General features: G+C 38.7%; 4 protein-coding genes and 1 pseudogene across 8 annotated transcripts; 2 read left to right on the forward strand and 3 right to left on the reverse strand.

Annotated features, from left to right (window-relative positions):
- Positions 1–517: 517 nt before the first annotated feature.
- On the forward strand, positions 518–38,774 carry PYHIN1 (pyrin and HIN domain family member 1). 4 transcript variants are annotated; one of them, XM_025383448.1, is made up of 9 exons: positions 518–758; positions 5,104–5,388; positions 6,627–6,772; positions 7,317–7,484; positions 10,238–10,660; positions 12,065–12,253; positions 13,147–13,314; positions 35,308–35,432; positions 38,423–38,774. In XM_025383448.1, the coding sequence occupies exons 2-8, from the start codon at positions 5,124–5,126 to the stop codon at positions 35,425–35,427; spliced, it is 1,479 nt and encodes a 492-aa protein (XP_025239233.1). In that variant the 5' UTR covers positions 518–758; positions 5,104–5,123; the 3' UTR covers positions 35,428–35,432; positions 38,423–38,774. The 4 variants fall into 4 exon arrangements, with proteins under 4 accessions (XP_025239233.1, XP_025239241.1, XP_025239250.1 ...); XM_025383456.1 differs by having other exon boundaries at positions 6,654–6,772; XM_025383465.1 differs by lacking the exon at positions 35,308–35,432.
- Positions 38,775–60,916: 22,142 nt separating this feature from the next.
- On the reverse strand, positions 60,917–61,278 carry PYDC5 (pyrin domain containing 5). Its single transcript, XM_025379692.1, is given in 2 exon segments — positions 60,917–61,144; positions 61,147–61,278. Coding segments are annotated over 2 exon segments (360 nt in total).
- A 9,014-nt stretch (positions 61,279–70,292) lies between these two features.
- IFI16 (interferon gamma inducible protein 16) lies at positions 70,293–111,858 on the forward strand. Its single transcript, XM_025383436.1, has 11 exons — positions 70,293–70,557; positions 75,050–75,334; positions 76,255–76,370; positions 76,921–77,088; positions 78,494–78,916; positions 80,597–80,785; positions 93,142–93,309; positions 105,838–106,011; positions 108,094–108,501; positions 110,226–110,417; positions 111,519–111,858. Exons 2-11 carry the CDS (start codon positions 75,070–75,072, stop codon positions 111,597–111,599), a joined length of 2,184 nt encoding a protein of 727 aa, XP_025239221.1. The 5' UTR covers positions 70,293–70,557; positions 75,050–75,069; the 3' UTR covers positions 111,600–111,858.
- Positions 111,859–119,227: 7,369 nt separating this feature from the next.
- Positions 119,228–133,657, reverse strand: AIM2 (absent in melanoma 2). 2 transcript variants are annotated; one of them, XM_025402194.1, is made up of 6 exons: positions 133,389–133,657; positions 130,053–130,334; positions 125,408–125,541; positions 122,740–123,159; positions 120,242–120,430; positions 119,228–119,462 (listed from the first exon to the last, which is right to left on the reverse strand). In XM_025402194.1, exons 2-6 carry the CDS (start codon positions 130,312–130,314, stop codon positions 119,436–119,438), a joined length of 1,032 nt encoding a protein of 343 aa, XP_025257979.1. In that variant the 5' UTR covers positions 130,315–130,334; positions 133,389–133,657; the 3' UTR covers positions 119,228–119,435. The 2 variants fall into 2 exon arrangements, with proteins under 2 accessions (XP_025257979.1, XP_025257988.1); XM_025402203.1 differs by lacking the exon at positions 130,053–130,334.
- Positions 133,658–137,868: 4,211 nt separating this feature from the next.
- On the reverse strand, positions 137,869–138,502 carry LOC112634593 (annotated as a pseudogene).
- Between the last annotated feature and the right edge of the window lie 5,677 nt (positions 138,503–144,179).

Here is a 144,179-nt window from a genome sequence, read left to right on the forward strand (position 1 = left end):
TATATTTGAGAAAGGATTTATATATTGGTAATAACTTTCTGATATGGAAAGCCCTAGGTTTGTCAACTATTAATAACTGGGTGAATGCTTCAGGTAGTATTTAAACCAATTGCCATTTCATAGCAGACATTCTCCCATGCGGGAGATGCAGTAAAGTACTGGTAGCAATAGATGCTCCTACCAAGATCTCCTCCTGCAACTGCCACTCTGTGCACAGGAAAGGAGGGAGAAGAAGCCACCTTGCTTCCTCCTATATTTGACAATCATTCATCGGAATAGAGGTCCCTAATGACTCACATGTAAATCTGCTGGCTAAGAAAGTTCTAAGGTTGGAACTCCATTCAGATATCAACATTTGTAAGAAAAAAAAAATTTAAATATAACTTTGATATAAATTTTACTTTGATAAGATACCTACAGGAAAGAAACTGTTCATTTTCTCTAACAGGATGGAAAGCGAAAAACACTGGTGGGGGGTGGGAGGAGTCTGCACATTGTTTCACAACTCCTCTCTCCCTAGGGCAAAGCAGAGTGTGAGGAAGCCAGTACTAGTCAAGTGAAGCGACTCTAAGGACGGCCATTTTCCCTTACTGTCTTTGAAAATACTTCATTTTCTTAGCATTTCAGGAGATTATAACATCCGGTATTTCAGTTTTTGAGAGCTTTACTGATTGATTTTCCTACTCAAAACAATCCTCATTTCCTACATTTCTGAAGATCTCAAGATCTGGACTACTGTTGAAGAAACTTCCAGTAAGGTGAGTACTGTGGGTATTTTTGCAGAAAAGATCTAGATGTTTCCTTGAAATCCACAAAATCACAAGGGAAAAATTAATATTGGCTCTTCAGAGCAGTGGGGTGAAGGGAGTAGAGCTGGTATCAACTATATTCAGAAAAGTGAAAACTGCAGTTACTACTTCCAATTCTTTACTTACTTCAGAGATAGTAGATATCCTTTATTCTACAACTGGGGCACAAATGAAGGAATATGCATTTTGATCATTGCAGATTTTAAGACAAATTCTCTGAGTATATATTCTCTGAGGTTAGAAAGCTTGGTGGCCACAGGGATCTAGGCAAAAGACAAGAAAATTATTTCATTCTTTTTTATGGTTGCATAGTATTCCACACTGTATATGCACAACATGGATATAGCTGGAGAATATTATCTTAAGTGAACTAACACAGGAATACCAAATACTGCATATTCTCACAAGTGGAAGCTAAACATTGAATCCATATGGACACAAGATGGGAACATTAAACACTGGGGACTACTTGAGAGGGAAAGGTGGGAGCAGTATGAGTGTTAGAAGGCTATCTATCCGGTACTATGCTCACTACCTTGGTGATGGGATCTTTGTACAACAAGCCTCAGCGACACACAGTTTACTCATTTAACAACCCTGCACATGTACTCCCTGAACCTAAAATGAAAGTAGAAGATAAAATAAGACAAGATAATGTGGTGCACAAAGTATCAGGAAATAATATTAAGTAAAAAAGACATCTAGATGTAGAGCTGTGTTTTATGGTATTATCTCAATTTTACAAAACATGTTCTCACACACAAACGTATGTGAGAACGTTTCGTAAGTAATATTATTCTACAAATGAAAACACAGTAGAAAATTTATCCATTTTGCAAACACAATTATTCAAATAATTTGTGTCAATATTTTCATAAGTATGTTTAACTTTTACATAAGCATCATTCTACACCAGGTATAAAAGGCAGTTTTTCAGTCATTTTAAGATTACTTCCTGCCCTCCTGAAAGTTAATGATTTTTTATTTTTCTAGTGGCAATGTATAGGAGAGAGGCAGGGAAGTCAATTTGAAATAGATTTATATTGCAAAGTCTAGAATTTTTAGAAGTCTTTCTGTATAGCCTGGTGCAATATTTCAGTGTACTTGACTAGAATATGAGATTTTAAATGTTGATTTCAGAATTTATATATGTTAGATAAATACTGCTATCAATTATGTTGCTCAAATTTGTAAAAATGTTATGTTTTTACTTTGTTCATTTAGTATTGGAAGATATAAAAACTCCTATTATAAGACGGTATTTTCTTGTACTTCTCTCAAATTCATATATATAATATATAGATATGCTCATATGCATATATATAATGTATATTACGTGTGGTATGTGATCATGCATACATGTTTCTAAACATAAACATACACATATAAATATATATATTTGTGGCAGTGTGTGTACATATGTGTGTATATGAAGATAAATACATTATATAAAAATATATTATCATGAAAGACTATACAATAATGAAAAATAATATACATTTATTATTATTAGATAAATCTATAATTTAAATTATTGTATCTTCCCAGGAATTCACCATTTTACCATGTGGAATCTGATAATACTCTTGGTCTTAAGATCTTTTTAAAAATGATTCTAACATAGATAAGCTGGCTTTCTTCTCGTTTCTGCTTGCATGATAACTTAAATTTCTTTTTCACTTTTCAGTGATCTTTCACTGACAACATACATACAGAAATTTTAAATCAAATTTGATAAAAGTTTTCATTTAATTAGTTAAGCTCTTTGTGTATAGGCTAATAATTAACATATTTTGGCCTGTTTCTGCTATCTTCACTTCAATTTATAACTCTTCTATATTCTCCTACTTGTCTTTTTTTTTAAACTTACATTTCCATCTCACCCTCTAAGACAATTACATTAGTAAACTGTCACATTCTTTTTCTTCCCTCCCTCCACCATGTTGGTATACTTTCTGTTTCTCTTTTCTTTGATCAGGGCTTTCTTTTTTAAAAATAGGCATACACAATCAAGTTCGTTTTTCATTCTTACTCGTCTTTTGGCCTGCAGCTTTTAAAAATTTTTTTTTTAATTTTCTATTGAAAAGTTCTTCCAAAAATGTTTCTGTGTGCATCTTTGTCTGGAAAAACTACTAAGGCCTTGAGGTTCAGAGAATAGTTTTCGGGGACCTTTTGTTTAAATATCATTTTGTTTAGATTGAAATTCTAGTTTTAAAAATTATTTTTTCCTTCAAGACAAGATGAGAGCATTTCTTTTGTACCTGGGAGGCTCGATATGTTTTGAAAATCAGAACTTGGAGGTTTAAAAGATTACTTAATGCACATTTTTCTAGAAACCCCAATGTTATCAGTGTCATTACTGCAAAAACAAAAACACTAATATTTCAGCATCAAAATATATGAATATTTGTGTTTAAGTGGAATAAATAAAAATCATACATAGCCTCCTGTAATCTCACATCTGGTTTCATTTTGCAAGTTAATTGTGCTGTCATACTCACAAAACAAATCAAAACTTCCCATTTCTAAACTTTTTGTTTAGCAATTTATATGGGATTTTGGACCAGCATTATATAAAAATGATTCCATTCCCCTGTTTCAAGTAGATTTGTTGTTGAGAATCAGTTTCAATCTAATTTTTGGATCTTTGCAGGTGATGTATTCTTCATTCTCAGAGGTGTATGGAGTATTTATTTGTTTTTTATATGCTTCAGTTTGACTATATGTCTTTGTATAGATTTTTTCCTTCATTCTATGCTTTTCAATCTGAGGACACTCATGTTCTCTCAAGAAGAAAGCAATTAACAGCCCCAGGAATTTAAATATCTTAATTACATAAGAGGTACACAAATACATGCTTTCTATAATTAAAATATTTGTTTTGGTATTTGTTTTTATTGAGATGGAGTTTTGCTTTTGTCACTCAGGCTGGAGTGCAGTGGCATGATCTCTGCTCACTGCAGACTCCACCTCCCAGGTTCAGGTGATTCTGTTGCCTCAGCCTTCCAAGTGGCTTGGATTACAGGCACCCACCACCATGCCTGGCTAACTTTTGTACTTTTAATAGAGACAGGGATTCACTATGATGGCCAGGCTGGTCTTGAATTCTTGACCTCAGGTGAACTGCCTCCCTCGGCCTCACAAAGTGCTGTGATAATTTAAAAAGGAATTAGGAATCCATAGCATGCTTTGTGTGTCATCATGTGCTAAAGTGCACTGGCACTAAAGAGGTCCAGAGGAGTAATACTGTGTCCTTAAGGGGACTCTGAAAATTTCTAGAAGGCAAACTCTCAGTTGAGTCTTAAAGGTTGTAGGAGAGGTAGTTAGAGAGAGGAATGTGGGAATAGCTTTCCAGGCAATGAGAAGAGAATTAGCAAAGTCATGAAGCATGAAAATGTTTTATACTTCTGAATCGTAAGATATAAGGAACACACAAGTGCCAGAAGTTTAAAAAAGAAAAAAGAATGCAGATTATTCAAAGTTTTCTGAAACCAATACAAGAAGCAAGGAATGTATTGAAAAGAAAATGAGCAAATATTGAAACATTTCAGTGAGATAAAAATGTGTTTTATAGAGATAAATGTGGATCTGTTAAATGAAAATGAATTAGACAAATCGAGCCTAAAAGAAAAATCAAGCAACTATCAAAATATTCCAGCCAATAAATCCTGTGTTCTGCAATAGAGAAAATGTAGATGTCCAGGAAAGTGATAGTTTTATGGGCACAGAGGACAAATACGGCAGGGTCCAACACCAAGGAAGAGGATACTAATGATAGCTGACAAGAGAAGAGTTAAGGAGAATAGGGTCTGTGTCCCAGCATGAAACTGTAGTGCTGTAGCAGAAAGTTATTCATATAAGATGGGAGGCTGCAGCCCATTTACACCTAGGCCACTCCAGTCATAGTGGTGGGTGTGAGAAGGTTTAAGAAACAACAGGCAGGTTTTGGGGGATAGGCCCCAGCCCCAATAAAGGATGGGAAGAGGAACCAAGGACTTTGACACTGCACAGCCCATACTCTAAACACTGAGACAATTGCTTGTTCACAGACCTCCTTCTAACACCTGGACCCAATTCAACTATCCTCATTCAATGGGAAGAATTACTTGGACATTCCTAACACAGCAGTTCTTCACTCAATTTCTACAGTAACACATTTGGTCATTAAGTCCTTCTTTATCACACATATTCATGAACAACTCTTTCTAATGGGCCACTCATTCACAGAGGCATACATCTTCTTTTAAATCATCTGTATACGTGTGTAACACTGTCTACCATTTTTCTCTTGTAGGTTCACTTATATCTTTAGAGATGGCAAATAACTACAAGAAAATTGTTCTACTAAAAGGATTGGAGGTCATCAATGATTATCATTTTAGAATTGTTAAGTCCTTACTGAGCAACGATTTAAAACTTAATCCAAAAATGAAAGAAGAGTATGACAAAATTCAGATTGCTGACTTGATGGAAGAAAAGTTCCCAGGTGATGCTGGTTTGGGCAAACTAATAGAATTCTTCAAAGAAATACCAACACTGGGAGACCTTGCTGCAACTCTTAAAAGAGAAAAGTTAAAAGGTAATTGGGAAGAGGGAACACCCACCTGCTGCAACCATCCCCACCCTTCCCAACCTTGATTAGAATGCCACCTTGGTCATAGCTGATACATCCTTTTCCCAATTTGTGACTCACTGGCCATGACATTGTTGGCACTTCAGATGCCAACAAGTAGACAACTTACGGCATTCCATTACTAATGTGGATTGACATATATCGGAGTTGAGGTGCAGTAAAAGAACAAAAAGGAGAGGGAGTTGAAGACAGACTGAGACTTCTAGTACATTTGACAGATTACATAATGACAAAATAAAATTATAAAAAATTGTTGTTTATATCTGAGATATGTACATTTAGCCAATTAATGTGTCCATTCTATTGAGAATATTCAACACATCATCATTCTTTATAATACAAAAGATAACATAGTATTTAAATGTAAGCATTGCTCCTGGTAGTACGAAGACCTCCTCTCTTGTCATATCATTGAGTTAAAATAATTAAAACAAAGTCGGCCGGGCGTGGTAGCTCAGGCCTGTAACCCCAGCACTTTGGGAGGCCAAGGCAGTTGGATCACGAGGTCAGAAGATCGAGACCATCCTGGCTAACAAGGTGAAACCCCGTCTCTACTAAAAAATACAAAAAATATTAGGCAGGCGTGGTGGCAGGCGCCTGTAGTCCCAGCTACTTGGGAGGCTGAGGCAGGAGAACGGCGGCGTGAACCTGTGGGGCGGAGCTTGCAGGGAGCCGAGATCGCGCCACTGCACTCCAGCCTGGGTGACAGAGTGAGACACTGTCTCAAAAAAATAAAATAAAAAATAAAAAAGTCAAAAGTCACAATATCTCACCTCACAAACCTATATAACATCTCCTTTCACTGGTTTCTGTAATTTGAATAGATTATCTGGAGAATGTGACTAAGCAGTCAGCATCATGAGAACCTTACATTTTAAAAGGAAATGATAGAAGAATAGGATTGGGAATGCGTTTGACTGAGGCACATGGAGTTCAGAGGACATGAAGGATGTCCTCACTGCACAGAGGAGGAGTGATGAAAGCACTGAAGAGTATGAGTCAGTGTTTGTGCCTTTGTTTCTCCTGCTGGCCTCCTGGAAGCCAGACTAGGCTAATGCAACAGAGGTAGACTAAAACACACCTGAACTCTCAAGCAGGCACTAAGAGCAAACAGTATTGAAACTGCTTCAGCTGTCCACGATCATCTGCTCTGGGTTTATACATCTTCCTTTTTTCTGCATTAGTTGTGAATAAAATTGAATCCATTCCAGTCAAAGGAACAACCCCATCTAAAACGAGGAAACAGAAAGAAGTGGATCCTGCTACACCTGCATCCACTGCAAGCAACAGACTCACAGCTAAAGGAGCAGAGGAGACTCTTGGACCTCAGGTAAGCTTCCGGAAGAGGAGCAGGCTTCAAGTCTCACAGTGGAAGCTCTGCTATTGCTCTTCCACTCAATCTCTCCAGCAGACAGTTATTTCTTCCTATGGTTCCCATCAAGTTTCAGATTTATCAAATTACATAATAATTGATCATCCTCTTTCTGCGAGGCAACAAGTTAAATACTTTAGTAAACATAATGTAAATATGTATAAAATAAGTATAGTTTCATCCCCAATAGAGAAGGATTTAACTTGAGAGTCAGATAAAAAAATGTTTCCTGTGTTTACAAAAGCCTAGTTTTTTAACTACAAGTCAGCATATCCCAAAATACAAGTAATTAAGGAGTGATGTGTGTTACTTTCTCCGCTCCCCTTTTTAAAATGAAACCATCTATGCCCTGTTCTTTCAATTGGCCTGGCGATGTACAACACCCACTTAAGTTTCCAAGAAAAATAATTTATATATAATAAACATCCTGCCTTGTAATGAAAATGTGTTCTGCTTCACTTGACACTGAAAATAATTAACAAGAAAAATAAACTACTTGTAGAAAAGAAGAAAACCATCTGAAGAAGAGACTGGAACCAAAAGGAGTAAGATGTCCAAAGAGCAGACTCAGCCTTCCTGCTCTGCAGAAGCCAGCATGTCCACAGCCATGGGCTGTTCCCCACCTCCCCAGACCTCATCATCAGCTCCACCCAACACTTCCTCAACTGAGGTACACTCTTCCTGGTCCCCTTGTGATTCATTTTCTTAACCCAAAATGTAGGAATCTGATTTCATCCTCTACTGAAAAATGACATCAATAATCAGCCAGTAAATCAAATGTATAGATTGAGAATTCACTGCATTTTAATCTTTTGCTTCCAAAGGGATACTTGATGAACTTGACATTATCTCTGACTGCAGAAAGTTTTCTGTCCTGTGTTGTCTGGGGAAGACAGAGAGCGCTGTGGAATCTGGAACTTTCAGCAATGGACTCACTGTCTACTGCCCCCATCTGTTTCACACCCCTTCCCTTTGCTCACTAATTTATTCAAGTTTCTTTGACACACACCATGCTCCTTTTTCCTTTAGGATTTTCACACACCATATTTCTTTCACCTTAAAACTCTTACTGGTCAACTTTATCCACCCTCTGGATCCCAATACTGAGACCTTATCCTCAGGAAATCCTCACTTAGACTCCTGTAACTTAGGTTAAATCTTCATGGTGTTCTGTTTCCTAGGAATTTCTTTCTATTCTACTGTTTATGACAACTTAAGTTAAGAAGTGTTTATCTTTAACACTTACCACCTACTCAAGGTAGTTCCAAGATTAGGGTTAGTTTGTAATTCTGTGGACCACCGTAAACCAGGGAGGGCCTACTTCAGTGTCTGCCTCATGGGAAACTTCCAATAGATACCTTTACTCAATGAAAAAATGAAAAACCAGTGGCTCACACCTGTATTCCCAGGACTTTGGGAGGCCGAAGCAGGTGAATTGCCTGAGGTCAGGAGTCCGAGACCAGTCTGGCCAACATGATGAAACACCGTCTCTACTAAAAATAGAAAAAAATTAGCTGAGTGCGGTGGCACGCACCTATAATCCCAACCACTTGAGAGACTGAGGCATGGGAATTGCTTGAACCAGGGAGGTGGAGGTTGCAGTGAGCCGAGATCGCACCACTGCACTCCAGCCTGGGCGACAGAGTGAGACTCCGTCTCAAAATAAAAAAGTAAAAAAAAAAAAAAAAAAAAAAAGAACCATATCCATATTCTAAGATATTAACCACTGCAGCTAAGCAAATGACAAATAAAGGTCATCTGACTCAGTCAAAGATACCTATTGTGAGGCCAAAAGTTGTAAAAACAAAGAGAAGTGATGGAATAGGGAAGAGAGCTCAGGAGTTTGGGAAAATGTAGGCAGACAGAAGATGATACACCAAGACTTACAAATGAAAGAAAGTAAACTACGATTAATAATTGCATGATTCTGATAATCCTTATAATGTTGTACTCGTCTCAAATTTGGACAGGTCAGCCTTACTGTATGCATGTATCAGCAATAGTCTAAAAACTAATTGAAACTCTAATGAGCTTTATTATAAAAAAGAATGTTCTGTATTTCTGATACACAATAGAGGAGATCAACTATGATAGGCAACAAGTGATGAAACCACAACAACAACCTTAATTGGAACATGCTCTATTCCCTTTTTTCTTACATTAGATTTTGTATTAATATAAGACTATTTCAGAAAAAAAAGGAATAAATGCAGACAAACCAGATCAAACTTAATTAAATTTACATGAAATTCCAGCATCCATAATTTGCCACATTTCTCTATATACCCTCTCATATTTACTCCTATGTATACACATATTTTTTCTGAAAATACCGTAATACAATGTAATGTCCTATTATGTCTCTCTGAGCAGCTATTATGATCCCCTTCATGCAGGTCCTGTATTCATGTGGCTCCTTGTGAGGTTGCATATTGGTTACTATTAATATTCACATGGATGAGTCTACGGTTACTGATTAACTTGCATTGGGAAAGGACTTTTCTGTGTTAGGCTGAATGAGTCGCATGGATGAAAAGTCAGATCAAATAAAGTCCAATCACTCACAGATGATCACTGTATATGGTATTCCAGATCAGACCACTCAGGAGCTGCTGGTTTGTGAATGAGGCCTACCTATTCCTCCAGTGCTTTTTCTTGAAATTGAACAACTTTTCCTTCATTAATGTGTTCTGCTGCAATTTAAGGAAACCTGGATGTTATAGAGAAAGGATATTAAAGACAATCCACTCTGATCCTTGGTTTTCTGCCAGCATGCTACCTCCTGGAGCCCTGACATTGAGAAAGGCTGCAATGGTGGAAATGACACTCTGTAGAGTGTCTGTAGCCTGAACCTACTGAGATGAGGGCATTCTGAGGGGTTTAGCCCACAGGTATTCTCACCTGCTTTAACAGTATTTATCTTAGGCAGGAAAGTATGAGTTGTATGCTAAAAATTGCCCTGTCTACATTGGTAATAACTAAACACTATTGATGTATGTGGTTTGTGGTGGATACCCTTTACCATTTTCAGTGCTATTCAATTGTATTTTGTCTATTTTTATGCTCTGGCATTTTAAGCTGGTAAGAGTAAAACTACAATTCATTATTTTATGCTAAATTTATTTTAAGTCACTTCATGATAATCAGCTCAGCATCCACTTGTCTTATGTTGCTATTATATCTTACATTGTAAGGATTATTCTGTTTAGAGAAGAGTCTTCCTTTACCATGTGGTCTCCTATATTACTGCATCTGGCTATGAGACTACTTCAGGATATCCTCTCCTTCCCTGTATCCCGGCCCTAGCTCTACACATCTATAACAGTTTTGGGGCCCAATGTTGTGACGTGAGGTCATTGAAGAGCAACCCTGTATTCCTCACTCAAAAATTTCTTTTTTGTATTCCTTTTTTATCATGCGCAGAGCCTAAAACCATTGGCCAACCGTCAGGCAACTCCCAGTAAAAATACTTTCCCAAAAGACCCAATGATCGTGATGGTACTAAATGCAACAAAGATATTTAAATATGAATTCTCAGAAAATGAGCAAAGAAGAATGTTTCATGCTACAGTGGCTACGCAGACGCAGTTCTTTCATGTGAAGGTTTTAAACATCAACTTGAAGGGGAAATTCATTAAAAAGAGAGTCATCATTATATCAAATTATTCTAAACATAATAGTCTCCTAGAGGTGAATGAAGCCTCTTCTGTATCTGAAGCTGGTCCTGACCAAATGTTTGAGGTTCCAAAGGACATCATCATAAGAGCAAAGAAAACTCCAAAGATCAATATTCTTCACAAACAAACTTCAGGATATATTGTATATGGATTATATATGCTACATACGGTAAGGCATCAAAGCTGTTTTGTTGCAGTTTCTACAATAACACGTGAAGTTAAAACCCCTGATGTGCTAAATGGAAGTTTGCATATTTACTTAACATTAGAACTCAGGACTCTCTCAAAACTACTGACAAGTAAATAAAGTCTTCTTCAAGGTTAAGACCAGGACTAGGAGAACTATTAATGTTCTCATTCCCATGTTTTTCTTTCCAAAATATCACCCTGAAGTTCTTTAGTAAAACATTCACTGAGAAACCTTGAGACTTCATCAGCTATGACTACCTATTATGAGTCATAATGATCAAGGATAGTGAGGGATCTAGATCCATACAAACATAATAGTAAACTTATTTCTTTGATTATAATCTCAATTGTAGCAAAAATCACATTAGTTTCATTCTGAATAAAGTATTGTCCTTTGAGGCTTGAGTTCCAGTTTTGACAATCAGGGCAAGAAATGAATTGACTGATTATACCTGGAAAGCAACTGCAGAAAACAGGTAGGACAATGTTCTGACCAAATGAAGCCTATTCATCAAAAAGTATTGAACAACCGAGAAATATAAATTTGGATGATACTTGGAAAGTCAAGTAATCTGTACTCGTATATTAGATATGTCACAAAAAAAAGAGCAGAATAATTTTTCTGATATGTTACTGTCAAAATTTATGAAACTAGTTAGCATGAGACATTCCAACTCAGAAAACCAGTCTATACCTGGCTATTGATTCCAGTAATTTCTTACATGATCAACAGCTCACAATCTGTTACATTTATTTTCTAGAATGACCTCTTATTTTAGCAGCGTTGCTTTCTGTACACACTCTTAAAGAAATTATCCTTAGAAATATACATCCAGAACGATGAGTAATAGCCTTGATGAGCAAGAAATTGGAATGTTTGAACATAAGGACCTGATTTCAGAATGGGAGATGTTGAAAGAGATTCAGTAAATGGAGAAAGTCAAAAAAGTAATTAGATAGTTACTAAAAGCTTATTTTTTTATTACAGATTCCTCATAACATAGCAAACAATTAGTTGTAACAGACGCCCATTCTTTTGCATAGGGGCAGAGGCCAAATAAGCCTACCAAGGACTTCAGGTTCCTTTGTATCAAGGTGCTTTGGGAAGCATAGCTGTCTTGGAGGTGAAAGAAGTTGAAATTGGGAAGATAACTCATTGCTCTAGAACTGTAATAGAAATACTTAGAACGTTAAGGACTTAAACAAAAAGGATATTGAGGGAGAGCTCTGTGAGATGGTCTAGACTAAGGCATATGTGTTGTATGTTGATACAGTACTAGGAGTTGCTGTCTTGCATCTTGTTTTTAATCTGTCACAAGAGACTTTCCCTTATGTACAGTAGTTACTATGTTCTCACAAACATGATATTAATTTTTTGTTGCAGAAAAATGTAAATAGGAAGACAACAATCTATGAAATTCAGGATAAAACAGGAAGTATGACTGTAGTAGGAAAAGGAGAATGCCATGATATCCCCTGTGAAAAAGGAGATAAGCTTCAACTCTTCTGCTTTCGTCTGAGAAAGAGGGAAAATATGTCAAAACTGATGTCAGAAATGCATAGTTTCATCCAGGTGAGAAATAAACAAATATTAGTTTTCCAAAGATGAAAATCATTTGCTTTAAGTTTTAGGAAACCATACTTCTGTTGTTTTACACTTAAAATTCTGCAAGTTCATGAGAAACGAAATGATGCCCTTGCACTTACACTTAGAGAAAATTATTAAAATATATTAAAAGAATGACATTAATTATCTTCTTCAAAAAGACATGAAACTTGTGCTAACTACTAAAATATTTGAAGAAATTCGGAGGGCACAGGACTAATTGAAGTTAGTTATCAAAACCAAGTTCTTTGCAGTAAGATAGGCTTGGTATATATTTTGCTCATTTAGGTGCATGATATTAGAGAAATAGCTTACATGTTCCTCATAAGATTGGCTTGAAAATTAAATGAGATCATGGATATACATTTTGTATCCTATTGCCTTCCTTGTACATTATGACAAACCAGTATGCACTAGATACTACTGCTCTTAACAAGGTAAAGACAGACATTGGAAAGACTTCAGGCAGATAAAATGTTGCATACAAATATTAAAAGTGAGAAACAGCATAGTGAGTTCTGTACAACTTTGGCATATGTGGAAAGGTAAGAAAAACTCATACAACACAGGTAACAAGTAGTCCTTTTCTCATCTGTCTTATGCCATAAAGACAAAAATGGAGTTCATTTTTAAAAATAAGCAAATAAAGATGTTATTTGACTAAGAATGTTAGATCATTTTACATTTTAGCAAAAAAATATATTGGCAGTTGCCTGGAGGAATACATTAGATAGAGGCAATTTTTAAAGGTAATAACATCTATTAGAATTTAATAAAGGATGATAGTCTCACATATTTAAAGATGTTGTGCTTTCCCTAATATTAAAAAACATTAAACAAAAAAAAATGAATACTTTCAGATACACAAAAAAACAAGCCAGAGAAGCCATGACTCCAGGAGCATGGCACTACCCCAGGAACGGAGTCAGCATCCGAAACCTTCAGAGGCTGGCACAACCCTACCTGAAAGCCGTCCCAAGACTCCTCAGATGCCGCCAACAACCCCATCCAGCAGTTCCTTCACCAAGGTACAATTTCCTGGGTCCCATGCCTCATATCTCCCAAACATAAATTACAGGGATCATTAGACTGTTAAAAGAGTTTCTCTTCCACAATCTCTTGATAAAATTAAATCACCCATGTGTTTACTGAATGCATGCAGTGAGATACTACCACATCACAGTCTTTGCTATCTAAAATATATTTGTGCAATGATTGCTGACCTCAAGAGGGCTAATATCTTGTGTTGCTCCACCTACCGAGAGGGGGAGGGGTAATGGCCAGACAAACAGAGATGAAGACAAAGCGTGCGTTATGACCCACATTCCAATTTCTTTCACAACTTTCCCCTTTGCTTATTGGTACTATTTCTGAATTTATTTTCAGCATTCCGAGTTGAAATAAGTATTCCAAGTATATATTTGGAAACATGTTATTTCATTGTTGGGAATCCATTTCTCCCATCTCATCGCTGGCAAGAATTTCCTTAAATTTCAGATGCCAGCTTAAATATTTTCCTCTGGCAAGTCCTCAATGATACAAGATAGCAGAACTGATGAGTCCTTCTACCCTTTACTTTTACAGGGCCTCCTGTCAATGAGAGTAAATTACTAATTTCACAGAAGTGAAGAGAGAGGCTTATTATATAAGATGTTTTCCATACTTCTTGATCTGGGATTTCCCTTAACAGGGTCAGTGTAGCACATGATATATTTGTAGAACAGAAAAAAACTACAAGTCCCAGCATAGAACATGTAACAACGACAATAATTATATTTCTATGATTTGAGCACTTAATTAGGTATTGGGTCTTAAATGTTGTTCCTGATGTACATTATCTCATTCCTTCTTCATAACCATCAAGAGGATGCTACTTTCTGTCCCAATTCACATAGAAGAAAACAGACATATGCAGACATAAAAAAAAAAAAATCTTCAAGTTCTCAAAGACAGTGTTAGAGTCAGGATTCATATCCAGACCTACTGAAATGTAAAACTTGAGCAATTTATGATTATATGTGGCTTTAAAGTTGAGATATACTAATGTCAGCAACTTATTTTAAAAATTTCAGAATTGACAGTGTCATGTAATGGGTTTGTTTGCATAGCCCAGGCTCTGCAGGGCTTCTCAAAAATAAGGTACCCAGAATGAACAAAGTCATACAGAAGCCACTCTCCAGAATTAGAGTCTTCTCATTCTTCTCTATAACAGAGTGCTTTTTATATAGTAGATAACTGAATTCTAGAAGTGGTAGAACAATGGAAATTAATGTATTATTAATGAATGGTAAAAATCAGTGAAAATAGAGAAAATTATATGATTGAGGAGACCTATGTCCTTGCTTCTGGAAAAAAATGTTTAAAAAATTACTTCAAACGCTCAAGTAGATTGTTAAGTATTTCTAAATATGATTGATAGCCCTGAGGATTCTGGTTAACTGATGCAGACTACAAAACAGCAGAATTCTGCATCTGGAATTGTGGATTTGAAAGAATCCTTCTAGCACAGTGATTAGATAGATAGATAGATAGATAGATAGATAGATAGATAGATAGAAACATAGAGCTGGATTTCCTACAATCTAAAGAACAGACAACAGGTGCCCATTTGTGTATTTCCTTGACTAGAAAGACTTAGTTAATAAACACCCATCGGACATTTTCAGAGCTAAGTTTGTAATTCTGGTTTCTGTATATGCAGAAGAGGAGATTTAGGGAAATTACACTTATATAGATATTCCGGAGAACATTCACAAAGAGAGGGTCCTATTAAAACAGATAAAATATTTAGCATGTTGTGGCTCATATTGAAAATTATTAACCAGAAAAAAATAATCTATTTTCCTCCCAACAACTAAGGACACAACCACTCAAACTCCTGACCTCAATCTCCTAATTCAGCCCCAGAGCAGAGTCTGCAGTGAACTGCAGTGAAGAACTCATTTCCATATGGGTTCCAGCATCAGGTTTCTCAGTTACGCCCAAAAACCACATAATACAGTTTCTTACACAAGATACTATCTTGCATTTCCCATTCCTGTGCTTCACAACATCATAATTACTAGGGTGACTGGATCAGGACAGGCACCTCATTGATCCAGACTGAATACAATCTCTTTAATAAAATTTATCATTATTAGTGAAGTATATTCTTTGAGACCCTATTAGATTTTGCCTTTTGGGGTTTACAAAATACATATTCATGAAATCATTCCTGACTCAAGAGAATTACTGTCTTTTGTTGGTCCAGGTGTAGAGAGAGATTGTGGGGATGTAGCCAGATAAAGGAAGATGAATACAAGAATGTGTTCATTATCTATATTCCAGTTACCTTTCATCCTTTCACTTTGTTTATGACCACACCTCAGGTTTTATTTTAAACTATCCATGGTCTTTTCCAAATCAGAAGCTTTGACATAGATTGCTTCCTTTGCTGGGATCATTTTCTCCAGTCTCTTCTCTAACCCACCTCTCCACAGGTGCCAGCTTAAATCCCTTCCTAGGACAAGTCCTCACTGGTACCTGTGGGGGTTTGTCCCACAGACCTCGACCCAACAACAGATGAATAATGTATACTGACACAGATATTCTGCCTGTCAGTTCGGCTAAGGGTCCAGGCCCATCACAGACACCAAGGAAGGTGCTATAAAGAGTAGTAGCCACAGCCTCCACTCTGCAGGCGTTTATTTAGCACAGATTTAATTGACAAAGGCTTTGAGTCAATACACCTGTAGGTAATTAATCTGATCGCCGACCCCCAAGTAGAGAGCAATTATGCACCCACGATTGATCAAAGGTTGGTCTTATGATCACATGAGTAAACACGCTATTTAGATAAACTACCTTCCTTTGAAACCACTTTAAGCTATTTACTCAAGGTAAGAATTAAGCTGCTCTCAGCCATAGCCCTATCTTGAGACTTTTACAAAACCTTCCAGCCTTCCAAGAAGATTTGTGTCTATGTCCTATAACTTCATCTTAAAATTTTTCTGCCAGCCTGACTGAACTACCACATGTCCCCCTTTTCTGTTTTCTGCATCAGGTTCTCTGGACTGAAGCATACAGATATGTGCAGCAACAAGTCTGTTGGGCAGGGCGGTCATTGCTCTTATTCTGGCTTTGCATCCTAGAATTAGCAAATAACATAAGACAACCATGACTATAATTAGCAGCATTCTTTTCCAGTCAGAGTGACCCCCAGGAGCAGGGCTCTAACCAGGAGAGATGATCTTGCACACCCTTCCATATGGCTGGTTGTTGGGTGTGTGGATCTATAGTGTGAAAGGATTCTAAAATTTTAGTTTTAAGTTGCTTTATGTCTTAAATTTTATGCTTTAAAATTTTATTCTAAAATTTTAGTTTTAAGTTGCTAAATTGTCATGAAAGGTTTCCCAGAGGCGTTGTTTCACTTCATCCCAACCATGTATTGATTGGTTCCGTGGTAGAGAAATGATACAGATATGTTTATGCCCCCCAGTGGCAGTTTCATTGCTGTCGGAATGCCAGTGCATCTTGTTGCTCCCCCACATATTCTAAGGCAGCCTTGAGGGCTCGCAGTAGTGCAAGAATCTTTTGATCTATACCTTGCTGTAAGAGAAGTTTATTAGACACATTTCTGGCCATATTATCTACAAAAGCAGCTGTTTGTACTGATTCAGTAATAGATGCAACAGCCACACTAGCGGTTGCCAGGATGACTATGGCTGAGACCATAAAGGCTATAAGTGTGCCTATGAATCTTTTGAGTCTGACCTGGGACAGGGGACATTCTTAGGTGGCAAGGACAGAAGAACCTTGCCAATCGCGTGTCAAATTGGCTGGTAGGAATGCCTCAGATTGTCTCCTTAATATCATAACACTAGCAATATTTAAGTTAGATATATTGTAATTAGTGATACATGAGGCAAACCAAGCCTGTCCCTGCACCCGGATCACAAACGCGGAGTTTTGGGGTATAATGGAAATATCAGTTCCCATAAGGAAAACATATGGATGGGGAGTGCAAATTAGGCACTGATCAGTGTGATTACGAGTGAAGGCTATAGTATAATTGTTACTGGAATTATGATATGTCCCATACCAGGTGTCAAAGGAGGTGCTAAGATGTCCCAGGTACCATAAAGTGTCATGGAGTGGCAAGGACTTTACTTGGGGTCTGGGATAACCCATCTCCCCATCAGCTCAAATCATAGGGGAATGGGATAAGGTTACAAAACGGTGATTGATGCCATGATGGATGAGGACATCAGTAAGACTGCCCTGCAAATAGCTGTGTGGGCTCCAGTCTAAGATGTTATAATAGCCTAGTTGGAGGCTATGGGCTTGTTCCCCATGACAGACCTCCCAGCTAAAGTGGAATTCATTACTTTCCCAGCTTTGTTCTTTAGCACAGGAAGGAATGTTTGGGAAAGCGGCATTAATTGCATTACCCAATTTGAGGCTACCTGCAGCTAAGACTGTTAAGGCATTTCTTTTGCCATGTTGTAGCCACAATTGGGTTTGGGCAGGTACACATTAAGGGTTAGAACCTTTATAACTTACACACAGTGGAAGGATAGTGGAGTGATATGTAGTGTTATCTGGCACCTTAGTCCAATGTGTGCCATTACTGAGAGACCCCACTGGGTGTAAATCTAACCCTCCTAGCCAAGCAATCACATTATTCAAGGCTGGGAAGGGAGTGTCTGCCCAGGTGACAGGGCAAAAGAAAGGTAGATCTAAGATATGAGCCCAGTAGAGTTTAGCAGGTACAGGTTGCAGACAAAGTGAGAGCATAAAAAAGGAACCATACCCTATGTGAGTTGCAATGTACAACAGAAAGCATAGCAAGAAGCAAATTATCTGGAGTGAATGGTGTCTGTGTCCGGAGCAGGATTCGTTCAGCCTCCTGAGTTGTCCTCTTCAGCATCCCCCAGGTAACGTCTGAGGCTTGTGTTGTCTGAGGAAGCCACATCGTCCAGGGCTGCAGGTCCTGTAGCATTAGTTCCTTCATTTCTGGTACCAGGTTGGGTCCTAGCCACGCCACGATATGGTTTGATGTGTCATGCTGGAATCCAAGGAGGACCTGAGGGCGTATGGACACAAGCATGCCCTCTTCCCCATGTTAATAATACACTTGGAACACACCATACATTACTGTTCACATCTTTCCATAAAACTGAAGGTTTTATGCCTAGAGAGGTTTTAGCAAAGTGCTTTTCTACAGCTTGTGCCGATAGTGTGGCAGGGTATTTACCCATACTCCCCCTTTTTTGTTTCTTGAATATATTTTTAAGTGTGGAGTCGGCATGTTCTACTATGGTTTGTCCTTGGGGGTTATATGGGATGCCTGTGGAATGTTAGATATTCTACATGTGACAAAATTGTTGAAATTGTGAGCTGGCATCAGCTGGACCATTATCAGTTTTAATTTTTGTGGGCCGTCCCATAAATGCAAAAGTTAATGACATATCCAGTGGATTTTCCAGGAAGAACATGTGCACTAATTAGATGAGTGTTCGTATCAACAGATACATGTACATATTTTAGTTTTCCAAATTCAGGGATATGTGTAATGTCTGTTTGCCATAACTGATTAGGTTCTAGTCCTCTAGGGTTAACACCTGTTGAAGGAGGGGATGTGCCTGTGAGCTGGCAATCTGGGAATTGTAGGATAATCTGTTTAGCCAGTCTCTGGGTAAATTGAAATTGCTTAGATAAGTTTCTCCAATTTTGGTGGAAAAACTGATGCGATTAGGTGGCTTGGTCAAGCAGTGATGTCATAACCTGAAGGTCTGCTTGATCATGGCCATAAGCCAATGGGCTAGGCAGTGAGTTGTGGGCTCGAATGTACGTAATAAAAATAAGATGTGTACGTTGATCTAGCAATTGCTGAAGTCAGAGGAAAAAAGCACATAGGGCAGGCTCCAGAGTGGACTTAATTAGGGCTGTCTGAAGGTTCTGCAATAAATAGAGTAAGCAGAATCGCTAACGATATTGACGGGCTGAGTGGAAAAAGTTTCCAAGGCCAATATCAGAGCCCCAATCTCAGCTCTCTGAGTGCTGGTAAACCGAGTTTGAGTGATTGAATTATGTGGTCTCCACCAGACTGGCGCTTTTCCATGTTTACGCAAACCATCAGTAAACAGTATTGAAGCACTAGGTATGGGGGAGTGAACTACTTTTGTAGGTAAAACATTTACTAGACTTTTTGGGAATGATGAAAAATGGGTGCATCCCAAGGGCTGTTGGTAGAATATCATCCATAAAATGAATAACCTTGCAATCAGGAAATTTTTCTTTCTACTGGGGAGCAGTTTGCTTTTAATTGCTCTTTAATTAACTCATGGGCCTCTTGTAATTTCTCTCCCTTTAGATGTTACTGTTTTACTTAAATTGGATTTGGAGAAAGTCACGTTAGGGGTAAGAGAGAGATAACAGTGGCCATTATTAGAAAGAGGTTTTTTAAATTTCTAAATTTTACTTAAATCTTAACATAGAATTATAATCTGGGGCGTCGCTTGTATACAAGGAGCACATGAAATTTTGCCGTGGTCCGCCTGCAGAGCTGGAGAGCTAAGCATGCGGGCCCCAGCGTGGTGGCTGCCTTGCGCTTGCCTAGGCGCCGCTGTTGCCTGTGTGGCTTTTCTTTTCTGTTTTCTGTGCCACTCCCTCCCGCTGCTGCAGGGCGGCTGCTGCCTGCTGGGTGGACCTTCCCACATGTGCCACCTGCCCCTCCCCAGCAGGCTACCTCCTGCAGCTGGGCCTGGCTTCCTGTAGCGGCAGCTGCCCAGGCTGAGTTCCTGGGAGCATTGGCTGGCTCCGGATTTGTGAGCTTCCCCACTGCCGAGCCTTTCTTTCTACCTACTGCTTGCTTGGTGGCACAACTTTGGCCTCTAATGCTTTTTTAAATCTTTTTATAAGCGTTAAAAGAAATGGGTTTATGATTGCCTTGTTGATCTCGCATTACTCTGCAGGCAAAGGGCTCCCTTCTAATGCCGCTTGCTTAAGACTGGGTTCCATACCTGGAGCATATCCTGCCTTTTTTCCCATCTATTGGAGGAAGGGATCTCAAGCAAAACCTCCGTTCCCGTTTGTTATTTTGGCCTGATGATACTGGGGCTGAGGGAAGAGGAAGTGGTAAGGCAGGTGACGGTTCCTCCTCCTTCCCCTTTTTAGGCTCTTCTGGTTATAACTAACCAGAGCCCCTCTAACTAAAGCCCATAGCGTTAGGGCTGTTACTGGGACCCATTGCCCTTGTGCATAATGTTGTTTAGGATTTCTCCCTACTTACTCCCAGAGCTCTACATCTAGCATGCCTTCTTTTAAGAACCATTGATTATGGGTTACAACCATTTGCATTAGGTCCCTTAATTGAGCCTGTGAAACTGAGGCTCCGCTAGCCTTAAGCAGCTGTTTCAATACTTTTATATACTGTTTCTGTTGAGCTGATAACTGTTGTCCCATGATGAAACCTAGCCTGAACAAGGCCCACCGGCGCTGAACTTGGAAATCCCAAGTGGACACTAATGACTTACTGACTCACTGACCGTGCAGTTCTTTTTCACCTTCGTTTTTGGGAGGTCCGTTGCACTGCCTTTGCAGTGTTCCTCACACGGGGTACCAGCTGCAGGGGTCCATCCTGCAGACCCTGACCCAACGACAGATGAATAATGTACACTGAGACAGATATTCTGCCTGTCACCTCAGCTAAGGGTCCAGGCCCCTCACAGCCACCAAGGAAGGCGCTGTAAAGAGCAGCAGCTGCGGCCTCGACTGGCTGGCCCTGTGGGCATTTATTTAGCACAGATTTAATTGACAAAGGCTTTTGAGTCAACAAACCTGTGGGTAATTTGGTTGCCGAACCCGCGGCAGTAGAGAGTGATTATGCACCCGCAGTTGATCAGAAGTTGGCCTTAAGACCACATGAGTAAACAAGCTATTTAGATAAACTACTCTACCTTCCTTTGTACCCACTTTAAGCTATTTACTCAAGGTAAGAATTAGGCTGCTTTCAGCCATAACCCTATCTTGTGACTTTTACAAAACCTTCCAGCCTTCCAAGAAGATTTGTGTCTATGTCCTATAACTTCATCTTAAAATTTTTCCCACCAGCCTGACTGAACTCCCACAGATACCCACATTTCAGATTAGATGAGGTCCTCCCATTGTTGGTTCTCTCCGGTCCTTCATTTATGAGCTTTCCTAGCTCCCTTTACTTTTCATGATAGCCTTAGAACAACTAGAGTGAAGGAGTGATTTTCCCCCTTTCTATACCATAAGCTCAGATGGTAGGTAGAGTTTACCCCAGAGGAACAAAATACAAGAGGGAAAAGGTCAGTTCATGCTATGTGCATCAATTCTTATTCCAGATTACCTTTTCCTCTGACATGATGGGGTAGTTACCTGCACTCAGGGTTCAGAAGCCTGTATTTATGGTGAAAGGGCAGGAAACTTGGAGAAAAAGCAAAATAATTAAATCACTAGTTTTACAATCGTTTCTCACCCCAGCCCTAAGCCCAGCAACAGACACCTCCACCACCTTGTATACACTCTGGAAGACAGGCTTCCTATGTACAAGCTCTCTGTTTTGTTTTTGTTGTTATCATTGTAGTTCTTAGTTCTAACTCACTATATTGCCTCAGTAGTTTATTCAAGTATTATTTGAGCTAGCAGCCTGTGTCTTTTTGCCAACTTGGCACAAGTGGCTATGAATGGAGCCCTTGCTCAATCATTGCAGCCTCAGATCCATATTCTCTTGGCCACTTCAATGTCCACTTAAATGAACATCTCCAGACAACAATGCCTTTCTCACTTACATTGATTGAATGGGATTATGTAGGAATTTCTAAATCTTACCTGCCAAAATCTTAATCACAAACCTTGCTAAAGCTGTACAGATTATTCTGCTGTACGTGAACATCTCTAGAGCACAGAAATCCCAGGAGAATATTATGCCTTTTTGGCCTCAAATACCTAAACACATCATGCAGCCATTTATTCTTGGGTGTCCAACTACCACCTGTAAAAAAAGAGTATCCAACTACTTACTTATGACTCACTAGGTGAGCAGGAAAGTCTCGTTCCACTCATCGTGGGTTTGCCAGATTTTGTCTGATATAGTTTGTATATGGATTGGGATTTAAAACAAGAAGCAACCTATTCTTATCGTTAATTTCTTACGTTATGTTAACCTAAAGCCAAAAACACAAATTGACATGAATCAGGACCAGGAATGGTAAAGAAAAGCATTACTCTGAGAACATTTTTTTAATAATTTAAAATACTAGTCAACCAGAGTATATATGTTCTCATCCAAATTCCACCATTGTGATGGACTGTTTTATTTGACTATTTTTGAGAAGATAATAACTCAAGATGTTTTTGTCAATAAGTGGTAGAAACAAATAAAGAAGTTTTTTTAATAAAATACTTTCTATACCAGTTTGATCTAGAGTTTCCATGAGAAAGGTAAACAGGGAGTACAAGACACAAGTGATCAGAGTAGACATCCAAATCCCTGCAGAATGAGTATAATACCAAACATAAATTATATTCTACTTTCTGAGTATTTACAGGGTACTGGTTTTAAAACCTGCATTCTATATGTATATGTATATTATCACATCCCTTTTTCATAACACAGTCATGAGAATGCTACTCTTAGCCTTATACATAAGAGAAAACTGAAATACATAGGATTTAAAAATATTCCCCAAGTTTACAAAGATAGTGAGTGTGCTAAATGTAAATTATATGTACTTTATGTATCTTTTCTTATTTGTTCTGCATTACACTGCCTTGATGATGTCATTATTAGTCGTCACATTTCATATTTCTAAATACTGAGGAAATGAGAGGTTAAATCTTCATTTAAGATACTGCTTTTGAGGGACAAGATAACTAACTAGAAACAGCTAGTGTGCACCACTCTTGTAGAGAGAAGAGAGTAGCAAGTAAATGCTAGATCTTCAACTGGAACATCCAGGTGGACCATTGAGAACCACCAAGAAAACAGCTTTACCCATGGAGAATAGAGAAGAGTAAGACAAGACAATTGCTCACCTGGGAATGGCGTGAAGCCAGAGGAGGCTTCTCCACTGCAGGGAGATGGTGGGTGAGTGAGAGTCTCTGTGGACCCATACCTTTGCCACCCTGGGCTCAGGAGATATTCCCATGAGACTACCCCACTGGAGCCTTCAGACTGAGGGGGGAGCTAAGCGGAGCCTGGGCAGAGCTGCCACTCAGGCATACAGGGAACACTTGGAGCCTTGGATCCAAGTATCCTGGAATTAGCGGCTGCAGCTCTGGCAATAGGGGAGGTCAGGCTGCGCCACAGGCCTTCAGGAAAGGAGCTAAATCCAGGGTACTAAGCAGCACTGGACTGCAAGCCTCGCCTCCACTGCACCTCACAGGATAAAGTCCACTAGCGTAGTACTCCAGGCACCCCCCTGCCTGGGCTCCTCGGCCGGTAGCAGATCTGCACTTCCCTGGCATGGAGCCCCCAGAGGGAGAGGCAGCCCGCCAATTTTGCTGTTTCACAGCCATTGTCACGGCTGCCTTCAGGCCCTGGAGCGTGTGTGGTGATTAGGGACTGGCCGGATCCCCAGCACAGCACAGATGCCTCATGAAAGAGTGGCCAGACTGTTTTATACGTGGATTCCGGATGCCAGTTCTCCTCACTGGGCAGGACCTCCTGACTTCAGACTCCAGCTACTCCCTGCCTGGGCTATGGTGACTATAGCATCTCTATACTTCCCTGGGATGGAACTCCTAGTGGGAAAGTTCGGCTGACATTTTTCCTGTCTTGCAGCCCTCACATCAATTGCCTTCAGGTTCTGAAGGAAGGGCAGTGATTGGTGATGGGTGGATCCCCAGCACACTGGAGCCACCCCACGGAGAAGTGGCTGGAGTGTTGTAAACATAGGTCCCTGTTCACATTTTTCCTCACTGGGTGGGGTCCTCAGGCCTAGGGCTCGAACACAACTACCCTGCCCCCTCCTGAACACTTCAGTGGAAAGCAGCTTTGCATTTGTCTCAGGAGAAAATCTCAGAGACTACCCACAACTTCTCCACCATTGCAGCTGCAGTGGCACTGCCCTAACTGCGCTTGGGCCATGAAAGAAACAAAGGATCTGGTCACTATGCTGGCACCTCCAGCGCACAACAGCGAGCACTGGAGAGGAGTCCAGTCTCTCTTCCCTATGAGCTCCCAGCCCCACTCTTCACCAGACAGGGCTCCTGGCTTTGAACTACAGAACAACTGCCTCACCCATGGCTAAGCATGATGTCTGCTAGTGACTCTGTGTTTCCCTGGGGGGTCCCAGAGGCAACTGACTGCCCCACTGCAATGGCCAAAGCAGTGGTTCTGCCCCGATCCCCTTAGTCCAAGGAAGAAACAAAGACCCCGAGAGTTTCACCTGCGCTTCTAGCATACTACAGTCACCATACAGGCAGTGAGGCACAGTCTCTTCTCCCTATGAATCCTCAGTGCCCCACTCTTCAATGAGCTGAGCCCCTAGTTGTGGCCAGCAATGTAACTGCCCATTTCCTAGCTGAACATTCCCTGTAGCAGTGGCTCTGCATTCCCCTGAGGTGCAGCTCCCAGAGGCAACCAAAAGGCCCTCTGCCACTGCTGCTGCAGTGGTACTGCCCTGCTGCCTTCAGACTGAGGAGGAGCTGCAGTTGCCCTTAGGAGAAGAACTCAGTCTATCTCTCTTGTGATCCACCCGTAGCCCTGCTCTTCACCAAACAAGGACCCTCTGGCTTGGACCCCCAGCACAGCTGCCCCATCTTAGGCCAATTGCACTGGCTGATAGCAGCTCCTCATTTCCCTGGGGTGGACCACCAAGAGGCAAGTGAAAGGCCCTCTGCCATACCACTGCTAAGGTTTCTTCTGCTGCAGCCTCCAAGCTGGGGAGGGAACATAAAGTCTGAGCTCACCCCAGAGCTGCAGTGTGCCAAACCAAGATCTGCAGCCAGTACTCAAGTGGGAAAGGAGCCCACACTTTCAGAGCACTGAGAGGGAGCATGCCTTGCATATGGCAGAGCAAGAGTCTACCTACTGACCAGTACACTTAAACGCCACCTACTGGATCACAGCCCAAAACTCCAACACCAAAAATATTTTGCTAATATAGACCCCTGTGTAACCATGGACAAGAATTTAGCTAGAAATTAAAATCCTGCACAAAGCCCCAGCTCTCTAAAAACATCCAGGAAAGAAGGTTTCTAACTACTCAAAAGAAAGAAACAGTGCAAGAACTCTGGCAATTCAGAAAGCCAGAGTGTCTTGTTTCCTCCAAATGATTGCACTAGTTCCCCAGCAAAGGTTCTTAGCCAGGCTGAAATGGCTGAAATGACAGAAATAGAATTCAGATTATGGGTAGGAATTAAGATAATTGACATTCAAGAGAAAGTTAAAACTCAGCCCAAGAAATCTAAGGGTTTCAATAAAATGATACAGGAGCTGATAGAAAAAAATGGCCATCATAAAAAAGAACTAAATTGATCTGATAAAGCTGAAAAATACACTACAAGAATTTCATAATGCAATTGCATGTATTAACACCAGAATGAAATAACCTAAGGAAAAAACCTCAGAGTTCAAAGACTGGCTTTCTGAAATAACTCAATCAGAAATAAAATAAAGAAAAAAGGAACTAAAAAGAATGAAAAAAACCTCTGAGAAATATGGGATTATGTGAAGAGACAAAGTCTAGAACTCACTGGTGTCCCTGAAAGAGACAAGGAGAAAGCAAACACCTTTAAAACACATTTCAGGATATCATCCATGAAAACTTCCCCAACCTTGTTAGAGAGGCAAACTTTCAAATTCAGAGTACATAGAGAACTCCTGTGAGATACTACACAAAAAGACCATCCCCAAGACACATAATCATAAGCTTCTCCAAGGTTGAAATGAATTTTAAAATGTTAAAGACAGCTAGAAAGAAAGGGCAGGTCATCTACAAAATGAACCCTATCGGGCTAACAGCAGAACTTTCAACAGGAGCCTGACAAGCCAGAAGAGCTTTGGGCCTATATTCAGCATTCTTAAAAAAAATAATTTTCAATCAATAATTTCATATACAGTCAAACAAATCTTCATAAATGAAAAAAGAAATGAGGTCCCTTTTAGACAAACAGATGCTGAGGGAATTTGTTACCACCAGACCTGCCTTATAAGAGATACTGAAAATTATGGAAAGGAAAGAACATTACCAGACACTACAAAAACACAATTAAGTACACAGAATAGTGACACTATAAAGCAACCACACAAACAAGTCTGCATAATAATCGGCTAACAACACAATGACAGTATCAAATCTGCAGATGTCAATATTAACCTTTAATGTAAACAGACTACACACTCCACTTAAAAGGCACAGAGTGGCAAGCTGGATAAAGAAGCAAGACCCAATGGTATACTGTCTTCAAGAGACCTATCTCACATGCAATGACACCCATTAGCTCAAAATAAAGAGACAAAGAAAAATCTACCAAACAAACAGAAAGCAGAAATAAAAAACAGAGGGTGCCATCCTAATTTCAGACAAAACAGACTTTAAACCAACAAAGAGTTAAAAAGACAAAGAAGGGCATTTCATAATGGTAAAGGCTTTGATTTAACAAGAAGACCTAAATATCTTGAATATATACACACACAACACAGGTGCACCTACACTCATAAAACAAGTTCTCAGAGACCCACAAAGAGACTTAGATTCACATACAATAATAGCGGGAGACTTCAACACCACACTGGCAGTATTAGATTGATCACTGAGGCAAAAGAAACAGCAAAGATATTCAGGACCTGCACTCAATACTTGACCAGATGGACCTAATGAACATTTACAGAACTCTCCACCTAAAACCACGGAACACACATTCTTCTTATTGCCACATAGCACACACTCTAAAATTGACCACACAATCAGATACAAAACAATCCTCAGCAAATTCAAGAAAACAGAATCATACTAGCCACCTTCTCAGAACATAGTGCAATAAAAGTATAAATCTATAGTAAGAAAATGGCTCCAACCATACAGTTACATGGAAATTAAACAACCTTCTCCTGAATGACTTTTGGGTGAATAATGAAGGCAGAAATAAAGAAATTCTTTGAAACTAATGAGAACAAAGATAAAATACATCAGAATCTCTGGGACATTGCTAAGTCAGTCTTAAGAGAGAGGTTTGTAGCACTAAGTACTCACATCAAAAAATTTAAAAGATCTCACATTAACAACTTAACATCACAACTAGAACTAGAAAAACAAGAACAATCAATCCGCAAGTTAGCAGGACACAAGAAATAACCAATATCAGAGCTAAACTAAAAGAAATTGAGATGTAAAAAAAAAAACAGACAAAAGATCGACAAAGCCAGGAGTTCACCTATTGAAAAAATTAATAAGAGAGATTGCTAGATAGACTAAAAAAAGAGACAAGATCTAAATAAACACAATTAGAAATGACAAAGGGAAATTACCACTGACCCCACAGAAATACAACAATCCTTCAGAGACTACTATAATCAATTCTACGCACACAAGCTATAAAACCTAGAAGAAGTGGATAAATTCCTAGAAACATATAACCTCTGAAGACTAACCCAGGAGGAAATTGAGTATCTAAATAGACCAATAACAAGTTCTGAAATTGAATCGGTAAGGAAAAGTCTACCAACTAAAAGTAGTCCATGACCAGATGGATTCACAGCCAAATGCTATCAGATGCATAAAGAAGGGTTGGTACCATTCCTACTGAAACTATTCCAAAATTTGAGGAGGAGGGACTCCTCTCCAATTCATTCTATGAGGTTAGCATCATCCTGATACCAAAAGGCAGAGACACAACAAAAAAAGAAAACTTCAGGTGGTTATTCTTGATGAACACAGATGCAAAAATCCTCAACAAAATACAAGTAAACAAAATCCAGCAGTACATCAACACAGTCAAGTAGGCTTTATCTCTGGAATACAAGATTACATACACAAAGCAATAAATGTGATTCATCACATAAACAGAACTAAAATCAAATGCTACATAATCATCTCAATCGATGCAGAAACAGCTTCCAATAAAATGCAACATCCCTTCATGTTAAAAACGCTAAATACGCTAGACATTGAATGAACACACTTCAAAATAATAAGAACTATCTCCAGTAAACCCACAGCCAATATCATACCTTATGGACAAAAGCTAGAAGCACTCCCCTTGAAAACTGGAACAAGGAAAGGATGGCCTCTCTCACCATTGCTATTCAACAGAGTACTAGAAATCCTGGCCAGAGGAATCAGGCAAGATAAAGAAATAAAAGGCATCCAAGTAGGAAAAGAGAAAGTCAAAATATCCCTTTTTGCAGATGACAAAATCCTATACTTAGAAAAACCCATAGTCTCTACAGAAAAGCTCTTTGATCTCATAAACAGCTTCAGCAAAGTTTCAGGATACAAAATCAATATACAAAAATCAGTACACATTCCTATAAACCAACAACATCCAAGCTGAGAGTCAAAACAGGAATGTAATTCCATTCACAATTGCCACAGAAATTGACAAAAAGATTTCTTGTATTCATCAAGGTTGGAAATCACCATACAACATTTTTTTCTAGAGCAGACTCTTTGTGGGATGAGAGGGTTTTCTTAGAATGTAGTATGTTTTGTATATTGTCTCTTATGTGACAGGCACTGTGTACATCACTTTGGATCCATTTTTCTCATAATCTTCAAATCAAAATAGTGAGGCAATCATTTCATTTTTTAGATGAGGAAACTGAAGCTTGGAGAGGTTAGGCAATCACAGAGAGGCTAACCAAGGAGGTAGTTATTGTAGATAATTCCTATCTACAATAAGAATTACAAAACACTGCTCAAAGAAATGAGGGAACACAAACAAATAGAAAAAGTTCCATGCTCGTGGATAGGAAAAATCAATATTATTAAAAATGGCCATATTTCTCAAAGCAATGTACAGATTCAATGCTATTCCTATCAAACCACCAATGACATTCTTCACAGAATTAGAAAACACTATTTTAAAATTTATATAAAACGAAAAATGAACTTGAATAGTCAAAGCATTCCTAAGCAAAAAGAACAATGCTGGAGGTACCACTTTGCCCAACTTCAAACTATACTACAAGGTTACAGTAACCAAAACAGCATAGTACTGGTACAAAAACAGACACATCGACCAATGGAACAGAATAGAGAGCTCAGAAATAAGACCACCCAACTACAATCACTGGATCTTTGACAAAGTTGACAATAACAAGCAATGGGGTAACGACGCTTTTTTCAATAAATGGTGCTGGGATAACTGGCTAGCCATATGCAGAAGATTAAAACTGGACCCCTTCCTTACACCATATAGAAAAGTCAACTCAAGATGAATTGAAGACTTCAGTGTAAAACCTAAAACTATAAAATCCCTGGAAGATGACCTAGAAAATACCATTCTGGATACAGGACCTGGCAAAGACTTCATTTTGAAGATGCCATAAACAATTAAAACATAGAGGAAGAAATGACAAATAGGACTTCATTAAACTAATGAGCTTCTGCACAGCAAAAGAAACTACCAACAAAGTAATCAAACAATCTACAGAATGAGAAAAAAAAAATTGCAAACTCTGCACCCAACAAAGATCTGTTATCCAGAATCTATAAGGAATGTAAACAAATTTACAAGAAAAAAATGAGCCACCCCATTCAAAAGTGGGTAAAGGACATGAACAAACATTTCTCAATAGAAAACATACACATGGCCAACAAACATATGAAAAAAAGTTCAACATCACTAATTATTAGAGAAATGCAAATCAAAACCACAATGAGATAACATCTCACACCAATCAGAGTGACTGTTATTGAAAAGTCAAAAAATAACAGATGCTGGTGAGCTTGTACAGAAAAGGGAACACTTATATACTGCCAGTGGGAGTGTTAATTAGTTCAGCCATTGTGGAAAGCAGTGTGACATTTCCTCAAAGAACTTAAAACAGAACTCCCATTTAACCCAGCAATTCTAGTACTGGGCATATACCCAAAGGAATATAAATTATTCTACCACAAAGACACATGCATGCATACGTTCGTTGCACCACTATTCACAATAGCAAAGACATGGAATCACCCTAAATGTCCACCGACGTTAGACTGGATAAAGAAAGTGTGGTACATGTGCACAATGGAATAATACACAGCCACAAAAAACAAACAGATCATGTCCTTTGCACCAACATGAATGGAGTTGGATGCCATTATCCTAAGCAACTTAATTCAAGAATAGAAAACCCAATGCCACATGTTGTTACTTATAAATGGAGCTAAACAATGAGAACACATGGACCCAAAGAGGAGAACAACAGACACTGGGGCCTACTTGAAGAAAGACGATGGGAAGAGGGAGAGGATTAAAAAACAAGTCTTAGTGGGTATCAGGCTTAATACTTGGGTGATGAAATAATCTGTCCACCAAACCCCTGTGACATGCAGTTTACCTATATAACAAACCTGCACATGTACCTCTGAACCTTACAGTCAATATTCAAATCCAGGCTTAATGAACTCTAAAACTTAAGTATTTCATGGTCATATATTGCTTCCAGAGTCAGAATGTAGATGTCAAAATTTCTGAAATATTTTTCTATATATTTAAAGTTAGACATTGTTATGGCTTGAGTTTGTTTCCATAATTCAGGTTCTGCAAGGCTTCTCTTGAGAAATTAGATAACTGTGACTCACTATCTCATTCTTTGTCTTTAACTGCCATGTTAAGGCCTATGGATCAGATGCCTATATCTTCAGTGAATGGGCAGGCAACTTGAAGCTAAGGTAAAAGGAAAACTGAATCACTATCCTCCAATCTAGTATATTACCCATTACCAAACGGCACTCGGACCAACCTTCTTTCTGCATCCCTAATACATGCGTACCAGTTGAAGACAGGACTCCTATGTAAGGAGTTCTCATTTTTTCATTTTGTTTTGTTACTGCTTTTGTTCTTATTGACTGGTCCATTCCAATAATTCATATTTCTCTGTACACTTTCTAAAATTGCTATTTGTGGATGGTGATATCAATCTAGCCTCTTTGCCATCTTACTTCAGGTGGTTAGATGAATCCCATTCCTAGTCATTATCAGCTCGGATCCATTTGTTCTCTGCTACAACATTTAAAGACAATCCGTTTTCTGACGCATAATGGCTTAGATATAATGGAGCGACAGTTTCTAAGTTATCTTGTCTAAATACATAATACAGCCATTTCTACATTTATAGGAATTATTCTGCTATACGTAAAATCCCTTAGATACAATAGCTTTAGAAAGAGGCACGTATCTCCATGGCCACCTACACCTAAATGCACCATGGACCTTTTCTGTTTTGGTGACCCACTCGAAGGTTGTCTCACCACTCAATCTATGATTCACCAGCTGAGCAGGAAAGACTTGCCCTTTTACTCGTTTTGTGTATGAAATAGGTTCATTATGCTTTGGGATCTAAACTCCGAAGAAGACAGAAGCATGACCATCTGTCATGACTCATCTAAAGCATAGATAGCAGAATGGCATGAGTCATGATCAGGGATGGTAGTAGGGAGAAATTACTATGAGGAAAATAATCAACAACTATTTAAATTAATATCCAACCAAAGCTAAGATCTTAGGCATCCAAATTCTGCTACTGTAATGAAAATGTTTTTATTTGTATTTTATTTTGTATATTTAATTTTTAATGATTTAGGGGGTACAAGTGTAGCTGTGTTATATGGCTAAATAGCACAGTGATGAAGTTGGGACTTTTAGTGTATCCATCACCTGGATGGTGTATGTGGTACCCATTAGATAATCTCTCATCCCTCACCCTATTCCCACACTTCCATCTTTCTGAGTCTCCAGTGTCGATTATCACACCGCCTCTATGTCCAATATCACTTCTTGGACTTTCCACTGAGATAACTGTAATATCTGATCTTATCAGTTTTGACTTATTTTGAAGAGATACTTGTTCAATCCACTTTTATCAATGAGATTAGACTACTAACTTTGGTAGAAGGGAATAGAGACTAGCTTATTTAATATTCTTCCCATACCTCCTCAGTGAGATTTTCTACAACTGGGTCAACATAAAGCATAAAATATCTGTGAATAGAGCAAACACACAAACCCTGCATATACTATAACAATGAAAATAATAATGATATTTCTTCTTATTGAGCATTTACTGGATTCTAAAGTAAAGCTATGTTTATTACAAAATGCATAGCATATATTCTTTATTGTATATCCATGAAGATGCAACATATATCCCATTTCACATATGAGAATCATGAGGTTCAAAGCAGTTAGAAATCTCTCCGAAGTTAATAAAGATAATTAGTGTTAGATGCAAGATTCATATTCAACTTAGTCAATTAAAAAGTTTTTGTAGTTTAGGGAGTATGTTTCTTCCAGTGTGAGAGTATATATTAAAATATCTGTAATGTATCAGTAAGCATTTCAAATAGTGTTGAATTTTACATTTGGTTTTATAATACAGACTCTTGAAGCTTCTAAAACAGGATGAGGTACACAAGATGACTAGGGTTTGTTGTCCTCACTAGGAAACCACCATAAGCAAACAGATCTTTCAGCACTTTTCTTCCATCTCCTTAAGGACAAAAGAAAAATGCTATGGAAATCTACAAGTAGAAATAAATGAGAGCGATTTGATATTGGAAGTAGAATGTCCTTAAGTGCTTCCCTTAGTGACATTAGAGAGAGTCACGTATGATTTTCTGGACACCCACTATCCTTACATTAACAAGGTATAAAAAAAGACAGTTACTGGGAATGCCCTAGTGAAATCTGGAATGGTTCTGATTACTGTTGGGAATCCTGAAGGATTTTGGATACCTGATGCATATCATTGGATAACCAGAACCCTGACTGGAACTGTGCTTTCAGAGAGTGCTGATAGCAAAATGAAGATCAGTATGCCCAAACAACCGACAGCTGAGTTTTCTGGGTCCTGAAGTGCAAATTACGGGAATCCTTTGCGTATTTGCTTGATGAAAATGGCTTCCATCCATTTGGCTAACATTGTTCTGAAACTTCTACCCTTATAACCTAGAAGGTTGTTTAACAAAAATAACTCCAGCAGAGGTGCTTGACCAAGTTAGCCTAGATGAGTTTTCACTAGAAACAGAGCCAAGGCCCAATCACACACCTATAGAATTTCAGTCAATAAAATGAAGGATGAATGCCATTTGTGAATGTGCAGGTGAAGAGGTTAGGATATCTAAAATTATGCTGTTTTCCAGAGAAAATGCAAGAGGGATGACAATGTAAAAAGAAGAAAAGAAAAAATAAATTTAAAAAAGCAAAACAGATAGATGATGATATAGATATAGATGATATAGATAGATACAGATATAGAGGCACATACATAATCAGGCTTTATCTCATAGTGAAACCATTAATCAGAAAAGTCAGTCTTTTCCTCAGAACACAGATGCCAGAATCACCCGAACATATGACTCCAATAAGTTAGTATCCTCTCAAAAGTGGATAGTCTGCATAGGTAAGCTTCAGGCGTCAGAGAACCTCCAACTCTGAACCATCCTCAGATGTCACAGAAAATGTCACAAACCCCACCTGGTAGTTCTTTAACCAAAGTACCAGCTTCTTGTTGCCATTCTTTGTGCCTCCCTTGGTTATAATTAAAGGGATAATCAGTATCTTGACAGAGCTTTTCAGTCAATATCTGACTAAATACAGTTTTTTATTTTACTGTATTTCTCATTCATCTATTAAGTATGTAATCAGAGATGCTACTAGATTCTCAGATTTTTATGATTTATAAGGGATACATTAATAAAATCATTCCTGACCTAAAGACATTATTGTGATTTATGGTCCACATATAGAGAAAGAGTGGAGGAGAGTATACAAAGATGAAGAAATACAAGAATGTGTTCCTCTCTTACATTGTATTGTTCATTCACAGCTTTCCCCCTTTGCTTCAGAACCATAACTCACAGTTTATTTTCAACATTCTTACTCTTTCCTATATGCGTTGTTTCATATACGGTACCCCCTTTGTCTGGAATCTTTTTCTCCTATTCCTTCCCTGGCCCTTATATATTTCTGGGCCAGCCTAAAACTGTCCTCAAGCAAGACCTCCTGATAACCCCATCCAAACATAAGACAGATCATCTCTTTGTGTCCTTCACGTGTCCATTTATTTCCTTTATAATACTTGTCACCACAGTAATTATAGTATATTTTCAACCCTGTAAGTAATTGAGATTACATATACTACCTGCTCAGGTAAGTAAAAACAAGGGTCCATGAATGAGTTTATATCTGTGTGTATCAAATCCTATTCCACACTACATTTTACTTACCAGTAAGTTGGACTGTGTAATCACCTGCCTCTGTGCCACAGCACCCTCTATCAGCAGTGAACAAGAAGTCAACTTACAGAAAGAAAAGGGGAGTATTAAGTCATTATTCTCTCATTTAGTTTTGTGCCCAGGCCCCAAGATCCACACTGACACAGCCTACAGCCTCAATGACTCCCCCACACCTATGAGTTGAAGACAGACTTATTCTTTACAGGAGTTTGCTATATGTGATTGGATTTTTCTTTATTATTTTGTTATCGTTACCCAAAGTTCATATTTTCCTGAAGAGTGTCTACAGATTTTATCTGGTGGATCAGTAAGCAGGCAGTGTGTTTTTCTCATCTTGGCAGAAGTAGCCTCAAACAGACCCCATGCCTAACCATTGCCAGCTCAGATCCATTTTCTCTTATACTATAATGCTAGTTTCTGTGTATGCTGAAATGTGGGTTAAGAAAACTAAATGTATGCCAGCATCCAGAGAGATTAGCAGAGAGAAGATGCTATAAAAAGGGATTTTGACACACACACACACACACACACATCCAACTTATATAGGAAACTATTAAGCAGAAAAAACAGTTCTTTCTGTCATAAAGTGAAAGACTAAAGTACCCAAATTTATGACTCCAGAAGGATGAAGCCCGCCCAGGAGCACAGTCATCGCCTGCAAACTTTAGAATCATCTCACCAACTGCGGCCCCTTCTGTTTCTTCTGATACTTTCACCAACCGCCATCCAGCAGTTCCTTAAATAAGGTACCACCTTTCTATTTCCATTCCTGTACCTCTAAAATATAATTGTAGGGGTAATCAGAGTCTTCAGAGGGATTCTCATTTAAACTCTGACTATATATTATTTCATTATTTTACTACATTTCTCATTCATTTATCACTATATAATTGGACATGCCACTGGATTCTAAGTCTTTTAATACTCACAAAACATGCATTCATGAAATCAATTCTGTCTTCAAGATTACTGTTTTTCATTGGTGCAAATATAGTGTATGTGGGGAGGTATCCAGACAAGGAGAAATGAATACAACAGTATGTTCGTACCTTCCATTCCAGTTTCCTTTCACAATTTTCCACTATGACTAATGACCATAACTTAGGATTGATATTCAAAATCCCTGTTTCTTTACATAGCTAGTGTCTTGACATATGCTGCTTCCTTTGTTTAGAATCCCTTACTCTCATCTCTTCATTTGCCCCAATATATTTCTGGGCCAACCAAAATCCCCCTTCCTCAGAAAAACACTGCACTGATACCCTCCTCCTGCCATAGAACACATCATGCCAAGGTGTCCTGAATATTTCTCTTTATTTTATTTGGAACATTTATTAAAATTCTAATAATAGACTGTTCTTCAACCATACTTGATAATAAGTACAGCTCGTAGATTTCTTGTCCAGGAGAACATCAGACAAAGGTGAACTAATGAATTTCTATCTAAGTGTTCCAATGAAATCCCAGCCTGCTTTTGGCCATGATAGGACCAGTGGAGTCACCTCCACCTAGGGAACGGAAGACTGTGATCTGTAGTGAGAAGGAAGGTGATGAAAGAGAAAGGCAAGAGGAGAATCACGTCACCACTCTTTTAGTTGAAGACATGTCACCATACAGACTAGTTGAAGACAGATAACCTATATACAGGGGTTCTCAATTTGTGGTAGTTTTTTGTCTGTTTATGTTTTTGTTGTTTTTGATAAGCCCAAGAATCATATTTTCCTCAATAAATTATACATAATTTATTTGAGAGTCAAAGCTAGCATGTCCTCTTTAGCCATCTTGGCTTAGGTGACCATGGATGGAACTCATATGTAGTCCTTACCAGCTCAGACCCACTTTTCTGTTACTTCATAGACATAATTGGACATCCCAGGACAACAATCTGGAAAAGAACTTATTTCTCCTACATTTTGGCTTTGAAGGGACTACGCAAAGTTTGCCTACGTTCTACCATTTTAAATACGCATTATGGTCTGTTTCTATAGCCATTAGATTTATTTGACTGCATCTAAACCTCCCTTAGCCCAGGAATCCTAGCAAGGGTCCTATGTGTCCTACACCTAACCACCCATCTAGACATTTCTTCTTTGAAATCTAGCACTTCCACAGGAGGTCTGGAAAATACATCTGATTACTTCCTCTGTGTTTCACTAGTTCTGAAAGAAGTCCTTGCTTTTATATATCATAAGTCACCCCAAAGTGATTGTTTGCATTATTAATTAATTATTAATGATTCGTTTGTATAAATTTTTCTATGCTTTTGGATTTAAAGTCAAAAGCAGACCATTCTTATTTTTCATCTTTTGTCATGAGTCTGCTAAATCAAAGAACCCAAAATGGTTGGGAAAACAAATGGAGATATTACTGGCTCAGAATTACTATATGGGAAAAAAAGACGCTTTTAGTTTTATCCCGAATCACTACAACTTTATCTGGGGTTTCCACAAGAGGGTCAACATAAATCATAATTCATTTCTGGATCAGACTGACACACAAACCTTGCAGAGTCTTTGAAATAGCAATGAAAATAAGATTTTTCTAACTGGACATCTACTGGGTAAAGCTGGAAGTGAAAGTTATGTTTTTATGTATATGATTGCCTTTATTCTTCAATACACCTCTATGAGCACAGTAGGAAGCCCATGTTCCAGGGAAAAAATGTGTTCTGCTCTAGACAAGGTAAGTTTGAGATTCCCACAGGACATAGGGAAAAAATGTGTTCTGCTCTAGACAAGGTAAGTTTGAGATTCCCACAGGACATCTAAGAATTATCCATCTGATATATAGAGCTTGAACTTGGATAATTTTGGCTGGGCCGTTTATGAATTACGTCAGTATAGACATAGTTGTTAAAACAGTGGATGTGACTGAAAGTACCTAATAGAATAGAAATAATGATGCCTCTCATTTACTGAGTATGCTGAATGACTCAGACTCTTCTAAGGGTTTTTCAATAATTATCTTCATTAATCCTTTATAATCCAATGGTTTCATGTATTAACTCATTTAATTCTCTGTGGTACACAATGAACAGAAGAGGGAGTTAAAGTTGAGGGTAGTCCACATAGCTCATAACAGTCCTAAATTACCAAGGATGTCCCTGAGCCAATCAGAACACAAAGCTAGCTGTCTGTAGTGAGAAACATCTCTGTGTAGACAGAGATGGTTGGATCTACATGACAAAGTTTATGCCGTTTGTCACATACAATCATGTGGGATCCCTGGAAAACATAAAGGCTAACATTGGAATGCAAAAAGATCAGAACAAAGGCTAACACATTCAGACACACAAAAACGCAAAGGCTTTCTGATTGTTCCAGTTCTCAGGGCCATTTGTCAAAAGTCCCAAGCCTTCCTTGACACAGTTGCACCAGGAATACATTTTGTACGCTCCTCCTACCTTTCTGCCCAGTGAGAAGTTTTCCTTTAGCCCTTGTCATTGGACACACCAGCTCCTTTCTCTATCCTGTTGTTCCCTGACATCTCCTGCCCTTTCACTTGGGCTCATGCTGGGTAGGAGTGAATATTGCATTTCATGGCCCCAACAGAGGGGGAAGATGTGACTCCAAGGACAGGAATTCATTAAAGGAGATAGGTGAGAATGAGAAAAGAGTCCTTCAGATGGAAATAGAAGAGATGTGGCTCACAGGGAGGAGAGGCAGTGTGATTGAAGAAAGAAATGTATGACCACCTGCATCTCAACTGGTTTATTTTTGTCTCTTTATGCTTCAAGGTCACCAAGGACAAGGATATCAAACAAATACCGTTCAATCTTTATTCCAGTGTGGAAATTTTGCCTGAAGTCCTCCACCTAAAAACCTGATGCCACTGGTAATGATGTTTATGAAGATAAGATTGAAGCAGAGAAAATAATATATGTATATATATATCTGGTTGAAATACTATATATATATATATATATATATATATATATACACACACCAGCTATTAATTCTAGGAAATAGAGTATTAAGGGTACATTTTATTTCATTAGTTTTACTTTTATGCATTTTCTTCATATCATATTTTGCATTCAGAGTTTTCATAATTTGAAAAAAAATAAATTTTTTCTTTATAAAAGAATGCTTCCATAGGAGTTCTTTAATCTATCCGTGAGTTATTTAAAAGCAAATAAACTGTGGCCTGCAAGTCAGGGTGGGGCACACAGATTTATAGTTTGGATGGGATCTTTAAGGAATAGGCCCTGGTCAAGACTGAACTGACTGTGCCCTGCCCAAAGAAACCAGACCAAGGGGGCAGGTAAGGGTGAAATCCAGCCTATGATTCTGTTGCAACCACTGTGTCCTGGGAAGGAGTTGCTCTAGCCAAAACTAGAGATATCTTTTCAGAATTGGACTCCTGGAGGGGGAATAATTGGGTAATTTGCTTGCCAAACCAGGCACCTTCTGGTGATGTGCGTGAAGGCACTTGCCTATGTTAAAGGAAATCCTGGCCCTGTTTGATGTAAATTACCTGGTTCTGTACATTTCCTTCCGCACCAACAGCTCCTCAGGAGCTCTCCAACCATATTTCCTCTTCTCACGTTGCATTGTATGAATCCATCAGAAAGTTGCCCCAGGCAGACAGTTAACTCAGGCAAACTGAAGAATAATTAATTTATTTTAGAGTAGAATGGCAGAAAGTCGGTATCTAAAACTTACAATGTATTTATAGATCATATATTTGGTACCTGCTATAATTATTTTGTGTCACTTAATCTTCACAGTAGCTCTAGACGGTTGACAGTTTTCTCCTTTCTACTCTCCATATATAAAGAAAAAAAGGGCACAGAAAGCAAATTTACTTTCCAAGTGTCACTTAGGTGGTCTTATATAGTCCTGATTTGACATCCAGGCCTGTTGTTCTGGCTTGGATTAGGTGTGCTAATGTTAGGAGAACAGGGATAAGATGCAAATTAAACAATGAATAAGACGGATTCCACCTAAGATGGAGAAAGCTGAAAAGAGCCTCACTCTCACCCTTATAATTATGAAAAAGTAGATAATTGCAAAATCACAATCTTCTGTACTCATCAGAGAACTGTGGTGATCTGAAGCTATATATGCCCAGTTAATCTAAGGAAAAGAGACATTAAAGTTCTGCCTTTATGGTTTGGGCCAACAATCCAAGGAATAAATATAGTTGGTTTTTTTTCCCCTCTTGCCCGGCACCTTTCTGATTATGTCTTTTATGAGACATAAAGGTAAGAAGGTATGATAAATTCAGATACCATTAATAAGTTCTTTTAGACATTCTTTGTTGCCAAGTATCATTGCGAATGTTCATATATGTGTGTGTGTGTGTGTATGAGATAATTTGATTCATTTGGGAAAATCAAATTTTGAAGGATGTTTTGAAGCCACTGAATTGTTTCCTCATTGCAGTGAAAAAACTGAAATTCAGAGATTGAGTGAAGTGGTCAAAATCACATTACTCAGCTAGTTAGGAAACAGATTTCATCTTGAGAAGATGTCACAAACTGCTAAAACATCCTCCAAATTCAAATTTGACTTATGGACACTGAACAAATAACTGCTTTATATACAAATGATATTGGTATTCTGAGCTACTCAAATATATAATATTCATATTACTTTATGTAAACTAGGTATAATTGACCACTCTTGAGTATGTAGATGATGGTAATTAAGAGTTAAAGAATGAGTCATTTAGGTGCTTTGTCTAATGTGTTTGCTGATTTCTCCCTGAAATTGTAACTTCTAAAGACAGTCATGTCTGTAAATGAGCTAAGAAAGGAATTATCTTCCACCCAAAAGAATTAGCCTGTTCACTGTGTTTTAATTTAAACAACTTCAACCTCTAACGCCTTGACCCCACTCTATCTTATATTTTTATATCTTATCACACATCAGAGCTCCTACTTGGGACCACAAGTAAGTGAGAATCTGGGGCTTCCCCTAACTTTGAAATGTGTGAACCAAAGAGAAAGACAGAACAGCTCACAGAGATCTAATCTACCCTCATAGACATTTTAGAGATCAGTTTGTACCAAGTGGTTCTCTGCAAGAGGCAGAGAAATAGCTCTGAGAGGATCTCTAGTGTATTAGCAAATGATTGTGATTGGAAGAGGCAAACCCAACACTGTCGGCAATATTATTTCTCTAAAACCACACAGTGAGGTATGTATTAGAATTTTATTATGATAAGAACACCTGAGATCAACCACTTAACAAATTTCAAGTTTACAATACAGGATTAGGAACTACAAGCACAGTGTTGTGCAGCAGATCTGCAGAGCTTATTCATCTGGCATATCTGAAATTGTATGCCCATCGAATAGCAGCTTCCATTTCCCCCTTCCTCCAGCCCCAGCCAACCACCATTTTGTTTTCTGCTCCTATAAGTTTGGCTATTATAGATACTCTGCATAAGTGGACTCATGCAGTATTTATTCTCTTATGACTGGCTTATTACACTTAGCATAATGCCCTCAAAGTTCATTCATGCTGTAACTATTGCAGAATTTCCTTCTTTAAGAAAGAATAACATTCCTTATCTATATACCTTATACCACATTTTCTTATCTATTCACTCAAAACTGGGACATTTAGGTAGTTTTCACAGCTTATCTATTTTGAATAATACTGTGATATACATGGGAGCACTGGTAATATCTCTTCAACTTCCTATTTTAATTATTTTGCATAAATACTAAGAAGAGGAAATCTTGGGTCATATGGTATTCATATTTTTTCTTCCAACTTTTATTTTAGATTCAGGGGCTACACGTGTAGGTTTGTTACATCAATAAGTTGCATGTCGGCTGGGATTGGCATACAAATGATTTTGTCACCCAGGTAGTGAGCACAGTACCTGAAAGGTAGTTTTTCAGTCTTCACCCTCCTCTCACTCTCCACCTTTAAGTAAACCACCAGGGTCTATTGTGCTTCTTTTTGTGTCCTTGCGTACTCAGTGTTTATCTCCTACTTATTAGTGAGAACAAGTGGTATTTGGTTTTCTGTTCCTGTGTTATTTTGCTTCAGATAATGCCTTGCAGCTGCATCTAGATTCCTGCAAAGGACATGAATTTTTTTTTTTTTTAATGACTCTGTAGTGTACCATATTGTATATGTACCACATTTTATTCATCTAAACCACTGTTAATGGCCATCTAAACTGATTCCATGTCATTTCCATTATGAAAAGTGCAATAAGCATGCACATGCACTTTGGGAGGCTGATGCAAGTGGATCATCTGAGGTCAGGAGTTCGAGACCAGCCTGGCCAACATGGTGAAACCCCGTCTCTACTAAAAACACAAAACCTCAGCCTTTTGTGGTGGTGGGCACCTGTAGTCCCAGCTACTTGGGAGGCTGGAGCAGGAGAATCACTTGAACCCAGGAGGCGGAGGTTGCCGTGAACCAAGATCGCACTATTGCATTCCAGCCTGGGGGACAAGAGCGAGACTCTAAACCAAAAAAACAAACTAACAAACAAACAAAAAACCAGATACATGCATGTATCTTTTAGTAGAACAATTTATATTCCTTTGGGTATATACCAGTAATGTGATTGCTGGGTCAAATATTAGTTCTGTTTTAAGTTATTTGAGAAATCTCCAAACTGCTTTCAACAGTGACTGAAGTATTCAGCAAATAGCATCAGGATCACTGGCTAGCTGTATGCAGAAAATTAAAACTGGATCCCTTCCTTTCACCATATAAAAAAAGATAGCATATAATTGGCATTTCCACCAGCAATGTATAAATGTTCCCTTTTCTCTACAACCTCACCAGCATCAGTTATTTTTTGACTTTTTAATAACAGCTATTCTGACTGGCGTGAGTTGGTATCTCCCTGTGGTTTTGATTTGCATTTCTCTATTGATTAGTGATATTGAGCATTTTTCACATGCTTGTTAGTTGCATGGATCTTCTTTTGAGAAAGATCTATTCATGGCTTTTGACCATTTTTAATGAAGTTGTGTGGTTTCTGCTTGTTGATTTGTTTAAGTTCCTTATGGAGTCTAGATATTATACCTTTCTCAGAATCATAGTTTGCAAATACTTTCTCCCATTCTGTAGGCTCTTTTCATTCTGTTGATAGTCCAATTTGCTGTACAGAAGATCTTTAATTAGATCTCACTTGTCAATTTTTTGTTTTTGTTGTTACATTTGCTTTTGGAGTCTTTGTCATGAAGTCTTTGCCAAGACCAATGTCCAGAATAGTGTTTCCTAGGTTTCTTCTAGGGCATTTATAGTTGTAGGTTTTACATATATAAGTTTTTTTTTAACTTTATATTGAGTAGATTTTTTTATATGGTAAAAGGAAGGGTTCTAGTTTTAATTTTCTGTATATAACTAGCCAGTTATCCTGACACTATTTCTTGAATAGGAAGTCCTGTTTCCATTACTTGTTATTGTCAACTTCATTGAAGGTCCAATGGTTGTAGGTGTGCAGGTTTATTTCTGGGTTCTCTAACCTGTGCCATTGGTCTATGTATCTGTTTTGTTCTAGCACCATGCTACTTTGGTGACTGTAACTTTGTAGTATAGCTTGAATTTGGATAGTGTGATGCCTCCAGCTTTGTTGTTTCTGCATAGTATTATTTTGGTTATTTGGAATCTTTTTTGGGTTCCATATAAAGTTTAGAATAGTTTTTCTAATTCTGTGAAAAATGACATTGGTAGTTTGATCAGAATATCATTGAATCTATAAATTGCTCTGGAGAATATAGTCATTTTAACAATATCGATTAGAATGGAACAATATCCATGAGAGTGGAATGTCTTTCCATTTGTTTGTATCAACTCTGATTTCTTTTAGTAGCATTTTGTAACTCTTGTTGTAGAGATCTTTTACCTCCCAGGTTAGCCGTATTCCTAGGTGTTTTATTCTTTGTGTGGCTATTGTGAAAGGAACTGTGTTCTTGGTTTGGCTCTCAACTTGGGTATTATTAGTTGTATAGAAATGCTAGTAATTTTGGTACATTGATATTGTATCCTGAAACTTTGCTGAAGTTGTTTATAATTTCTGGGAAATTTGGGGCAAAGGCTATGGGGTTTTCTAGGTATAGAAACATATTATCTGCAAAAGGAGGTAGTTTGACATCCTCCCTTTCTATTTGGATGTCTTTTTTATTTTTTATTTTTCCCTTGCCTGACTGCTCTGGCTGAAACTTCCAGTGCTATGTTGAACCAGGAGTAGTGAGAGTGGGCAACTTTGTCTTTTTCTGGTTCTCAAGAGGTATGATTTCAGCTTTTGCCTGTTTGTGACATGATGTTGGCTGTGGGTTTGTCATAGATGTCGCTTATTATTTTGAGATATTTTCTTTTGATACCTAGTTTGTTGACGGTGTTTAACATGAAAGAATGTTGAATTTATTGAAATCTTTTCTGCGTCTATTTAGGTAATCACATGATTTTTGTGTTTTTTTAATGTCATAAATCACATTTACTGATTTGCGTATGTTGAACCAACTTTGCATCCCAGGAGTAAAGCTTACTTGATCATGGTGGCTTAGCTTTTGCTGTGCTGCTGGATTTAGTTTGCTAGTATTTCTTTTTTTTTTTTTTTTTTTTTTGAGGACTTTTGCATCAATATTTATCAGGCATATTGTCTTGAAGTGTTTTTTTTGTTGTTGTTGTTTGTTTGTTTGTTTTTCTTTCTGTATCTGTCAGGTTTTGGTATCAGAATAACACTGACCTCATAGAACGATTTAGGACAGACTCTCCCCTTCTCAATATATTGGAATAATTTTGGTAGGATTGGTATCAGTTCTTCCTTATCTATCAGGTATAATTCAGATGTGAATCTGCCTGATCCATGGCTTTTGTTGGTTGGTAGATATTTTATTATAGATTCAATTTCAGAACTTGTTATTGATCTGTTTAGGTAGTCAGTGTCTTTCTGGTTCAATCTTGGCAGGTTGTATGTTTTCAGGAATTTATCTATTTCTTCTAGATTTTCTGGTTTTTCAGCATAAGAATGTTCATAATGGTCTCTGAGAGTTTTTGTATTTCTGTGGGTTCCATGGTAATGTCCCCTTTGTCATTTCTAATTGTGTTTATTTGGATCTTCTCTTGTTTTACTGTGTATTAATCTGGCTGGTGGTCTATATATCTTATTCTTTCAAAAAACCAATTTTTGTTTTCTTGATTATTTTTTGTGAATTTTCACATCTCAATTTTATTCAGTTCAATTTAGATTTTGATTATTATTTTTCTTCTGCTAGTTTTGGGGTTGGTTTCCTTTTGTTTTTTCTAGTTTCTGTAAATGTGATGTTAGGTATAAATTTAAGATATTTCTGACTTTTTGATGTAGGCCTTTAGTGCTATAAACTTTTCTCTTAACACTGCTTTAGCTGTGTCTCAGAGATTCTGATATGTTTTATTTTTGTTTTCATTAGTTTCAAAGAATTTCTTGATTTCTGCACTAATTTTATTTCTTACCCAAAAGTCATTCAGGAGTAAGTTGTTTAATTTCCAAATACTTGTATGGTTTTCAGAGATCTTCTTGGTATTGATTTCTATTTTTGTTACACTGTGATCTGAGAGTGTGGTTGATATAATTTCTGTTTTTTGAATTTCTTGAGCATTGCTTTATGGCCAAGCATGTGGCCAAAAATGTATGCAGCGCAGAGTATATGCCATGTGCAGATGAGAAGAGTGTATATTCTGCTGTTGTTGAGTGGAATATTCCTTATATGTCTGTTAGGTCAATTTGGTCAAGTGTGAAATTTTGTTCCTGAATATCTTTGTTAGTTTTCTGCCTCAATGATTTATCTAACACTGTCAGTAGGGTGTTGTATTTTCCTACTATTATTGTGAGATTAGCTAGGTCTCCTCATAGGTCTCTAAGAACTTGTTTTATGAATCTGGTTGTGCCAGTGCTGAATGTACACATCTTTAGGATAGTTAAGTCTTCTTGTAGGATTGAAGCTTTTATCATCATGTAATGCCCTTCTTCATCCTCTTTGATAGCTTTTGGTTTAAAGTCTGTTTCTTTTTTCCCAAAATGAAGGATCAACCCCTGCTCTTTTTTGTTTGTTTTCCATTTGCTTTATAGATATTCCTCCATCCATTTAAGTCTGTGTCTTTACATGAAAGATGGCTCTCTTGAAGATGGCATGTAATTGAATCTTGCTTCTTTATCCAACTTACCATTCTGTGCCTTTTAAGTGGAGTGGTTAGCCTGTTTATGTTCAAGGTTAATATTGATATGTAAGGATTTGATCCTGTCATAGTGTTATTAGCTGGTTGTTATATAGATTTGATTGTATAGTTGCATATTTTGTCAGTGGAATATTTACTTAAGTGTTTTTTTTCTTTTATGTGGCGGGTAACAGCCTTTTATTTCCATGTTCAGCACTCCCTGAAGGACCTCTTATAAGGCAGGTCTAATGGCAACAAACTCTCTTAGTATTTGTTTGTCTGAAAAGAATTATGTTTCTCTTTCACTTGTAAAGTTAAGTTTGGCTGGATATGAAATCATGCTTAGATTTCTTTTGTTTAAGAATGCTGAATGTAGGCCTTTAATCTCTTCAGGTTTGCAAAGTTTCTGATGAAAGTTCCACTGTTAGTGTGATGAGGGTTCCCTTTGTATATGATTTGCCTCTTCTCTCTTGCTGTCTTTCATATTTTTTATTTAACTTGATCTTGGAGAATTGGGTAGCTATGTGTCTTAGGGATTATCATCTTGTGTAATATCTTACTGCGGTACTCTGAATTTCCTGAATTTGCATGTCAACCTTGCTAGCAAGGTCGGGTAAATTTTCAGGGACAATATTTTCAAATATGTTCTCCAAGTTCCTTGGTCTCTCTCCTTCTCTTTCTGTGATGCAAATCAGTTGTAGGTTTGGTCTCTTTACATGAACTCATATTTCTTGAAGTTTCATTCATTTTTTATTATTTTTATCTGACTTTTATTATTTTTATCCTGTATTTTTATCTGACTGAGCTGATTTGGAGAACTGATCTTCAAGCTCTGATCCTCCGTTTCTGCTGTTAGTACTTCCAATTATATTATGAAATTTTTATAGTGAGTTTCCAGCTCTAATAGATTAGTTTGGTTCTTTCTTAAAATGGCTATTTTATCTTTAAGCTTTTGTATTATTTTATTGAATTTATTAGATTCCTTTGATTGGGTTTCAGCTTCCTCCTGTATTTCAATGATCTTCATTGCCATCTAGACATTGCTGGGTAGCTAGCATGGTAGTTTGGAGGTAAGACACTCTGGTTTCTACAGTGCCAGAGTTCTTGCACTGGTTCTTTCCCATCTGTGTGGGCTAATATTTTACTAGTCTTTGCAGTTTCTGTCCTTTGGATGGGGCTCTTTTATTTTATATTCTTTGATGCCCTTGAGTGTTTAACTGTGCTATAACTGTGCTATAAGTTGGCTTCAGTTGATCGGCTTCGGTTTCTGGATAATTTCATGGGGCCAAGGATCAGCTCAGCACTGTTAGGCAGTGTGCTCTACCCCTAGGGGTCTGAAACTAGGCCAACACCTTTTTTTCCTGGCCACTTGAGGTAAAGGACCTGCTGCACTGAAGGGACTGAGGTGTTCTCAGTCCACTGGCAAAACCATCTATGTGGGGACGTGCTGGCAAAAATGCTTTGGTGGGACAGCAATTGTGGGTCAGTGCAGCCAAGGCCATGCTTCAAGTGGGTGCAGCCAGGCAGAAATTCTGAGAGAGGCCAGCAGATGGGGGCACTCTGATCAAGCTGGCCCCACCCTTTGAGCAAATAGCTCATTTCTATCCAGCCCCTGCAGCCAACAAAAGCCAAAGCCACCTAGAGGAGTATGGTAAGCCTTAAGGGATGGGCATCCATGTCCATGCTCCACTGCAGCCAATCCTGTGCCAAACCCTCTGTCTGTGGAATCTGGAGTTCTGTCTCTGCCAACTGTCCTGGCATTTCTCCTAGCCAGCTCAGATGTCTGTGGGAGTTACGGGATCTCCTACAGCGAGGATTCTGGAAGTCCATGATGAGAGTGGGCCACTCTACAACTATTTCACTCAACACTTTCCCACATTTTTAATTTTTAAAGAAACCTTAATAATGTTTTTCTCAGTGATTATACCATTGTACATTCCCACAAATAGCATATAAGGGTTACATGCTATTATCTTAAAGATAATAAATATAAAAGATAACACCTGTTATCTTTTTTGTTTGTTTGTTGATAAAAGACATCCTAACAGATGTGAAGTGATGGGATATTGTCAGACAGTCTTCCAAAGTGGCTACAACAATTTACATTCCCATAAGCAGTGTAGAAAAGTCCTAATTTCTCCACATCCTCATCAACACTTGTTATTACATAATTTTTATTCTAATCAGCCTAGTGGGTATACCCAGCCTAGTGGGTATAAAGTGATTTGCATTTCCCCGATGACTAATGTCAAGCATTTTCAAAAATACTTATTGGCTGTGTATCTTCCTTGTATAAATTTCTATTCAGAATCTTTGCCTATTTTTTAATTAGGTTGTCTTTATTATTAAGTTGTATACTTCTTTATATATTCTAGATATAAGTCCCTTATGGAATATATGATTTACAAATATTTACTTTTATTCCACTGGTTGTCTTCTCATATTCTTGATAATGTTATTTGATACATAAAAGTTTTTAATTTTAATAAAGTCCAATTTATATATTGTTTGCTTGTGCATTTGGTATCATATCTTAGAATCTATTGCCAAATCCAAGGTCATGTGGGTTGACACCTATGTATTATTCTAAGACGTATACAATTGCAGTTCTTTTTTTTTTTTTTTTTTTTTTTGAGACGGAGTCTCACTGTCGCCCAGTCTGGAGTGCAGTGGTGCGATCTCGGCTCACTGCAAGTTCTGCCTCCAGGGTTCTCGCCATTCTCCTGCCTCAGCCTCCTGAGTAGCTGGGGCTACAAGCCCGGCTAATTTTTTTGTATTTTTAGTAGAGACGGGGTTTCACAGTGTTAGCCAGGATGGTCTCGATCCCTTGACTTCATGATCCACCCTCCTCGGCCTCCCAAAGTGCTGGGATTACAGGCGTGAGCCGCCACGCCTGGTCGCAGTTCTTACATTTAAGAGTTTTGATCCATTTTGAAATAATTTTTTCATATGATATGAAATAATGAATCCAGTTTATTATTTGTATGTGACTATCTCGTTGTCCCAGTTTAATTTTTTGAAAATGACTAGTCTTTTCTTCTTAGAGAGAAAGCTGCAATACCCGTTAATTTTTAAATAATGCATTCATAAGCCAAAGAACACCAAAGATTTCTGGCAAACCACCAAAAGCTAGGGAAGATACATGAAGCAGTTGCTTTCTCAGAAGAAGTCAAACCTACTGACCTTTTGATCTCAGGCTTAATTCCTCCAGAGACAAGAAATAATAAATTTCTGTTGCTTAAGGCACCCAGTCAAAGATACTTTGTTACAACAACCCTTTAAAACTAATACATTCTTAAAGGACCATCTTCCTTTTCATCAGAACATTTATCTCAGTTTATTGCATCTATTAATTTCCTGCTAAGAAAAATAACTACCTTCCAAGTTCAAGTATAAGTTCCATAAAACTTAGATTTGTTTTTAATTTCTTCTTTTATCTACACAGCCTTAAAGAGTCTCTGGTAGCTATTAAGAACATAATAGAATGGATAAATGGATAAATGGGTGAATGAGTGAATGGCATGCTGGCTTCTCATCAATGCTTCTTTAACATAGCTGTAAAATTTGGCTGAAGTCCCTAGGCTCTATGGCCAAGTTCCATTTCATCATGAATAGTCAACTTCCACTCATGATTTGAAGATGACCATGTATCAAGATGGCCAAATTTAATTTTTTAAGGCACTCTGTGACAGAAGAGGATAACAGAAATTGTTAGATATGGTTTCTGATAGAACATCAGCAGTTCTATCAGAAACTGCTTGTTCAGAGCAGGCTGAAGAAACAAGGTGATCACCTTGCATTTAACAGAAAGAAGAATGATTTAGTTATTAGATTAATTTAATAAGACTGTCTAGGGGTAGAATGAGCATATTATGACATAGTGAATTCTCTGTTGTGACCTTTCTTTTTGGGAGGTCGTCATAGTCTACTATTTCTTTTTTTTTTTTTTTAATTTTCTCAGTTGACAGATAACATTATCTGTTTTTATCAGGTACAATATGATGTTTTGAAGTATATATACATTGTGAGGTGGTTAAATCTTACTGCTTAACAAATACATTACCTCACAGCTATCATTTTTGTCATTAGAAGACATAATATCCACTCTCCTTATATTTTTCAGTAATACAATATTTCATCGTTAGTTATAGTCACCTTGCCATAAAATAGATTTCTTGATATTTATTCCTCCTATGTCACTATAATTATGTATCTTTTGACCAACATTTTCCCATTTCTCCCCCACCTACAACCGCCCTAGCCTCTGGTTACCACCACTCTACTCTCTACCACTATGAGATCAACTTTTTGAGATACTACATATGAATAAGTGATATGGTTTAGCTCTGTGTCCCCACCCAAATCTCATTTCAAATTGTAATCCCTGTAATCCCCATGTCATGGGAGGGATTTGGTGGGAGGTGATTGGACCATGGGGGCAGTTTCTCCCTTGCTGTTTTCATGATAATGACTGAGTTCTCACAACATCTGATGCTTTTATAAGTGTTTGACAGTTCCTCCTTCATACACTCTCTTGCCTGCCGTCATGTAAGATGTGACTGCTTCCCCTTCTGCCATGATTATAGGTTTCCTGAAGCCTCCCAGCCATGTGGAACTGTGGGTCAATTAAACCTCTTTTCTTTATATCTTCGTCATATACACTACCTAGTCTTGAGAAGTTCTTCAGAGGAGTGTGAGAACAAACTAATACAATGAGATCATGCGATATTTGTCTTTCTGTGCCTGACTTATTTCACTTAACAAAATTTCCTTCAGGTTCATCCATGTCGTCACAAATAAAAGAATTTCCTTCCTTTTTATGGTTAAAAGGATTATATTTTGTATATATACATTTTCTTTCTTTTTTGGGGGGCTTGGGGATGTTTATTTTTTTGGCATTTGGGAGACATCATCTTCCTTCCCCAGGAGAGGGCAGAGAGAGTTGCCTGGATGTTTACCGGCAAATGGGTGCATCAAAAGCCCATGAAAGCAAGTAAGATCATTGGGGATCATGCGGTCTTGTGTTCAAGTCTTATGTGGTCCCCACCTTTCTGAGTTTTTAAGAATAACAGCAGAGGTTGCAGTAAGCTGAGATGGTGCCACTGCACTCCAGCTTGGGTGACACAGTGAGACCCTGTCTCAAAAAAAAGAAAAGAAAAGGAAAAGAAATCTTTGGCCACACACGGTGGCTCATGCCTGTAATCCCAGCACTTTGGGAGGCCAAGGTGGGTGGATCACTTGAGGCCAGGAGTTCAAGACCAGCCTGGCCAACATGGTGAAACCCCCATCTCTACTAAAAATACAAAAATTGACCGGGCATAGGGCAGATGCCTATAAGCCCACCTACACAGGAGGCTGAAGAGGGAAAATCACCTGAATCCAGAAGGCAGAGGTTGCGGTGAGCCAAGATGGTGCCATTGCACTCCAGCCTGGGCAACAAGAGTGAGACACTGTCTCAAAAACGAAACAAAACAAAAAAACAACAGGATAACAAACACAAACACAAACACAAGTCTATTACATAGTCATACATTTATCAGCTTTGTCTTTAAATGCAAAGGCTGACCAAAAAGCTAGCAGTGCTGCAAATGTGATGCCCACACCAGCACCTCAGGGCTCTGTTCTCTGTTTCCTTTATCAGTCTGCACATGTGTAGACCTGTCTCACTCCATTAGGGCAGTAGGCATATTCCATCCACCTGTGCTAGTTGAGTAAAGCAAATGACCTCTGACCTGGTTTTCTCTACTGGCCTTTCACTTTAGAGTTCAGTAGTGTATGTCAAGTTTGTTCACTGGAAACACACACGTACACACATATACACAATTTGTCTCTGACCAAGGCCAGAGACAGGCACTTCAAACCAGGAGGGGTTGGGGTAAGAACTTTATGCTGAATGGATTGGCTAAACATACATATTCAACAGGTTACAGAAAGAGTAATAAATATTCATGAAGGTGGTTGCCCAAAACTGTGGGAGCCCATCTCTTGCATCAGCATGACCTGGATGTGAGACATGGAGTATAATATTTTGGAACTTTAAGCTTTAACGACTGCCCTATTGGATTTTGGACTTGCATGGGGTCTGCAGCCCTTTTATTTTGGTCAATATCTCCTATTTGGACAAATGTATTTACCCAATGCCTTTAGCCCCATTATATCTAAGAAGTAACTAACTTGCTTTGGATTTCATAGGCTTATAGGTGGAAGGGACTCGCCTTGTCTCAGATGAGACTTTAGACTTGGACTTTTGTGTTAATGCTTGAATGAGTTAAGACTTTGGGGGACTGTTGGAAAGGCATGATTGTGTCTTGAACTGTGAGGACATGAGATTTGGAAGGAACTATGAGCTAAGTGATAAGGTTTGGCTCTATGTCCCCACCCAAATCTCACCTTGAATTGTAATAATTGCCACGTGCCATGGAAGGGACCCAGTGGGAGGGTAATTGAATCATGGGGACCGTTTCCCTCATACTGTTCTTGTTATAGTGACTGATTTCTCATGAGATCTGATGATTTTATAAGGGGCTTCCCCCTTTGCTCAGCACTCATTCTCTCTCCTGCTGCCCTGTGAAGAGGTGCCTTCCACAAAGATTGTAAGTTTCCCGAGGCCTTCCAAACCATGCTAAACTGTGAGTCAATTAAACCTCTTTCCTTCATAAATTGCCCAGTCTCAGGTATGTCTTTATTAGCAGCATGACAAAGAACTAATACAAGTTGGTACTGGGAAAGAGTGGAGTGCTGCTGTAAAAATAACCGAAAATGTGGAAGTGACTTTGGAACTAGGTAACAGGCAGAGGTTGGAAAAGTTTGGAGGGCTCAGAAGAAGGTAGAAAAATGTGGGAAAGTTTGGAACTTCCTGGAGATTTGGAAGGCTCAGAAGACAGAAAGATGTGGGGAAGTTTGGAACTTCCTAGACTTGTTGAATGGGTTTGACCAAAATGCTGATAGTGATACAGACAATGAAGTCCAGGCTGGTGGTCTCAGATGGAGATGAGGAACTTTTTGGGAACTGGAGTAAAGGTCACTCTTGCTATGCAAAAACACTGGCAGCATTTTGCCCCTGTCTTAGAGATCTGTGGAACTTTGAACTTGAGAGAGATGATTTAGGGTATCTAGTGGAAGAAATTTCTAAGCAGCAAAGCATTCAAGAGGAAGCAGAGCATAAAAGTTTGAAAAATAGGCAGCCTGGTAATGCAATAGAAAAGAAAAACCCATTTTCTGGAAAGAAATTAAAGCATGCAGCAGAACTTTGTGTAAGTAAGGAGGAGTCAAATGCTAATCACCAATACAATGGGGAAAATATCTCCAAGGCATATTGGAGACCATAAAGGCAAACCCTCCCATCACAGGCCTGGAGGTCTAGGAGGGTAAAATGGTTTCCTGGGCTGGGTCCAGGGGTCTCCTGCTCTGTGCAGCCTAGGGGCTTAGTGCCCTGTGTCCCAGGAACTCCACCCATGGCTAAAAGTGGCCAATGTAGAGCTCAGGCTGTTGCTTCAGAGTGTGCAAGCCCTAAGCCTTGGCAGCTTCCATGTGATGTTGGGCCTGCAGGTGCACAGCAGTCAAAAATTGAGATTTGGGAACCTCTGCCTAGATTTCAGAGGATGTAGGGAAAAGCCTGGATGTCCAGGAAGAAGTGTGCTACAGAGGCAGAGCCCTCATGGAGAACATGTGCTAGGGCAGTATGGAAGGGAAATGTGGGGTTGGATCCCCCACCCAGAGTCCCCACTGGAGCACTGCCTAGTGGAGCTGTGAGAAGAGGGTCACTGTCCTGCAGACCCCAGAATGATAGATCCACCAACAGCTTGCACCATGCACCTGGAAAAGCCGCAGGCTCTCAATGCCAGCTATAAAAGCAGCCAGAAGGGGGTAAAAAAGTCACAGGGGTAAAACCAATGGGAGCCCACCTCTTGTAGCAGCATGACCTGGATGTGACACATGGAGTCACAGGAGATCATTCATTTTGGAACTTTAAGGTTTAATGACTGCCCTATTGGATTTTGGCCTTGCATGGGGCCTGTAGACCCTTTGTTTTGGCCAATTTGTCCCATTCCTAAGGGGTGTGTTTACCCAACGTCTGTACCCCCATTGCATATAGGAAGTAACTAACTTGCTTTGGATTATACAGACTCATAAGCAGACGGGACTTGTATTGTATCAGATGAGACTTTGGACTTGGACTTTTGTGCTAATGCTGGAATCAGTTAAGACTTTGGAGGACTGTTGGAAGGTCATGATTGTCTTGAAATGTGAGGACATGAGATTTGGGAGGACCCATGGGCTAACTGATAAGGTTTGGCTCTGTGTCCCCACCCAAATTTCACCTTGAATTGCAATAATTGCCATGTGTCATGGAAGGGACCCAGTGGGAAGTAATTGAATCATGGGGACAGTTTCCCCCATGCTGTTCTTGTGACAGTGAGTGACTTCTTAAGAGATCTGACGGTTCCATAAGGGGCTTCCGCCTGTGCTTGGCACTCATTTTCTCTCCTGCTGCCCTGTGAAGAGGTGCTTTCCGCTATGATAGTAATTTTCCTGAGGCCTCCCAGCCATGCTGAACTGTGAGTCAATTAAATCTGTTTCCTTTATAAATTACCCAGTCTTGCATGTGTTTTTAGCAGTGTGAGAATGAACTAATCAATGGTCTTGACACATGCACATGCATATTGAGCAAACATGCATGTAGCATATGACCCATGTTCACTTTGTGGTGTAGAGTTAACACTGAAATGTATTACAATTAGAACATATACATCAAAGGTCTTTTCAGGACACAAAGGTACACAAGGGCACAGTCTCTGCAAACTGGCAAGTCAGTCCATGTTTGGTTGTCTTCTTATCAGGATAACAATATTGAAATCAGTCTTTTGTCCAATCAAAGCTGTAGCTATGGCTGATCGAAGAGGGGCTCAGTTAATCAGCACCTGTGAGATGGATAAGTTTTAACAGTTTTAATATTGCTTATTTTAAGGTCAGTGCTTGTCTAGCAGCTAGAGATTTAAAAAAATAACTTTGTCACAGTTAGACCATAGTTTATCCTTTTTAAACTTTTATTTTAGGTTCAGGGGTACATGTGCAGGTTTGTTAAATAGTTAAACTCATGTCACAGGGGTTTTGTTGTACAGATTATTTTGTCACCCAGGTACTAACCCTAGTACCCAATGGTTATTTTTTTCTAATCCTCTCCCTCCTCCAACTCTCTACCCTCAGGTAAACCCCAGTGTATGTTGTTCCCTTCTTTGTGTCCATAAGTTCTCATCATTTAGATCCTGCTTATAAGTGAGAACATGTGGTATTTGATTTTCTGTTACTGTGTTAGTTTGCTAAGGATAATGGCCTCCAGCTGCATTTATGTTCCCACAAAAGACATAATCTTATTCCTTTTTATGGCTGCATAGTATTCCATGATGTATATGCACCACATTTTCTTTATCCAGTCTACTGTTGATGGGCATTTAGGTTGATTCCATGTCTTTGCCATTGTGAATAGTGCTGCAATGAACATTCACATGTATGCGTCTTTATGGTGGAATGATTTATCTTCCTTCATGTATGTACCCAGTAGTGAGATTGCTGGGTTGAATGGTAGTTCTGTTTTTGGCTCTTTGAGAAATCACCACACTGCTTTCTACAATGGTTCAACTAATTTATACCCCACCAACAGTGTATAAGCATTCCTTTTGTTCCACAACTTTGCCAGCATGTTATTTTTTGACTTTTTTATAATAGCCATTCTGGCTAGGGGCAGTGGCTCACATCTGTAATCCCAGCACTTTTGGGGGCCAAGGTGGGTAGATCACCTGAGATCTACCTGGCCAACATGACAAAGACCTGTCCCTACTAAAAATATAAAAAGTAGCCAGATGCAGTGGTGGGCACCTGTAATCCCAGCTACTAGGGAGGCTGAGGCAGGAGAATTGCTTGAGCTTCGGAGGCAGAGGTTGCAGTGAGCTGAGATTGCGCCACTGCATTCCACCCTGGGTGACAGAGTGAGACTCTGTCTCAAAAAAAAAAAAAAATTAAAAACAAAATAATAGCCATTCTGTTGTGAGACATATCTCATTGTGGTTTTGATTTGCATTTTTCTCATGATCAGTCCTATTGAGCTTTTATTCATGTGCTTTTTGGCCACACATATGTCTTCTTTGAAAAAATCTGTTCATATTCTTTGCCTGCTTTTCAACAAGGTTGTTTGTTTTTTTCTTGTAAATTTGCTTAAATTCCTTATAGATGCTAGATATTAGACATTTGTCAAATGCATAGTTTGCAAAATTTTCTTTTATTCTATATATTGTCTGTTTGCTCTGTTTATAGTTTCTTTTGCTGTGCAGAAGCTCTTATGTTTAATTAGATTCCATTTTTCAATTTTTGCTTTTGTTATGATTGCTTTTGGAATCTTTGTTATGAAACCTTTGACCATTCCTATGTCCAGGATGGTATTGCCTAAGTTGTCTTCCAGGATTTTTATAGTTTTGGATTTTACATTTAAGTCTTTAATTCAGCTTGAGTTAATTTTTGTATATAGTGTAAGGAAGAGGTCTAGTTTCAATCTTCTGCATATGGATAGCCAGTTCTCCCAGCACCAATTATTAATAGGGAGTCCTTTCCCCATTGCTTGCTTCTGTCAGCTTTGCCAAAGATCAGATGGTTGTAGGTGTATGGCCTTATTTCTGAGCTCTCTATTCTGTTCCATTGGTCTGTGTATCTGTTTTTGTATCAATGCCATGCTGCTTTGGTTACTGTAGCCCTGTAGTATGGTTTGAAGTCAGTTAACATGATGCCTCCAGCTTTATTCCTTTTGCTTAAGAATGCCTTGGCTATTCAGGCTCTTTTTCGATTCCATGTTAATTTTAGAGTAGATTTTTCTAGTTCTGTGAAGAATGTCATTGGTAATTTGATAGGAATAGCATTAAATCTGTATGTTGCTTTGAGCAGTATGGCCATTTTAATGAAATTAATTATTTTTATCCATGAGCATGAAATGTTTTTCGATTTGTTTGTGTCATCTCAGATTTCTTTGAGAAGTGTTTTATAACCTTCATTGTAGAAATCTTTCACCTTCCTGGTTAGCTGTATTCCTGGGTATTTTACTCTTTTAGTGGCAGTTGTGAATGGGATTGCATTCCTGTTTTGGTGCTCTGGTTGGCAGTTGTTGGTGTATAGGAATACTACTTATTTTTGTACATTGATTTTGTATACTAAAACTTTGCTGAAGTTGTTTATCAGCTGATAGAGCTTTGGGGCTGAGACTATGGTTTTTTAGATATTCATGTTATCTGCAAAAAAAGATAGTTTGACTTACTCTTGCCCTTTATTGTTTTTTCTCTTGCCTAATTCCTCTGGCCTGGACTGGAAGTACTAGAACATTGTTTATTCTTTAAGTGTTGGAGTTCATGACTTAATCCTTGCCTGGCATGGCCCTAGGTCCTGTGTATCATTTAGTATTTTTTTGCCACAAGGAGTCTGTTCTGTCAGTTTGATAATCTCTGTTTTAACAATGCTGATCAGTTGTTGTGTCTAAACCATAAAATGGAGGCAGGGTATAATGAGGTGTGTCTGACCTCCCACCCAGCATGGCCAGGAACTCAGTTTTAAGGTTTTCCTGGGGTCCCCTTGGCCAAGAAGGGGTCTGTTCAGTCAGTGAAGGGCTTAGGATTTTACTTTTGGTTGACAAGCCACACGTCTTTCTCCATACTTTTTGTATGTGTGAAGCAGTCCTCACTTACCTGGCACCCAGGTGTTTCTAATTTAGGGGTTCATCAATCCTGCCCTGTCAGGTTCTGTAGATTCAGCTAGAACTGGCCAGAGCTGCTGAAAGCAGTGTGCATAGCCTTCCTCACAAAGGGCCATTTGTCTGGCCACTAAAGCCACCTTTTGCACTGAATGTGCACTGATTCTTCCTGGATGTCCTTTCTACCAGGCACTGTCTTACCCAAACCACACTTTCAATTTCCCCAGACTACCCTGAGAGCACAGACCTGGGCTTTCTTCCTCTATCCAGAAAACAGTTTTATCTTCCCAGTCAAACTGAAACACAATTGTCTATACTCACGTCACATGTTCCAAAAAAGAGTACCTATCATAATTGAAAACCTTTCAGTAGTGGGCAGCCTTCTCACATTTGGGTGATGACACTTGGGCTGGAACTGGTTAAATTTCTGGTCTGGTGTTGACCATATGGAAAGGGTCACATGAACTTGGCAATGAAAGAATCCCATGGTCTGTTCTGCATTCTGCCGTAATGGAAGTTAGCAACGAGGTCCAGTGATTTTTCGTATAAATTTAAGTGCATCTGTATGTCTGTCAGCGTGTGCCTCCACATTTTCTTTATCCATTCATCCACTAGTGGACACTTAGGCTGAATCCACGTGAATCAATGTGAATTGTGAATAGTGCCATTCATAACTGTGAAAGGTGCTGCAATAAATATGAGAGTATAGAGAGCTCTCCAACATACTTATTTCATGTCTACTTACTATAAACCCAGTGGCGGGACTGCTACATCATATGGTATTTCTCTTTTTAATTTTTTGAGGTGCCTCCATACTATTTCCCATAATGGCTCTTTACATTCTCGCCAACAGTGTAAGGAGCTCCCTTTTCTCCACATCCTTGCTGACATTTGTTATCGCTTGTCTTTTTGATAATAGCCGTTCAAACTGGGAGGAGGTGAAATCTCATTATGGCTTTACTTTGCATTACCCAGTGTTTGGTGATGTGGAGCATTTTTCATATACCTGGCAGCCATTTGTATGGCTTCATTTGATAAATGTCTATTCAGGCTTTTGTCTACTTTGTAATCAAGTTATTTTATTTTGTTTTTGTTTATTTTATATCGAGTATTGAGTTCTTTGAATTCCTTACATGTTTTGAATAATCACATGAAGAAGAATAAAATTAGACTCAACTCTCACAACATGTGAAAGTCACTCAGAATGAATTAAAGACTTAAAGATAAGATCCAGAACTATGAAACTACCAGAAGAAAACATAGAGAAAATGCCTCAGAACATTGGTATAAGAATTGTTTGAATAAGACCTCAAAAGCACAGGCAGCAAAAGCACAAATGGATAAATGAGATTACATCAAACTCAAAAGCTTCTGCACAGTAAAGGATACAATCAACAGAATGAAGGAACAGCTTACAGAATGGGACAAAATATTTGTAAACTATATATCTAACAATATATCACTACATTTCAAACAATAGAAAGTCATAGACTCTGTCAGGGATAGTGTAGAGGAATGTCTACTAAGAATTAGTAAAACTAACTTTCAAAGGTAACTTAGTTCCATGAAACTGGTTTCAGAGAGGTATGAAGATAAAGTCTCCCTTCTGTGTTGAGAGTACAGGAGAAAAAACAGAGTCAAAGGAGGCCAAGGGAATCAACCTATCGTTCTACCACATCACATCAGCCACATTTCATCTCACACACAGTGATACAGATGCAGTATTTGTGGACGAGTATGTCTGCCCACTGTAAATCTCTTCTTCATTGATAATCATGTGCAGATGTCTCACTTATTATTTCATTTATCACTTTCAACTTTCTATGTTAATCTTACAGCATTTTTATAGAATTTGATCATAAGCTTGCTCAGCTTCCTTTCTCCAGGTTTAAATGTCTTCATATTTTGTCATCTGTCTCTCCATCTACTGATCTTTCCCATAAAATAATTATTAACCTTCTTCATTAAAGATTTCTCCAGACCTCCTCTATCTTGCATGAGGTGAGGTCGTGGGTAGAATACTACACAGTGCTCCATGTGCAGGCATAGCAATGGTTATGCAGAGAGAACTTTCAACAAGGAATGAAAGTTGAAACCTACAGAAAATACAACAAAAAACTGGTTTCCTCCAGGGATAGTTAAGGGTAGCATGGGGCACAAATAAATAAATTTGCTATTTTCAAAGTAGGCCTAGGCGTGATCTAGAATAGAAATTTAGAGCTGTAAAGGAACTTAATTGATTTCTGCAGGTCCGGTAGTTGCTTCCGCACATTATGTGAAGTTACTGCCACCTTGTGGCAATATCTAAGCACTACACTTTCGACTTTGAATAACCCAGGAAAATATAATGCATAAGACAACCAGCACTTTCACTAAAGAGCCTTAAATATTGCCTAACAGTTTATATCTGTATAGAACTATGGCTTATATCATCACTTACCCGGTCTCATCTCGCCTTCATAGAAATCACGTGAACGTAGAAACCATGTTATCCATATTGTGTGCTTGCGTGCGCGCGCGCGCGCACACACACACACACACACACACACACATAGCAAAAGATGTCATAGGTTTTGCTGTTAGAGTTGAACTTAAAAATCTCTAAATTGTTACATTTGGAGGCTCTCATTTTGGGGATCCTTGTGTGAGATGCTCCTTTGTTGGTCAATTTTAATCATACAGACATAAGTAAAGGATATATTAATTGCACATAGAGAAAAAAATCAGAAATATAAACAAAATGCAGATAAGATGGAGACATTCAATGATTTGTCCAACAATATAAAAACAGGTTTTGTGTGCGGGTAGCTTATGTTGTCATTAGTGGAAGGAAATAGAAAGATAAATAATATCTGAATTTGAAAGAGCGGATGTATGAATACAAGACTCCCTTGAAGAAAGGATGGTCTGGGGCCACAGCAGGCCGGGGACAGGGAGAAGAATGGGCAGGCTGTGTGGGAGAACAAAATGACCTAGTATTCCAGTTTATTTTTTTCCAGTGCTATGATTTCTTTCCTTTCTCTTCAAATCTTTGGTAAACCGTGTACATGAGGTTTTGAGAAGATTGAAATTCCATGTTCATGTTCTCTGCAATTGAACTGGAGAAGAGAAAAGATGACTAATGGAAGTGGCAGCCCTGAGGGCTGGAACAAGAGATGAAAACAAAGGCTGGGATGGATTTGTGGAATTTGTAACAAACACTTCTTAGGAGTGATTTTTCAGTAAAAGGGAGTAACGAACAAGGCTGGCGTACTAAGTCAGCAAACAAATTCCAGCGGCGTTCCCTGGGGGACTTTCATGCTGAAATGCAATCCCTAGTGTTGGAGGTGGGGCCTGATGGGAGGTGTCTGGATAACGGGGTGGAGCCCTCATGAATAGCTTAGTGCTATCCCGTTTCCCTCATCAATAATTCCCAGAAAATGCCATGAAAGGAAAGGCCAAGTCTTGACTGAGAAAGGGACCGGGCAGATGCGGGACTCCCACGTATACCCGTTTCCTCCTCTTCCGGAAGACATTTTGCCTCAAGCATGTAATTCAACTTCTGAAAAATACGGTCTTCCTCACTGCAGACTCCACGCTAGCATTTTAAATCATCAAGTTGGCTACTTGTGCTCTGTTTCCAGTATGTAGTTTGCCTGCGGCAATATTAAACCCATCTGGAAGAAAGAACTGACAGCTCTCCAGTTCCTCATCAGTGATGTTATCCAGGGGGGTTAGCGAGTGTGTCTCCTTATATTTACTCTCCATCTCACGACTTTAGGATCAGCTTATAAGGAATCCAAACTATGTAAGATTATACCACCAAAAGTGATTCAACGTTCAAAATAAAGCAATGTGAGCTGTTACTATTTTTGAAAGGGAAAATAAAATGTTTACAGTATACTAAAAGAGATTTTGGTGAAATATAAGAAAGATCTTTTTAAGCAAGATAGTCCTTCTTCCTGGGAAAGACATCTTCAGAGGGTACACAACACCTCCGGAATTCTTAGAAAATGGGATCCATTTTCCTGATATTTTTAAAACAGAGTTATTCAGGCGTAACTAACATACAACACAATGCACATATTTCAGGGGTACAATTTAAATTTTTTTGACATGTATACAGTAGATAAAGCTCAATTGTTCAATTTCTTCTTTCATGGATCATGTTTTTGGAACCATGTTTATGTGGTTTGGATATTTATTTTCTCCAAATCTCATGCTGAAATGTGATTCCCAGTGTTGGAGGTGGGGCTTGACGGGAAGTGTTTGGCTCATGGGGGTGGATCCCTCATGAATGGCTCAGTGCCATCCTTTGCTTGATGAGTCAGTTTTCCTCCAGTCACATAGATCTGGTTATTTAAAGTGTGTAGCACATTGAAGACCTAATGTGACTAGTAACCCATTAGAAGAAAACAGGATAATCTCACTATGTTGAGGTAGGGGAAGGTGTCTTAAGCACGGAAGGAAAAGTTTATTAAATTTGACTGCATGTAAACTCTAAATTTCTTTATAAAAAAGAAAAAATAAACATAACAAATACTTCCAAATCCTGAAAGAAAACATAGGCAATGTATATAATTCAGATTGCGTGTAGAACTACACATTGTCCTATTTGTACAGCACATGTGAAAAATTGACAATAGATATGAATAACCACATTACTCAAATGCCCAACACACATATGAACAGGTGCTCAAAATTACTAGTATTTAGTAATTTTACTTTAAAAGTAGCAACCTATATGGTAGAGGACTTGAGCCAAGAACAAGAAAGGATGTTTATGAACTGAAGATAACCAACTGTGACTTTTAGGGGAGGCTCCCATTGATAGACAATGTTAATAAATTCTGAGTTATTACTTTTAATATGAACTTATTATTTCTTCCTATAGGCAGGTGATAACTAGAGAAACTCCACTTATACATGTAGAATGTATAAGTGAAAATTGAAAGTATTATAAGGAACATTTTCAAAATAAGGAACACATTTCAAATACTTAAAACGATTAAACCACCTGAATGTCCCAGTCTTACCAGTGAAAGAAAAGAAGGAAATTTGCTTTTCCTGAGCATCTATTATATGCTAAACACAGTCAACTCAGCATGTTTCCTACTTATCTATAAGAATGCAACCTTCCTATAACCCTATTATGTGCTAACATTCACATATCAATAACAGTTTATATATAAGAAAATTGAGACAGCTTTTATCACATAAATATAAAATTTACATTTTACTCCATGATATCTGTTTACTTAAAACATATTTTAAAGTATTTGCTATAGAGTAAAATGTATACCCAAAGAAAATGCAGACAATTGATTTGGTGACTTCATGGCCCAGGGGTGTACACACTGTAGTTGAGAAGCATGGCCCTGTACCATGCATAATAGCTGACACTGGATAGCACCTTACTGTGTACAAAGTGCTTTCACACAGAGTCTGGAAGACACAAAGAAAAGAAAACCTTGAGGGAGCATATAATTATCTCTGGATGGGGATGATAATTCCTATCTCCGGGTTGTAAATACACAGCATGGTATGCCTGATACAAGACAGTTAGCATTTATTATAGTCTCCCAATTACTACATTTTAAATTAGGTGGCATGAGTTACCTGAAACCAAACAGCTAGTAAAAGACAGTACAAATTACTGAATTCAAGTCTTCTGAATCCAGGACCTCTGCTTTTTCTTATGCCAACCGCCTGCTTATCATACAGAGAGTATGGAATGATTCCCTGTTTAAAAAATTTAAAAAGGAAAGAAAAATAAAACTAGTGTTATTTGCTTCCAAAACACCAACCCTCAGATATATAGTAGTCTTATAATTGAAGCATTAGCAATTCTTTTCTTTGTCAAATCATTTATTTCTTTTCATCTAGAATATTGGCACAGCTTGCTCCTTCACTCTGTTCAGATTTTCTGCTTAATAGTTTTTTTCTAAGCTCAACCTTCAATGAACACATGCTGCACAATAGCACATGATACCATTACTGTCTATTATCTCATACCTTTTATATTTCTTCATAGTACTTATCTGCTTGTAATATATAAGCATTCTATTATATATGACATTATAGTATAAATGCTATTGCTATTTGTTTATTCTTTAATAGCCAGCCTGCTGAAATAGAAGTGCCTTGTGGTCAAGGCTTTGTGTGCTGTTTATTGCTGTACTCCTAGCGCCTAGAGTAGTATCTTGCACATAGTAGGTTCTCAATAAACATTTGTTAAATAACATATGTTGAATCAACTCTCTAGGCATCCCATCTAAGACTTCAGCCCTGGGAATCTCTAATTCCCAGGCTCTATTCATCCATATGGCTTGATTACTCAAGAGCCAGAGTTGCCTGAGAATGCATAGAGCAAGTGTCCTCACTGCACATTCTTGAAGAGGGATGCTCAAGCCGGAAATAGCATAGATAAAAAGCAGAATTATAATCAAACCACATCTATCTACTTGTAGAATAATTTCAAAAGAGAGCAAGGTTAAGAAGGCTTTTAAAAATCCAAAGCATTATGCCAAATATATAACATATATATAATAAACGTGGAAAATTTAGAAACTTCCGTCTCTGGTGGGAGTAATCCAACTTCCTATGGTTCCACTGTGCAAGTTACTCTAGATTCTAAGAGGGAAGTAAAACATGGTGAATTGCAAGGACACTTCAAGTAATTGAATTTGTGTGAACTTTCAGACTAAGCTGATAGAAAAATGCATGGTTTATTTTAATGTTTCTGCTATTAGTTATTTTTTTCACGGCAATTTAACTTGTGAATCTAATATCTATTTAGACAATAACTGTACTTTTATTCTGGCTATGTCATAATATTCTGCAATTACAAAATCACATAATACTTAAATTACTGCCATAAAGCTAAGAAGAAATAACTTGCCATATTCCAAATTTCTAAAGGAGCTTGATCTCTGTTCCGTTCTCTGTTTTGCTCTTTTGTGATTCTTAGGCTGGAATCACGTTTTGGCTCTATCAGCCTAAGGAGCGGTTAGCCACCTGTTACTGAGTCAGGGAACAAAAAGACCAAGGCGATAGGTATTTGCACCATTAACTTCTCCCATCTTGTATGTCCATAATTCTGTATGATTATTTTTATTTTTGAGACGTAGTCTCACTCTGTCACCCAGGCTGGAGTACAGTGGCACGAACTCGGCTCACTGCAAGCTCTGCCTCCCCGGTTCACACCATTCTTGTGCCTCAGCCTCCCGAGTAGCAGGTACTACAGGCGTCCGCCATGCCCAGCTAATTTTTTGTATTTTTAGTAGAGACGGGGTTTCACCGTATTAGCCAGGATGGTCTCGATCTCCTGACCTTGTGATCCACCCGCCTCGGCCTCCTGAAGTGCTGGGATTACAGGCATGAGCTACTGCGCCTGGCCAATTCTGTATTATTTTGCGTTTCTGACACTCATGACTTGATACCTTAAACATTCAAACATATAGAAACACTTACTTGTGTGAACAGCAGTTTCTTTCCTTCAACCAAAGATTGTCAATCCTTAATCTAAAACATGAAAGGAAATAAAATTCAAACACCGCTTCTCCATTACTTATAAATTTTATTCCTCTCTTCTTAATATATTAACACCCAAATTTGAGCAAAAATATTAAGGATGGATGTGGTGGCTCACGCCTGTAATCCCAGCACTTTGGGAGGCTGAGGTAGGTAGATTGTTTGAGCTCAGGAGTTCGAGATCAGCCTGGGAAACATGGCACAACTTTATCTCCAAAAGAAAAAAAAAAAGTTAGGAAATCAAAATTTCAATTAATTTTGCCCTTACTGCTAAGCTAATCTGAGTAAATTATAGATTTTAGTAATTTGGGGTAAGAATTCCCAAAACCAGCAGGGCGCCGCGGCTCATGCCTCTAATCCCAGCACTTTGGGAGGCCGAGGTAGGTGGATCACTTGAGGTCAGGAGTTTGAGACCAGCCTGGCCAACATGGTGAAACCTTGTCTCTACTGAAAATACAAAAATTAGCCAGGCTTGGTGGTGCATGCCTGTAATTCTGGCTACTTAGGAGGCTGAAACAGGAGAATCACTTGCACCCAGGAGGCAGAGTTTGCAGTGAGTCGAGATCGTGCCATTGCACTCCAGCCTGGGCAACAGAGCAAGACTCCATTTCAAAAGAAAAAAAAAAAAATTCCCAAAACCAGATGTTTAGGAGTTCATTATTGACAACAGTAGAGAATCTCATCTTCAATTTTAGCCATAAATTATACCAAGGGAAATTTTGACAGCCAAAAGTGAAGTCCTGAAATGAAACAGAGCAAAGAAATTATCAATCTAGTAAAGATCCTCAAAGAATGCTTTCTGGAGAATAGTTTTAAATAAAATAAGCAAATAAAGAATGAAGATAGCAGAGATAAAGCCAGAGAAGTAGAAACTATCAATGTTTTTACTCCCTTCAAAAATAATATTGAAACTTAGTACCCAATGCAACAGTGTTGGGAGGTGGGGCCAAATGGGAGGTATTTAGATGATGAGTTTCACTCACATAAACGGATTAATGCCACTCTTAACAGGGGCTTGTGGGGGTGAATTCACCCCATTTGTCATTTGAGGACACAGTAAGAAGGCCTCACCAGTTACTGATGCCTTGAGCTTGGACTTCCACCTCAAGAACTGTGAGAAATACATTTCTGTTCTGTATAAATTACCCAGTCTATAGTATTCCATTACAGCAGCACTATACAGACTAAAACAGTGGGAAAGTATGCGTGTCCATTACAGGGAGGGTCAGAAAACAGTTTTCATGAGACAGAAACTTTTCATTCATATTTTCTCCATGTGACATGCAATAAACATGAGATGACTGATGCCGACTCTGGCTGTGTACAGTATATCATGACTGGTTCACATCACTCCCAAGGTTTCCATATGTGTTCACTCTCCTCTCCCACCTCAACACTGAGTCTCTTTTTTATTCCATTCCAAAGTAAAGAGGTCGACCCTAGAACTACAGAAGCCCTTTCAGCCAACAGAGTTGTCTGGAGTTTATGGCATTAGTTTTGGGCAACAGGAAAAGTAAAATACAAAACTGCAATACAGAAACTACAAAATTTCAAGTAAGGACTGGCTGAGAGAAGCATTCAGATTGGAGAGAAAGGAATGGCATTGTTGTGAAAATGTGTTCTGGGAACTGACCTCAAATTGAGTTATAAGAGGCTGCAGTCTCACTGGAAAATGCATACTGGCGCCAAGATATAACTGCTGCTTCCAGGAACATCCTCCCCCTCCTTAGCAATGTGGAACGGATTGAGGGAAACTCAAACAATCCCTTTAGGCAGGAAGTAAATAGATTAAGAGAGCAACCAGATGGCTTAAGGCACTATCAGTATAGCTATCCCCACCCTCAGCCCCCTACTGGCTTTTCCTTCCTCTTTTTTTCTCATTGTATGAAAGACTACTCATACGTGCATTGCGGAGGAGGAGATCTGCCTTCTCTTGCTCCCGCTTAAGACTGCCTCCTATGTAAGTTTCTCCTGACTAGCTCTTTGACTACCAACCAGCCTGGAGTGGTCTGCCTCTTCTTTGGTCTGAGCTTGCCTTGTGCTTATATAGGGTGGTTCTTAGTCCAGCAGGGCGTTTTCACAACAGCCACCTAACTATTTAACTACATTCACCCTTGGTGCAAGTGCCAAAAAAAAAAACAAAAAGAAAAAAGGACCAAGGCGATAGGTATTTGCACCATAAACTTCTCCCATCTTGTATGTCCATAATTCTGTATTATTTTGCATTTCTAACACTTATCTCAGTTTGTCTATAGAATTGAATTGGCCTTTAGCCCTATCATATAATAATATACTTTGATTTTAATCACAAAATACATATGTTAAGTAGAACACAATCTAGGACATACAAGATAATACAGAAAAAAAAAAAATGGATGTAGTGGGGAAAAGGAAACAGCACAAAACCAAGTATGATGAAAGAGATAAACTTTGATTTCTAATTTCAACTGAGAATCAATGGACAAAACATCAAAGCCAATATCTGAAATTCATGGTTTCATTCATGTAAGAGTTGGAGAGACAAATGTTAGTATTCCAAAAAAAGAAAATAATTGAGTTTAGGCTTTGGGAAAATCAGATTCCTGTGTTTTAACAGCAAGTGTCCAGCCCCAGCAGGAAGCATGAGAACCCAAACAATGCCCTTGTGCTAATATTGTTAAGTGGAGAATCTGTAAAGAGATAATGAAGAAAATGACATTCACATAAGCTTAAATGGGATATGAATGTTTTGCTAAAGAATAAAATGTGTGTAAAAATTAGTAAATCAAGGAAGAAATTTTGCTTAGCGGTCAAGTGCATGGGCTTTGGAATAAGATGGATCTGGTTTGAATCTGGCTCCAACACTAGTAGCTTAGTTTTTGGAAAATAGCTTCAATTATTGCTACACACTGGATTATGTTATCCAAATTCATATGATGAAGCCATAACCTCCCAATGTGATGATATTTGAAAGCAAGGCCTTTGGGGAGTAGTTTATGAGGGTGGGGTCCTCATAATGTGATTAGTACCCTTATAAGAAGAGGCATCAGAGGGTGCTCTCTCTCTCACCACGAGGTGAGGACCCCACATAAATATGGCCATCTGCAAGCCAGGAAGCGGGCTCATACCAGAAACCAAATTAGCCATCCTTGATTTTGGAGCCCTCAGCATCCAGAAGGCCCAAGTCAACTAAGATAGTAGTCTTCTCTAAAAAGGGGAAACTTTGCTGCATAGGGTTGATTTGAAAAACAAGTGAACAATGCATGTACCACAGTCTATTGCATCATGAAAAACCAATATGCAATAGGTGTTATTGTTCTTAGCAAGGTAAAGACATTTGCAATACTGACAGGAGAAATGTCACCTACAAATACTCCAAAGTGTGAAGTGACATAAATGTTTCTGCACAACTAAAACTTTGGTGTATGTGGAACAGTATGGAAAATGAGGCCAGAAAGGTAAAATAGTAAGCTGCTTTTTGTCATAAAGAGGGAAACTGAACCCTCAGTTGTTAAAAAATAGGTACACAATTGAGAGATTTTATCCAAAATAATGTCTGATTAATATAAATTTAGTCACTTTAATAATGTAGCTACATAATTTATACATATATATATTCACACATTTTTCACTTTATCAGAAATTTTTGTATATTTTTCGCTTTATCAGAAATGTTTGTATATTTTACTAATGACTTTTCTGTATGATAGCACAAATTACCATTGTTGGCCACTGCCACAGAGTAGGGGAAAATGCACATTTTTAAGCATTTCTTTCTTCATCTATGAAAATTTCACCTTCGCCGTATGAACTATGGAGCATTGTCCTGAACTGCCCTTATTGGTGACAGCAATTTGTGTGTTGTATGCTGGAGTCCCAATTGAGGACATTACTGCATATAAAATGATTATAAATAAAAGGCAGAAAATGTTTTGAATGGTCATAACTTCCAAGGGTCCTTACCCTTTGACCTCTGGATTGGGATTCTCAATGACCTCCCTAATATCCTTCTCTACCTACTGCCTTAAGGCCAACTCAATGTATCCACATAAAGAGCAACCTAAAGCCAGTAAAAGATCACCATAAACACCCAGAGGTGTTTATGGCTGCCATTCCAGATCCTCTTTGCTTTTTCTTGACTTATTCCTTCTTTGATAAAGTTATTCGTGTGGTTTGAAATCCAGAATTCAGCTATCCCCTTCATGGCCCTAGTTTGGGTTAAAACAATCAGCTTTCTTTTGCTCTGTAGATGGCCTTGAATAGTACATATTAACTGTCAATGGGGCCCCTTTTCCAACTCATGACCACATCCTGCTTGCAGATCTGCTGCTGGGTTAGCACCACATCATCTGCTAGTTGACGCCATTTAGTTAACATCCTGGGGTTACAGCACTCTAAAGGGCATCCATTGTCCTTAACAGAGAAAAATGCACTGCTGAGCAAAGGATTAAACAGGCTCCTCATGCTGCCAGAAGTTCAGTGCATTTTCTGGGATTTTCAAGGCTTCGATGCTGTCATATTGTGAGCCCACTACCCACTTGTATTTATCCATGAATAATGCAGAAAACATGAGCAATCATGAATCTAATCATTGAAGTAAAGTAACCTAGTTATAGTCAAGAGGACAGCTAGTGTTCAACTCCTTCATATAAATTTGAGGAAGGGTTTACATATTCATAATGACTTTCTGATCTGGAAATCCCCCAGGTTTGTCAGTTATTAACAATTGGATGAATAATTCAGGTAGTATTTAAACAAACAGCGATTTCATAGCAGATGCTTCCCCATCCAGGAGATGCAGTAAAGTATTAGTAGCAATAGATGCTCCTACCAAGATCTCCTCCTGCCACTGCCACTCTGTGCACAGGAAAGGAGGGAGAAGAAGCCACCTTGCTTCTCTTATATTTGAGCATCATTTAAGACAATATAGGTCTCTAATGACCCACATGTAAGCCTGCTGGGTAAGAAAGTTCTAATGTTGGAATTCCTTTCAGCTATTTAATTTTGTGGAAAAAAAACTTATTTATTTGTATTTATATACATTTATGAGGTACAAGTGTAATTTTGTTACATGGACATATGGCATATTGGGGAAGTCAGAGATTTTAGTGTACACATCACCCGAAAAATGTTCACTGGACCCATTAAAGTAATTTCTCATCCCCCACTTCCCCTCACCACACCCTCTAGCCCTTGCCAGCAGGAAACTGTTCATTTTCTCTGACTAACAGAAACGAAAGCTAAAAACACTGGTGGGAGGAGTCTCCACATTGCTCCTACTCCATTCTCTCTGGGGCAATAACAGAATAGGAGCAAGCCAGGACTAGTCAGCTAACTGACTCAACCAAGGCCTTTTTTCCTTGTTATCTTTGCACATACTTCATTTTCTTGGCATTTCTGAAGATTACAACATCCTGCAGTTCCGTTTCTGGGAACTTTACTGATTTATCTCCCCCCTCACACAAAATAATCATTGTTTTCTGCATTGCTGAAGATCTCAACATCTGGACTAGTGTTGAAAAAATTTCCAGTGAGGTGAGTACTGTTGCTGATTTTGTAAATATGATCTTGTTCCTTCCTTGAAGTCCCCAAAATCACAAGGGGACAATCAGTATTCGTTATTCAGGGTCATGGGGCCATGGGAGTAGGGCTGGGTATTCAGAAAAGTTGCCGAGTTGCTTGATATGAATCCTTCATTTACTTAGGAAGATAACAGGATTCTTTTATTCCACCACAACTGAGGACTGAACAAGAGAAAATGCATTTTGACCACTGCAGATTTTAAAACTAATTCTCTGAGTGTGTATTGGCATAAGTTGGTACTTAGAAGAGGGCTTTGGTTATTTTGGCTGGAAGAAGCGTTGGAAACTCGGTAGCTGTGGTGGGTTCTCAAGATAGTGATGTGAAAAAAGTATCATGAAAGAATATTAAGTAAAAAACACATCTGAACATAGAGGTGTATTATATGACATCATCTCAATTTTACAAAACATGAGAACAAATGTACACATAGAGTAGAAAATTTTTTTAACTTTCACAAACACAGTTATTCATGGTACATGATGTCTTAATATTTTCATAAATATGTTGATCTTTTACTTTAGCTCCATTCTACAGTGGGTGCTAGGGGCAGAATTTCAGTCATTTTGGAATTACTCTCTGCCTCCTGAAAGTTAATGATTTTTTTTTCCTTGTGGCAGGGTATAGGGGAGTGGAGGGGAAGTCAATTAGGAAAAGGTTACTATTGCTTACTTTTCAAATTTTTAAAAGATGTTTTCTATAGCCTGGTACAATATTTCATGTGTGCTTAAATGGAATGTGAGATTTTTAAATGTTGATTTCAGAATTTTATTAGATAAATGTTAAGTTTATTAATTGCGTTGTTCAAATTCATTATATCATTACAGATTTTTTTACCTTGTTCGTTTAGTAATTGAAACATAAACTGAAATCTCCTATTAAAAAGTTTGCTTTTTCGGCCGGGCACAGAGGTTCACGCCTGCAATCCCAGTACTTTGGGAGACCAAGGCGAGCTGATCACTTGAGGTGTCAGAGGTTCCAGACCAGCCTGGCCAGCCTGGCGAAACCCCATCTCTATTAAAAATACAAAAATTAGCTGGGTATGGTCGTGCGTGCCTGTAATCCCAGCTACTCAGGAGACTGAGGCAGTAGAATCGCTTGAACCGGGAGGCAGAGGTTACAGTGAGCCGAGATTGTGCCACTACACTCTAGCCTGGGCAAGTGAGCAAGAAAAAAAAAACTGTCTCAAAAAAAAAAACTGGTTTTTTTCCTTGTAGTGCTCTCACAATCACATATGTATGTGTACATATAATATACATTCACACACAAATATATGTATATGGAATCATGTAGACAAACAAGTACATACATATAAATATATGTGTGTGTAGTGATGTCTGTGCATGTGTGTATACGAAGAGAAATATATACTAATTATAGTACCACGAAGCACTATAAAATAATAAATAATATCATTAGATAAATTCATAACTAAAACTGTTATAATTTCCTAGGAATTGAACCTTTTATCATTATGTGGTATCTGAAGTTACTTTTGGGCTTAAGGTATATTTAAAGTTACACAAACATAGATAAACTGGCTTTCTTTAGTTATTCTTTGCAAGATAATTTTTAACAATTTTTTTCACTTTTTGTTAAGAACATGTATGTAGATTTCTTAAATCAAATTTGATGAAAGTTGTCAATTAACAGGTCAGACCTCTTAGGTATATGCTGGTAATTAACAATCTGCAATCTTTTCTTCAATTTATGACAAATTTATATCATCTCACTATCTAAGACAATTGCTTGAGTGTATTGTCATGCTTCTTTTTCTTCCCTCCCTTTACCATGCTGTTGTAATTTGTTTCTCTTCTCTTTGATCAGGGCTTTCTTTTTAAGGCATTAGGAGCACCTAAAAAAGTTTATTTTTCACTCTTCTTATCTTTTGGCTGGCAGCATTTTTAATTTTATTCATTGTTTTCTTATTAAATATTATTTTCAATAGATGTTTTCTTGTGGCATGAGTCTTTGTCTTGCAAAAAGACCGCGGCCCTGAGTATCACAAAATAATTTTTGAGACTCTTCTATTTAAATATCATTGTGCCTAAATTAAAACTCTAAATGTAAAATTATATTTTCCCTTAAGACAAGATGAAAGCACCTCTTCTGTGCAGTGGAGCTACATAGATTTTGAAATTAAGAATCTGGAGGCTTCAGAAAGGCTATTTAGTGTATATATTCTAAATACTGTCTTACTGGACACTCCACTGGGATATAAATAATTACTCCAAAATCAAACACTAATACTGCAAAACAAAACATGTGAACGTTCACATTTAAGTGAAATAAAGATTATACATAGCCTACTGTCATCCCAAATCTGGTTTTATTTTGCAAATAAATTGTGCTGTCACACTTGTTTAGAAACATGTGCTTGGTGCCACAAAGAAAAACCAGCACTTAAACAGGAAATTTCTCAGCAAAGCATATTTGCTTCTACAGAAGGGTGCTGCCTGCGTCAGTCACAACGCACAGTCTAAGCTGACCAGATTGGCTACTGCTTTAAATTGTACAGGGCTAATTAGGCAGGAAGGAAGAGACTGTGCCTTAACAATTAGGCGGGAAGGCATGTCTGGGGCGTGGCAAAGGAGGAAAGGGTTGTTTATAGAACAAGAAAGAACAGGAAAGTTTGAAGAGGCACTTATTGTTTCTAGCACACTCACAAAATAAGTGAAAACTTTCCACTGAAATTTTTTTTTTTGGTTTTGCAATTGATATGGAACTTTGGACCAGTATTATATAAAAATGATTCCATTGTCCTGCTTTGGACAGTTTTGATATAGCGATTCACTTTCAATTTGATTATTGAACCTTTGTAGGTGATCTATACAGAGTAGTTTTGTTTATTATATTCTTCAGTTTCACTATAATGTGTTTTTGTATAGATTTTGCCTTCATTCTCTGGACCTTTTCAATCCAAGCATCCTCCTGTTCTCATAAGAACGAAGCAATTTTTTTTTGATGGAATCTTGCTCTGTCACCCAGGCTGGAGGGCAGTGGCACGATCTCCGCTCACTGCAACCTCCATCTCTTGGGTTCAGGCGATTCTCTTGCCTCAGCCTCCTGAGTAGCTGGGACTGCAGGTGTGTGCCACCACACCTGGCTAATTTTTTGTATTTTCAGTGGAAATGAGGTCTCACGATGTTAGCCAGGATGCTCTTGATCTCCGGACCTCCTGATCCGACCGCCTTGGCCTTCCAGCATGCTGGGATTACAGGTGTGAGCCACCACGCCTGGCCCAATTAATAGCCCCTGAAATTTAAATATCTTGGTTATACAAAAGATACACAAAGACATCATTCCCAAACTTAAAAAAATTCATTAATTAAAAATTTTTGGAATCCATATCTTGCACTGTCATCATGGAAATATACAGGTGTTAAGAGGTCAAGAGGAGTGACACTCTGTCCGTAAGGGGACTCTGAAAAATCTACCAGGAGACAAAGCCTCAGTTGAGTCTCAAGGTTGTATGGGAAGTAGTCAAAGAAAGAAATGTGGGAATGGCTTTCCAGGCAATAAGAAGGAACTAGAAAAGTCATGAGGCATGAAGACACAAGGTGTCTGGCATCTTTGTGAAGCATAGCTATAAGGTATACAAAAGTACTAGGAGCAAAAAAGATGCAGCTTCTTCAACATTTTCTGAGAGAGTATAGGAAGCAAGGAATTTTTGGAAAGAAAAAGGAGAAATATTGAAGGATTTCAGTGGAATATAAATGTGGCTTATCGAGAGAAAACTGGTTGTGCAAAAAGAAATAATTAGACAAATCAAGTCTGAAATAAGAAAAATAAAACAACCAATAAAATAATTTCAGTGAATAAATACTGTGATGCTGCACTAGAAAGCATGCAGATTTTCAGCAAAGTGATGGTTTTATGGGTACAGAGAACAGAAGCCATGGTCTAGCACCAAAGAAGGGAGGATGTTAATGACAGCCAACTAGGGAAGAGTCAAGGAGAATAGTGTCGGTGCCCCAGCATGAAACTGTAGCGCTGTAGCAGAAGGTTATTCATATAAGGTGGGAGGCTGCAGCCCATTTACACCTAGGCCACTCCGGTCATACTGGGTGTGGGAAGATTTAAGAAACAACAGGCGGGATCTAGGGAATAGGCTCCAGCCCTAGTAAAGGATAAGAAGAGGAACCAAGGGCTTTGACACTGCAGAGCTCACACACTAAACACTGAGACAATTGCTTGTTCTCAGACCTCCCTCTAACAACTGGACCCAACTCAACTACTCTCATTCAAAGGGAAGAATTTCTTAGACATTCCTAACGCAGCAGTTCTTCACTCAATTTCTACAGTAACACATTTGGTCATTAAGTCCCTCTTTATCACACATATTCATGAACAACTCTTTCATATGGGCCACTGACTCACATAGTCATACGTCATCTTTTAAATTGTCTTATACACGTGTAACACTGTATACCATTTTCTCTTGTAGGCTCACTTATATCTGTAAAGATGGAAAAAAAATACAAGAACATTGTTCTACTGAAAGGATTAGAGGTCATCAATGATTATCATTTTAGAATGGTTAAGTCTTTACTGAGCAAGGATTTAAAACTTAATGTAAAAATGAGAGAAGAGTATGACAAAATTCAGATTGCCGACTTGATGGAAGAAAAGTTCCGAGGTGATGCTGGTTTGGGCAAACTAATACAAATTTTCAAAGATATACCAACACTTGAAGACCTGGCTGAAACTCTTAAAAAAGAAAAGTTAAAAGGTAATTGGGAAGAGGGAACACCCACTCCCTGCAACCATCCCCAAACCCTCCCCAACCTTGATTAGACCCCCACCTCGGCCATACTTGAGATGTGTTTTCCCCAATTTGTGACTCAACTGCTGAGACAATGTGGGTACTTCAGAGGCCAACAAGTTGACAACTTAGGGCATTCCATTACTGTTGTGGATTGATGGATTTCAGAGTGTCTATTTGGGATCAGTGAAAGAACAAAAGTGAGAGGGAGTTGAAGGGGGACTGAGACTTCCAGTACATTAGAAAGCTCATATAATAATAAAATCATAAAAATTGTTGTTTAAATTCAAAATATGTACATTTAGTCAATTAATGTATCTGTTCTATTGAGACTATTTAACCCTTTATAATTTAAAAAAATGCAGTACTTAAATGTGAGCCTGTCTCTCAGAAGTCTGATCTCCCCTCTTGTTATATCAAATTAAAAAAAAAAGGATTTAAAAAAGTCTAAGTTCAAAATCAGTATATCCTACCTCATGGAAACCTTTGGCTGGTTTCTATAATTTAAATAGCTTACCTGGGGAATGTGACCTATCAGTCTGTGTCATGAAAACATTTGTTTTTAAAAGGAAATGATAGGAGAACCACACTGTGAAAGGGTTGACTGAAGCACATGGGGTTCAGAGAACAGGAAGCATGTGCTCAGTGCACAGCAGGGGAGTGAGGAAAGTGCTGAGGAGCATGAGTCAGTGCCTGTGCCTGTCTTGTGACTGCTGGCCTCCTTGAGGCCAGGCTGGGCTAATGCAGTAGAGGTAGACTGAAGCACAGCTGAACCCTCAAGCAGGAACGGAGAGCAAATTGTATTGAAACTGCTTCAGCTGTCGGAGATCGTTTATATGTCTTCTTTTTTTCTGCATTGGTTGTGAATAAAATTGAATCTATTCCAGCAAAACAACTAGCCCCATCAAGAAAGAGGAAGAAGGAAGTCAATCCTGCTTCACCTGCACCCTCCACAAGTGGCACTGTCAACACTGAAGGAGCAGAGGCAACTCCTGGAGCTCAGGTAAGCTTCAGGGAGAGGAGCAGGCTTCAAGTCCCACAGAGGAAGCTCTGCTACGGCTCTTCCACTCAACTTCTCTAGCAGGCAGTTATTTCTTCATGCTTCCCATCAAGTTTCAGATTTACCATATTGTATGATAACTTAACATCTTTTTGATGATCAAAGCAATGAGCCAAACACATGAGTAAACATAATGTAAACATATATAACATAAATGTGGTACCTTCATTCTAGTAGAGTGGAGTGTCAACATGACAGTCAGGTAAGTAAATACTTCGTCCATGTGTATAAAAACCTAGTTTTTCTAATCCCAAGTCAGCACATCCCATAACAGAAATAATTAGAGAAATAATGTGTATAACATTCTCCGCTTTCTTCGTTTAATGAAACCATCTATGCCCACCTCTTACAACTGACCAGAGATGGGCAGCAAGCTCTCAAGTTTCTAAGAAACATCTTCTTAGGAATAATAAAACGACTATCCAATAACGAAAATGTGCTCTACTTCAATTGGCACTGAAAACAAATAACAGAAAAATCAAACCACTTGCAGAAAAGAAAAAAACCAACCAAAGAGAAGGCTGGAACGAAAGGCAGTAAGATGTCCGAGGAGCAGACTCAGCCTCCCTGTCCTGCAGGAGCCGGCTTGTCCGCAGCCGTGGGCCTTTCCCCACCTCCCAAGACCTCATCATCAGCTCCACCCAACACTTCCTCAGCTGAGGTACACTCTTCCTGGTCCCGTCTCGCTTTGTTTTTTTCAACCCAAAGTAAAGGACTGATTTCATCTGTTACTTAAAAATTGCATTGATAATCTGCTAGTTAATCAAATGTACGTATTGAGAAAACACTACATTTTGATCTTTTGCTTCCACAGGGATACTTGATGAACTTGACATTATCTCTGACTGCAGGAAGTTTTCTGTTCTGTGTTGTTTGGGGAAGGGAGAGAGAGCTGTGGAGTACAGAACTGTCAGCTGTGGGCTCGCTGTCTACTGTGTTCCATGTCAGACCTCTCCAGCACCTGTTAGTTTGTGAATGAGGTTATCCATACCTTCAGCACTTTTTCTTATAAACAACCCCCCTGCATTAAAAGTGTTCTATTGCAATTCAAGGAGACTGAGATGTTAAAGAGAAAATACGTTAAAGAAAACCCACTCTGAGACCCAGGTTTCTGTTAGCATGCTACCTGCTAGAGCCCTGACACTGAGAAAGGCGATGGTAGTGGGAATGACACTCTGCAGAGCGTCTCCAGTCTGAGCCTACTGAGATGAGGGCATTCTGAGGGGTTGATCGCACATGTGTTCTCACCCGCTGTAAGCTAACTGAATCTTGGGTAGAAACACTACGAGATGTGCTCTTAAAATTGCCCTGTCTGCACTGGTGATAACTGAACACTCTTCATGTCTGTAGTTTGTGGTGGGCACCATTTTTCATTTTAAGTGTCATTTAACTTTGTCTATTTTTAGGCTCTGGCACTTTAAGCTGGTAAGAGAAATAGTATAAGAAATTATTTCATTCTAAAATGTATTATTTATCTATTTACTGTTGTTGTTGAGACAGAGTCTCGCTCTGTCACCCAGGCTGAAGTGCTGTGGCACGATCTCGGCTCCCTGCAGCCTCCACCTCCCGGGTTGCTGGGATTACAAGCGCCTGCCACCACACCTGGCTAATTTTTGTACTTTTAGTAGAGCCACGGTTTCACCATTTTGGCCAGGCTGGTCTCGAACTCCTGAACTCAGGTGATCCACCCGCCTCAGCCTTCCAAAGTGCTGGGATTATAGGTATGAGCCACCGCGCCTGGCCCTAAAATTTATTTTAAGTTACTTCATGACACTGGCTTTCAGTATCCACTGGTCTTATGTTGCTCTTATGCTTTATTTCTTAAGGATGATTCTGTTTAGAGAAAGGTCATCTTTTCACTATATGGTCTCCTCTATTACTTCCTCTTGCTATTATACCAGTTTAAGGTATCTTCTGCCCTGGCTAGCAATCCCTGTCTATCCTGACTCCAGCTCGAAACATCCGTGCAAGTTTTGGGGCCCTATGTTATACTGAGTTCACTGAATAGCAGTTCTGTATTTCTCAATCAGACATTTTTCTTTGTTCTCCTGTGCTATCATACACAGAACCCGAAAACAGTGGCCAAATGTCCGGTAACTCCCAGAAAAAATATTCTCCAAAAGGGCCCAGTGATAGTGAAGGTACTGAGTACAACGAAGCCATTTGAATACGAGACCCCAGAAATGGAGAAAAAAACAATGTTTCATGCTACAGTGGCTACACAGACACAGTTCTTCCATGTGAAGGTTTTAAACACCAACTTGAAGGAGAAATTCAATGGAAAGAAAATCATCGTCATATCAGATTATTTGGAATATGATAGTCTCCTAGAGGTCAACGAAGAATCTTCTGTATCTGAAGCTGGTCCTAACCAAATGTTTGAGGTTCCAAATAAAATCATCAACAGAGCAAAGGAAACTCTGAAGACTGATGTTCTTCACAAACAAGCTTCAGGAAATATTGTATATGGGATATTTATGCTACATAAGGTAAGTCCTCAAAATTTTTTTGTTTCATTTTTCCACCAACACCTAAAATTAAAAGCCTTGATGTGTGAGATGAAGCTTTGCCTATAAACTGGATATTGGAATCCAGGACTCTGAAGACTAATGGCAGGTGGATAAAAACTTCTCTGAAGATAAGACTGGGATTAGGGGACCTGTTAATGTTTCTTTCCCATGTTCTCCATCCCAGAACATTAAACTTAGGTCTTTACGGTAATGTTCACTGAGAAACCTTAAGACTTTATCAGTTGTTATTCTCTATGCTAAGTGATCAAGGACAGTGTGAGGTCTACATCCATACACATGTAACACTAAGTTTATCCCTTTGGTTGTTATTTCTACTGTTGTAAAAATCACATTGTTTTTATTTTGAATGAAGTATTGTCCTCTGAGGCTTGAGTTCTGGTTGTGACAGTCAGAGTAAGAAATAAATTGACTACTCATGGCTGGAAAACAAATGCAGAAAGTAGGTAGGACAATGTTCTGACCAAATGAAATGGAACAATTGGGAAATATGAATTTGGATGATACTTGGAAAATCAGGTAATCTAAATTTGTCATTTATATACAAGTAACCAAAAAAATAGAGCACAGAGTGCTTTTCCTGATATGTTCCAGTCCAAATTCATGAAACTAGTTAGCATGAGACATTCAACCCCCCCAAAAAAGCATCTATCCTCTGCTATTGATTCAAGCAATTTCTTATCTGATCAATATTCACTATCCATTATATTTGTTTCCTAGAACAAGCCATTTAACCTGCATTAGCATTACTTTCTGTACACACTCTTTTTGTTCATTTTTTGAGACGGAGTCTCGCTCTGTTGCCCAGGTTGTAGTGCAGTGGCGCGATCTCAGCTCACTGCAACCTTCGCCTCCTGGATTCAAGCGATTCTCCTGCCTCAGCCTCCTGAGTAGCTGGGACTATAGGTGTGTGCCACTACGCCTGGCTAATTTTTTGTATTTTTAGTAGAGACGAGGTTTCACCATGTTAGCCAGGATGGTCTCGGTCTCCTGACCCTGTGATCTGCCTGCCTCGGCCTCCCAAAGTGCTAGGATTACAGGCATGAGCCACTGCGCCCGGCCTATGTACACACTCTTAAAAAGATGATTCTTATAAACCCAATTCTAGAATGATGAGTAATAGCGAAAAGCTGGAATGTTTGAGCTCAAGGACTTGGTTTCAGGAGGGGGTACAAATATTGAAAGAGACTCAGTAAATGCAGAAGGTAGAAAAAGTAATTAGAGAGTTACTAAAAGCTTGCTTTTTCTTACAGATTCCTCGTCATTCACTGAATAAATAGTTGTAGCAGATATCCATTCTTTTTGCATAGGGCCAGGGACCTAAAAAGGCTATCAGAGATTTCAGCTTCCTCGGTATCAAGGTGCTATGGGAAGCATAGCTGCCCTGGAGGTGAAAGCAGTAGAAATTTGGAAGAAAACTCATTGTTCGAGAACTCTCATAGAAATACCTCAGATAGCAAAGACTTAAACAAAAAGGATATTGAGGGAGGGCTCTCTGCAAAGATCTGGCCTAAGATATATGCATATCTGTACTAGGAGTTGCTGTCCTGCATCTTGTTTAACTCTCTTACAAGGGACTTTAGCCCATATGTGGTTGTTATTAATTACATTCTCAGGAACAGAATATTAATTTTGTTACAGAAAACAGTAAATCAGAAGACCACAATCTATGAAATTCAGGATGACAGAGGAAAAATGGATGTAGTGGGGACAGGACAATGTCACAATATCCCCTGTGAAGAAGGAGATAAGCTCCAACTTTACTGCTTTCGACTTAGAAAAAAGAACCAGATGTCAAAACTGATTTCAGAAATGCATAGTTTTATCCAGGTAAGAATTAAATAGGCAAATATTAGTTTTCCAAAGTGGAAATGATTTGCTTTAAGTTTTGGTAAAAACAAATTTGTAGGTTTTTTTACAGAGTTCAGCAGGAGGCATGAGAAAACAGATGTTCTCCTTGTACTCACATTTACTTTTTAAAATTTTTTTTTCTGGATGGAATGATATGATAGGAAGGATACATTTTTAAAAAGAAAGAAAAGCTGAACTTTATTGAAGAAATTAAACTCTGAATTTTATATAAACTTTTAAGTGATTGTAGGGTTGGGATTTAAAATTACATGTTCTCCATTTGTGAATTCGAAAACGTCGTGTGTGTGTGTGTGTGTGTGTGTGTGTGTGTGATACTTTCTAGTTTGTAACATTAAAATACACATATGTGTGTATTTAGTGATCCATAAAAATACCTAGTCTGAAAATTAAAATTATTTGCAGTGATCAAAATTATGTCCCACTGACAAAGTTGTATACAAAGGAGGCTCTCTAATTTGTTAATTTGAATTCAAATATTAACCTGTTAAGTTTCCTTACAGTACATGATTTTACACTGTTGCCATTTTGAATGTTTTTAATTATTTATTTCAGTAGGTTTTTGAGAAACAGGTGGTGCTTCGTTATAGGAATAAGTTCTTTAGTGGTGATTTGTGACATTTTGATACACCCATCGTCCAAGCAGTGTACACTGTACCCAATGTGTAGTGTTTTATCCCTCACCCCCCTCCCACTCTTTCCCTTGAGTCCCCAAAATCCACTGTATCATTCTTATGCCTTTGTGTTCTCATAGCTTACCTCCCACTTATGAGTGAGAACATACAATGTGTGGTTTTCCATTCCTGACTGACTTCACTTAGAATAATGGTCTCCAATTCCATCCAGGTTGCTGTGAATGTTCCTTTTTGTGGATGAGTAATAGTATTCCACGGTGTATACATACCCCATTTCTCTTTCCATTTGTTTACTGATGGGCATTTGGACTGGTTCCATATTTTTGCAATTGTGAATTGTGCTGCTGTAAACATGCATATGCAATGATCTTTTTTTGTATAATGACTTCTTTTCCTCTGAATAGATACCCAGTAGTGGGATTGCTGGATCAAATGGTAGATCTGCTTTTCCGTTGTTGTTTTTTTTTGTTTTGTTTTGTTTTGTTGTTTTTTTTGAGATGGAGTCTCGCTCTGTCGCCCAGGCTGGAGTGCAGTGGCGCGATCTTGGCTCACTGCAAGCTCCGCCTCCCGGGTTTAGGCCATTCTCCTGCCTCAGCCTCCGGAGTAACTGGGACTACTACAGGCGCCCGCCACCCCGTCCCGCTAGTTTTTTGTATTTTTTAGTAGAGACGGGGAGTTTCACCGTGTTAGCCAGGATGGTCCCGATCCTGACCTCGTGATCCGCCCGTCTCAGCCTCCCAAAGTGCTGGGATTACAGGCTTGAGCCACCGTGCCCGGCCAGCTTTTCAGTTCTTTAAGGAATCTGTACACTGTTTACTACAGTGGTTCTACTAGTTTACATTCCCACCAGCAGTGTAGAAGTGTTCCCTTTTCACCACATCCATGCCAGCATCTATTTTAACAATTTTTTTGATTATGGTCATTCTTGCAGGAGTAATGTGGCATCATTTTGTGGTTTTGATTTGCATTTCCCTGATCATTAGTGATGTTGAGCGTTTTTCTTTACCTTGTTGGCTATTTACATATATTCTTTTGAGAATTGAATATTCACGTCCTTAGTCCACTTTTTGATGGGATTGTTTGTATTTGAAATGCTTGTTCCCCGGTGCCATAAAGAAATAGTATTTGAATATAAATTTAATTTTTTCAACAAGGCCATTTTTATAGTTTTTGTAGAAAGGGTACACTAGCCAGCAGTTTTGCCACAAGAGTATACCAAACAAAGGAGACAAGGTCATTTATAACCTGAGGCATCCACCCTACTGCAGCGTTCAGTTTCCATTGGCTGGAACGGGACCTCACATCCTGTATTTGTCCCAGCTGGCTAGCAACTTAGAACTTTTTAAAAGAGGCAAAGGCAGAGGAGAACAAAGGAAGGTGGAAGTAACTTGTGGAATGTTGAGAAAGGTAAAAACGCCTTTAAATAAGGAAGAGGAACAGGCTATGACCTAATGCTTGTTTGGATCAGTATAAGCATGTTAGGTCAAATATTTAGGCTAAATTGTGGGAGCTAAGAACATAAAGTACATTGATTTTTTTATTACAGCTAGTAGATATTTAAGAATGTTAGCACAGGTCTTTGAATACATTTTGCCTTTAAGAGAAGTTACTATTTATTTCTAATTAGATGAGGAGCAAAGTTTTTGAGGAGGAACCTCTACTTTTTTATAATTTCCCCTCTTTTTATTTCATAATTCTTCTTTAAACTTGTTTAATATGTTTTGACTTAATTGTTTTGTTTGTCCTTTTAAGAGAAGTCATTTTTTCAGAATAGGGTAGAGGAGAGTTAGGAGCTGCCTCTGTAAGAGTAGCAGAGATAAGTTTTTGTGTAAAGTTTCGAAGGCAGTGAATAATATAACACCCTACAAGAATAAGTACACCAATAACAAGAGCGAACAAGGTGAGAATTGAAGTTAACAAATTTTTTAGCCACTGAACCAATGTTTTATTATTTTAGAAAAAGGGTTATTTATTTTAGAATTGTTGGCAAGTTTATTGGATAGGGCTGTTAATCCTTGTAACACTTTTGTTATAGTTTTATCGGGGCAGTATTTTTAGGAACAAAGGTATAACATTGAGTTGTAATTATGACCCAAATATCTTCTTATTTTGCTAATATTATATTTAAAGCTATTTTATTTTTCTAGGCCATCTGGCTGGTAGGTCCTAATTGCTTAGCTTTCTCTTTGATGGCGTCCTCAGTGTAATTTATGAATCGTTGCTGATCGTAATAGATACAGTTTATTTAGTCTACTTTTTAAAAAAATTTATAGTTACTTACCAGAACAACGTGGATTTAAATTCTGCAGCTATTTGATTTTGTGCTTTACACTTATTTGGCACTTCTCATAGGACCTTAATAGCATTATGTAAACCTAAGGATTAAAGGACTCATGAGGAGTTTCCTTTGGCCTGCCGTGTCTTGTTTTTACTTTTTTTATTTTAGACTGGTGAAATACCAGGGTGAAGGGGATAGCCAATTGTTTAGAGCATAAGTACTGCTCCAATTATTTGGCAGAGTGTCTAGAGAAAGGTCCTCTATAATACCACCATACATTTGCTTGGGGATGGCTAAGTGTGGACTGAGGGACAAGCTCTTGGAAAGGCTTGAGCTCCTTGCATCCTTTTATGCTTCTAAGGAACACCAGATTTTCTTCTTGCCATGAGAGGCAACTAATAAACCTGGCATTCAGAGGTGGAAGCCAGACTGCCCTTGGGGACGGACCCCCAGGGTGTTGAATTTCAGGAAATAGCAGATAGAGAGCTCGGCATGATGGATTAGCCTAAGCCATGGGATTTTGCAAGACAGCCACCATACAGTCCATTTCTGATCGAAGAGGAGACCATCCGAGTAGAAAGGGGATAATCTGAACCTCTGGCCTTCCATGCATACAGGCGTAATAATCATTTTTGTTTAAAGTGCAAACAGAATATTTAATTCATTCCAGCCAGGCATTTGCATCTTGATATATTGTCTTGATGACTAAAGTCTGTCTTAGATCTCTTATTTTTACAACAGATACCCTAGTTTTATTATTAGATACAGGAGCAACCGTTGTGGGATCTAGAACAGAGCCTACTGAAGAAGGGGAAGATGGGGGAATCATGCTTATTTAAAAAATACCTAGGGGGTCTTTTTCATTTATGTTAATCCCCGTACCATAGAAGCGACTAACGGCAGGTCTAGAGTTAGTTAAGGTGGAGGTGGTGATAAAGAGAAGGACAGGGTTACATTGATAAGGCTGCCAGTTAGAAGGGGTAGCCCTTTTAGTGAAGTAGATGAAGGGTTTTAGATCTGCACAAACCTTTTTTGTGGAAGTATAACTTTGCTCTTGAGTAGTTTAAAGGATGTAGTCCCATTTATTACAAGGTTGCCAGGCTGTAGGAGCAGAAAATCGGTGTCTTGGCTGCAGGTGATCACAACGTTGAGTGCTATGGGTAACTGTCAATTAGAGGACCGGGACATAAATATTTGTGTGAAAAGGCTAGCTGGAAATCTTTTTTATTTCCACAAAGTATGACAAAACAAGCATTAAAGGCAATGGTCTAAGGTGAGTTAGACTTAGTTACATTTATAACAAAGGAGCTAACAACAAATTTTAAAAAGAAAAAAACAATATAAAAGATATATTTAAATGAAATTTTCTTTAACTTTAACTTAGTAGGGCTTAATCTTAGTACGGTAACCCATAATTCTAACGAAGAAGATGTTTTCTTGACTCGAATATGATGGGTCCGTTCTTCCTCAGCTGTGCAGACGGCAGTCTCAGTGGTTAACAACATAAGATAGGGTCTTTCCCAGGATGGCTCGTTTTTTTTGTTTTGTTTTGTTTTGTTTTTATCTTTTAATAAGAACATGGTTTTCAGGCTGGTGCTGGTGTACTGGAAATTCTAGGGGTAGTACCTGTGCTAAAAGCCTTTTAGTTCTGAGGGAAAAGAAAGTGGAAAATAAGTATATAATTTTTGTTGTATATCCCGGGGCTTGAAGCCCCATGGTGACACCTTCCGCTCCATTCTTGCTCAGGGCTGCCCAAAGATTGTTGCGGCCCTGCCCTCTCTTGAGGTCTTGGCCTTCTTGTGGCCTTCACCGCCCCTGCGTGCTATGGCCTTGGGGATGAGGGGCGTTGTGAATTACCCGGCCATCCTTGGGACTTAAAAAAAATAAACACCATTTTATATTTGACTATTTTTTGTGTACTTTTATACTAAATAAGTTAAATTTTACCTTTATAGTAATGTGCTATTAATGTTAAATTTAATTTTAATAAAATCTTGTAGACATCATTTATTCAATTTTAATGTCTGACTATAAAGTAAAACTTTTAGAGACTCATTTTAATTTTTTATATTTGTTTTTTTCTTACTGATTTGTTTGAGTTCTTCGTAGATTCTGGATACTAATCCTTTGTCAGATACATAGTTTGTGAATATTTTCTCCCACTCTGTGGGTTGTCTGTTTACTGATTGTTTCTCTTGCTGCGCAGAAGCTTTTTAGCTAAATTAAGTCCCATCTATTCATCTTTGTTTTTGTTGCATTTGCTTTTGGGTTCTTAGTCGTGAAGTCTTTGCCTAAGCCAATGTCTAGAAGGGTTTTTCCGATGTTTTCTTCTAGAATCTTTATGGTTGCTGGTCTTAGATTTAAGTTCTTGATCCATCTTGAGTTGATTTTTGTATAAGGTGAGAGATAAGGATCCAGTTTCATTCTTCTACCTGTAGCTTGCCAATTATCCCAGCACCATTTGTTGAATAGGATGTCCTTTCCCCACTTTATGTTTTTGTTTTCCTTGTCAAAGATCAGTTGGCTATAAATATTTGGGTTTATTTCTGGGTTCTCTATTCTGTTCCATTGGTCTATATGCCTATTTTTATACCCAGAACCATGCTGTTTTGGTGACTATGGCCTTATAGTATAGTTTGAAGTCAGATAATAGGATTCTTCCTGATTTCTTCCTTTTGTTCTTTTTCCTTAGTTTTGCTTTGGCTATGTGGGCTGTTTTTTGGTTCCATATGAATTTTAGGATTTTTTTTTCTAGTTCTGTGAAGAATGATGGTGGTATTTGGATGGAAATTGCACTGTATTTGTAGATTGCACTTCATCAGGTGTATGTATATGCCAAAATTTATCAGATTTTATACTTCCAATGTATGCACTGTGTTATATGCCAGTTATGCCTCAATAAATCTATTTTAAAAACATCAGGAAAATGTATCCTGTTTTCTTCTTTTGTTTTTTTGTTTTGTTTTGTTTTGTTTTTGACGAAGTCTCGCTCTTGTCCCCCAGGCTGGAGTGCAATGGCGCGATCTCGGCTCACTGCAACCTCTGTCTTTTGGGTTCAAGTGATTCTCCTGCCTCAGCCTCTTGAGTAGCTGGGATTACAGGCGCTTGCCACCACGCCCAGCTAATTTTTGTATCTTTAGTAGAGACGGGGTTTCACCATGTTGGCCAGGCTGGTCTCAAACTCCTGACCTCAGATGATCCGCCTGGCTCAGTCTCCCAAAGTGCTGGAATTATAGGCGTGAGCCACCATGCCTGGCTAGTATGGTCATTTTCACAATATTGATTCTACCCATCCCCGAGCATAGGATGTGTTCCATTTGTTTGTGTTGTCTATGATTTCTTTTCAGCAGTGTTTGTAGTTTTCCTTGAGAGGTCTTTCACTTCCTTGGTTAGGTATATTCCTAAGTGTTTTGTTTTGTTATTTTATTTTATTTTATTATTTGCAGCTATTGTGAAAGTGGTTGAGTTCTTGATTTCATTCTTAGCTCGGTTGCTGGTGGTGTATAGCAGAGCTACTGATTTTCATACTTTAATTTTGTATCCTGAAACTTTGCTTGAAACTTTGCTGAATTCGTTAACCAGTTCTAGAAGCTTTTTGAATGAGTCTTTAGGGTTCCCCAGGTATATAATCAGATCATCAGCAAACAGTGACGGTTTTACTTCCTCTGTACCGATTTGGATTTCCTTTATTTGTTTCTTTTGTCTGATGCTCTGGATAGGACTTCCAGTACTCTGTTGAATAGAAGTGGTGAGAGTAGTCATCCTTGTCTTGTTCCAGTGCTTAGGGGGAATGCTTTCATTTTTCCCTGTTCAGTATAATGTTGGCTGTGGGTTTGTCATAGATGGCTTTTATTACCTTAAGGTGTATCACTTCTATGCCAATATTGCTGAGGGTTTTAATCATAAAGTGATGCTGGATTTTGTCAAATGCTTTTTTTATGTGTGTCTACTTAGATGATCAGGTGATTTTTGTTTTTAATTCTATTTGTGTGGTGTATCACATTTATTCACTTGTGTGTGTTAAACCATCCCAGTGTCCCTGGTATGAAACCGACTCAATCATGGTGGACTATCTTGACATGCTGTTGGATTCTCTTAGCTAGTATTTTGTTAAAGATTTTTGCATCTATGTTCATCAAGGATATTGGTATGTAGTTTTTTTGTTGTTGTCATTATGTCCCTTCCTGGTTTTGGTATTAGGGTGATACTGGCTTCATAGAATGATTTAGGGAGGATTCTCTCTTTCTCTATCTTGTGAAATAATGTCAATAGGATTGGTACCGATTCTTCTTTGAATGTCTGATAGAATTTAGCTGTGAATCCATCTGGTCCTGGGCTTTTATTTATTGGAAATTATTTTTTATTACCATTTCAATCTCACTGCTTATTATTGCTTCATTCAGAGTTTCTATATCTTCCTGGTTTAACCTAGGAGGGTTGTATATTTTCAGGAATTCATCCATCTCCTCTAGGTTTTCTACTTTATGCACATAAAGATGTTCATAGTACCCTTGAATGATCTTTTGTATTTGTGTGATATCAGTTGTAATATTTCTCATTTTACTTAAATTGAACTTATTTTGATCTTCTCTCTTCTTTTCTTGGTTAATTTCACTAACGGCCTGTCAATTTTATTTACTTTTTCAAAGAACCAGCTTTATGTTTCATTTATCTTTTGTGTTGTTCTTTGTCTGTCAGAATTTCATTTAGTTCTGCTTTGATCTTTGTTATTTCTTTTCTTCTGCTGCATTCTGGTTTGGTTTGTTCTTGTTTCTCTGGTTCCTTGAGGTGTGACTCTAGATTATCTATTTGTACTCTTTCAGGCTTTTTGATGTAGGCATTTAATGCTATGAACTTTCTTCTTAGCATCACCTTTGTTGTATCTCAGAGGTTTTATAGGTTGTGTCTCTATTGTCGTTCATTTCAAAGAATTTTTTAGTTTCCATTTTGATTCACTATTGACTCAATGATCATACGGGAGCAGGTTATTTAATTTCCATGTATTTGCATGGTTTTAAGGTTCCTTTTAGAGTTGAGTTCCAATTTTATTCCACTGTCGTCTGAGAGAGTACTTGATTTTTTTTAATTTTTGAGACTTGTTTTGTGGCCTATTATATGGCCTATCTTGGGGAATATTCCATGTGCTGATGAAAAGAATGTATATTCTGCAGTTGTTGGGTAGAATGTTCTGTAAACATCTGTTAAATCCATTTGTTGTAGGGTATAGCTTAAGTCCAAAAATTTTTGTTTGTTCACTTTCTGTCTTGATGACTTGTCTAGTACTTTCAGTGGAGTATTGAAGTCAACCAGTATTATTGTGTTGCCATCTATCTTATTTCTTAGGTTTAGTAGTAATTGTTTTATAAATTTGGGAGCTCCAGTGTTAGGATTGTGATATTTTCCTGTGGGACTAGTTCTTTTAGCATTATATAATGTCCCTCTTTGTCTTTCTTAACTGCTATTGCTTTAAAGTTTGTTTTGTCTGATGTAAGAATAGCTACTCCTGCTCCCTTTTGGTGCCCTTTTGCATAGAGTATCTTTTCCTACCCCTTTACTTTATGTTTATGTGAGGCCTTATGTGTTAGGTGAGTCTCTTGAAGACAGTAGATACTTAGTTGCTGAATTCTTATCATTTTGACATTCTGTACTTTTTAAGTGGAGCATTTTGACCATTTACATTCAGTGTTAGTATTGAGATGTGAGGTACTATTCTATTCATCATGCCATTTGCTGCCTGAGTATCTTACTTTTTTAATAGTGTGCGGTTGTTTTATAAGTCCTACAACATTTATGCTTTAGATGTTTTATGTTCTATTTTGGTGTATTTTGAGGATTCATTTCAAGATTTAGAGCTCTTTTCAGCAGTTCTTGTAGTGCTGTCTTGGTAGTGGCTAATTCAGCATTTGTTTGTCTGAAAAAGACTTGATCTTTCCTTCATTTATGAAGCTTAGTTTCACTAGATACACATTCTTGGCTGATAATTGTTTTGTTTAAGAAGGCTAAAGATAGTACTCCAAACCTTCCTAGTTTGTAGGGTTTCTGTTGAGAAATCTGCTTTTAATCTGATAGGTTCCTTTATAAATTACCTGATACTTTGCTTCACAGCTCTTAAGATTCTTTTCCTCATGTTGACTTTAGAATGCCTGGTGATTATGTGCCTAGGTGATGATCTTTTTGCAATGTATTCCCTGGGTGTTCTTTGAGCTTCTTGTATTTGGATGTCTAGATCTCCAGGAAAGTCAGGGAAGTTTTCCTCAATTAATCCCTCAAATATGTTTTTCAAACTTTTAGATTTCTCTTCTTCCTCGGAAACACCAGTTATTCTTAGGTTTGGTTGTTTAACAGAATCCCAAACTTCTTGGAGGCTTTTTCATATATATATATATTTTTTTGAGACAGACTTTCACTCTTGTTGCCCAGGCTGGAGTGTAATGGGGCGATCTCGAATCACTGCAACCTCCACCTCCCAGGTTCAAGCGATTCTCCTGCCTCAGCCTCCGTAGTAGCTGGAATTACAGGTGCCTGCCACCATGCCCAGCTAATTTTTTGTATTTTTAGTAGAGACGGGGGTTTCCCTATGTTGGCCAGGCTGGTCTCGAACTCCTGACCTCAGATCCACCTGCCTCAGTCTCCCAAAGTGCTGGGATTATAGGCGTGAGCCATTGTGTCCAGCAGCTTTGTTCATTTTTAATTCATTTTTCTTCATCTTTGTCAGATTAGGTTAATTCACAAACCTTGTCTTCAAACTCTGAAGTTCTTTATTCTACTAGTTTGATTATATTGCTAAGACTTTCCAGTGTCTTTGGATTTCTCCAAGTGCGTTCTTCATTTCCAGAAGCTGTGATTTTTTTTTTTTTTTTTTTACGCTATCTATTTATTTGGAGATTTTTCCATCCATGTCCTGTAACATTTTTTTTAAATTTATTTAAGTTGGTACACCTTTCTCTGGTGCCTGCTTGGGTAGTTTAATAATCAACCTTCTGAATTCTTTTCTGGCAATTCAGAGATTTCTTCTTGGGTTGGATCCATTGCTGGTAAACTAGTATAATCTTTTGGGAGTGCTAAAGAACCTTGTTTTGTCATACCAGAATTGTTTTTCTGCTTCCTTCTCATTTGGGTATACTATGTCAGAGGAAACATCTGGGACTCAAGGGCTGCTGTTAGGATTTTTTTTGTCCCACAGGGTGCTCCCTTGATGTAGTGCTCTCCCCCTTCCCCAAAGGATGGGGCTTCCTGAGAGCTGAACTACAGTGATTGTTATTTCTCTTCTGGATCTAGCCACCCAGCAGATCTACTGTACTCCAGGCTCCAGGCTGATACTGGGTAGTGTCTGCAAAGAGTCCTGTGATGTGGTTCGTCTTCAGGTCTCTCAGCCATGGATATCAGTACCTGCTCCAGTGGAGGTGGCAAGGCAGTGAAGTAGACTCTGTGAGGGTCCTTGGCTTTAATTTTGTTTATTGGGATAGTTTTGTGTTGGTTGTCCTCCAGCCAGGAGGTGGAGGTGTTAAGACAGCATCAGCTGCAATAGTATAGGGAGGATACGAGCTTGCCCTAGGGTCACTTGGATAAGATTTGAGTTTCTCAGGTGGTGGGTGGGGCCTCAGAGCTCCCAAGAGATTCTGTCCTTTGTCTTCTGGCTACCAGGGCAGGTAGAGAAAGACCATCAGGTGGGGGCAGGTTCAGATTCCCCTTGGACAGGGATAGCTGTGCCTGCTATAGGGGATGGAGTGTGATTCTCAGGCCAATGGATTTATGTTCCCAAGGGGATTATGGCTGCCTCTGCTGTGTCATGCAGGTTGCCATGCAAGTGCTGGAAAGCTGGCAGTTACAGGCCTCATCCAGTTCCCACACAGCCTGAAAGGCCGATCTCACTCCTACCATGCCCCCAACAACAGCACTGAATTTATTTCCAGACAGCAGGTGAGCAGAGCTGAGAATCTGCTACCAACCTCCCTGCCGAGAAAGCAAGCAGGGCTTTCTACTTGCCCCGGTAGCCAGAAGACAAAGGACAGAATCTCTTGGGAGCTCTGTGGCCCCACCCACCACCTAAGAAACTCAAATCTTATCCAAGTGACCCTAGGGCAAGCTTGTATCCTCCTTGTATTATTGCAGGTGATGCTCTCTTAAAAGCTCCACCTCCTGGTTGGAGGACAACCAACACAGGGAGGTTTCAAGCCTCCCTGCCTGCTGTGGCTTCTGTGCTGGTGTCTGCACTCCCAGTTCACCCCCTCCCCTGGGTTCCGTCCAGGAGACTGTGTTCCATCAAAACTTCAGCTGGAAGTTTTCTTCTCCCTGTGGTCTTTCCCCAATTCCACTGGCAGCCCTCCTGAAGGACCTTTGTGAGACAAAGTCAGAAATAACTTCCCTGGGGACTGAGAGAGCCCACAGGGCTCTTCCTGCTATTTCCTGTACCCCTGAATTTTGCTCAGCTCTCTAAATTCACCCCAGCTCCGGGTAAAGTCAGATCCTTCTCTCACGATCTAGACCTTCAGGTTCCCCACTGAGGATGTATGTTCAGGGGTGGATGATCCCCTTTCACACTTTCACACTTTGGGCACTCATAGTTTTTTGGCTGTCTCCTGGAGCCTGCAGCAGCAATCCATTTCCTTCAAAGATGCCATTTTGAATATCCTCACATTTAAATAGAAAAACCTATTAAGATATATTAAGAGAATGATGTTCCTAATAGGTTTCAAAAGGATATAAAACCCATGGTAAATAATAAAATATTTGAAGAAATTAGGAGGGTGGGGAACCAATATAATGCAGTGGTCAAAAGCAAGGGCTTTGCAGTAGGATAGACTTGGTCCACATCTGGCACATTAGTTTCCTGATATTGGGAAAATAGCTTAAATATTTCTCATAAGATTGGTTTAAAAATTAAATGAGATAATGGATATACATTTCTTATTCCATTGCCTTGTACGTTATGGAAAATCAACATGCAATAGGTCCTATGGCTCGAAGCAAGATAAAGACGAGCATTGGAAAGATTTCTAGGGAGAGAAGACATCACATGCAAATGTTAAAGTGTGAAACAACATAGTGAGTTCTGTATAACATTGGTATATCTAGAAAGGTATAGGAAAATGATGCAAGACAGGTAAAAAGCAGCCCTCCAACAAGCTGGCTTTTGTCCTAAAGACAGAAATGGAGTCTCCAATGTAAAAATATCAGTAGGTAAATATTGAAAGATTTTAGGAAGAAGAATGCTTGATCATTTCACATTTCAGCAAAAAAAAAAAAAATCTGACAATTGCCTGGAGGGATACATTAGAGAGAGACCATGTTTGGAAGTAATGAGACCTATTAGAATCTAATAAAGGATGGTATTCTCACAAATGAAAAGATGTTGTGCTTCCTCTAATATTGAAAACCATTAAACACAAAATGAATACTTTCAGGTAAAGAAAAAACCAAACCCAAAAAACAATGACCCTAAGAGCATGAAGCCACCCCAGGAGCAGAGTCAGCTTCCAAATCCTTCAGAGGCCAGCAAAACCTTCCCTGAGAGCCATCTTCAGACTCCTCAGATGCCGCCAACAACTCTATCCAGCAGTTTCTTCATCAAGGTACAATTTCCTGAGTCCCATACCTCATTCCTCCCTATCATAATTTACAGGGATCATTAGACTGTTGGAAGAGCTACTGCTGTAATCTCTGTCTACAATCTTAGTATGAAATTATGCCACTCAATCATTTGTTGAATTCGTACAGTGAGATAGCACCACATCATAATCTTTACTATCTAAAAGGCATTCATTTATATAATGATTTCTAACTTTAAGAGGATTATTATCTTGTATTGCTCCCATTGTAGAGAGGGTAAGAGAGAATGGCCAGGCAAGCAGAGATGAAGACAAGAATGTGTTCAGATCCTACACTCCAATTCCTTTTACCCATTTCCTCTTTGCTTATTAGTAATATTTCTGATTTTACTTTCATAGTTCCAAGTTCCTACCCCCATTACATATTTTGACACATGCTATTTTCTTGATGGGTATCTATTTCTCCTATATCATCACTGGTGGGAATCTCCTCAAATTTTATGGGCCAACTTAAATTTTTTCCTCTGGCAAGTTCTCACTGATACAAGATACTGGAACTGATAAGTCCTCCCATTCTTTGCTTTCACAGAGTTTCCTGTTAATGAGATTAAATTACTAATTTCATAGATGTGAACAGAGACTTACTTCATAATGTGTTCTCCATACTTCCTTGATCTGAGATTTTCCTTAACAGGGTCAGCATCACTCAGGTTGTATCTGTGGACCAGAGAAAACCTACAAATTCAGCCTAGAACATGGAGCAACAATGACAATAATTCTGTTTCTACTTTTTGAGCACTTAACTAGATGTTGGTTCTCACGTGTTGTTCCTGATGTACATTATCTCATTCTCTCTTCATAACCATTAGGAGGAGGCTAATTCTGCCCCAATTCACAGAGAAGAAAATAGAGGTACACAAAGGTTAAAAATCTTCCTCAAGCCTTCAAGAAAGTTAAGAGTCATTATTCGTATCCAGTCTTATTTAAACCCAAAACTTGAAAAATTAATGATTATATATGGCTTTAGATGAGGAATTTATATATGCCATGCCAGTAATTTATTTATTGGTTGCACAATGGTTGCATAGCACACACTTTGTAAACCTTCTGATAACAAATGTGGTGACCAGTGGTGATCAGAGTGTGTTCTAATAAGTAAACCACTCTCCAGAAGTAGAATCCTTTCATTTGCCTTTCTAACAGAGTGCATTTTCTATATTACGGAACTGAATGACAGAAGTGATAGAACTATGGAAATTAAACTAGTATTAATAAATTTTAAAAAAGATTTAAAAATAGTGAAAATAAAGGAAGTTATACTTCCTTGCCCTCGGTAAAGAGTATTTTTTAAAAATCACTTACTTGGTAATGCTAAGGTAAGTTCTTGCATATTTCTAAATACATTTGAGAACTTTGAAGGATTCTAGCTAGCTGATGCAGACTACAAAATAGCAGAATTCTGCATCTGCAATTGTGAATTTTAAAGAATCTTTCTAGCAAAGTGATGATCAAAACATCTAAAGCAACATAGAGAAAGAGTAATTTTATCAAATAAAATTTATGTGATTAAGTTTCTCACTATTAATGAAGTATATTCATTGAGACCTTACTAGTCTCTGTGTCTTTTGATGTTTACAAGGTATGCGTTCATGAAGTGCTTCCTGACTCAAGAGGATTACTGTCTTTTGTTGATCTAGGTTTGGAGAGAGATTGTGGGGAAGTAGCCAAATGGAGGAAGATGAATACAAGAATATGTTCATTATCTTTATTCCAGTTACCTTTCATCCTTTCACTTCGTTCATGACCACATTCCAGGTTTTATTTTAAACTATCCATGGTCTTTTCCAAATCAGAAGCTTTGACATATAGATTGCTTCTTTTGCTGGGATCACTTTCTCCGGTCTCTTCTCTAACTCAACTCTCCACAGGCCCTAGCCTAAATCCCTTCCTAGAGCAAGTCCTCACTGGCACCCACATTTCACATTAGATGAGATCCTCCCATTTTTGGTTCTCTCTGGTTCTCCATTTATGAGCTTTCCTAGCTCCCTTTACTCTTCCTAATAGCATTTAAACAATTGGAATGTGGGAGTGATTTTCTCCTTTTCTATGCCATAAGCTCAGATGGTAGGTAGCATCTACCCCAGAGGAATATAATACAAGAGGGGAAAAAGTCAGTTCATGCTATGTACATCAATTCTTATTCCAGATTACCTTTTGCTCAGCAGTGATATGAGCCTTGTAGTCACCTGCACTGAGGGTTCAGAAGCCTGTACCTGTGGTGAAGGGGCAGGAAACTTGGAGGAAAAGCAAAAGGAATTAAATCATTATTTTTTACAGTTGTTTCTCACCCAAGCCCCAAGCTGCATTCTGACCCAGCGGCAGATACCTGCAGCCACCATGTACACATCTTGGAAGAGAAGCTTCCTATATTTAAGGATTCTCTATTTTGATTTTTGTTTGTTTGTTTGTTTTCATTGTTGTAATTTTTAGTTAGCTTCAAAAAGCTGTATTTCCCTCTATAGTTTATGCAGGTGTTGTTTGAAGAACAGAACCTGCGCCTTTTTGCCATCTGGGCACAGGTGGCTATGGAACGAGCCCTTGCTCAGTCATTGCAACCTAAGATCCATTTTATTTGTGCCTTTTCAATGAGTTAAGTGGCATCTCCAAACAGCTATGCTTTTATCACTCATATTTCTTTGAAAGGATTATGTGAGAATTTCTAAGTCCCATCTGCTAAAATATGAATCACAATCCTTGCTACAGCTGTACAAATGATTGTGCTGTATGTGAACTTCCCTGGAGCACAGGAATCCCAGGAGGATCGTATGCCTTCATGGCAGCCATTTATTCTTGGGTGTCCAGCTATCGCCTGTAAATACAGTGTCTGTCTAACTGCTTTCTTGGTGACTCCCCAGATGAGCACAGTCTTGTTCCACTGATCATCAGGTTTCCTCAGATTTTCTCTATGGTATATGTTCTATATTCATTGAGATTTAAAACTAGCAGCCTATTCTTATCATTGATTTTTTTCTGCTCTGTATACCTAAAGCAAGAAACACAAATTGACATGAGTCAGGAGCAGGGATGGGAGGGGAGATAATTACTCTGAGAAAAAAATTACATAGTGATTTAAAATATTATTCAACCAAAGATTATATTTTTCTCATCTAATTCTACTCTTGTTACGGGACTGTTTAACTGAAATGAATCTGAGAAGATAATACTCCAAGGTGTTCTTGCCAATAAGTGGCAGAAATGAATAGAGAAGTTCCTTTAATAAAAAGCTTCCCATACCAATTCGATCTAAGGTTTCTGTCAACAAGGTAAACAGAATATGAGACAGCAGTTAATCACAGCACACATACAAATCCCTGCAGAGACAGGGTAATAACAGTAACAGAAAGTGTATTTCTACTTTTTAAGCACTTACTAGGTGCTGGTTTTAAAACCTGTGTTCTTTATGTATATTATTACATTCTTTCCTCATAACAGTCATGATTGATGCTATTCTCAGCCCTCATTTTACGTAAGAGACAACCAAGATAGAGTTTTAAAATATTCCCCAAAATTCACAGGCAGTGAGCGTGCTAAATGTAAATTATGTGCACTTTATGTACTTTTTCTTATCCATTCTTCCTTACATCACCCAGGTGATGTTATTGTTAGTCACATTTCACATTTCTTAACACCAAGGATCTTAGAGGTCAAAACTTTACTCAAGATAATAATGATTTTTAGTGTTAGAGCCAAGATTCAAATCCAGCCTTAATGAACTCTAAAGCTTCAGCATTTGATGATCACATATTGCTTCCAAAGTCAGAATATAGATGTTGAACTGTCTCATATATTTACATATATTTAAAATTAGACATTGTTTTTGTTTGGATTTGTTTTCATAATCTAGTTTCTGCAAGGCTCCTAAGGAAAAATTACATGCTGTAAGTCTCTGTATCATCCTATGTTTTACATTGCCGTGTTAAGACCCCTGTGTTCATCTGCACCCAATAATCAGATGTTGTATCTTCAGTGGAAGTCAAAAGAAAAATTAGATGACAATTTTCCAAGCTAGTGTCTCATCTAGGTGCCAATTGCACTGTGACCACACTGTTTTCTAATGATTCGTCCCTGTGTACCAGTTGAAGACAGGTCTCCCATGTACAGAGTTCTCAATTTTTCATGTGGTTTTGTTGTTGTTATTGTCCTGACTGGTAAATTCCAAAATTTATATTTCCCTATATACTTTCTAAGAGTTTTATATGTCGTATAGTGCTACCTATCATGCCTGTTTGCCATCTTGCTTCAGGTGGATAGATAGAGGCTGTGCCTAGTAAAGTCATTATCCGCTCTGATCTTCTCTGCTATTTTAAGGACAAAATTGGACATCTCAGGACAGTCAGTTTTCTGATGCATAATGACTTGAAAGAAAGTTCCCAATTGCCTAAATATGTGATATAGCAATTTCTGCAGCCATAGGAATCATCATGCTGTGCCTAAAGACTCTAGGACAGGGATTCTAGAAAGAAGCACATGTCTCCATGGCCACCAATGCTTAATAACACAATGCATTACTTCTGCTTTGGTGACCAGCCCACAGGTTGTCTCACCACTCACTCTAAGATTGACCAGCTGAGCAGGAAAGCGTTGTCCTTACTCATCATAGTTTCTCCCAAAGATTTTGTGTATGATATGGGTTCATTGTGCTTTTGGATTCAAAACGTGAAGAAGACAGAAGCATGACCTTTAGTCATGACTCCTCTGAAGCACAGATCACATAATGGCCTGAATCGTGATCGGGTATGGTAGCAGGGATTAATTACTATGAGACAAACAATCAGCTACTGTATTAAAATATTACTCAACCAAATCTATGATTTTAGGCATGCAAATTCTGCTGAAATAATGAGAATATTTGTTTCAACTTATTTTGAAAAGAAAATTACTCAAGACGGTTTTATCAATGATATTAAGCTGCCACATTGTACAAGGGAATAAAGAGGCTTTTTTGGTAATCCTCCTATACTTCCTCAATCAGGAGCTCCCTATAACTGGGTCAACATAAAGCATTAAATATCTTTAAACAGGGCAGACATTAAAAAAAAAACCTGCACAGAACATAAAATAACAATGAAAATATTTTTCTGCTTATTGAGCGTTTATTAGATGCTGGTCTGTGTTCGTTACAAAATTATGTCATATATTCGTCATTGTATCTCCATAAAGATACAATTTTTATCTCATTTCACATATGACAATCATGAGATATCAAGAGGTTAAAAATACCATTCAGGCTAATAAAAACAGTGTTAGAGTAAGGATTCATATCCAGCTTTAGTCAACTAAAAAACTTTGGTAATTATGCAAATATATTTCTTCCAGTATAGGACCGTATATATTAAAATTTCAGCCATATATCCACAAATATTCATAAATGTAGTGCTGAATTTTGCATTTGTTTTCATAATCCAGATGCTACAAGCCAGAATAAGGTGCATAAGGGGCCTATAGGGTTGGGTGTTCGAAGCTGTAATCAACAAGCAGGTTTTGTAGCCCCTTTTTCAATCTATTTAAGGATCAGAGAAATATATTTTATAGATGAGTCTCTATATATTGGAGATGGGTCTCACTCTGTTGCCTAGGCTGGAGTGCAGTGACTCAATCAAAGCTCACTGCAACCTCAAACACCTGGGCTCAAGGGATCCTCCTGCCTCAGCCTCTCAAGTAGCTGGGGCTAAAGGTGCACGCTACCAGGCCTGGCTAACTTTTAAAAATGTTTTGTAGAGATGAGGCCTCACTATATTGCCTACGCTTATCTTCACCTGTTGGCCTCAAGTGATCCTCCTGCCTCAGCCTCCTGAGTTGCTGGGGTTACATGCGTAAGCCACTGCATGCAGCTTAAATGTTCTTAAAAGTCTTTCATTAGTGACATTAGAGGAAGTCACACATGATTTTCCCAACACCCTCTATCCTTACTTTAACAAGATGTAAAAAGACAGGTGCTGGGAATGCCCTAGTGGAATCTGGAATTATCCTGATTACTGCCGGGAATCCTGAAGGATTCTGAATATCTGATGCACACCACAGGACCAACAGAATCCCGCCCCTGGAACTGTGCTTTCAGGGAATGCTTCCAGCAAAGGGAGGATCAGTGTGCCCAAACAACCAACACATGAGTTTCCTGGAACCTGAAGTGCAAATTACAGAAGTCAATTTGTGTATTTGCTTGATGAGAATAGCTTCTATCACTTTGGTTAATGTTGTTCTGAAATTTGCTGCCCTTATAAACTGGGAGGGTTATTTAGCAAAAATAACCTCAATGGACCGGCTTAACCAAGTTGGCCTAGATGGGTTTTCAGCAGAAATAGAGCCAGGACCCAATCACACACCAATAAAATTTCAACCAACAGGATGAAGGCTATAATACTGGTTTGTGAGTGTACAGTTGAAGGAGTTAGGATATCTAAATTTACACTCTTCTTCCATAGAAAATACCAGACAGATGACAGCGAGAACAGAATAAAAAGAAAAATAAGAAAACCAAACATATATAGATGTAGACTTGGATATATTAGGTTTTTGTTTGTTTGTTTGAGGTAGAGTCTCACTATCACCCAGGATGGAGTGCAGTGGCATAATCTCGGCTCACTGCAAGCTGTGCCTCCCGGGTTCAGGTGATTCTCCTGCCTCAGCCTCCCAAGTAGCTGGGACTACAGGTGTGCACCACCGTGCCTGGTTAATTATTGTGTTTTTAGTCGAGGCGGGGTTTCACCATGTTGGCCAGGCTAGCCTTGAACTCCTCACCTCAGGCGATCCTCCCGCCTCGGCCTCCCAAAGTGTTGGGATTACAGGTGTGAGCCACTGTGCCTGGCCGGGTTCTATCTCATTCTGAAAACCACAAGACAGAAAAAACTCAATATTTTCCAGAGAACATGGAGGCCAGAATCACCCCAATTAATGACTTCAATAGAATAAAGTCTTCTCAAGACTTGAGACTGCATCTGCAAACTTCTGGCTTCAGGAAACCTCCAGGAGTGAGCCATCCTCAGACTTCACAGAGAATTATGTAAACCCCATCCAGCCATTTCTTAGCCAAATCACTAGCTTACTATTATCATTTGTGCCTCCTCAAAGGCATATTTGCATTGTATAATGCAATGGAAACCATTGCTGAAGAGGTACAAATTGGTACAAGCATTTTGAAAACCAATTTGGTGCTATCTTAAACCTGAAAACATGCATACTTGCCAATGCTGCAAATCCAACTGGGCATATGAATGAATAAAATGTATACAGATAGTCACAGCAGCATCACGTGAACTGGAAAAACCTTGGAAGAACCCATAACCTACGTCAAGAGAATGAGTAAATTAGGGAACATGATATTGAATTGAAATTAAACAAGCTGCAGATGCATGCATCACAGATGCATATGAGGCATATAATAATTGGAAAAAGCAAGTCACAGTAAATTTTAAATAGTATAATAACATTTTTGTAAACTCTGAAACTAATAAAACTAAATATCATATTGCTTGAGAATAAATGCCTTGTGTAGTAAAAGCTATTTTTAGAGCTATTCATCATGATTCAAGACTGCCCTTACCTCTGGGAGCTAAAGCTGGTGGAGGATGCGTTCAGAGAGAAGCATGTTGGTAATCTTTTCTTTCTTAAATTGTTTGAGTGTTTTCATAGCTACTCATGCTACCAAGTATGTAGTTTTAAATGCTGAACAAAAAATTTTATGTTCTTAATTTAGAAATGTACTCCTTTCAGTAAGATTCCATTACTACATGTGGCATACTTAAATAGAGAAACATTTTTAATAAAATGATTTTCATCTTACCTTGATCTGGGGTATCCATCAACAGAGTCAACATAAAGCATGGAAAATGTGTGCATCAGGCAGAAATTCAAATACTGCACAGGCCATTATTAACAATGACAATAATTATATTTTTGCTTATTGGGCATTTACTAGGGTCTAGGCTCTAAGCTTATTAGCTATGTATATTATGTAACTTATTCTTCATTACAACACCATAAATATGATATTGTTAGTCTCAATTCATATATGAGAACACTAGCATTCATAGTTTTGGAATAATGTTTCTTCCAATGTGAGAGAGATTTAAAATTGTCTCTAGTATGTTTATATGTATGTGTACACTAACATTTCAGAATAGACCATGTCAGGCTTGGGTTTGTTTAATAGTCTGAACTCTGCAGTCTTTCAGTGATGGAGGAGATGCACGAGAGTGGTTAGAGGCTGTTCTCATCAGAGAGCCACAGCACTGCAGCAGGCTCCTGCAGCCCTCTCACCTACCACTTTTTCAGCAAATGGTGCAATAGAATTATATTAGTGAAAGCCAGAAGTGAGAAAAACAATGACAAATGGACATCATATGTAAATGGTTAGAAATGGGTTTTCACTATTATAATTAATGGTAGTCAAAGTATATGATTTTGCAACACTCTGTCCTCACTTGAACAAAGTACAAGAAACAAACTACTGGGAATTCTCCAGATGGAACCTGGAACCCCTCTGATTTTGATTGAGAATCTTGACGATTTCAGTTTGCCTCATGTAGACAGCAAGGGCAATATAATCCTGCCTCTGGAACTGTAGCTTCGAGAGAATCCTTGCAGCAAAGATCACTTTGCTGAACAAAATGATGGAGAGGTTGGTGTATTAGAGCCTGAAGAGCAGATAGCTGCATGTGTACTCATGCAGATACCTGCATGTGTACTCATTTGATGAGACAGGTTTACCTATAAATACTCCTCAGTTTGGTTGATTTTCCTCTGAATCATGCTCCCCTCATCACCAGGGAGGATTATCTACTAAAAAATGACACTAAGAGGTGTGCTTTAACTAAGCGGTCTCACATCAGCATACAACACAGATAGATCCAAGAATCTAAGACCAGTGAAAGAAACTTCAGTCATCTGAGTCTTGACCATTTCAGACTGCAGACCATAATCCTGGTCCTGTGTGTGCTGAAATGTGGGCTGAGGAAACTAAATGTCACTATACTATACAGAGACATTAGCAGAGGGAAGAGCCTATATAAAGGGAGATTTTGAAAAAATCATATATGGAGCCCATACCTACTTGTTAATAGTTCAACCCCCCCTTTTTTTTTTTTTATCTTCTATTTCAAAGACATAAGTGAATATCCCTGGAAAATTCTGATTTCTCATACCTACTGGCTTAAAAGGGACACGTGATTTTTTTTTAGGTCCAACCCTTCTAAAATAAGCAATGTGTCCATTCCTGTAGCCATAGGAGTTATTCTGCTGCACCTAAACCTCCCTTAGCTTAGGAATCTCAGCCAGGATCATATGTCTTCTACCTCCAGTACAGCCATTTTCCTCTGGTGTCCAGCCAGCCCCGTAGGAGGCAAAACCTGTCTGACCACTTGCTACATGATCCAGTAGCTCTGCAGGAAATCTTTATTCTTACTGATAATAGGTTCTCTCACAAATTTTGTGTGTGATACGGATTATTCCTGGTTTTGATTAGAAACCAGAAGCATAACTTTTTATATTTGATATCTTCTGCCATGTCTCCCTTAAAATAAACAACACAAAATGGTTTGAAATATGAATAGGAATAATTGCTATTTTTTCTGAGTAATAATTCCCCCAGTATTACTATACCAATGTGTTCCTCCTCTACATTGCAGTTTCTTTTCAATCCTTTCTCTTTTGCTGTCTTACCATATATCAGAGTTTAGTTTCAGTATCCATGCTTTTAACCACAGCAAGGGTTTTGATACTTCCTTTGATGTCAGATTTTTCCATCTCAGTTCTCTCCCCAAATATCTTCAACCACAAGGTACCAGTCTAATCTATTCCTTGAGTAAGTTCTCACTAATACCCTCCTCCCAGAATAGATCTTATTTTCTCACTGTTTGCCTTCATACGTACCTTTCTGTTTCTTTATAGCATTTATCATAGCTATAATAAACCTATGACTTCCTTCCCTACTCAGCAATAAATATAGGTTATAGGTACCCTTTCCTAGGGGAAGACAACACGGGTGGGAGAGGGAGTTTACACTTGTGTGTATCAACTCTTATCCCAGCTTGTCTTTTGTTCTGCCCTGATATCACCCCCTGTATTACCTACAATCCAGCGCTATGGGGCCTATACCCAAGGCGAATGGGCAGGGAAGGAATGGGCAGGGAAACACTGACCCACAGCAACTTGAGGGATAGGAAACTCTAAGATTTACATTACTATTCTCCAATATCGTTTCTCGCCCAAGCCCCAAGCTGCCCCTGGCCCAGGTTGCAGACCTCAGCACCACTCCACACACATCAGTTGAGGACAGGCTTTCTCCATGCAGGTTTTCTCAATTTTTATACAGTTTTTTTTTTTTAGTTATTAATTTCAAGAATTCATATTTCCCCTTATATAATCTTTCCTGGTTCTTTGTGGGCAGAGCTAGCTGCTTGTAACTGTTGCCATCTTGGGACTTGCCATCAAGGCCACAGGTAGAGCCTATGTGTAGTCATGAAAACCTCAGGCCCACTGTCTCTCTGTTACTGCAATGACATACATGGACATCATAAGACAACTACTCTGTCCATGCATACTGGCTTGGAACTTTCTAAGACCTTGCCTGCCTAAATAGGCAGCACAGTCATTTCTACTTGCATAGGAATCATTCTGCCTCTCTGAAAGCACAGGATCCGAGGCAGACTCATCCACCTAAACACCATGTAGTCATTTCTTCTCTGGGATCCAGCCATCTTCACAGGTGGCCCGCAAAAATGGTGTCTGACCAGTCATTCTGTGATTCCCTATGTAACCCGGAAATCCTTGCTCTTATACATCGCAGCTTCTCCCAAGTAGTTTTTCCATAATAGAGTTCCTTTTGACTTTTTAATTCAAAGCCAGAAATAGATTATTATCTTTGATTTATGCTGTTAGGTATCCTAAAGTGAACAGCACAGAAGGGCATAATTCACGAACAGGGTAGGGTGGAGGAGGATTTACTCTGAGGGAAAACAAATGTTTGCACTTTTAAAATATTATTCAAACAAAGATTATAATTTCATCATCCAAGCCGGGCTATCATGATGACAGTTTAAGATTTCATTTATTTTTAAAAGATAATATCTCAAGACAATCTTGTCAATAAAATTACATTGCTACACATGGCAGATCTGAATAGAGGGGCTTCTCTCATATTATGCTTCCTATATTACCTCCATACAAGGTTTCCTTCAACAAAGGCATCATAAAACATGAAATATCTGCTCATCAGAGTGAACATGCAAACCCCTAATAGATCATGGAAAAAATAATAGCAACAAAGACTTACTTATTGAGCATTTACTGAGCTCTGGACTCTAAAGCCCATTCTTTGCACACTTTACCTAATTTATTGTTTATAACATCATACACAAATGCTATGGCTAGTCCCATTTCACATGTGAGAAAACTGAGGTGCAAAGAAATCTTCCTCAGGGTCATACAGATAGTATTAGTCAGGATTCAAATGCAGCCTTATTGAACTTAAAATGTTAACATTTAACATGTGAACATTTAATGAGCATAGATTGAATCCACAGTAGGTGTGCAAATGTTAAAATGTCTGCAATTTATTTTTAATCAATTTTGAATATACAGTGTTTTGTTTGCGGTTTATTTCCAGAGTCCAGGTGCTCAGTGGTGGTCAGAGACCGTTCTAATCAAGAAGCTGTTCTCCATGTGAGCTCACTACAAGCAGTTCTTTTGTGTACCTCTCTATCAACAATTGCCACTTAAAAAGTTAGGTTACTGAATGGCAAAACTGCTAAAAAAAAAAAAAAAAGTGCCAAATTGGCCAAATAGGATGAATATTTTTTGGACTTCCATTAGTTTAATTAAAGGTAGTCAAAGTATGTGATTTTAGAGATATTCCCCAATCTTATTTGAAAAATGTATAAAAATGTAGCTAATGGGAATGCTTTAGGTGGAATATTAAATTGTTCTGAATGCAGCTAAAAACCCTGAAAGATTCTGATTGCCTGACCCACACTGTAGAGATCATAGAACCTTGCCTGAGGAATTGTGAATTTCAGAGAATCTTCTTGTTATGGCTATGATCAGAGCTCCCTAAAGATAGAGATCTGGTTTTCTTGTATGCTGAAGAGCACTTGAGAGAGACTGGTTTGTGTATCTAATTGATGAGAAAGTCCTAGTTAATAAATGTCCATAAATGTAGCCAACTTTGTTGTAAGTCATGCTGCCCCCAAAATAGCCCTAAGAGTTGTACCTGACCAAATAACTTAGTCCAGTTTTACAGGACATGAAGACTGAAGATTCCATCCCCAATCAATGCAATTTCAGTTATCTGAGTTTTTAATCCTGATTGGGATGAGAGAAGGCTGAGTGATAGAAATGTCTGAATATGTGCTATTACTCCTCCTCGAACTCAGGGAAAAAAAGAGAAACTGGCAAAGTGAACATCCTATTTAAAAAAGAAAAAAGGAAAAGATGTGTTTCATTTGATCTTGAAAAACATTAACTAGAAAAAAAGAACAAGCATCTATTTTCCTTTAGAAAAGTGAAGACACAACCACCAAAATGAATGACCTCATGAGGATGCAGATACTGAAGGAAAAGAGTCATTTTCCAGGACCATTCATGACCAGCATTGGCACAGCTGACAGCCATCTCTACACTCCTCAGATGCCTCCATCAATACCAAGCAGCAGTTGCTTAACCATGGTACGAGTTCCCTCTTCCCAATATGTTCCCCTTGCTACAATATAATGACAAGGATTAACACAACCTTGAAAGTACTTCTCACCAATCCCCTACTACATACAATGCTTTATTTAACCAAATCAGTCATTTATTTATCAAGTGTGTATTTTGAGGTCCTATCCAAAATTAAAATTCTATTATTATCATCTCTATTCCATAGCAGGTATAATTAGATGTTTGTTTAATTTCATTTTTCTTTTGGCTTACATTTCTGTTTTTCCCTCAATACAACATGAAAATCATACCTTAAGGTAGAATAAGGTGGGAAGAAACAGAGCCAACCATAACACTATCACTGATTTTTTCCCTTTCATTTATTATAACTCAAACAATATCTTTAAAAATTTAGGAAAAAAAGATACATAAGCAAAAATAATTAACTTTTAACTATCAGAAATCTCTAACTAATGCCACATTTCAGTACATGGTCTTTCTGATTTTATACTTTTCATTATGTATATACAAAGAGTCTTATTTTCTGTCAGAGTAAATCACTCATATATTTTTCCATAACCCATTTTTTTATTAATATATCTTGAACTGCCATTCAGTCATACAATATAGATTTAAATTATTTTATTGCACCAGAAAAATTGCAGTTATTCCATACATTATCAAATGATCCTACATTATTTGGCTTTATGTTGTTTCCAGTATTCTGTGTATTTACAACGAACAGTATAAGATCGCATGCCTCTCAGATCTTTCATTGTCCTCATAGTAGCTTTATAATTATTTCCTTACATCCTGTGCACCTTGTGTCAGGGTACTGATGTCATGGCTATTGTGAGGTGATTTGATACTGATTAACTTCATTGGGAATGGGTTTCCTAATGCTATGGAAAATTTGCCACACTGATGAGTTCATTAGAGTTAAATCCATCAGAGAGTTAAAGCTATCACTCACAGGTGGCCTATATAATCTTCCGGGTCAGGTCACACTGCTGGTCTGTGGAGGCAGCCATCCTGCCTCCATGTTCTGGTCTCTAAGACTCCCTTGATCCCTTCTTGCCTCCATACTTCATCTTCCAGATCAGCAGCCTACCCTGCAATTCAAAGTCCTCTTCTACAACTCAGAAATCGTGCAGGCCACTGTGGAGACAGGAGGTTAAAGAAAAGTCCCCTCCTGCCTAATTTTCCAAGTCCATGACTCTTTTTAGTTCCTGCCATTATTCAGATTGGACAGCCTCGAACCTGGGCCCCTTCAGATTAGGGAAGTTCATGGAGTCTTCCAGTGGCTGCCTCAATGATGTTTTTGCAACACAGTGCTGCTTCATTGGAAAGGGCTTTGTGATTTAGGTCTTTAAAATGCCCCTATCTACTAGAATGAGTTCCAACTGAAATCTCATGAAATCTAAGGTTTGTGATTGAGACTATTCCTTACTCTGAGTGCTATTAATAGTGATTTTTTTCTCTATGTTTATTTTATTTTATTTTTTGTCGCTGTCATATTAGGCAGGAGGGGACTTTTCTTTAACCTCCTCTCTCCACAGTGGTCTGCACTATTTCTGAGTTGTAGGAGAGCACTTTGAATTGCAGGGGCTGCTGATCTGGAAGAGGAAGTATTGAGGCAAGAAGGGATCAAGGGAGACTTAGCGACCAGAACATGGAGGCAGGACAGCTGCCTCCACGGACCAGCAGTGCTCAATGTGACCTGACCTGGGTAGAAAGGAGTAAAATTGAGATTATTTTAAAATTTCATCTCTTTTGGGAGTCACTTCATGGCAGCTTTGCCTTTACCCTCTGCTTCCCCATACCTCTTGATAGGGGATATGCCTTTTCTTTATGGGTTAATTCTCATCAAAAAAGAAATATTCTTCCTTCCACTCTCATAAAACAATGACGATGATAAAATCACTCCTTAAATCTTTTTAATTTCTTCCGTTACCTAAATTATACTATCTCAGTGATCTCTGTCTAGTTTTCCCTACTTCACCCAGTTAAGGTGATACTTGATGACCAACACTGAGCCTGGGATGACTCTCACTAGAGAGTGACCCTGTATTTCCTGTTTTAATTGTGCCTGTGTTTTGGTCTCTACATTCTAAGTTGAAGACTGGACCCGAAGAAGTTTCCACAAAAGATGGTGTCCAGAGTGACCTCAAAGAAGTGATGGTGCTGAACGCAACAGAATCATTTGTGTATGAGCCCATAGAGCAGAAGAAAATGTTTCATGCCACAGTGGCAACTGAGAATGAAATCTTCCGAGTGAAGGTTTTTAATATTGACCTAAAGGAGAAGTTCACCCCAAAGAAGATCATTGCCATCTCAAATTATGTTTGCCGCAGTGGTTTCCTGGAGGTATATCCTGTAACAGTTGTGGTTGATGTGAATGCCGACCGAAAAATGGAGATCCCACAAGGATTGATTAGAAGTGCCAACGTAACTCCTAAAATCAGTTATCTTTGCTCACAAACTAAAGGAAGTTTTGTGAATGGGGTGTTTGAGGTACATAAGGTAAGCCCACACCATTGTTTTATTGTTTCTCCTGCAACCCCAAATTTTTAACGTCTTGTCAACTGGAGTTTGGTCAACTTACTCAACACAGGAAATCAACCCCTTCACCCCTCTCCCAGCACTAGAGATAACTGAATAGAGTTCATTTCAGGATATGGGGTACGTTATATCTCAACATTCCTCTTCTTAAGGTGTCACCATGCAAGTTATTTAGAAAGACAGTCACTAGACCGGGCGTGGTGGCTCACACCTGTAATCCCAGCACTTTGGGAGGCCAAGGCGGGTGGATCACGAGGTCGGGAGATCGAGACCATCCTGGCTAACAAGGTGAAACCTCGTCTCTACTAAAAATACAAAAAATTAGCCGGGCGTGGTGGTGGGCGCCTATAGTCCCAGCTACTCGGGAGGCTGAGGCAGGAGAATGGTGTGAACCCGGTTTGCAGTGAGCCAAGATCGCGCCACTGCACTCCAACCTGGGCAACAGAGCAAAACACTGCCTCAGGAAAAAAAACAAAAACAAAAGACAGTCACTAGGGAACTTGGGATTTTATTAGCTGTGATGATCTATTCACAGCCACCCTTGTCCAGGGCAGTGCAGTTTGTATCAACACACATATCCTTAGAATTTTGTTTCTTTGAGTTCTGCTCCATCTGCATCAATGACAACTTAATTTAATTGTGAACAAAAGAGTTGCTCTCCTAAGCCTGAATCCTGATTGTGACAATCAGAGTAAGAAATCAAATAGACTACTCTGCTTTAGAATGCAGCTATGTCTAACAGCTGAAATTCTGATCATTTGGACTTCAAAGTGTTCTTGCCTCTTCTCATTCATTAATTCATCAGGAGATTGTTGAGCAACTGACTTCTGCATTAAATAATAAGAAAAATACGAAAGCAAAAAGACTAGAAGAGTCACATAGCTTAACTGCTCAATTTAGAAATAGGGGCAATAAAATGCAAAAAAAAAAAAAAAGCTTCATGAATTCTTAGGCTTACAGTGTGCCTTTCGGTTTCAACACATCATGTAAATATTATGCTTAGCTGATTTAACTTGTTTGAAGTACTGTTTCGTACTCCATTATATATGTCTTCTAAGGTGGCTTACTTTTAAGTGTGCTGTTTTCTGTACACTCTGTTTAAATGACTGTACATATGTATGTGGTTGTAGAATTAATGAATGAAGTAATGAGCTACAAACCAGAATAATGTGACTAGATGGATGATCTAGATTTGAGATCTGGGCAGATTGGCAAAGAGCGATTATATGGAGAAGAAAGAAGGAGTTACATATTGAAATAACAGCCTACTTAATGAGAACTGGCAACATTCTTTCTCAAACTTGTAAAGAGCCATGAAGAGCCTCTATTATCTGCTCTTGGGCAGATGTGAAAGATATCTACCAAAGTAATCAGATTTTTCTGTATCCAGGCTCCTTAAAAAATCCCAGCTATGCTGATGTTAAACAGGAAAAATTAGTAATCAATTTTTTTTTCCTAGAAAAACTCCAGCAGATAACGAACTTCAACAAAAGAGGCTCAAGAGAGGATTGAAAAGGCAGGATTCACAGACCAAGTGTCTGAAGCTATTTGGTACCTGTCATTCAGGACCTCCAGCTCTATTTACTCTATCAAAGACCAAAGTTTCCAGAAACACCCTGTATTTCTCATAGATTGGAAAATTATTGATCCAGTTTCAGAAGATAAGTGTTAATTTTCTTTTGCAGAAAAATGTAAGGGGTGAATTCACTTATTATGAAATACAAGATAATACAGGGAAGATGGAAGTGGTGGTGCATGGACGACTGACCACAATCAACTGTGAGGAAGGAGATAAACTGAAACTCACCTGCTTTGAATTGGCACCGAAAAGTGGCAATCACGGGGAGTTGAGATCTGTAATTCATAGTCACATCAAGGTTGGAACTTTATGGGAACATCATTTTTCCAAAGTGGCAAATCGTTTTGTTTATACTTTAAGAAAACTAGACAGCTACTATTACACGGAGAGTTTAGCAAGTGGAAAAGGAACAAAGCCTTGCACTTTACTGGGTGTACACTTCCCATCATTGTTTTTGAAGAAGGATACTTGTAATCATAGTAAAAAAAATTAGAGAGACTTTCAAAGGCTATGATACCTAAGTTAAATAAGAAAGAATTGGTTGCTTTTACCACAGCACGGAGATAATTTAATCAGAATTTGGGTTTGGTTAAGGCACATTTGTTTCAAATGCTGGCTCTGTGATTTTTCTAGTTGACTAAAGACTTAACACTAGGAACCTCAAGTTCATCATTTGTGAAATGGGAGAAATACTGTCTACCATAGAGGGTCATCAACTTAGCTCACAGCAGCCCTAAATTACCAAGAATGCATCTGAGCAAATCAGATCACAAAGGTACCTGCCTTTAGTGAGATACATACACTGGTTTACATCTGACAGAGGTAGTTGGGTCTACATAACAAAGTTCATGCTTTTTGCCACACTGACACACACATTCATGTGGGATTCTTGGAACACTAACAAAGGCTAATATTGGAAGGCAAACAGTTCAAAACAAAGGCTGACATATTCAGGCACACACATGCTCTCAGATTGCTTCAGTTCTCGGGAACATCAGTCAAACATTCCAAATCTTCTTTGATAGCAATTGCACCAGGAATACCTTTTGTACTCTCTTCCTTCCTTTCTACCCAATGAAAACCTTCCCCTCAACTCTAGTCATTGGGTGCACCAGCTCCTTTCTCTCTCCTGTTGTTCCCTGACATCTCCTGCTCTTTCACTTGCACTCATGCTAAGTAGGAGTGAATATCTCATTTCACGGTCCCAATTAAAGAGAGAGGCATGACTCAAAGGTCAAGAATTTATTAAAGGAGACAGATGAGAGTGAGAAAAGAATCATTTAGAAAGGAATAGGGGAAGAGATATGGTGCATGGGGAGGAGATACAGTGTGATTGAAGAGAGAAATGTGGGATCACCAGCATCTCAACTGGTCTGTCTTTATCTCTTTCTCCTTCAAGGTCATCAAGGCCAGGAAAAACAAGAAAGACATATTCAATCCTGATTCAAGTATGGAAACTTCACCAGGCTTTTTCTTCTAAAATCTGAATGTCATTGATGGTAATGTTTATGGAGATAGGTCTAAGTGCCTAAAAAATGTACATATACTTGGTTGAAATACGACACTATATATGCACACCATTATCATATATACCAGCTGTTAATCCTATGGAATGGGGTATTGGGAGTGCTTTTTAAATTCTTTATAGGTTTTTTTTAAATAAAATGTCATATGTTGCATCTTCAACTTCTATAATTTGAAAAAAAAATAAATAAACATTATCTTTTTTCTGAAAGGAATTCTTCCCCAGCAGTCTTTTTAATCCATCCATGAGTTGCTTAAAAGCAAATAGTTTGTGGTCTGCAAATCAGGGTGGGGCACACAGGCCTCAAGCAATATTTGGATTTATACTTTGGGTGTGATCTTTACAGGGTAAATCCCTGGTCAAGAATGAACAGGCTGTGTTCTGCTGAAAGAAACCAGGCTGAAGGGGTAGGTAGGGTGAAATCCAGCTTGTGGTTCAGTTGCCAAGCGCTGTGTTATTGTTTTAGCCCAGAGCAGTAGATACCTTTTCAGAATTGGTCTCCTGGAGGGGGCATAATTGGGTAAATTTTCTGCCAAATAAGGTACCTTCTGGTGATGTGCATGAAGGCACTTGTCTGTGTTAGAGGAATATCTGGGCCTGCCTGATGTGAAATATCTGGTTTTATGCATTTCCTCAAACACCGACTGCTCTTCAGGCACTTTTGAACCGTATTTCCTTTTCTCACAATCCACTATAGTGATCTGATCCATTAGAAAGCTGCCCTAGGAAGAGCTGCATTACGCAAACACTGAAGATAATTAATTTTATTTAGAACAGAATAGAATAGCAGAAAGTACGTATCTAAAACTAAAATTTAGCTAAATTTATTGATTATATGTTTGGTACCTGGTACTTTGCAATTATTTTGTGACACGTAATCTTCATATTAGTTCTAGAAGGTTGATTGTTTTCTCCTCTTTACTCACCCTATAATATGTGACAAACACGGAATAGAAAGGCAAAGTCACTTTCTTAATGACCCTTAGATGGTAAATTAGAGAGCTTGATTTAGAGCTCAGGCTGTTGTTCTCTTTGGGGTGTGTGTGTGTTAGGAGAGGGGTATAGGGATGTGGTGGAAGCTGTGAGGGATGGAATGGGGAAGTCTACTGTTGCAGGACTTTTCCTTAGTTCAGGTAAACATGGGAGTCCTTATCATGTGGCCATGAAAAGTTAGGCTCGCAGACAATTTGAAGCGTGAGGAGGGCAGAGTTTATTGGGTGAAAAGGAAAGAGGGAAACGGTCCCTCTGCAAAGCCAGACTCCCTGCTGGTGTGCTTCCCACCTCACAGTTTGAATTTCAGGTTCCACCCAGGAAGAGGAGGGGCCGGGCTCTTCCCCACTGCAAATGGCACAAACTTATGTGGCTCCACCCCAGTGTACACTCCTCCCAGTGTGCAGGCTGGAGTTTCTCTGGGGACCCCTTCCCACCTGGCTGTCTCATTGACCCCTCTAAAGAAGTGCATCTAACTGCCATTAGAATAAGGATAAGGATAAGGATGAAGACCGATCTCAACTGCTTCCTGCTGACAGGGGGCGCTGTTTTGGCAAAACAGCAGTCAAAGTCCCTTAGAGGCTTATTTAAGGGTTCCAAGCAGAAGGGGCCATTGTCCGCCTCTCCAGTTGCATGACTGTTTGGAGTTTGATGGCCTGAAGGGAAGAAGAGACAAACTGTATTATCAGGAAACATGTATCTAAACAAAGGGAGGGGTAAGGACAGCTCAAAAATCCTGAGGCCTTTTATCACTTTGCACAAGGAGAGGGAGGTCACAAGCCCAACTGGTTTAAAAAAAAATTTAAAAAAAAAAAAATTTACCCTTTAGCCAGCATGTTGGGCTTCTGGGTTCCCTTCCCCTGAGCCCAATACTAAGCTGACCAGTTTAAGGTTTGGGAAATTAACTCTTCCCAGTTTGGAGGATGCATCTGTCGGGAGTGTCCCACAGTACAAAGACACAATTGCCTATCAGTGAAGAGAGAACTGAGGGGGGAGAAAGGAAAAATGAAAGGTGTTTTTTCAAAGGAGTCCTAAAGGTTCAGGATGCTTCAAAAGGGGTACAGACTGAAAATGAATGGTTACTCATCTAGAAAGAGGGGAGCAGGCATCCCTGGTTCCCGTCTCTTCCTAGCAGATGCCCGGGGTACATGAGGGAGAGAAGGAAGAGCATCCTCTTTCCCTCTTCCATCCTCACATCCCCAAGTCCCAGCAACCTTGGCAGGCACCACTATGGGTGTTAAAGCGGTTTGCACCCATGAAGCAGGGGGACCTAGGAGATAGGAATTATCTGTTCTACCTATGTACACCCTACCTCCCCTGCTGTCAATAGCCTTGATTCCCTAGATCTCATTTATGAATTGAGTTTGGGACAAAAATGTGTCTTGAGGGATGTTGCATGGACTCCTTATCATCAGCTGAATGCTAAACTGAAACTGTGGAATTGAGTCCTTCTGCAACAAGGAAGAGAAAAGGATGACTTGTGACACACCTAGATAACTGGTGGCTATAGTTATGCTTGCTAGGATTTGGGTGCATGGTGCTTGGCTTTGGTTAGCTCCCTTGGTCTTACTTTCCCAAAAAGGAAACTTTCACGTGATGGGCATCCTATTTATTCCCATCACCTGGCAGGATTTTGCAGGATTATTGCTCAGAACTAGGATGCCAATCGAGATTTTTACATTACCCATACCTTTTGTACTTTCTGAGCTGTAGCTGGAGCTTGCTGGTTGGTTCACAGGAACAAGCAAGGTTCATCTAAAATATAGGTAAAAACTTAAAAACAACTAATGAGTTTAGAATTTAATGGCAAATGTATGATAAGTTTTGAAACACAATTTCTCTCTCTCCAGTCCTCATTTTTGGAAAAACAAAAACAAAAACAAAAACACAACAACAATAAAAAACATAAATCATGATAGGACTGAGTTGTTGGCAAAATAGATTGTAGTCTTACACTTGGTCTGATTATTTGCATAAAGTGTAAGAAGAATAATTATTTCTACATAGGCCTTTTGGATTGGCTTTGATGGAACTCTGTTTCACAAGGAGTCTCAGATAAGACCTTTTAAAACCAAGCCCAGTTACGGGTTTGTATCCTCAAATGCCTGTGAGGTGAGTGATTCTCTTCTCTTAAGGTCCCAAGATAAACGGAGTTCTTGGACCTGTTAGAAAGTGACATTCTTAGGCTGGGCACAGTGGCTCATGACTGTAGACCCAGCATTTTGGGAGGCCAAGGCCGGCGGATCACTTGAGGTCAGGAGTTCGAGACCAGCCTGGCCAACATGGTGAAACTCCATCTCTACTAAACATACAAAAATTAGCCTGGTGTGGTGGCACATGCCTGTAGTCCCAGCTACTTGGGAGGCTAAGGCAAGAGAATTGCTTGAACCCGGGAGGCGAAGGTTGCAGTGAGCCGAAATCATGCCACTGCACTCCAGCCTAGGTGACAGAGCAAGATTCTGTCTCAAAAAAAAAAAAAATGGAGTGTAAGATGAAGCTGGTCTCCTTGACCTGGGGAGGGAGAGACTCCATGGGGCCATGGCAGAAAACACAGCCAGCCACCTGGGGCACCTTGGGCTCTGTGTCCCAGCCTCCGCAGGGAGGGGAGGGTGGTGAGGGGCCACTGCTCACCGGTTCATCTGTAAAAAGGAAGTAGAAGGCCATGGAGACTGAGGTCAACAGTTCTGACCCCTGGAAGCAACGGGGGTGGGGCCATGATTTCCCTTACCCTCAGAAGTCTGAGGATGAAAGGCTCAGAAAGGAGAGGGAAAAAGTTTCCTTGGTTTGCATCTCACTAACCAATTCTCGAGCCCCATTTTGGGCACCAAAAATGTAGGACTTTTCCTTAGTTCAGCTAAAGACAGGAGTGCTCATCACATGGCCATGAAAAATTAGGCTCACAGACAACTTGAAGCATGAGGAGGGCAGGGTTTTTTGGGTGAAAAGGAAAAGAGGGAAACAGGGATGGTCCACAAAGCCAGAGTCCCTGCTAGTGCACTTCCCACTTCACAGATTGAATTCCAGGTTCCCTCCAGGAAGAGGAGGGGCCAGGCTCCTCTCCACTGCAAATGGCGCAAACTTATGTGGCTCCATCCCAGTGCACACTCTGCCCAGTGTGCAGGCTGGAGTTTCTCTGGGGACCCCTTCCCATCTGGTTCTCTCACTACTGTGAAGGTCCAAAGCTATCTATGCCCAATAAGGAAAAGAGGCATTAGAGTTTGCCATTGTGGTCTGCATCAAAGAGTGAAATAATAAAAATGTACTGTTTTACACTACCTTTCTGCTTATGTGTCTTTCATTATAGTAGGCTTAGATGCCAATTAGACATTTTTATATTTTTTTGCCCAATGCTATTCTAATATGTATACACACACACACACACACACACATCTGTGTATGTATATGTGTGTGTATATGTGTTTAAGATTATTTTGCTCATTTTGGGAAATCAAATTCTGAAGAAACTTCAGATGCTACAGAAGCCAGTTTTTTCACCTACAGTGAGAATACTGAAGTTCAGAGAGATTGAGTGAAGTAGTCAAAATCACAGTATCACTCAGCTAGTAAGGAACAGACATCATCCTAAGATGTCATAGACTGCTAAAACTGCCTCTAAATTCAAATTTGACTTAATGAACACTAAGAAAAGGACTGCTTTATACACAGATGATGTTTGTATTCTCAGCTAGTCTAATATTTCATATGCATATCACTTGATGTAAGCTTTCTGTAATTGCCTATTCTTGAGTATGTGGATGATGGTGATTTGGAGTTAGTGTCATTTAAGAGGGCTACTACATCCTGGCCTTTGCTTGCTTTCCTTAACATCATGCTGATTCCCCTTCAAACTGTACTTTCTAAGGACAATCTATGTTTAAATGAAATAAGAAAAACATTACCCTCTGCCCAAAATAATTTGCCTCTTCAATTTTGTTTTCACTTAAATAGCTTCATCCTCTGATGCCTTGACTGCACTATGTCATATTTTTCCACCTTACCACATATCAGAGCTTCTCCATGGGACTCAAATCAAGTAGATGAGAAGCTGGAGCTTCCCCTAGATCTGTGGTGTGTAGACCAGAGAGGACAGAACAACTCACAGAGATGCTAATCTGTCCTCATAAACATTTTACAGACTAGTTTGTACCAAGTGGTTTTGAGGTATGCAATAGCGCTAAAGCTGACATTTTAGGTTAAATACCTGTATGTGGAATTACTGGGTCAAATAATATGAGCATAATTACTAATAATGTTGCCAAACTAATATCTCAATTAACACTTCTGAGGACATTTTCCTTAATCATATCATCATCACATTCACAAATCCTGGACATTATTAACCTAATGGATAAGGAATATTCATTGTTTTAAAGTCCCTGATTTCTGTGGGTCTCTTTAAAAAGTGTCATCTTTCTTATTTATTTTAAAAGCAATAGGCATTTCTTCCAGAGAAATAAAAAAAACAACAGAATATCAAAAACATCCATAATTCTATCTTCCAACTTGATGCATGTTTTCCATGTTTATCATGGCATAATCTACAAACAACCATACTTACTCTTATTAATGGAAATTTCTGTGAATTTTTACAAATGCATGTAGTCATGAAACTACCACAAAAGTTAAGATAGAGAATAGTTTCATCATGACAAAAATTTCCTTCCTGCTGCTTTGTTGCCAGCCTTCCTCTCAACTCCAAGCTCCTAGAAACCACTGATCTAGACTTTACTATACTTTTGCCCTTTACGGAATGTCATAAAATGAAATTAAAAATGTAGACTTTTGAGTCTGGCTTCTTTCACTTACAGTAAAGATCTATCCATGTAGATGTGTGTGTCAGTAGTTACTCCTTTTTATTGCTGAGTACAATTCAATTATGTGGATCTACAAAAGTTTGCTTATTCAATTTTCAGGTGAGGGATAATTGAGTTTTTTACATTTTTGCATAATTACAAATAAACTTTCATGAATATTTACATGCAGATTTTTGTGTGAACATACATAATTATTTCAAGTGGATAAAAAAACTTAGAGCAAGCTTGCTGTGTCATGTGGTAAGTGTATGTTTAAATTTATAAGAAATTTCCAAACTCTTTTCTAAAGTGACTGTAAGACTTTTCATTCCCACTAGCAATAAGTAAGAGTTTCAACGGCTCTGTATCCTCCTCAGACCTTAGCATTGTGGATGCGTATTAAGTTTGTAAAAATGGACAAACTCTTTTGCATAAAGGTTATACCATTTGACATTTCCACCAGCAGTGCACGACAGTTTCAGTTTTTCCAAATCTTTGTCAGCACTTGGTATGGGTAATCTATTTTAATTTTAGCTGTTCTAATAAATGTATAATGGTATCTCACTGTAGTTTTAGTTTCCATTTCCTTAAAGATGAATTATGTTGAGTGTATTTTTATGTGCTTAGTTGACACCCACGCATCATCTTTTTGCCCATTTTAAACATTTAATTGGTTGTTCTGCAATTATTGAATTTTGAGTGTTCTTTATAAATTCTGGATACAGGATCTTTTAGTTTTTTGAGACAGAGTCTTACTCTGTCACCCAGGCTGGAGTCCAGTGGTGTGATCTCAGCTCACTGCAACCTCTGCCTCCCGGGTTCAAGTGATTCTCCTGCCTCAGCCTCCCGCGTAGCTGCGATTACAGATGCCCACCACCACGCCTAGCTATTTTTTTTTTTTTTTGGATTTTAGTAGAGACGGGGTTTCACCATGTTGGCCAGGCTGATCTCAAACTACTGACCTCGGGTGATCCACACACCTCGGCCTCCCAAAGTGCTGGGATTACAGGCGTGAGCCACTGTGCCTGGCCTGGATACAGGGTCTTCAGCAGCTATGTGACTAACAAATATTAAGCCACAATCTATGGTTTGCCTTTCAATGCTCTTAATGGTACCTTTTGAAGAACAGAAGTTCTTCATTTTGATGAAGTTCAAATTATTAAGCATTTATGTTATGTAGATCGTGCTTCTGGTGTGATATCTAAAAAATCTTTAATCTTTCCCTAGATCAAGATCACACAGATTTTCTCCCATGTCTTCTAGAAGTTTTATGGTTTTGGATGTTTATGAAAAGCCAATGATCCATTTGGACTTTCTTTTTGTATAAAGAGTGAGGAATGGCTCAGATTTGTTTTTTTAAGTACAGGTATCTAATTGTTCTTGTACTTTATTTTAGTCTTTTCTCCATTGAACTGTGTTTGTACTTTTGTAGAAAATCAATAGACTGTAAATTTACAAGCCTAGTTTTGGCTCTCTAGTTTTCCGTTAGGCTTTATGCTTATTCTTTCTCCAATAACACAAATTGTCTTATTATTTATATACCTTTTAAAATATTTCTAAATCATTGCCCTATGGGACAAAATATACATTTTTAAGTATGCAGTATCTACTTTCAAATAATACTGCACTGCTTCACATGTTGTACAGGATCTTCTAACAGTATACTCCTAATTCTTCCCTCTTGTATTTTGTGCAATTGTTGTCATGTAGTTTACTTTTAAATTTGTATAAACATACAATACATTGATAAAGTATTTTTGCTTGAGACAAGGGATTGACAAACTAAATGAGATACTGTAATGAATGAGAAACAGATGTTTATTGTGATCATCTGTTGATATTCTGAATTTGTTTATCCAGCAATTATCCTATCCTAATTTGGTGGAGAGAGGAGCCTGTGAACTGCTGCTCTCAGGTAACTTACAATCTGATTGAAGAAGATGTATCACGTATTCTTCAATTAAATGCTGCTTAGACCAGTTGGCTTGAATTGGTCCTTTTTATTTCTCTATGTTTTTTTACTGGCCTTAATAACCTGGATGGAGAAAAAAAAAAAAAAAAAAACATGCAGTCTGAGATGCGGTCAATAAGTGGCCCCTCCTCTGTTTGCAGTCACTATGGCCTTCTAAAGTGTATATCACCTTCTGATAAAATTATTTTGTTCCCACCCTTCTAATACATTGGTTTGTCTTGGATCATACTCCCAAAGTGAATATCTGACCTGAGAAGTACACTCCAACTTAGCAAGGTCATATATGCATATTTCTCGTCTTGGCCTCCACTCCTACAGAGACGGCAGGCAGTGCAACCGACACTGAGACTTGGGGAAGAGCACCAAGTAGTGGCAGGAGATGGGTAGGAGGGTGTGGTGGAAGGTCAAGAGTAGGGGTTTACATGGACTCAAGTGCCCTGGACTATGGTAGGTGCAGGCGTGGTGGGACTGGCTAGGGAAATGTGTCCTCAAAGTATCTATTGTGTGTCTACTTTCAAAGACATTACTCAGAATGACTTTTCCAACTCTGGGCAAGCTTTCTGCTTTAGACTTGTAGTGTTACTGAGGAGCTCCTTCTTGGGCTCTGTGTGCATAACAGTATGCGCCTCTGCCTTGAAAAGCCCATGTTCTCTTAACTGTGTATCTAGAACACGTGTTTCCTAAGAGGGAGGTTCCTCAGTTCTGGGAGATGGACGTGTACTAAATATCAATGTCTTCCATTCCATATCCTGTTCAATGGCTCCAGTCCAGCTTCCTGACAGAAAGCAAAACATATCACCCCCTTGGAGAGTTGACTTTGCTCCCATCATGAAAGTTCCCACCTTTATGATGCTATGAACTCCAGATGTCAGCTGTGGTTTTTCTCCATTTTTTGACAGTGTGAAGAATGTAAGTCGAACCTTATCTCCTTCCTTACATTGCATTGTGTCCTCGTTTCTAACCACCAATACTTCCATTTCCCCAGTCTTGTCACTTAGGTCAAATAATACATTTTTCTTCTTTTCTGTTACCTGTAAAAGAAAATCAACATCCAGCCTCTGATAATCTGATTAAGGAATGCCACATCAGTCACACATCAGACATGCCAGAAGAAGGCTCTAAAAAGAAATACAGTTAATTCTTGAACAACACAGATTTTACCTGTGCAGGTCCATTTATATGGGAATTTTCCTGTGTCTCTGCCACCCCAAGACGGCAAGAGCAACCCTCCTCTTCCTCCTTCCTCCTCAGTCTACTTAACATGAAGACAGTGATGAAGAACTTTGATGATCTACTGCCACTTAATGAATAGTCAGTATATTTTCTTTTTTGTGATTTTCTTAATAACATTTTTCTCTACCTCACTTTTTAAGAATATAGTATATAATATGTATAACACAAAAATGTGTTAAGTGACTGTTTATATTGTCTATAAGGCTTCTGGTCAAGAGTAGGCTATTAAGTAGTTAAGTTTTTGGGGAATCAAAAATTATATGCAGATTTTCGACTGCTCAGGGTCAGCAGCCCTAATCCCTACATTGTTCAAGGGTCAACTTGAAGAAAAAGTTTCTGCTTTGAAACTAGCAGGTATATATCTAATAGATGTTAGCAAGTTCACACAGAGGAGGCAGACGTGTCTTACTTAGAATATGCTGTCTCCTATGCCCATCTTTCCAGTCCCAAACTCCCTTCCTTTAGGAGGAGGCCAGGGTGGCCCATAGAAGCAACAACTGCTGGATAGAGAGGATGGAGCTTCTCCAGGGCCAGTAGCCAGATTAGTCAGGGGAAAAAAGAAGACCCTGGGGTTGGAAGAGAGCTATTTTTTTTATTTTTTTATTTTTTTATTTTTTGAAACAGAGTTTCTCTCCTTCACCCAGGCTGGAGTGCGATGGCGCAATCTTGGCTCACTGCAACCTCCACCCCACTGGGTTCAAGCCATTCTCCTGCCTCAGCCTCCAGAGTAGCTGGGATTATATATAGGTCCCTACCAATACACCCGGCTAATTTTTGTATTTTTACTAGAGACAGGTTTTGCCACATTGGCCAGGATGATCTGGAACTCCTCAACTCTGGCGATCCACCCGCCCTGGCCTCCCAAAGTGCTAGGATTACAGGCATGAGCTGCCGTGCCCAGCCTGAAGACAGCTATTTAAAACAACAAGTCCAGGAGAGACATGAGGTAATGATGCAAGATCCAGCTGAGAGTCTAGTAAGTAATCAAAGACAAGAAATAATGCACAATCAAGTCTAGATCAAAAGGAAATAGGAGGTTGGTCAGTTATTTCGGAGATTGATCATATTTTAGCTTTAATTTTATGGACTAAATCAATATATGTTAGTGGCCAGATTAAAAGCTGAAAACTGGGACAAAGAACATGACCTCCCTATCCAAGGTCATTTCACACTTGAGTTTTCCAAGAGGACTGGAGAGTCTTCCTATCAATTCCTTCTAAAACTAACCCAGGGCAGCAGAGGTTATTCTGAGGCTCTGAATGCAGGGGCAGCAGGTTCCCTCTCTACGGTTCTTCAGGTCCTGCCCTAGACCAGAAAAAGTCATTCCACAAGGCTAGTTCCCTGAAGCTCAGAGTCATAATACTTTATTATTTCTCACTTCTAATAAGTCTCCTCGAGGAGCGCCTCTGCCCGGCCGCCCCACCGTCTGAGAAGTGAAGAGGGCCTCTGCCCGGCCGCCCCACCGTCTGAGAAGTGAAGAGGGACTCTAAGGGCCTCTGCCCGGCCGCCCCACCGTCTGGAAAGAGAGGAGCGCCGGCCGCTGTGCAACCTTCCAAGTGTGAAGTGATAGCCTTGTATGTGATCTTTTCTGTCTTCCCCAAGTTTGCATTTTCGACATTAAAGTTCACTTTTAATTAAAAAGAAATAAATAAATAAGTCTCCTCAAGCTAACTCTTTCTTCTGTTTTCTTCATTTAATCACAGTTCTTTAATCCTGACTTGCATATTGGTTTTTCAGGTCAATTAATTTGGTTGATTACTCAACTACACTTATTTTGCAATCACAACAATAGTCACTTAAAATAAAGATAATACGGACAAAGTACAAAAATAACGCAGAAATAAAAACTATGTGAACGAACTAATTCCTTTTTCAGAGGCTACTGGGATAAGAATAAGTTGAAACAGGATTGTGACATTTTTGACAATAAAAACAATTTTTGAGTTTTTGTATGAATTTTGGCATGTTAACTCTGCAGCTCTTTAGAACTTTGTATTTTTTTATTTTGTCTATATGGACATTAACACCTTTTCTAAAGTCTCTTTAAGATCAGATGGAAAATACGTTATTCTTACTAATCAATATGAAATTAGCTATGAAAACTTACCTTCTGGACTACAAACAACCCATTCACAATTGTTCCAAGGGGCTGAGTTTGAAGCGTGTTGATCTTTGGGGTTTCACCAGCTTTTCTCATAATGTTCAGCGGGACATCAACCTTTTGGTCAGATTTAGCATCTAACACACATGAGGCGCTATTTACCTCTAAGAAACCACTGTGCTGATAATATCTTGATATTATAATAATTCTCTTTGGAATGAATTTATCTTTCAGCAGTGTATTAAAAACTTTTACAAAGAAGAATTCCTTCTCTGTAGCCACCGTAGCATGAAACATCTCTTGCTTGCCTTCTTGGGTCTCAAACGTGAAGGGCTTTGTTGCTTTCAGTACCATAACTGGCAAACAGTCTTTCCGAAACTCTTCTCTGATAGATTCCTGCTGGGCCACCCTCTGTTTCTGCTCAGGCTGAAGACAAGAGAAGAAAGATATCAGCTGTGACTCAAAAAGGTACTATTGAGAGGACCTTCCTTCACCCACAGTGCTAAGCCTCAGGAAGCCACAGAAGACAGGTGGAATCAAGGGAAGAGACACAGAGGGGATAAGAAGAGACTTGAGGCCTAGAATGATCTAGATGGAACAGAGAGTGCAGAAGGAAGATTTCAACTCCTATATTCAGATAAGATGGTGTAACATGTTTTGGAGGTAGGATCCCTAAAACCAAATCCTTGCTTTGCCATGTGCTATATAAAAAGACTTCATCAGATTTCTGAAATATTGCTAAGCCTCAGGGTAAATCTGATAAATCTGATTCCATCTTCTATGGATTCCATTCGGGCATAATATATCCTTGTTTCTCTATCCAATACTGTCCTAAACATTCATTTTACTCTGGTATAAAAGTGAGGGAGCTCAGTGACCTGCACAGCGTTCCCCAAATTCCTAGGGAGGTGTTGTATGTAACAAAATGTAGACTATGTTTAATGTGAGTTAAGGGGGAGACCTAGGTCAGAGATCTTACAAGTGAGTTAAAGGAGAAATTTAAAAGGAGAATTGATACTACATTTATGGATTTACCCTTAAATAATGAATTATGCACTAAGGTTTACATTTTAAAAATATATCTTATTATTTGAAATTATAAAAAAAGAAATAATTTAAATACATAAAAAATAGATTTGGTTAAACAAAATATGGTATAGTCACAAATAGATTACTATGCAAATATTAAAAATGCTTTAGAGAAATAATGTGATAAACTGTTATAACTGACTCAATAAAGGGAAAAGTCCTAAACAGATAAAAAATATCTTTCTTTTTGGATAAATAAGCAGTTAAAGCACACACACAAACACACTACAGAGATATTTACCAACATCAATATTTTTTTTCCTAGATGATACAATTACAGGTAATTTTATTTGCTTCTCTGTGTTTTTTATTTTTCTGAATTAATAGAGATAAGATACCTTTTTTGGTTTGTTTTGGGAGAAAATACTACTTTTTAAAAGCAACTTGCCATCTAGAACCAAATGGAAATACAGGGAAAAACAAACAGAGGCATAAAAAGTCAAGTGTAGGAGTCTCGAAGGCTGTTTCTGATGTGACCTGAAGCTTGGGCCAGTGGAGCTGGGGCCAGTAAGGAGCCCTGATGGGCAGTATAACTGACTGCATTTGGATCAATGCAGGCAAAGGTCAGTTCCACTGAGTTCCACTACAAAAGTCCTCTTTGGTCCATGTATCTTTAGTTGAGTCTTCCAGACTGAATGATGCATATTTTCTTTACTGGTGATGGAATCACACCATTTATACTTGAACCTTGTTTTCTGAAAAATCCAGAAGTTTCTGGGCCAAACCCAGAGGAAATGGCTCCTCTAGACAAAGAGAATGAAGTATGTGTCATCAGTTTCTAGAGCTCACACAGCTATAAAATGGTGTAACACCTGCTTCACAGGAAATGAAATTGCATGTGTGGTGGATTCTGTGTTGGGCCTTTCCGATATTGCCTGCCGCTCCCTCAGGACTAAAGTAATCATTCTCATCAATGAGACTCTCCAGGCACTACTCTCTCAGCTAAACAGGGCCACCTCACCTTGTCCATGCAGGTGTATAAAGGGCTTTTTTACATTACTTTTAAAAAGCAATTTGCTGTCAAGAACTAAGGGAAAATACAGGGGAAAACAAACAGAGGCATGCCAGGCCGAGTGTAAGAGTCTCTGCAGTGGATCTCTGATGTGACCCAGAGCCTGGGTCTGTGCAAACCACAGACTCCCCCACCAGTCTTGGGAGCCCTGAAGGGCATTCTCAGCTCCCGAGCTCCCTGTGGGGTAGGCCAAGGCCTCTATTGCAACTACATTGGACTTGACATTCTTCCTCTTCTACTCCTTTCACTTCCTCACAGATACTAATTCTGAAAGTGCTCTAAAATAGACTTCCTGTAAACAACGGTCTATCTCAGAGTTTTCGTCTTATAGAATCCAAACCATAACAGAGTGTTAATGTGTCCAGGCCCTGACAGAGATTAGAAGCTCAACAGGTGTTTAATCGGATCAATCAGAGGTAGTTCCTGTTTTTGTGACTCAGAGTGCTTTTCACACTGTGGCCTTAATTCCCTTATTTGCATGCTCTGAGATAAAGAACAGAGAACAATGTGGGAAATGACAGTGACAGTGATGCTCTTACGAGGACAAAGACCACTCCACTCTCCTCATCCTACCTTAACATGAGGAGAGACTTTTGGTGCAGCACGTTGCTTTGTGACATCATTTCTGATGGCTGCAGATGCAGCAGGACTCATTTCAGCTTGACTTAGTGGCTTTGGTTTTGTTACCGATTTGTATTTCTTATCAACTGATTAAAAAATGGAAGACATGGCCAATAAGCATATAAACATATGAGCAGTGCACATTTTCAAATGTCACCAGAAATAAATACTAAAACCATATTAAGATATCTTCAAGAGCAGTTAATTTTTCTAAAAAAAAAAAAAAAAAAATTCTTGTTTTAAAATGAAAGAAACTGGACCTGGCACAGACACCTGTAATCCCAGCACTTTGGGAGGCCAAGGCTGGAGGATCAACCCCAGGCCAGGAGTTTGAGACCAGCTTAGTCAACATAGGGAGACCCTATCTTTATAAAAAAATTTTTCAAAATTAGCCAGGTGCAATGTCACATGTTTTCAGTCTCAGCTACTTGGGAGGGTGAGGCAGGAGGATAACTTAAGCCCAGGAGTTCAAAGCTGCAGTGAGTCGTGATCACACCACTGCACTCCAGCTTGGATGACACAGTGAGACCTTGTCTGTCTCAAAAAAACAAAAAACAAAAAAACAAAAACAAAAGACAAAAAACAAAAGAAACTATGAAGTCTTAGTCTTAAATCGGTATAACACTTTGGAAAATGGTTTGGGACACTATTTATTGAAATTCAATATCTACTTACCTTAACATCCAGTAATTCCATTCACAGGTGTACAGTCAAGAGAAACACACATACAAATACAAACATACAAAGATAAGTACATAAGGCTTATAATAAATATTCATAGCAGCATTTTTCACAATGGCCTCAAATGACTAAAATAACAATCAAAAACAGACCAATTCTCTCTATATATGTATATGTATATGAGTTTATATGTGTATGTAATTATCAATTAAATGGAATCTTATGTAGTAGTGAAAATGAATAAACTACTGCTATGAAACAAGGGCTGATTTCTTTTCTTTTCTTTTTTTTTCTGAGGCGGAGTCTCACTCTGTCACCCAAGCTGGAGTGCAGTGGCCCAATCTTGTCTCACTGCAACCTCCACCTCCCAGGTTCAAGTGATTCTCCTGCCTCAGCCTCCTGAGTAGCTGGGATTACAGGTTCACGCCACCATGCCTGACTAATTTTTGTATTTTTTTAGTAAAGACGGGGTTTCACCATGTTGGTCAGGCTGGTCTTAAACTCCTGACCTTGTGATCCGCCTACCTCAGCCTCCCAAAGTGCTGGGATTACAGGCATGAGCCACTGCACCTGGCCACAGATTTCTAATTATGTTCTACAAGGCCTTGCCTTGTTCTTCTATCGAGGGGACCCCATCCTGCCCTCTGAAGACTCTCTGTACTCCAGCCACACTGGCCTTCTTTCAGTCCTCAAGCAAGTCAACACCTGCTGTCATAGGGATTTTCACAGTGTTCCCTCTGACTGAAGGTACCTTTAACTCCTATGCATTTTTCAGAGCTTAGTGCAAGGGTCACTTCCCTATGGAACCCACTTTGACCAACACCAACTCTAATTCGTGGCTTATGTTAATGCTCCTTTGACACATGCTGCTGAAGAACCATCTTCCTTTCCATTAGAGCATTTGTCTCAGTTAATTACATTCATAAATTTTCCTGTAAGAAAAATATCTACTTTCCCTTTAGAGTATAAGCTGTATAAAATTTGGATTTGTTTTTAACACCTTGTTTTATCATAAGAACCTAAAAGCTTTCCTTGTACCTATTAGCAATTCAATAGATATTTACTGAACGGATGAAGTAATGGATGGATGGGTGGCATGTTGGCTCCTCACTAATGCCTACAAAATGCAGTTGTATACTTTGGCTGGGCTCCTCCACATCTATGGTCAGGTTATATGTTATTGTGAAAAGCCAACTCCTAGTCCTGATTTTTAAAAAGACCATGTAACAAGATGGTCGTGTTTAATGACTTAAGGCACTCTCAGGCAGAAGAGGGCCTGAGAAATTATTAGATGTCATTTCTGATAGAATTTGAACAACTCTGGGCTGAAATAGCAAGGCAATCACTTTGATTTTACTAAAAAGAGAAACGATACTGTTTTATGAGGTAGTAGGTACTCTGTCATTACCTTTCAAAGATCAGAAAGTGGTTGACTGTCTGACAGGGATATTGTAGCAGGATCTCTGCTCTAGAAAGAAGTTACACTAACCTTCTAATGATAAGTTAGTTCCATGCAACTGGTTTCAGAAAGGTATGCAGATAAAGTCTCTTCTATGTTCACAGCATCGGCGAGAAAACAGCATCAAGGAGGCCAAGGGAATCAACCTACCATTCTACCACATCACATCAGCCATATTTCATCTCACACACAGTGGTACCAATATTTGTGGACAAGCTTGTCTGCCCACTATAAATCTCTCATTTGCCTTAATAATCAGGTGGACACTGTTACTGATTATCTCATTTATCATTTTCAGCATTTTATTTTAATCTTGCAGGACTTCTGTAGACTGTGATCACATTTTCTCTTAGCTTCCTTTTTCTATGCTTATAAGTCCTTGTATTTTCTCATCTTGCTTCATACAAAAGCTTCTCCTGTCTACTAATTATTGCCTCTGTCTTCATTAAAGATTCTCCAGGTATCTTCTACCTTCCATGGGGTGAGGTTGTGAGTAGAAGAGCATATAGCACTCTACATGCAGACATGCCATGGCAACAGAGAAGGATCACTTAACCAAGAATGATAGTAACTGTTCGAAAAAATGAAGCAAAAACTTTTCATACAATAATAGAAATAGCATGGACACACAAAAATTTCCTACATTCAAAAGAGACCTAAGTATGTCCAAGGATGGAATTTGAGAGCGATGAAGGAACTCAGTTGCCTTCTTGTAGAGCGTGCAGGAAGCATACTTTGTGTTTTGTTGTTGTTGTTGTTGTTTGAGACAGGGTCTCACTGTTGTTGCCCAGGCAGGGGTGCAGAGGCATGATCTCAGCTTACTGCAACCTCTGCCTCCCGGGTTCAAGTGATTCTTGTGCCTCAGCCTCCCGAGTAGCTGGCATTACAGACGCCTGCCACCATGCCTGGCTAATTTTTGTATTTGTAGTAGAGACAAAGTTTCACTATGTTGACCAGGCGGATCTCGAACTCTTGACCTCAAGTGATCCATCTGCCTTGGCCTCCCAAAGTGCTGGGATTAAAGGCGTAAGCCACTGCACCTGGCCCAAAAGCATACTTTGAATCCTACAACTGTTACATTGGGAGACTCTCATTTGGGACAGCCTCTGGATGATCTACTCCTGAGTCTCCAAGTTAGTCCCAAACTGGATCTTTTTTAGCTAAGTAGAATAACAAAATCCCAGAATCATTAGAACAGCAAAATGGGGAGAAGATTGTAGAAGGGGAAATTTTGTGCTATCCTGGTCAAAGAGAAGAATTAATTCTTGATTTATTGCCAAAATAAAAGATATTTCTAAACATCTCAGCCTATGTTTGCCAATAGATTCCTGTCTCATCGCAGATAAGAAACACAGGGCAGTTGGTTACATGGAAGTAACATGGGTAGTTACTGCCATCTAAGGGCCATCTTAAAGAACTACACCTTCTAACTTAAAGCCTGGGAAAACAACCACTCCTTTCTCATTAGTGCCTTAGAAACTACCTGACAGTTTACATCTGTATAGAATTATGGACGTACATAGTATCACTTATGTGGCTTCATTTAACCTTCTTATAAACCATGTGTGAGAAGCCATGTCACCGTGTTGTACACCCACAAATGCTATTAAAAGCTGTTGTAATCTTTGCTGTTACGGTTTTACTTTGAATCCTAAAACTGTTGCATTTGGAGACTCTCATTTGGGACAGTCCTGGAGTGATATGCTCCTTTGTTAGCTCTTTTTTGTTCTTCAGACATAAAGCCGGGACGTATCCATTGTTCATAGTAAACAAACTCAGGAATTTAAACTAAATGTATATAATTCAGATGGAGATGATGAGTGATTTATTGAATAATCTTAAAAAAGTCTTTTTGTTGTGGGTAATTTATACTGTCACTGGAGATAGAGAGGAGGGAGAGTCCCTGAAGGAGGATTCTCCCTCCCTGAAGAAGGAGGAGATCATCCCCTAAAGAAAGAAGCATAGTCTGGGACCATAGAAAGATAGGGACATGGAGAGGAATAAACAGACTGTGTGAAGGAAAAAAAGGTGCTCAATATCCTGGTTTACAATTTTCCAATGCAATAATTTATATTTTTGAGACTTCAGTAGAACGTGAGAGCATTACATACTGTGGAAATGGAGTTGGGAAAAGTTAACTTTGAAATTCTACATCCATATTCACTGTAATTGAACTGGAGACAAAGATGGGCAAGGAGAAAAGATGATAAATGGAAGTGGTCACCCTAAAGGCTGGAACAAGAGATGCAAACCAAGGCTGGAATGGATTTGTGGAATTTGTAACAAACACTTCCTACAAGTGATTCTCAGTAAAAGGGGGCAAAGAGACAGGTGCACTAAGTTAGCAAACAAATTCCAACAGTGTGCACTGGGGGTCATATCCCAGGGACGCCATGAAAGGAAAGGCCCAGGCTTGGCAGAGAAAGGGACTGGGCAGGTGCGGGACTACCACATTACCTTTCTCCTTCTCTTCCTGAAGACGTTTTGCCAAAAGCATATAATTCAACTTCTGAAAAATAAGAATGGTCTTCTTCACTGCAGACACTACACCAGCATTTTGAATCATCAAGTTAGCTACTTGTATTCTGTTTGCAGTACGTAGTTTGCCTGTGGCGATATTAAACTCGTCTGAAAGAAAGAACTTAAACCTATCCAGTTCCTCATCAGTGATGTTATCCAGGCCCGTTAGCAAGAGTATCTCCTTGTATTTACTCTCCATCTGACGACTTTGGGATCAACCTATAAGGAATCCAAAGCATGTAAGATTACAACACCAAAAGGGATTCTACATTCAAAATAAAGCAAGGTGAGCTATTAATATTTTTAAAGAAAAATAAACAAAATGTTTGCAGTAGTAAAAGAGATTTGAATGGGACATAGGTAAGAACTTCTTAAGCAAGGTGATCCCTATTCCTGGGAAAGACATCTTCAGAAAGTATACAACACCTCTAGAATTCTTAGAAAACAGGATACATCAGCTGCGCATGGTGGCTCACGCCTGTAATCCCAGCACTTTGGAAGGCCAAGGCGGGCGGATCACCTGAGGTCAGGAGTTTGAGACCAGCCTGGCCAATATGGCAAAACCCCATCTCTACTAAAAATACAAAAATTAGCCGGGCGTGGTGGTGGGGGCCTGTAATCCCAACTACTCAGGAGGCTGAGGCAGGAGAATCGCTTGACCCAGGAGGCGGAGGTCACAGTGAGCCAAGATTGCGCCATTGCACTCCAGCTTGGGCGACAAGAGCAAAACTTTGTCTCAAAACAAACAAACAAACAAAAAAAAAAAACACTACAACAAAAAGGAAACAGGATACATTTTCCTTTTATTTTTAAAATAGATTTATCGAGGCATAACTGGCATACAACACAGTGCATATATTCGAAGTATACAATCTGATAAATTTTGGCATATACATATACTTGATGAAGTGCAATTAATCAATTTGTTCTTTCATGGATCATGCTTTCACTGTCTTATTTAAGAAATCTTTTCCAATCTCAAGATGAGAAGATTTTATGTTTTCCTCTAAAAATATTATGGTTTAATCATTTTATTTGGGTGTATGTACTGTTTTGAGTTATTTTGTATATGGTATAAGCAATGACTCAAAGTTCATTTATTTTTCATATGAATATGAAATTTCCCAGAACCGTATATTAAAAAGACTATCCTTTTTAACGATTTTTTTTACCTTTGCAAAAATCAGTTGTCCAAATATGAGTGAGTCTATTTCCGGATTCTTTATTCTGTCCATCAACCTATTTTTGTATCTTGTTGCCAAAATCACATTGTAGTAATATAGTTGTTTATGTATAGTACCCAAAATAATACACAAAACATTATAAATAATAATTCAAAAGTTTATAACTATAAAATTAATATGCAGAAATGCATTCCTTTATTCTAGCACCACTCCAAGAGTGAAAAGAATCACGTAAAAAAGTAATTTCCAATAGCAACAAAACTACAAAGTACATAAGAACATCTAATACAATATATTTAAGAGTTTTAAAGGTAACCTTATAAAACTTCATTGGGAGATTTAAAAGACCTACTTAAGTCGGTGTATGTGTGATATTTTAAATGGGAAAACTTGATAAAATGAAGACAGCAATGTTGTCAAATTAATCTATAAACTCCCATCCAAAATCTCAAAGGGTTTTTCATAGAACTTATCAGAATGATCTTAAAACCTAAATGAAAAAAATAAAGACAAAAACCTGCAAAACATGTTGAATTGTTTATTAGGATGTAGTATCCCTACTACTAGGTATCAATACTTACTACAAATGTATAATAATTAAATCGATATGGCAGTGGCATAGAGAAAAATGAACTAATAAATAGAGTGTGGAAACAGGACCACATGTAAGTTAAAGCATGGTACATAATCAAAGTGGCATTAAAAATCACAAGGAAAGAATGGCCAACTATAAAAAGTATTCAGGCAAATGATAATATTCGGGGAATGATATATTTGGCCTTTCTCTTATATCATACACAAATATATATCTGGCTGGATTAATTATCTAAACAGAATAGTAATGATGTTGAATAAAACACAGAATTTCTCAATACATTGAAGTAGAAGGAGGTTTCTTAAACAAGGCACAAAAAGGACAAGCCAGAAAAAAAAAAAAAACTTTGTCAAATGTGATTGCATGCATATTCTTAATTTCTTTGTAGGAAACACACACACACGTGCACACACACACTAAACAAAGTGATTATATAAGGCAAAAACTGGGCAGATACCTGAAAAAAAAAAAATATATATATATATATATATATATAACAAAAATAATTTTTGTTTTTGGAATACATGGAGAACCATGTATCACTAAGAAAACAATAAACAGTCTATTTGAAAAGTGTGCAAAAGATGCGAATGAGCAATTTGCTCAAGTATCCAATAAACATAAAAAAGATGTTTGACATTATTAGCAATTAATGACTTCCAGAGCAGCAACATATAAAGTGGAATAAATAAGCCGAGGAACAGGAAAAGATGTTTATGAGCTGAAAATAACTGATTGTGAATTTTAGGGAAGCTTGAATACCCCCATCAGTAGAGTCAATGTTAATAAATTCTAAACTATCACTGTTAATGGCCTCATAATGTTTTTCCTTATATGCTGGTAAGGGCTGGACAAACTCTACTTAAACATGTAGAGTTCATGAGTGAAAATTAAAACTATTATCAGGACCATTTTCAAAGTAAGAAATACATTAAAAATATTTGTAATGATAAAGCCATCCAAATGCCCCCGTCCTACTGATGAAAGCAAGGACGGACACTACCTTTGCTGAATATCTACAATCAGCTTGGCATGATTCCTGCCTTCCTACTTGTCTATAAGAAACTAATCTTCCTATAAGCCTCTTATATAATAACAATCACATTTTAATCACATTTTAATAAGATTGACTCATCATTTTCTCTGAAGTTATGTTGTCTTATAAATGAAAAACTTGCATTTTACTTCATAATATCTGTTAACTTAAAAAATGCTTGTATTTGCTATTGGCATAAAAGTCAGTCTTACAAACAGGCTGATAGATAAACCCCAACGGAGTCTGAAGCTTAAGGAACACCAGCTCGGAGACACCAGAGGACATGGCTAAAGTGAGTAAAAGATAAATGAACCCATCCTTTCAGAGCTCATGTCCATTTTCCCAGGTTCAAGTTCTCAGAGGGGTGCATAGCATGGCAGGCCTTTCCTCAGTTGTCTTTTTCGGCGGAGAAACGGTTCAGTCTCTCCTCTCTAACCCAGCTCCTCCATGGTGCTTACCTCCTGATCCCTGGGGCGATCAGCAAACCGGGTCTGCCACCTTCTCTTCAGAGAGCTTAACTAACAGAGGGCTCAGGAGAGCATGCCCAAATAACCTACGTGACTTTCAAAGCTACAAAGACTCTGACACTTCTGAACAGCTTCACACGTACCCCTAATAAACACTTCCCGTCACCCGCAGGCCCAGTGTGGGTAGGAGTGACAACTGGAGCTCTCATTGGCTGAGCTGGTTTGGGTTCTCACTAGCAGCCACAGAAGAAAATTTCTATAGAAACTTGTATCTGAGTCATGCCACATAGTTACACTGATTGGAAACAGAAAGTGGCTAGGAAACTGTAAAAAATGACCGAAGATGACTTAGTGATACGCTTTGTGACTAAGGGGCCTGGTGATGACATTTTTTCTGGTATAAACAAGCACACTGATCTCAGAGGGTATCTACAAGCATTGCCAGTATGCCAGTGCAGCTTCTTGTCTTCAAAGCATAAGAGAATCTGGAAATGAGACCAAAGTGAAAGTACAGACATTCTATTGTGGAGCAAAAGCAAGGATACCCTCAAGGGACGAGTGCAGGCACTCAAAGATTGAGTCACAGGCACTACATGAATAAGCACAATGAAGGTATGGGGTACTCTATGATAAACAGGAAGGCTTTTCTGGGAAATGCGCGGGCAATTCCCGGAATCGGGGTGCCACTCTTTTCCTGACTAAAGATGGTTAATCCAGAACTGTCATGGCGCCAGGTGCATGATGGGAGTGGGAATTCCCCCATGGAAGTTTTATGATATTAAGGGCACAATGAAGCTAAGGGTCAGCAGTCAGCCAAGTTTTTGACCATCCTGGCTTTAACCAGTTGCAGCCGGTTTCTTCTGTGTTACATTCTCATCTGTGCCTAAGTAGGAAGTCTGCAATCTGTCTTCGTTGTCATAGCCTGTTGTAACAGTTCCCGTCTACTAGTGGGGCAGTCCCTCTGCTAACCATTTTGACCCCATTTTGATTGCCTGTAGCCACATGCAAGTAATCGTGCCTCATTCCCTCACTGACTGCTTGCCTCAAAAGCATATATACAGTCTTTCTTCCTAACCAGCCTCCTAACCCTAAACTCAGAGCTTGAGGGCTTGATTCTAGTCCGCAATTTACTTGAGGTTTTCCTTTTTTATTCATTGAATTAACAATTATGCACTGAACGTCTAATATGATGTATTAGATTCTGAGAATATAAAAGTTAGTAAGACAAAGTTCCAGATGTTCAGCGGCTCTGCCAAGTCATGGAAACAGACATGTAATTTAATAATCACAATAGGACATAATGATAAGTGTTATAATTAAAGTATGCTCAAGATGCGATGGGAGCAGAGGAAGAGCACCTAACCATGCCCACGTAATCAGCCCAGAGCTGCAGGACCTCCTTCACTTTCTGCTGCAAGGCTTGTTTCTACACTTTTGCCAGGTGTCAGCTCAAATAGCACCTTATCTGTGGGGTTTCTCTGACCAGCATGTTCTCTACCTCTTCCCCGCATTATTTTTTCCCACACGTGTTACTGACCACCATCTGACATACTGCATATGTCATTTGTTTGTTTATTCTCTGGCTCATGCTCCTAAAATGTAACGCACATGAGGGAAGAGATTTCTGCCCACTGGCTCACTGCATCCACTTCACCTGATACAGTGCCAGGCATAGAGAAAGTGTTCAAAAAATATTTATTGAATGAGTGAATGCATGAGTGAGTGGATCACACAAGGCAAAAGAACACCAAAGAGAACAATATGTAAGAATTAAAAAGCCTGCGAAGTGTATGAATTTGGTAACCTACTGAGTACATGAGAGAAAGCTCCCTGTTGAGGGAGAACCCAACAAGCACCACCCCGGAGAGGCATAGTGATTTGAGGCTTCAAGTCCTGTAAAAGGTGAGTTAAGTGATTAAACTGGGGAGTGGTCTCAATGAGGAGCAGGTACACTGCTGCACCCAGGGCAGACAGACAAGTGCCCATCCTTCAGCTTTGTTTTACCAAGAAATTTGATCAGAGAGATACCCGACTGGGTGACAAGACACAGAAAGGAAAGGAAGCAACTGTGCTGAAAAGGGAAGTTTGTTAGTAGTCTCACAGAAAAAAGTGGGATCCCCAAGCCCTTTCCCCACTGACTCGTAGAGTACTGACAGCAAGGTTTACGCCATAAGCAGAAGACTGGAGGATCCCACTGTAGCGACTGGCCTAAGAGGGGAAAAACTCCCACCATTACTGACATTTTGAGTTTTTCCAGCATGAAGACTCGGGCCCTTTTGTGCTAATCCTATAATTAAACTAACTCATAAATAAACCAGGCCAACACAAAAAGAATTCAATTCAGTTTTGTGTGTATATATGTATACATATTTCTTTCTTAAATATGAGTAAACAGATATAAATAACATTCGGAAAAGCCTCCAACTTAAAAAAAAAAACAACAAAAAACAAATCAGAAGAAGGAACTTAAACAAGGACAAAGCAGAAGGTAGAAGAAATACATATGGTTGAGAGATAAGAAAAGACATTGCATCCATGAAACAAAAAGACAGTGCTAATACTTGTAAAAAAATGAACAAATTAACAGGAGAGATTTTATAAATATATTTTCTAAATGTGATAGCAGAAAAGTTTTAAAGCTAATAGGGTGATAAAGTTGAAGAGCTCTTTCTAAAAGTATACCTAGAAAACAATAAAATGGAAAAACAGAAAAGATAAGAGATATACAAGTTTATGCCAGGATGAATAATAACCAGCTAATAAGCATTTAAACAAGAGTGAGTGGAGAAAAAAGAAAGTTATCAAATAAATATCGAATGTGATGAATGAGAAAGAACACACACAAAAGCATGTCATTTCGCATTTTTTTTCCAGTTTTTTTTTTTTTTTTTTAGTAGACTTTATTTTTTAAATCAGCTTTAGGCTCACAGTAAAACTGAGCTGCAGGCACAGGTTTCCATATACCCCTTTCCCTCACACATGCACAGCCTCCCCATTATCAACGTTTCCACCAGGGTAGACCCTGCATGGACACATCATTATCACCCAGACTCCACAGTTTACATTAGGGTACACTTGGTGTTGTACATTCTGTGGGTTTGGACAAATGTATAATGGGTATCCACCATTATAGTATCATACAGGGTGGTTTCACTGCCCTAAAATCCTCTGTGCTCTGTCTAGTCATCTCTCCCCACAAATCCTGGCAACCACCCACTGATCTTTTTACTGTCTCCACAGTATTGCTGTTTCCGGAATTTCATATAGTTGAAGTCATACAGTATATAGCCTTTTCAGACTTTCACTTAGTAATCTGCATTTAAGATTCCTCCATGGGTGTTCGTGGCTTGATGGCTCATTTCTTTTTCGCATTAAAAAATATTCCATTGTCTCCATTTCTCTCAGTTTATCCATTCATATACTGAAGAACATGTTAGTTGCTTCCAAGTTTTTGCAATTATGAATAAACCTTCTATAAATATCTGTGGCATGTTTTTATGTGGACTTAATTTTTCAACTTTGGGTAAATATCAAGGAATGCAATTGCTGTACTGTATAATAAGATATAATAAGAGTATGTTTAGTCTTGTAAGAAACCACTAACTGGTTTTTTATACATTGATTTGGTCAAAAAATGTTTATGGGCAAACGGAAGGTATCTAATAAGTACTGCATTGAACAGTTTTAAGAATAAGGAGAAAATCTATGACTCTGAAGACTTTTATATCTTGTCCACAGATTTCTTAAAAAGGTATTCTTTAGAAATAGATCATATAAAGAATTGTTCAGACTTGTTTAGTGATGCCTCAATTTCAGAACTTTTGTAAAGAAATCACAAGTAAAAGCAAACACCTCAAGGCAATTAAATGTTAATTTTTAAAAATGTATCTAAACAGTGATTTCCACACTTTAGCATGCATCAGAATTTCCTGGGGGAAGCTTGTGAAAATGCAGATTTTAGGCCTCACCCCCAGCATTTCTGACAAGTTCCTGGGTGATTCTGATGCTGTTGGTCTTGGCACAACACTTAGAGAACCACTGCTTTAATATCTAATCTCTGGCATTTAAACTAATAAGCAATGTCCATATGCCTTTGCATTTTCTAATAGTAAATAAACAAAAGAACAGTTCTGATATGCCTTCAATAACAAACTTTAAATCTTTAGACTCTTGAAATGTTCTACTTAAATGTAATAGAACCTATAACTTATTCATCTTGGCTCACAATGATTCCCATGAGTTCAAAAGACAGAGCCACAGGACAGTCTAATACCAGATAATCTATGACTTCATGAAAGCATTTGTTCACAAAATACATAGCTATTAGGGTACAGGGACGACCTTGCTTTTATCTTCTCCATGCATCTTCTCTATAGAAAATTCAATAAGAAATTATGAAGATTTTTATACTCAGAATGAGAATTCAACTAATCATGAATGTACACATAAACATCACAATGAACCATCATACTCAAGCCTCAGATTCAGGAACTTCTTAATCAGGGCAACAGTAATATTCCATAAAATGTATTTGCCCCATTCATTCTAATCACATGCTATAATGAAAGAAATCCTGTTATTTGTGTGAATAAAATACCTTGCAAGATAGGACTAATGTCTTTGTAAAGGGTATTAGCAAATAAATCAAATCTGTTGACCTGGGTCTGATTATAATGAAATGCTTGCATCAAATAAAAATCTTTGGAAGTCAAGTTGCAAACTTTCTAAATTTCCAAAAGTAGATAACCTGAAATAATGCTTGTCAGGAGACATGATAATCTGTAGGACCTCAGTCATCACATCCAATTTGGGAAATGCTTCAGAGCCCCTCTGACTGCAGAATAATTTTATTAATAACATTGGTACTGCAGAAGTCAAAATCCAGAGGCTTCTCAGGCTCTCGAGTATTGATTTGCAGACTGTCACCATTCCTCCTTCTTCCAAAAATAGCATCTAGGGGTCACCATAACCTTGGTAATACATTCAAAGTGCAGTTAAAATCCCTGGCATAGGATTTGATCCAAAAATAAACAGTCTAAAAGGACAATTAAGTTAATTTTAAAAGTAACAGACTCTTCCTGACATGTAAACTCTTAAAACACTCCAGCCTTTGCAGTGTGGCCCAGACGCTAGAGAGCCCTTCCTAGCCAAGTCCCTGGAGAAGTAAGCTCCAGCTCCCTGAAAACAGGAGGAAGTGGAGCAGCTCCTGCCACTCTTAATTTTTGTTTTCAATTTCATTGATTTCGGCTCTAATTTTTTAAAACTGTATTTTCTTATGCTTACGCTGCATTTAATTTACTCTTATTTTTCTAGTTTCTTAATATGGGAGCTTAGATGATTGATTTTTAGGTCTTTCTTTTTTTCTAGCAACATGCTTTTAAAATTACAAAACACCAAGGAGAGAGAAGATCCTAAAAGCTTCCTGAGAAAGAATAGATCATATCTGAGGATTAGGAATAAGAATAGAATTGGCATTCTTGACAGCCACACTAGAAGCTAGAAGAGAGTGGAGCAATTCCTTTAACATTTGAGGACAACAATTTTCAGCCTAGTCTTCTATACCTAGCTGATAATTATAATTATATGTACATGTAAGGAAGGAACAAAATTATTCAGGAATCTCCACGTCTTTGTTTGTTTGGGCCTCTATAACAAAAATACTATAGACTAAGTGGCTCATAAACAACAATTTATATACACATTTATTTCTCACAATTCTGGAGGCTGGGAAGTCCAAGATCAACATACCAGCATATTCAGTATCTGGTGAAGACTTGCTTCCTGGTTCACAGGGAGCCATCTTTTTTCTTTTCTTTTTCTCTTACTTTTTTTTAGAGGCAAGGTCTTGCCATGTTGCCAAAGCTGGGCTCTAACTCCTGGACAGCAGGTGTGCGCCACCACACCTACCAAGATGACAGCTTTTTGCTGTGTCCTCACACGGCAGAAGAAATGAAAGTGCTCCCTGGGCACTATCCCACGTAGTATAAGAGCACTAATCCTACTCACGAAGTCCATACCCTCAAGATCTAATCACCTCCCCAAGCCCCACCTCCTAATATCATCACATTAGGGGTTAAAATTTTAACATATGAATTTTGGGGGTAACACAAACATTCAGTCAACAAGGATGATGTCACCCCAGGAAAATGGTGACCAGAAGCCCTTGAACTTTGACTTGTACAGAGCTAGACTGAAACTTGTTCAAAGCAGGGGGACAGAAAGCTCAAAAAAGAATATTTCCTAAGGAAAAAGTGTGTGAGATATATGTATAAGTGTTGCAGGTAGTGGGTGGTTGCAGAGAAATTACCTGAATTTATTTTGAGAGAAATTTTACTATTTTGGATTTCTTAAAATAATTAGCAATAAGCACATCAAGATGGAATAAATTATTAAAGATGTGTCACTGACTTCAGAAAAAAATAAAGATGCATAAAGAAGGAATCTAACCATACTACATGGCTTAACGATTAGTTTTATCTAGAGAGTTATGGTAATTTAAAACACCAAACAGTTATTTAATCAACAATTGTGAAATGACCATATTGGGAAAGTGGGAAGAGAGACAATGCACATGTATTGGTAAGATGTAGGGTTCCAACAATGTAAGAAAAGAGGTGTAAGAAAACCAAATTTGTACCTTCTATTGCAGCAAATCAATAGATAATGGAGTGGCTAAAATTGAAAACTAGGAAGATAACATATTATTATGAAAGGTTAAAAAACGTTGCCTCGAGTGAGTGGGAATTGGGAGTGGGAAGGTATGAGGCAGGGGACTACTCTTTTATTATCATCCTTGTAATATTGTTGAATTTCAATCAATAGTAATATAATAATTGAATGAAAATAAATTTAAAACATAAATAGCTCTACTAAATGCTCGCTGAAGTATCTTCCTATTCTAAGGCTCTATATTCTATACCATTTAGCTCTACTAAATTTTAGCTCTACTAAATGCTCACCAAAGTATCTTCCTATTCTAAGGCTCTATATTCTATACCATCCTAAGGATCTATATTCTACACTATTAATCCAAATATGATCTATGATAAAATATAATAATATTTTAGAAATAGAATTCATTACTTCCAGCTAAGTGAATTTGGAAAGGTCCAATTAAAGAAAATAACGCACTTGGACGATTCCTATCAGAAGGAATAAGAGTTTTAACATATGGAAATACAAAGAGTGGAATTCTAGGCCAATGGAATTGAACAGTCAATACTTATGGACCACCTATATATAACCAATTATTGATGCGTTCTCTAGAGTCCCTGATTGCCTCTGGCACAGAGAGCTAACCTTTACCACTCAGCCAGTAAGCCAATAAGTGAGAGGTCTTTTTCACAGGTTATCTCATGTAACCCTACCACTCTATGTGGTAAAAATATTAACTGCAACCCATAAGTGAGGGAACAGAATTTAAAGAAGTCAAGTCATTTGCTCCAGAGTACCCTGCTAGTATGTGGTATAGTCAGAATTTAAACCCAATTATTTCCTAAAATTCCAATTCTCTTTCCATCACTCTGCCCTGTTTTTGGCATATTTGTACATAATTTATATATTCTATATAATGTGATCAAATGAAAAAAACCCTGGAGAGTCAGGGCCTTCCCTCTTCCAAGACCTTATTTCTGGTTCTTGCTTACCGCATCCTTCCCTTCTCCTTTCACACAGCTCAAAACACAGCTAGACTTTCTATTGGACAGAAAGCAACTATCTTGAATTGCTCAAGATTCCTACCGCAAACAACATAAGCTATTTTCGATAGTTTAAGGAAACAGAAACTTTATTAAAAATATTAAACCCAGGCCAGGCACGGTGCCTTATGCCTGTAATCCCAGCGCTTTGGGAGGCCAAGGCGAGGGGATCACTTGAAGCGAGGAGTTCAAGGCCAGCCTGAGCAACAAACAGCGACCTTGTCTCTCCAAAGAATTTTAAAAATTAGCAGGGTGTGGTGACACATGCCTGTAGTCCCAATTACTTGGGAGGTTGAGGCAGGAGGATCACTTGATTATCTAGGAGTTTGAGGCTGCAGTGAGCTGTGATCACACCACTACACTCCAGCCCGAGTGACAGAGCAAAACCCTGTCTGAAATACACACACACACACACACACACACACACACACACACACACACCCCTCAGAGATCATTGGAGAATCTGAAGGACTGAAGGAACAAAGTCAAGACTAAACTCACAGAAAAAAGAAAAACAAAAAACAAAACTGTGTTTCCCACACCTTCTCCCTCCACCGACATACACACACACCAAACCAGGCAACAAAACTATTCTGAATAAGTTCACTGTTTCTGTTCCATAAACATATAATGCCAAGACCTGACAACACTGCAATTGCTCAATCTACAGTACAACTGCCACTTCCGTATGTACTTTGCAATTGCTGCTATTGCCTAAAACCCAGATGTCTCTGAAGCCAGCCGCATCAGCAAGATGGAAACTCCATGGAGAGCCAGGTTCTCATGTTGATGACTTCTAAATCAAGCCTCCCTTGGAAGCACCTGACAGGGCAAGCCTAGGTCACCTGTGTCCATCTGGGTTGCAAGAAAAAGAAACTGAGAATTTGACTCCTGTCTTCTGCGCTGGGGACATGAGAATTATTACATGTGAATTATTTAAAAGATTCTGGGAAGGCACAAATATGACACATGGCCACTAAAAATTCATTCAAGAGAGATAAGGATTCCAGAATTACTCCCAGATTTCTGGCTCAGGAAAGTAGGTGAATGATAGTGTCATTACAGAGACAGGGAGCACCCAAGGAGGAGCAGGTCAAAGTAAGTGAGGAAAATGTGGGTTTAGCGCTGGAGGTGTTGCGTTTGAAGTGCCCATGAGATATGTAAATGGGGATGTTTAATTGAATATATGAGCCTGGAGCTTAGACAAAAGGTCAGAACTCCAGACAGTAACGTGGGCAGCATCCAAATACAGATGGCAGCCGATACTGCAGAACAGGATGAGACTGTCAGGAGAGGCCACCATGAATGAGAAGGGGGCAGGCCTCCAAGCCACGTAGAGCTCAGACAGCAAGTGATTGGGCTAAAGAGGAAGAGTCAACAAGGAAGACTTACAAAGAAAGGTCAGAGCAGTAGAGAAAAGAAGCCAGACCTGGTGGAGTGCTGGAAGGCAAGGCAAAGAGTATTTCAAGGAAGACGACACTCAGTGGTGTACTGTGTACTTGAGTATTGCTAAGAGAGTAGTAGATCTTAAATGTTCTCTCACACACACACACAATATGTGAGGTGGCAGACATGTTTATTAGCTTGATTATAGGATCATTTCACAATGTACACAAATATCAAAACATAGCTCAATAAAGCTGGCGGTGGAGTGTGAGGGGAAAGAAGGATAGGGCTCAGATCTAGCAAATCTTGTTTCAGATCTAGGAAATATCCAACAGATAATTATTTGCTTCCACCAGATTTTACCCATCATTCTATGATGTTTAATTTGGTTTCCTCTACTTATATTTGATCTTAATGTACTGAAACAGGGAGCAGGTAAAAAGACAACAAGGGTGAGGCAAAAATATTAATAAAAGCCAGATAATAGATCCTAAAGCTCTTCCAGCTTCTGAACCACTTATCTTTGTCCTCATTGTCAGTATCTCTCCTCTTTCCACCTCGTAAACATGGATGCTTTGTTTGTGACATGAGGCTGTCTCTGCTTTCCTTTTGGTCAGCTCATCAGAGAGCTCTGGGGCCAGGCCTTTCCTGGCCTCCCTCTGCCCACATACACTAGGCTCCAGGAGAATCTGAACATACCTCACCCTCTACTTCATCCTCCTCCCTCATCTGGCTAATTCCTACTCACCTCCAGGTCTTTCTTTATATCTCACTTTCTCCAAAACTATTTTCAAATCCTGCAAGCCCAAGTCTGAGTTAAGTGCTCCTGTTGTTTATTTTTCCATCATCTCCAGGACTTTCCATCACACCAAAAGTGGAAAGAAGTAAACTCACAGGCTTGGGCACCATACCCGTGCAAGTTAAAATCCCTGCTCTACCCACTTGTGTGGTCTTGAGCAGGTCTCTTAATCTATTGAAGGCTGACAGTCCCTAATCCTAGAAGGTGTTGTGAAAATTAAGAGTTTACACATTTAAAACACTAAGCAAAGTAACTGAAAGATAGAAAGAACTCAGTAAACTCTATCCGTTATTATTATGACTATCAATATATTGTTTTATGAGGTCTAATGTCTTGTCTGCCTTTTTCAGTGAAGTGTATAAACTCCTTGCGGGCAGAAACTGAATCTGTATAAAATAATTACAAACTCGAATCACCAAGACTCACCACCTTAAAACTCCAAGTGTACATTTAAAACTTTGTACTACACATTTTTATTTAAATGCATAACGAAAAATTCAACCTTTACATATCCTAAATCATTGATTGTCTTAGGACTCTAAGTACTTTCTCATTCTTACTTCCCTTTTACTGTTAACGGAACCACAACTCTCCCACTGACGTAGGCTCCCAACCCAACAGTCTCTACTTCTTCCCTTTTCCTTGACCCCTATGCTACTCAATGTCTTTTATATGGACAATTCTAGTGATAGGGCTGAGTCAGGGGAGATGGTAAGGATGATGGCAGTCAGGTGAGGTTGCAATAAAAAAAAAACAATGATCACCATGGCTGAGACTAAGGTAACATTTAAATGTCAGTGGAAGGAACCATATTTGTGCTGAACTGTGGAAGCATACCTGAAGACAAGGATGGGGGGATCAGGAGGATGATTCTGGTATTTACAGCCCAACATTTATATT

This window comes from Theropithecus gelada, chromosome 1 (genome assembly GCF_003255815.1).
Source record: "Theropithecus gelada isolate Dixy chromosome 1, Tgel_1.0, whole genome shotgun sequence".
NCBI classification, from domain to species: domain Eukaryota; kingdom Metazoa; phylum Chordata; class Mammalia; order Primates; family Cercopithecidae; genus Theropithecus; species Theropithecus gelada.

Bases quoted from the DNA above. Each gene is read 5' to 3' on its own strand.
- IFI16 (XM_025383436.1), top strand. From the start codon at position 75,070: ATGGAAAAAAAATACAAGAACATTGTTCTACTGAAAGGATTAGAGGTC. The intron at 93,310-105,837 runs GTACAATTTCCT...ATTTTCCTTTAG, and splicing joins CCAGCAGTTTCTTCATCAAG to AAAAGTGAAGACACAACCAC. The intron at 108,502-110,225 runs GTAAGCCCACAC...TTTCTTTTGCAG, and splicing joins GGGTGTTTGAGGTACATAAG to AAAAATGTAAGGGGTGAATT.
- PYHIN1 (XM_025383448.1), top strand. From the start codon at position 5,124: ATGGCAAATAACTACAAGAAAATTGTTCTACTAAAAGGATTGGAGGTC. The intron at 5,389-6,626 runs GTAATTGGGAAG...TTTCTGCATTAG, and splicing joins TAAAAGAGAAAAGTTAAAAG to TTGTGAATAAAATTGAATCC. The intron at 7,485-10,237 runs GTACACTCTTCC...TATCATGCGCAG, and splicing joins CCAACACTTCCTCAACTGAG to AGCCTAAAACCATTGGCCAA.
- AIM2 (XM_025402194.1), bottom strand. From the start codon at position 130,314: ATGGAGAGTAAATACAAGGAGATACTCTTGCTAACGGGCCTGGATAAC. The intron at 120,431-122,739 runs GTAAGTTTTCAT...TTTCTTTTACAG, and splicing joins GGTTGTTTGTAGTCCAGAAG to GTAACAGAAAAGAAGAAAAA. The intron at 119,463-120,241 runs GTGGGAACTTTC...TTCTCCATCCAG, and splicing joins GAGTTCATAGCATCATAAAG to GTTATTAAGGCCAGTAAAAA.